Consider the following 144,179-nt stretch of genomic DNA (forward strand, 5'->3'; position numbering starts at 1 on the left):
ACTAAGCACCACAGAGACCAATCAGGAGAGAATACATACAAGTCAAGGGTGCCAATTGAGTCAGGGGGTGTGTCTGTGCCTTTTGGATTACTCTCTCTTTACAGAGAACCCCTGTGGTTCAAGTCAAGAGCTACCCTTCCCCTTTCAGTCTGCTCTGCGCATGTCTGAAAGTGACAGAGCCAGCAGCCAAGAGTTTTCCACAGTATGTCATAAACAATGATTACACTTATGAATGTATGTAAAATGCTAATATGTATTAGATCCAGGACATTTGAATAAATATAGTCCACTGACTATATTAGGGTAGTCAGTGGACATTCTGAACCTTGTTTGCAGTCAGTAGGTCACATGACCAAGGAGCTATTGAAATTAGAAACATTGAACATTCATTATCAATTTAATCTTTAGCTTAATTTAAACTGCCAGGTTTCCCAAATAGTAGTGGCAGGACCACAAGTTTACTTTCATATGATGGCTATTTTATCATTAATTGCGCATTAAAGGCGTTTCCACCACCATTTGTCGTATACTACATTTTACCGAAACAAAAAGATCCCACCATGTCGAACGAACAAATGATATGTCGGCATTATTACAATTTTACCGTAAATTCCTGCATCCATCACAGCTGTCATTCTTTTTTTTATATAGTTAGACTTCACTCGCATTAAATCTGTGGATGGACTCAAATTAAATCAGCATTAACATATCATTAAGGATGGCTTCGACGCTTGAACCAACAACTCCCTCATAAGATAAAAAATAAACAGGTAAAGGACCCCGAAGATGTAAAATAGAGAGATACCATAGTAGTCACATTCAGGTGCATGTGCACACATAGTGTAGTTAGACAGGCAGAAACACAGAGACCCAGTTGGTTGGGTTGAATGGGAACAAGTGTGAAGCCATGCACCATGGGTATAGAACGCTGACAGACTGCGTTGCCGGGTGGTGTGTGTGTTTGTGTTTCCACACGTCCCCAGCTAACCTTTTGTTTGCACACCAACAAATATATAATGTCAATAGAAACACAATGATCGTCCATTTTCTCTGGTTTATAACTATGGACTTTTGAACCATACAGTATAAAATATGCACAGACACAATGCTTTTTGACATGGAATTTACTTTGACTTAAAACATCTCTGTACAGGGTATGTCAGTTTACAAAAGGGTGAACTAGAAAGAACACACACCGTCAAAAGTAACACAAAGACAACTGTGTACAGTAATACATACAAATAAACCATTGTAGACATAAATAAATTATAGACTTAACTGTATGTACACCATTTACAGTACATGAGTGGGGGCACAAAATGACATCTTCAGCATATTAAAATGTCAAATAAGAAATGTATTCATTAACAGTGACAAGTGAGGGAAGACAAGGGAGGTTGTAATACAAACCATTTCCTGCCAGAAACACTAGGATTTTACATGCAAAGCCAAGGTCTCTAAGGAATCTTAATCTACTGTATAACGACTCATATCCACATGCAACATTCAGAAGCATTTCCTCATTGACGGGTTGGGTGAACTGTTTATTGGTGGGCTACTTGTTAGCAATTTATTTGATTGGTAGGGTGTACATACAACAGTAGAGGCATGACTGAGTAGAGTCTGAAAGAGAACCCTTCTCCCTTCTGTTGGTTGCTGTCCTCTAGTGTCCTGAGTCTGGGAGGTTAGTTCTGTGCAGTCTGGCCAGCTCTGGTCAGCTGATCTCTCAGTGCCTCTATGTTGGGCTGGTGCTGGTGCTGGTGATGGTTCCTGAGTCTAGGTCCTGAGATAGGACAAACAAGTCAACAATATGGTCAGAGTTAGGTTGCAAAGCTACCGGTAATTTACAAAAGTTACTAGATTCTTCAGTAATAATGGCAATTAACAGATAACCTATGGAAACTATAGTGATTTATACTTGAATAACCAAAACATATTTTTATTCATATATAAAGTATACATTTATTATATTTGTGTTCATATTGTCCATGAGTTTCTAGTGGATAGACCACATGGTTCAAGAGGAAAGAGCCTAATTAATGAAAAAAGCATCTAATCAACAATGCCGTTATTTTCAGTGAACTCTGCAACTCCTCCAACTATTGTATTTTTGTCACAACTACAACCAGTTTGTACCCAAAATATTTACAGCAAAAATATAGTCAAATAAGTAAGTGAGTAAAAAATAGAAAGGATAGTTCATGCTGAAATCCTTACATTAAACACATACATTTACTAAGTTATATTTAGAATAAAGTTTTATAGCTTTGTCATTCATTTATTTATTTTAAAATCATCTTATTGGATTTGTTGTAATATATTTTACATGAGGCCACACAGAGGGCCAGAGATAGTCAGCAGTACCCCAAAAGGCCACTAGATGTCATATGGTAAAATTCCATACATTTCTTGAAAGTTACAAAATTATAGTAGTTTACTGGTAGACTTTGAAAGTTTCCATTAATATACTCTCCTTTTGCAACCCTAGTCAGACTGCAACATCATAAATCTCTTTTAGCGTCTGGAAAAGAGCAAGATAATCCAATCCATGATCTTACTGTGCTGCAGGACTGGTGAGATGTCGGGAGTGCAAAAAGTCTTGGTGGTGGCAGGACCCTCTCCTCCGGCTCCAATCACCTGGATCTCCAGCCTGTAGAGGGTGGCTAGCTGCAGACCTGACACTACCAGGACATTACGTTCCTGACAGAAGAGGGAAGACAACAATACAGGGGCTCATTAACTGTTAAAAGGGGGAGCTGGTTGGCTTTTTCCTATATGGATGTTTTGGTCACCTTACTCTACTACAACCCCCCCCTTGCCGTGAAACTACTTATTTAAACTGCAACAAATTTATGGGAATTTTGATTTCCTGAGATAAATGGTCAGATTTGTTGCATAAAGGTGGGCTAATTCATTGAGTTGATATGGGTTTCCAGTTATGGTGGTACCCCACTGGGGAGACACTGGTTGAATCGACGTTGTTTCCACGTCATTTCAATGAAATTATGTTGAACCAACGTGGAAAAGACGCTGAAATGACGTCTGTGCCTGGTGGGACAGCACTATTTGGTTTTATACTGATGGACTTACTGGTGGTAGTATCTGGGACTGTGAGATTAGGCTGTTGGGAAGGTTGTTATGGCGACTGGCTGAGGTCACTTCCGCCCATGTGACCTGGAACCCGTGGAGCTGTCGGGGTGGGAGTGGCGCAGACACCTCCCATGTAAACACAGCTGTGACGTTACCCTTGTGGGCCATGAAGGAGGCGGTCAGGTTCTCTGCCTTGGACAGCACCTTGGGAGGAGGAGTTCCTATGGGACAAACATAAAGAGTGTTTGAGGGGACCATTTTGAGCAAAGCAATGCGCAGAATTGCAAATCTTGATCACATAATGACGAGTCATTTAGGATGCAAGGTGTTATGTAGATCAGTGATTCAGTCCGACTTCAATGTAGTTCATCTCAACCATAGAGAGGTACACCAATGGACATGTGAACTGAAGGGTCACTAGGTCAATGACAAAGTGTCCAAAGTGGTCTTTGGGTGGTCAGTGGTGTCTCACCTTCCTGGCCGGGACAGGCTATGTGTTTGGGGCTCTTGGCCCTGATGCTGGCGCAGGAGGGGGTAAAGAAGAAGGTGGTTTCTGCTTGGGCACGTCCCTTAGTACCCAGTGGCTGGAGGTTCACTCTGTACTTACAGGAGAAGAGCAGGCCGGGGAGGCTGGCAAAGCCCTCCTATAAGAGGTTAAAGACAGCGGACACAGATATGATGAGAGCAGCCTATACTGTAACTCCAATAGAGATAAATACTCTTTGCTTTACTTGAAGTTTCACCATAACTTGTTTCACCATAAATCGGTTGTATGGCTGAATGAAACTGGTTACCTGTGTGATGATATTGTCCACTCCTTTGGTCTGGTTGTGTCCACAGTACTCTGGTACCCACTGGACACGATAACGAACTACAGTGGGATCTGAGAGAAATTGAAAGTAGTATAAATCAATAATCATTCATCATCATCTGCTGATTTGTCGCATAACACTGGTGACGAAGCACATAAAGCTCAACTTGTTCAGACAGAACAGATTATTTGATGCAAAATGTAAGAAAAGCTGTTCCTCAGTTGGCTCTTTGTGTAGCCCATTGTGTGTGCTCTGGGTAGTCCAGTGTGTGTGCTCTGGGTAGCCCAGTGTGTGTGTTCTGGGTAGCCCAGTGTGTGTGCTCTGGGTAGCCCAGTGTGTGTGCTCTGGGTAGCCCAGTGTGTGTGCTCTGGGTAGCCCAGTGTGTGTGCTCTGGGTAACCCAGTGTGTGTGCTCTGGGTAGCCCAGTGTGTGTGCTCTGGGTAACCCAGTGTGTGTGCTCTGGGTAACCCAGTGTGTGTGCTCTGGGTAACCCAGTGTGTGTGCTCTGGGTAGCCCAGTGTGTGTGCTCTGGGTAGCCCAGTGTGTGTGCTCTGGGTAACCCAGTGTGTGTGCTCTGGGTAACCCAGTGTGTGTGCTCTGGGTAGCCCAGTGTGTGTGCTCTGGGTAGCCCAGTGTGTATGCTCTGGGTAGCCCAGTGTGTGTGCTCTGGGTAGCCCAGTGTGTGTGCTCTGGGTAACCCAGTGTGTGTGCTCTGGGTAACCCAGTGTGTGTGCTCTGGGTAGCCCACTGTGTGTGCTCTGGGTAGCCCAGTGTGTGTGCTCTGGTTAGCCCAGTGTGTGTGCTCTGGGTAGCCCAGTGTGTGTGCTCTAGGTAACCCAGTGTGTGTGCTCTGGGTAGCCCAGTGTGTGTGCTCTGGGTAACCCAGTGTGTGTGCTCTGGTTAGCCCAGTGTGTGTGCTCTGGGTAGCCCAGTGTGTGTGCTCTGGGTAACCCAGTGTGTGTGCTCTGGGTAGCCCAGTGTGTGTGCTCTGGGTAACCCAGTGTGTGTGCTCTGGGTAACCCAGTGTGTGTGCTCTGGGTAGCCCAGTGTGTGTGCTCTGGTTAGCCCAGTGTGTGTGCTCTGGGTAGCCCAGTGTGTGTGCTCTGGGTAACCCAGTGTGTGTGCTCTGGGTAACCCAGTGTGTGTGCTCTGGGTAGCCCAGTGTGTGTGCTCTGGTTAGCCCAGTGTGTGTGCTCTGGGTAGCCCAGTGTGTGTGCTCTGGGTAGCCCAGTGTGTGTGCTCTAGGTAACCCAGTGTGTGTGCTCTGAGTAACCCAGTGTGTGTGCTCTGGGTAGCCCAGTGTGTGTGCTCTGGTTAGCCCAGTGTGTGTGCTCTGGGTAGCCCAGTGTGTGTGCTCTGGGTAGCCCAGTGTGTGTGCTCTGGGTAGCCCAGTGAGTCAGCGATGCTAGCTTACTGTGCTCATGTTCCTGCATGAACAGGATTCAGGATGTACTTCTGTGCATCTTAACAGCTGGTAAGAAAGCAGCCTTTTGTTTCAGCCTTTTGTTTGTTTAATTACCCACAAGCAGCCTGTACATTTACGATAATCTCTCTGTTTACATCACGATAGGGAGGTGGTGGTTAGAGGATTATTTCCTCAGCAGCACTGCTGTTCTTATCAAAGGCCAAATCAAATGTGTGTGTGTGCTTGCGTGCGTGCGTGTGCACCTATGAATGTGTTCATTCATGCGTGCGTGGCTGTGTCTAGGTTTCTCCCTGCATACCTGTGCTCCTCTGCCAGTAGACCCGGACCTGCAGCTGGCCATCCTGGTAGAAGGGGGTGCCCACATCCAACACATCAGGGATAAGGCCCTCGGAGATGGGGACCGGGCGGGCGCCAGGCCTCTGCTCCTCCCCTGATTGTGGAACAATGAAAATGGGAACAAAGCGATGTCAGATCAGATGCAAACATACACTACATGCCAAAACACTATAGCTTTCCCTTTTTACCCTCATTTTGACAGGGTGTATGCTGAGACGAAGGTCTCTTTCACAGATCAGCCCTGTATACACACCAATATACACATCAATATTCACATCAATATACACATCAATACACAAAATGCAAAACACATTCATAGGAAACAAACACACTCTTCAGTAAAAAGGTCCTCAATTAGCCTTTTCCGTCAATCCAGATACCCAGATAATTTTTCAGCTGGGACATGATCAATGAGGGCACCATCCAATGTATATACAAACGTATGTGGACACTGCTTCAAATTAGTGGATTTGGCTATGTCAGCCCCACCCGTTGCTGACAGACGTATGAAATCGAGCACACAGCCATGCAATCTCCATAGAAAAACATTGACAGGAGAATGGCCTTACTGAAGAGCTCAGTGACTTTCAACGTGGCACCATCATAAGATGCCACCTTTTCATTAAGTCAGTTCGTCAAATTTCCGCCCAACTGTAATTGCAGTTATTGTGAAGTAGAAACGTCTAGGACCAACAACTGCTCAGCCACGAAGAGGTAGGCCACATAAGCTCACAGAATGGAACCACCGAGTGCTGAAGCGCGTAAAAATCGCCTGTCCTCGGTTGCAACACTGACTACCAAGTTTCAAACTGCTTCTGGAAGCAACGTCAGCACAAGAACTGCTAGTATGGAGCTCCATGAAATGGGTTTCCATGGCCGAGCAGCCGCACACAAGCCTAAGATCAACATGCACAGTGGTATAAAGTTCACCACTCCACCAAGTTATTTGGCCACTTTAGTTGTAATACAAACCTTATCAAAACAGGTCTATGGGCTATGTGTGCGACTATGATTAGAAAAAGTCGCAAAAAAAGGCATTGTTTCTTATGCTGGGCATCATTCACAAGTGATAATATAGAATTCACAAGTGATAGGCTAATATTGTCACCCATCAGACTATTCTTAATTTAATCTTGTCTTTACATATACTAAATAATATATGTATGAAATTTGTTTTGATTTAAAATGGTCCATTATCAGGCACCTGTCTCGAAACATGGGCAGTGGAACAAATACATGCCATCTATGCACTTAAACAGCAAATGGAGGAAGCTTTTTCCGTGGTTAATTTTCACGCCAGCAAGGAAGGCCATACCCCTGTTGTAAAGAAAAACAATGTGCTTAATATTAGGAAAGTTGAGAAATAAATATAATAGGCCTAGCCTATAGAAAGCTGATGGGGTCCTCCTCTTTTTAATAGAGGCCATCACTCTGTTTTCTCACGCAATTGCATAGCCTATAGAAATTTTGCGCAATATGAGCTCATTGGCTCTCATGAAGTGTTTGATTAGATCTTTGATTACAATTGCATTGATGCTGAGTACCAGGTAGTTTGCCAGTTTGGTAGGCTAATAATGACCATCAGCAGCATCAGAGCTTGGAGAAGCCTAATTACCGTGATAAACGGTATTAGACTGCAGTCATGACTCGTGACTGGTCATGTAGTGTATCACTCTTCCAACCTCAATATACTGGGTAAATATTTAATAGAGTTGCAAAATTCTGTAAATCCTCCAACTGGGATTTCCTAGAAAAACCAGGGAACTTTGAGAATGTTGCCAGAATTTGGGGAGCCTAATTATCAAAAATGTTCCTTAACAAATGACAGCTGATAAGCTTTGACTGTTGTTGACGTACTGTGTTGTGTGTTGAAGTGCAGGGTGGCTTTGGGACTCTTCAGTGGGGTCTGTCCCCAGTAGGACACGGCCTGTAGCTCCACACTGTAACTCCTTTTAGCTCGCAGACTCTCCAGCTCCACATAGCTCTGCCCCTGGATACACACACAGGACAGAGGGGTTATGGGGTCAGGAAGACCATGCTGTGTCCTCTGCATCCACACAACAAAAGGTACAAAGTAAGTCCAATAACCACAGCAATAACTTGCTGGGAAATTTTCATTTTCCAAAACAGACAACAACTATACAATTGCTTGGTTTGGTGTGTAAGCACTAAGCACCAAGGTTTATGCCATCAAGAGGAAAGAAAGAACAGGCTTCCACTCTACATTGTCCCAGGGAATGTCCCATGTTAATGAGTGCCTACATGTCAGGGTAGAAAAAGGGTTCCAAAAGGGTTCTCTCCTATGGGGACAGCCGAAGAACCCTTTTAGTTTCTAGAACTCGACCACCAAAGCCCCTCAGACCACATCATTCCATTTCTATTGGTATGACTGACCTACCACATGGGCCCTACATGTCAAGGTAGGGGCCTTACTCTACAACTTACCCCATTGACCATCTTCCTCCTCTTTGTCTTAGGTGGTGCTGTGGCCCCAGTGCTGCCTGTGGCCCAGCTCCAGGACACCTTGTAGTGGTGTACAGGGACATCCAGGTCTGAGGGGATGGACCAGCGCAGCCGGACCGACACCGCCCTCCCGCCAGGGCCAAAGGTCACATTGGACACCCTCAGCTCAGATGGGGCAGGGGGGCCGGAGGGGTCTGGGGACGACATCATTAATCAATCAGGTGTCATTGGTCTGAAGTAGACATCAGTAGTGTTTCTGGTGTTTCTATGTTAAACCGTTTTGTTATATTTCAGTCTTCTGTGATGTATATAAAGTGTAACATTGGGATGCAAACTCAAAATGTAATACATTTAAACTCTATATCTGACATGGTACATTTGTCTTCTTTTTATAAAGCCCATAACCATGTGTGTGAGGTGTATACTTCAGTTTCAAAGTAGATTTGTACCACAAATGAGCCTGTGTGACCCTGATTTAACCCACTGCAGTAAAAAGGTCAATCAATCATGGAGGCATTCTCACTGACAAATGCAGCACAGCTAACCCACACCGCACATTACAGCTGCCAAATACATTAAGCTTTAGTAACTGTCTATTAAAGCTATTCATACATTGACTGGAAGGTATTACAGCTCTAGGGGGCTTAAGCACAATAAAGCACTTCAGAAATGGCCAAAAGCCAATGTAATTAGTCTGTATTCATCTTCATTACAGCCAGTGCAATATCACCCCAGGTTGTTTAAGCCAGCCTCACACACACACACACGCAAGCAGACACACAAACAAACACAAACGCACACCTTTCTTGGTGTGGATGTGGCGACTGGGAGTGGTGAACCCTCTGGTCCCGTGGACATTCACTGCTGCCACTCTGAACTGGTACCACCGGCCTGCCCGGATGTCAGCCAGCCGCGCTTTCTCCTCTGTGGTCTAGAGAGAGAAAGAGAGACAGAGAGAGAGAGAGAGACAGAGAGAGAGAGAGACAGAGAGAGAGAGACAGAGAGTTGTTTAACTTCACGAGCAATCAATACATTGCCACACAGTGAACTCTAAGTAGATTACATTAATTTGTCCCCTTATAATCAACTAAATCCAGTATTAATAAGTGAGCATCCCCCCAAAAAAGGGTGACTAACCTGTGCTACCACCTCCCACTGCGTAGCAGCATCCTCACTGGGTTGTATCCCGTAGTTCCACCTCCTCTGGACCACGTAGATGACTGGCTCGGCCGACACGTTGAATCGGGAGGACCAGCTCACCTCCATCTGGCCAGACCTCAGCTCCTCAAAACTCAGCTCCTTCCTGGGCTTCAGAGGGGCTCCTGGAAGGGTGAAGTGAGTCGTTTCAAGGTCATGTGATCATTCAATTTTAGTCATTGGGCATATGTTCTTATCCAGAGCAATTCGTTTTTTGTTTACATAGTTAGCTCAGGGAATCAAACCTTCCACTGACATCAGTGAATTATCTAAGAGAAAGTTCTTTTTATCTCATCTTTGAATTGGCCAACAAATTGGTTGCAGATAATATATTGGTTAACCAACCAACAAAAAATGTATGTACTGAAGTTTCCCGTCTATTTTACGAAACATACTGTGTGTACTGGAGGTTGCTGTACCTTTGTTAAGGTTCTTGGGAGGTTGGCAGGTGTGCCCACAGCCGTTGGAACAGCACTTCTTCTGGGCAGAGCACTCTCTGTCCTCCTCGCATCCCTCCACACACGCCGCCGCAAATCCGCTGGCCTTCTCAGGGGCAGGGCAGTCACCCTGCTTCACTGCCACCACCGAGCGCAGGAACTCACAACTCGTCACACACTCCCAGTGCTTCTTGGGAATTGAGCGCTGGGGTGGAGGATTGGGGGACAGAGAGAGAGAGTGTTAGAAAGCATAGATGCTTTACTACTAAAATAACATGCAGAAAAACTGTACAGAAACTGTAGGAAAAAGATCAGTTTCTGATTACTTACTGATTAAGGAAATTGAAGAAGCACTGAGGTAAAATATGCCTGTGTCAGATTACTTTTGCCAAGAAAATGTCTATGGAGGAGAATCTGAACTGAACTCTACTAATTTAGCCTCTCAACATGAAGCCTCTCCTCAGCGTGTTCCACCCCCCTAACTTAACGAAGTGGGAGGCTGTCAAAAGTCATCGTACCTCACAAAGCTCCCGACACTGGCTCTTCAGGTCCCAGGAGGCCTTGCAGGGTTCCAGGCACTTTGAAGGTGAGAGAAACAGAGATGGAGGTGAGGGCTTGTTACACCTTCCATGCCACCACAGTAGATTTCTGAAGCAGCTTAATAAATTAAAAACGTGTCACCACGGTATTCAAAACAAATACTTGAATACTTCTTCTGCCCTCAATCTCCCTCAATATTGCATCAGAAAGTGTTACCACAAACTTTAGCAGCTTGAGGTTTATTGGGAGGAATCTTTGTATGCATCTGACATCTGTGGCTTTGTCAGTGTTCCTGACTCTCTTGAGGAAAGAACAGCTAAAGAACTTGACAGTCGGTTGCTGGACTCACATTTAATTTGGGGAACATCAGTTTAAGGGAAATAAATAGGATGTTTGAAAATCAAAGAACCACTCTTCCACAGTGTGTTTGTTATTAACTATGTGCTTCCTGTAGTGGCTTGTAAAATCTGTACTGCTGTCCTTGTCCCCTGAGAGACACTCTTCCTGCATGAGTAACCCAGGATAGGCTGCCCAGGGGAATATTCACATTTCCAATTTCATGCTGCAATGAAACACCGTGGTTGGTAGCCATGGAGGAAGGCAGTGGGGAATGTTGCATCACAATCTACAGTAAGGCTGGTGGCTCTCAGGGTAATTTGAAAGTTACCATATTAGAGTAACAATATCCATTTGATATCCAGGTTTAATTATGCTGAACACAAATATAAAACGCAACATGCAACAATTTCAATGATTTTACTGAGTTACATTTCATATGAGGCAATCAGTCAATTTAAATTTAAAAAATTAGGCCCTAATCTATAGATTTCACATGACTGAGAAGGGGTGCAGCCATAGATGACTGAGAAGGGGTGCAGCCACATCTGTGGCATTGTGTTGTGTGACAAAACTGCACATTTTAGAGTGGCCTTTTATTGTCCCCAGCACACGGTGTACCTTTGTAATTATCATGCTGTTTAATCAGCTTCTTGATATACCACACCTGTCAGGTGGATGGATTGTCTTGGCAATCTCTGGGATCTTTTTCAGCTCATGAAACATGGGACCAACACTTTACATGTTGCGTTTATATTTGTGTTCAGTATATAAACTCGGTATGCTTATGGTTATTATTTCTTACTTACTTATGCCTTGACACAAGTATAACAGCATGTCCAATACACTCCTGAAACCTTCTAGAGAAAACCTCAACCATGTAATGGGTTGTTGAAGGTTTTCAAGGCGTGAAGATCGGAGTTGTCCTGGGGCAACGTTTTGGTCGGAATGAGAGTGGGAAACACATTTATCTTCAGTTGCTGTGAAAACATGAGCAAGTGTGTGTGTGTGTGCGTGTGTGTGTGTGTGTGTGTGTGTGTGTGTGTGTGTGTGTGTGTGTGTGTGTGTGTGTGTGTGTGTGTGTGTGTGTGTGTGTGTGTGTGTGTGTGTGTGTGTGTGTGTGTGTGTGTGTGTGTGTGTGTGTGTGTGTGTGTGTGTGTGTGTGTGTGTGTGTGTGTGTGTGTGCGTGTGTATGTGTGTGTGTGAGTAATTGTGTGAGGGGTGGAATGGGGTGGAGAGTGCTGGTAGTTGTCGGAAACTCTGAATAACGTGAAGGAAGGAGGCACACGTTTAAATGCAGCTGAGGTGCCCACTTTATGGTGGGGAAAATGCGGAGACCCTGCCGAGCTAGCCCCAGGCTCCACTGCTACTTGTATGGAAGGAACATCCTGAAACTGCTACAGGCTGACATTGTACCCTTTCCCATTCACTAACACATGCTCATACATTGCTCATACATTCAACTAGCTCTCTCTTACCCCTCTACTCTCCTGTAGTACCCTGTCCTCGCTTTATCTCTCCTACAGACCCTCCATACTACAGTGTACTGCATGTCTAAAGCTCTCCAATAGTGTCTAGATCCTCGGCTCCCTGCCATAGCCTAGTACCATGTCGTACTATGACTGTCCCCGTCCTGTCATCTCTTATCTCTCTTCTCTGGTCTCCAACTTGAGATTCTTCCTCTAATCCCAACTGATGCTCAGACTCTCTCGTCTCCTCGTTCTTATTGTGCCTCTCGGCTACGCTTCGTTTTCCGCCCCATTTCAAACTCAAACCAAGCATTCCTTTCCACCAGCGACCGACCGCAAATAAAGCAGAGCTCTAGGACTCTGATAGAATGCCTAGGAATTTACAGAACACCTAAGGACTCTCTTCCACTGATGGAAAAAGACAAAGGAGTATTACCCCTTGATGGCAGAAATTTGATAGACATTTGAAAGTCAATAATGCTTACTCTTAATTTTGAACACAGGAAAACCTGCTCTGTTTTACAAAGGAACCAGGGAAAACATGAAGGGCACCAGCAGGGTGCACATGGCCATTTCAGTATGCAGTAGGACAAGACTGAACCGTTTCCTCTCTGAACAACAGTAGATAATGGCCTCAGTGACTTCTGACCGTGCATAACGCTGCTGTTCTGTTTGCGTGATGAAGACTGAGCCTGCTTCTCAAACGGTACCCTGTTCTCTATATAGTGCACTCCGTTTGACCAGCGCCATATGGGCCCTGGTCAAAATAAATGCACTAAATAGGGAAATGGGTGCCGTTTGGGATGCACGCTGGCTGTACTGTAGCACACAGCAGTGTTTGATACCGTGCCCAGATGACACCCTCCCTGGAGAAAAAAAAGACCCTGCCTTTGTCTCTCCCTTCCTGTTTCTACAAATTGAACAGGCTTTGGGGGGGGGTTCCAGAGTCTTTCACAAGAGGACAAGCCTGTGCCAGCTCTCTGTAGTGCTAACACTGTTCATTATTTCACATGGTCATGTCTGTGGTGGAAGGAAGAAGATGTGGTGTGTTAGAAATGGCACCCTATTGCCTGCATAGGGCTCTGGTCAAAAGTAGTGCACTATATATGGAATAGGGTGCCATTTCATCCTTGTTTGTAGTCCTTAGGGCCACATCATCCCAACTGCTAGACCAGTAAGTGTTAGTTGGTACACTAATGACTCCCAAGTGCTGCCTAAATGCCAATCTGAAAGAGCCTTGGCTTGTCGTGAGGTGATAAAAAAATAATGACTTCAACTAAGCATTCATATCTGCAGAGCTGAGAGGCTGACGGGCAGCCCGGTGTAATGGCATGGCAATTATAACCGTCCACGGCTCTCCTAAATGAGGCACTGAAGCGATCCTGTCATCCCCTGCTAAGCCTTTGAATGAAGATGTGACCGGACTCTATTGTGTCAGACTATGGTAATCATCTATAGTAGCCTTAATTGACTGCCTGCCTCGACGAGATAGTGACAGGCAGATTAACAGTCACTCATCGTTACCAGGGAGGTCCATGGAGACAACGTGATGCTGAGTGTGCATGGGCAAAGTACAGGATGATCTGACTATTGTGACATTATCATAGCTCTACTGGATGTAATCACTGAGGGCATTAAAAAATGGCATCACTGTTGTTGTCTCCGATAAAGTTGTGGGTGGACTTTTAGGGTAGCCATAAACACTGCTGCAAGCAATCACCAAATGCAGACATGCGATGGCTTACGCAGCGAAACATATCATCGCCTGTAATCAAATACTGCAAAACATGAGGGTCTGACTTCCAATTTTGTGGTTGAGTTGGAACTACAGATTACATAGTAGGCAGTGGCATTTCAGGAAGACCTTAAATCAGACTGAAATCCTTGAGCAGCCAATCAAATCTAATGTTGAGTTCCGGTGCTATACTGAACCATTGGTGATACGTAACTGAAAGCAAAGCAAGATTACTTTTAAAGTGAGACCGCAGAGACATTAAGATCTCCTTAGTGAGAATAAATTGATTCTTCATCTCCACTTCAGAGCCTCTAATTTGACAATTAGCTACCATGTAATGAACATTCCACAACGAAGAGGATTCTAATTGGCTGTGTTCTTTCTTAACGAGAATAGAATATCATTATTACTTTCTTAACGAGAATAAAATAGCATTATCATCACTCCTCAAGAAAACAAGGAGAGCGCTGAAATGTATAATTGTATTATTTATTATATGCTCAGTTTCACCATTAAAAACAGAGCAAAAAAAACAGCACATCGGTTTGGGCCTAGTGTGGAGGATGCGATCATGCTACAGGGATTGACCTGGTTTAAAGTTTGAGTGAAAACTCTCTCTGGAGTTCTGGAGAAATCTGCTGAGCAGTTGGCCAAATGTTTTCATGGATCCACCAAGAGAGGTCAGCGGCGGGCTGACTGTGTTTCTGCTGTGAGCCTACCCTGGGGTGGGTGGGTGGGTGGGTGGGTGGGTGGGTGGGTGGGTGGGTGGGTCTGTCTGTCTGTCTGTCTGTCTGTCTGTCTGTCTGTCTGTCTGTCTGTCTGTCTGTCTGTCTGTCTGTCTGTCTGTCTGTCTGTCTGTCTGTCTGTCTGTCTGTCTGTCTCAGAAAGAGATGCGTGTTGTTGTGCTTCTCTCCCACACGGTGACACAAACACACAACTAACCAGATTATTATACTGTAGTAAACAAAGTAACAAAACAATCACAACGACAATTGGAAACTAATTAGGAATGTGGCTTCGGAATAAATAGCTACGAGTGTGAACGTGTTATTGAAAAAAACATGATTCAATTTATCAAAAACATATGAGATAATATTGTTCATAATGGTGTTTGACTGCTGTTTTTATGATGAGATATGACAACTGTGCAACCATTCTATTGGCGTATACTACAATATACTGAAGCCTGTGGAAAAAGCACAAAGGCAACATGTCAGCTTCACTTCTGTACACCGTGGGGATAGTATACTGAAGGGCTGTTAGAGAACGTTACTGTCCTCATTACCAAAAATGAGTGGACCTCTGTACCCAAAGACAATTATGACTTCCAGAAAGGGATATACAGAAATGTATTTGATGAAAATACAAAGTGGAGAGACTAAGAGCTTAACAGCCAAGCATCCATCTAAAGCACCTGTCGCTATACGTTGTAATCATATATTTTGTAGGCTCTATGATCTACAGAGGAACAGTACATAGCTAGCTGCAGTATATTGGCTGACAGTGATGTATGGTATTGCATGGTACATAGAGTACTGTGTAAGAACCAATATGACAATGATTTATCCTGTTATTTGTTCAGCTGCTGACTTTTCCTGAGAGCTTTTCCTCTCTGAAAATAGATCATTCAGTTTTGTGCGATTTCCGTCATGTTAGGTATGGTATGCATGTAAACATCTGTACGTTACCTTGGCACACTGTCTATGATTTTGACACCAGCCCAGGGATCCATTGTTCTGAAAGGAAAGAAGAGAGTAGAGGACAGTCAGTAGTGTAATTACTAGGGGGGGAGAAGAGAGTAGAGGACAGTCAGTAGTGTAATTACTAGGGGGAGAAGAGAGTAGAGGACAGTCAGTAGTGTAATTACTAGGGGGAGAAGAGAGTAGAGGACAGTCAGTAGTGTAATTACTAGGGGGAGAAGAGAGTAGAGGACAGTCAGTAGTGTAATTACTAGGGGGAGAAGAGAGTAGAGGACAGTCAGTAGTGTAATTACTAGGGGGAGAAGAGAGTAGAGGACAGTCAGTAGTGTAATTACTAGGGGGAGAAGAGAGTAGAGGACAGTCAGTAGTGTAATTACTAGGGGGAGAAGAGAGTAGAGGACAGTCAGTAGTGTAATTACTAGGGGGAGAAGAGAGTAGAGGACAGTCAGTAGTGTAATTACTAGGGGGGAGAAGAGAGTAGAGGACAGTCAGTAGTGTAATTACCAGGGGGAGAAGAGAGTAGAGGACAGTCAGTAGTATAATTACTAGGGGGAGAAGAGAGTAGAGGACAGTCAGTAGTATAATTACTAGGGGGAGTAGAGAGGAGAGGACAGTCAGTAGTGTAATTACTGGGGAGAGTAGAGAGGAGAGGACAGTCAGTAGTGTAATTACTGGGGAGAGTAGAGGACAGTCAGTAGAATAATTACTAGGGGGAGAAGAGAGTAGAGGACAGTCAGTAGTGTAATTACTAGGGGGAGAAGAGAGTAGAGGACAGTCAGTAGTGTAATTACCAGGGGGAGAAGAGAGTAGAGGACAGTCAGTAGTATAATTACTAGGGGGAGAAGAGAGTAGAGGACAGTCAGTAGTATAATTACTAGGGGGAGAAGAGAGTAGAGGACAGTCAGTAGTATAATTACTAGGGGGAGTAGAGAGGAGAGGACAGTCAGTAGTGTAATTACTAGGGGGAGAAGAGAGTAGAGGACAGTCAGTAGTGTAATTACTAGGGGGGAGAAGAGAGTAGAGGACAGTCAGTAGTGTAATTACCAGGGGGAGAAGAGAGTAGAGGACAGTCAGTAGTATAATTACTAGGGGGAGAAGAGAGTAGAGGACAGTCAGTAGTATAATTACTAGGGGGAGTAGAGAGGAGAGGACAGTCAGTAGTGTAATTACTGGGGAGAGTAGAGAGGAGAGGACAGTCAGTAGTGTAATTACTGGGGAGAGTAGAGGACAGTCAGTAGAATAATTACTAGGGGGAGAAGAGAGTAGAGGACAGTCAGTAGTGTAATTACTAGGGGGAGAAGAGAGTAGAGGACAGTCAGTAGAATAATTACTAGGAAGAGTAGAGGACAGTCAGTAGTATAATTACTAGAGAGAGTAGAGGACAGTCAGTAGTTTAAGTTCTAGGGGGAGAAGAGAGTAGAGGACAGTCAGTAGTATAATTACTAGGGAGAGTAGAGAGTAGAGGACAGTCAGTAGTATAATCACTAGGGAGAGTAGAGAGTAGAGGACAGTCAGTAGTATAATTACTAGGGAGAGTAGAGAGTAGAGGGCAGTCAGTAGTGTAATTACTAGGGAGAGAAGAGTCGAGGACCATCAGTAGTAAAAAAAAAAAAATGTCCTCTCAGTGTCAACTGCGTTTATTTTCAGCAAACTTAACATGTGTAAATATTTGTATGAACATAAGATTCAACATCTGAGACATAAACTGAACATTTTCCACAGACATGTGACTAACAGAAATTGAATAATATGTCCCTGGGGGGGTCAAAATCAAAAGTAACAGTCAGTATCTGGTGTTGCCACCAGATGCATTAAGTACTGCAGAGCATCTCCTCCTCATGGACTGCACCAGATCTGCCAGTTCTTGCTGTGAGATGTTACGCCACTCTTCCACCAAGGCACCTGCAAGTTCCCAGACATTTCTGGGGGGAATGGCCCTAGCCCTCACCCTCCGATCCAACAAGTCCCAGACGTGCTCAATGGGATTGAGATCCGGGTTCTTTGCTGGCCATGGCAGAACACTGACATTCCTGTCTTGCAGGAAATCACTCACAGAACGAGCAGTATGGCTGGTGGCATGCTGGAGGGTCATGTCAGGATGAGCCTGCAGGAAGGGTACCACATGAGGGAGGAGGATGTCGTCCCTGTAACGCACAGTGTTGAGATTGCCTGCAATGACAACAAGCTCAGTCCGATGATGCTGTGACACACCGCCCCAGACCATGACGGACCCTCCACCTCCAAATCGATCCTGCTCCAGAGTACAGGCCTCGGTGTAACGCTCATTCCTTCGACGATAAACGCGAATCCAACCATCACACCTGGTGAGACAAAACCGTGACTCGTCAGTGAAGAGCACTTTTTGCCAGTCCTGTCTGCTCCAGCGATGGTGGGTTTGTGCCCATAGGCGACATTGTTGCCGGTGATGTCTGGTGAGGACCTGCCTTACAACAGACCTACAAGCCCTCAGTTCAGACTCTCTCAGCCTGTTGCGGACAGTCTGAGCACTGATGGAGGAATTGTGCGTTCCTGATGTAACTCGGACAGTTGTTGCCATCCTGTACCTGTCCTGGAGATGTGATGTTCGGATGTACCAATCCTGTGCATGTGTTGTTACATGTGCTCTGCCACTGCGAAGACGATCAGCTGCCCGTCTTGTCTCCCTGTAGTGCAGTCTTAGGCATCTCACAGTACAGACATTGCAATTTATTGCTCTGGCTACATCTGCAGTCCTCATGCCTCCTTGCAGCATTCCTAAGGCACGTTCACACAGATGTGTACAGTGCAGGCAAGGCTAAAGACAGATAGTCATCTGACCTCCCTGTCATTATCAGGTCAATGAATGTCTGCATCCCAAATGGCACCATATTTCCATTATAGTGCACTACTTTTGAACAGGGCCTATAGGGCTCTGGTCAAAAGTAGTGCACTGTGAAGGGAATAGGATACTATTTGGGACTCATACAATTCATCATACCCATGTTATGAAGGCTCCCATGGCAGCCCAAGGGACATGAAAGTCAGAACAGATAAAGGTGGAATAAAACTAATTTTAAAAAGATAAGGACATTTTGTTATGTCACTTTGACAAAATGAGTGGAGCACAATGTGACCTCTGACGCAAATCAGAACTAGTCTCACAAGTCAGACAATTGTTTTCCGAAATATTACAGGTGAAAGACTCAAAATCAATGGTACGGCTACACCCTAAATGGTACCCTATTTCTTATATAGTGCACTACTTTTCACCAGAGCCCTGTGGGCCCTGGTAAAAAGTAGTGCACTACATAGGGAATGTGTGTCATTTGGGATGCAAGCCTAAATTTGAACCACCTCAAAGCAGACTCTAATGGTCCTGTCCAACAACTATAATCCAGATTGATGGTGGCATTAACATGATTTGAATTCACTGTCTGAGGTAGATTATGTCACGTTAAAAAAATCTCAGAAAGGGACTTTTCAGTATGGAAAGCTTACGATAGATTCAACAATCTGTACCAAGATGTATTTCCATGGCTGCTTCCAGCAGAGACCTTTCAAACAATATGCTCCATTTTAGTCACGTTCACCTGTCCATTACTATGTGTCGAATTGATGAAAACGTATAGCTGAAGCGTACTGTAGCTAAACCCAAGTCTGGCAATAAGAATTAGCCATTTTATAGGCTGACATGACATAGTATCCTATCCACTCCTACAACTGGTAGACTTGATCTACGATCTATGACAGGAATTCCATCGCAGAGGGAATAGATGGGCTGCCCTTGCAATCTAACATTGACCCTGCTACATGATCCGTGGGAAGTAGTGATTAAACAGGTTAAAGGTCATATCCTGACCCTTAGAGAGGTCACAAGTGCTTAACAGTGTGGCTAATGATGTGATGTCAGTGCAGTTCCAGTCCTATGATAATAAACCATAGCTAATAGCCATGTGTCTCACTAGTTCACCATTCCATATTCCCTATGGAGCAATTCATTCAGTCAACTATATAGGCCTACTATATGGGAGTATACTAGTGGGTATTCTCACAGGACCATCCTTCTGAATTCTGAGGCTGAATAGTGAGTAACGGGGCATGTTCACCGCTAAGGCTTAGTTATCTCCATGTACTGTCTGTTTTATTTGATTTGATTAATTTCACCTTTATTTAACCAGGTAGGCTAGTTGAGAACAAGTTCTCATTTACAACTGCGACCTGGCCAAGATAAAGCAAAGCAGTGCAACACAAACAACAACACAGAGTTACACATGGAGTAAACAAATATACAGTCAATAACACAATAGAAAGAAATCTATATACAGAGTGTGCACTTGAGGTAAGATTAGGGAGGTAAGGCAATAAATAGGCCGTAGTGGCGAAGTAATTACAATTTAGCAATTAAACACTGGCGTGATAGATGTGCAGAAGATGAACTTGCAAGTAGAGATACTGGGGTGCAAAGGAGCAAAAAAACAAAAACAATATGGGGATGAGGTAGTTGGATGGGCTATTTACAGATGTCATCTGTAAATCCAAGGAGGAGAACATGAACTTGATCATGTGACCTGGGTGGCTCAGTCACAGTGTCATAGGCTTGGGACTGGAGGGGTAGTGAAGGGCTTGATATGGACGTAATTTGGATAACAAGCTTCTCTCTCTCCATCAGCCAGTAGGTTGCTCCACTTCTCAATGCAGAATCAGATTTACAAATGGGACATGGTGAAGAGAACGTTCTAATGAGGAGTACAGTGTACAGACAGTTTCCTCTGTCAGAACATGATACTGAACTCATTCCATTTATTGTGTCTAGTTTGCTTGCAAACTTACCAAATCTAAAGCACTTATTGTGAGGCCAAAACCAAACTTCCGTTATCAGTTAATAATCAACTAAATAAATAAACCAAAACCAAAAGAAAAACAAGAAAAACAAACATTATTTTATCAATAATGGGATGGTCTATTTCAAGCACATTCTGGTTTATTAATTCATTTGCGCATAAAAAGCAAAGGGAATATTATCTAATACAGTAGAAACAAATCGGATTGCCTGCGTTCGATCCAATTTTGACTTTATTCCATGAAGACAGCAGCATGCTCGCCCGCTTGTTTTGGCCTTACCTCCACCTGAGATTGTTTGGAGAGCGTCGCTATGCGCGTGCTGTGCAAGCTGAGGCACCTGGACGCACATCTCCCTCGGTAGACGTCGTTCATCGACCGGGTCTCGTCTTCCCTCTTCGACTTCGCATTGACACTCAAGAACAAGATACTCCACCAACAAAGACTCGCAAATACACCTCGACTTTTGAATAATGACATGGTGTAGGCCTTTTCTCCTGCGTGTGTTTCCCCTCGTAGCAACGGGACGGGTTTGTGACAGTTTGTGGATGCAGCCCGGGAAACTGAGGAAACTTCTATGTCGAAGGGAGGAGCCAGGGTCTGAGCTCAGCCTGCCATTGGAAGACATCTACCATAAAACGCAAATGATCTCAGGCATGATGTGTGTGATGAGTTTGGACCGTTGCCGTCTAGTTGTTTAATTGCTGACATATTTGAAGTTATGACTGGCAAATAGCCTCCAAAAATTACAATCTAAATGTAAGGGCTAATCTACCCCACGCGATAAAACCAGGTCGAGTATAATCTTTAATGATTACTGTCCTGCTTCAAGTGAAGAAGGCATTTTGATAAAGGGTAATAACACGTGAACAAAATCGACAGATTCCACCCCTCAGCGCTCCTGTTCACCTGCCACTCATGCATGACACCTGTTTATGGTCTTTCCCAATACATTTTCTGGGGCCAAAAAAACAACAACATAGAACTGCAACAATCACTTCATAATCTCTTAAATGTTATCCTAGACTGTACTGAAAAACTCATTTTCTACATATTCATTGTGTCTTAATTGGGATTCCTCCCTTCGTTTTCACTAATTCATTCATTGAGTAATTCATCCATTCTTCCATTCATTCATTCATTGAAACTTACCTGACTAACAATAGTTAGTATAGCATAGTAGTTCTCTAGTAGAATCAGTTTGTTGCCTCATGGAAACCTATCTGGGGGGCGGGAAGTTACACAGCTTCCAGGGAACCCCATCATTTTCACCGGTAGCAGAAAACAACATTTTAATGGGCAAAACTATAAAAACTAACCACTACCATATCTCACAAAGTATCACTCCACGTTTTGGCACCGTTTTCTTGCCCACGGAAAGGAGAGAATATGACGTGTAGGAAATATTGAAGAAATCCTCCCGTAGTTGGTATTTTTTTGGTCATGCTCATTGAAAAATAGTCTCTGCTTGGAGCATTAGCCTCCTGTGGTGATAATGACTGGCCCATACCTCTTCTATGTTAGGTTTTATAGAGTGGTGCTGTGCTGAGCTGTGTGGAATCACAGCAGCTGTGCTGTCTACTAACTACAGGGTCATAATTAGTCTACAGGTGAGGAGCGTTTTCTGACACTGGCTGCAGTTCAGAACCAGAGTCAGGTTCAATCTGTCCATTCACAGTAGCTTTAGTTTACACAGAGGCAAGATTGCGGAGTGAATGATGAAGGGTTTGGTAACTCAGTCTGTCTTCTGTCATTTGGACCACAATTGCATGTTTAAATGCAATCGTGTATTTAGTAGAAATGGCATGGGGCCCCTCTCAAGTCAAATCAATTCGAATCTAACTGTATTTACCACATGCGCCGAATACAACAAGTGTAGACTTTACCGTGGAAATGCTTACTTACAAGCCCTTAACCAACAGTGCAGTTCAAGAAGAAGAAAGTATTCAACAAGTAGGCTAAAATAAACAGTAATATCAAAAAGTAACACAATAAGAATAACATTAACGAGGCTAAATACAGGTGGCACTGTTACCGAGTCAGTGTGTGCGGGTACAGGCTAGTTGAGGTCATCTGTACATGTAGGTGGGGGTGAAGTGACTATGTAAAGGTAACAAACAAACAGCGAGTAGCAGCAGTGTACAAGGTGGGGGGGGGGGTCAATGTAAATTGTCCGGTGGCGATTTTTGTGAATTGTTCAGCAGTCTAATGGATTGGGGGGGTAGAAGCTGTTGAGGAGACTTTTGGTCCAAGACGTGGCGATCCAGTACCGCTTGCCGTGCGGTAGCAGAGAAAACAGTCTTTAATTGGGTGGCTGGAGTCTCTGACAATTTTGGGCTTTCCTCTGACACCGCCTATTATATAGGTCCTGGATGGCAGGAAGCTTGGCCCCAGTGATGCAATGGGCCATTCGCACTACCCTCTGTAGCGTCTTACGGTCAGATGCCGAGCAGTTGCCATACCAGGCGGTGATGCAACCGGTCAGGATGCTCTCAATGGTGCAGCTGTAGAAACCTTTAGGGATCTGGGGGCCCATGCCAAATCTTTTCAGTCTCCTGAGGGGGAAAAGGTTTTGTCGTATAGTCTTCACAACTGTCTTGGTATGTTTGGACCATGATAGTTCGTTGGTGATGTGGACACCAAGGAACGTGAAACTCTCGACCCGCTCCACTACAGCCCCGTAGATGTTAATGGGGACCTGTTTGGCCCGCCTTTTCCTGTAGTCCACGATCAGCTCCTTTGTCTTGCTCACATTGAGGGAGAGGTTGTTGTCCTGGCACCACACTGCCAGTTCTCTGACCTCCTCCCTATAGGCCATCTCATCGCTGTCGGTGATCAGGCCTATCACTGTTGTGTCGTCAGCCAACTTAATGATGGTGTTGGAGTCGTGTTTGGCCACGCAGTTGTGGGTGAACAGGGAATACAGGAGGGGACTAAGTACACACCCGTGAAGAGCCCCAGTGTTAAGGATCAGCGTGGCAGACATGTTGTTGCCTACTCTTACCACCTGGGGGCGGCCCGTCAGGAAGTCCAGGATCCAGTTGCAGAGGGAAGCTAAGGACTCCCAGAGTCCTTAGCTTAGTGATGAGCTTCGTGGGCACTATGGTGTTGAGCGCTAAGCTGTAGTCGATGAACAGCATTCTCACACAGGTGTTCCTTTTGTCCAGGTGAGAAAGGGCGATGTGAAGTGCGATTGAGATTGTGTCATCTGTGGATCTGTTGGGGTGGTATGCGAATTACAGTAGGTCTAGGGTGTCCGGGAGGATGCTGTTGATGTGAGCCATGACTAGCCTTTCAAGCACTCCATGGCTACCGACGTGTCCTTGGTCATGCAATGCTGAGTCACAGCGTGTGACTATATCTTAAACGGGCAATCCACAGATGCTACATCCATTTTTGGGCTTATAAAATAAGAAGACTATAACATATACAGTGGAGCAAAAAAGTATTTAGTCAGCCACCAATTGTGCAAGTTCTCCCACTTAAAAAGATGAGAGAGGCCTGTAATGTTCATCACAGGTACACTTCAACTATGACAGACAAAATGAGAAAACAATTCCTGAAAATCACATTGTAGGATTTTTAATGAATTTATTTGCAAAGTATGGTGGAAAATAAGTATTTGGTCACCTACAAACAAGCAAGATTTCTGTCTCTCACAGACCTGTAACTTCTTCTTTAAGAGGCTCCTCTGTCCTCCACTCGTTACCTGTATTAATGGCACCTGTTTGAACTTGTTATCAGTATAAAAGACACCTGTTCACAACCTCAAACAGTCACACTCCAAACTCCACTATGGCCAAGACCAAAGAGCTGTCAAAGGACACCATCAACAAAATTGTAGACCTGCACCAGGCTGGGAAGACTGAATCTGCAATAGGTAAGCAGCTTGGTTGGAAGAAATCAACTGTGGGAGCAATTATTAGGAAATGGAAGACATACAAGACCATTGATAATCTCCCTCGATCTGGGGCTCCACGCAAGTTCTCACCCTGTGGGGTCAAAATTATCACAAGAACGGTGAGCAAAAATTCCAGAACCACACGGGGGGGCCTAGTGAATGACCTGCAGAGAGCTGTGACCAAAGTAACAAAGCCTACCATCAGTAACACACTACGCCGCCAGGGACTCAAATCCTGCAGTGCCAGACGTGTCCCCCTGCTTAAGCCAGTACATGTCCAGACCCGTCTGAAGTTTGCTAGAGAGCATTTGGATGATCCAGAAGAAGATTGGGAGAATGTCATATGGTCAGATGAAACCAAAATATAAATTGTTGGTAAAAACTCAACTCGTCGTGTTTGGAGGACAAAGAATGCTGAGTTGCATCCAAAGAACACCATACCTACTGTGAAGCATGGGGGTGGAAATATCATGATTTGGAGCTGTTTTTCTGCAAAGGGACCAGGACGACTGATCCATATAAAGGAAAGAATGAATGGGGCCATGTATCGTGAGATTTTGAGTGAAAACCTCCTTCCATCAGCAAGGGCATTGAAGATGAAACGTGGCTGGGTCTTTCAGCATGACAATGATCCCAAACACACCGCCCGGGCAACGAAGGAGTGGCTTCGTAAGAAGCATTTCAAGGGCCTGGAGTGGCCTAGCCAGTCTCCAGATCTCAACCCCATAGAAAATCTTTGGAGGGAGTTGAAAGTCCGTGCTGGCCAGCAACAGCCCCAAAACATCACTGCTCTTGAGGCCCAAAATACCAGCAACAGTGTGAAAACCTTGTGAAGACTTACAGAAAACGTTTGTATATAACAAAGTATTGAGATACACTTTTGATATTGACCAAATACTTATTTTCCACCATAATTGGCAAATAAATTCATAAAAAATCCTACAATGTGATTTTCTGGATTTTTTTTCTCATTTTGTCTGTCATAGTTAAAGTGTACCTATGATGAAAATTACAGGTCTCTCTCAACTTTTTAAGTGGGAGAACTTGCACAATTGGTGGCTGACTAAATACTTTTTTGCCCCACTGTAAATGCCTCATTTATAATGCCTCAGAACCAAAGCTTGTTTTACTTCAATGTGTGCAAACATTGTAAATGTAAACAAACACTATATAGCCTCCAAATAAACTTCAACCTATATTTATTCATTCCTTGCATCAAGAGCTCTGCATTCTTACCAACACAGTGGCAGGGTAGCCCCTTTTGTTATTGTTTCAACTACGGGTTACACCTTTAAGCTCTATCTCAGGACATGCCAGACTTACTTAATAAATTACGCATGTACATTTTATTCACCTGGTGGTCCAACCACACTGCAACTTTCAGGAGGAGGAATACCCCCTGCTCCATTTAAAAAATGGTTAAAGAATATGTGCTTATATGCATGCGTGTGTGCAGAGAGGGGATCCTTGCAAGCATGTGGTGGAGGAAGTAAGTAGTTGGTGTGGGGTCTTGTAGTCTCCTGCAGGCTGCTGAATGGTATTTTCCACAACCCTGGTGGTTTCCTTCCCCCCTGACTGGGGGAAGCCTCTGCCAATGGGGTGTCCCCTACAGTATGGGTCATAAAACCAGGGTCGGGGAACCCCTGTGTCTACGTGGGAAGGTAGTAATGGACGTTATACGAGTTGCCTACTTTCAGCCATCGACGTATGTGTGTGTGATTGTGTGTGTGTGTGATTATGTGTGTGTGTTTACGCATCCGTGTGTGAGTGTGTGAGTGAGCAGGGGGTTTTCCGCTGGCAAACTTTGTTAGCCTTTGGAAAACAACAATCACGCGTGGAGCATGAGCATACAGTTCCCTAAGGAGGTGTAACGATCGGTTATTGGAGTGTAATGAATTAAATAATGAACTATTGACACAGACGGAGCTTGTCTCTCAGCATGGGTGTTTCAGTCAATACACTGCTACACAGAGTCTCTTGACTCTAGGGCTGTCCCAAATGGCACCCTATTCGCACCCTATTCCCTACATAGTGCAGTACATTACATTACATTTAAGTCATTTAGCAGACGCTCTTATCCAGAGCGACTTACAAATTGGTGCATTCACCTTATGACATCCAGTGGGACAGTCACTTAACAATAGTGCATCTAAAACTTAGGGGGGGTTGGGTGAGAGGGATTACTTAACCTATCCTAGGTATTCCTTAAAGAGGTGGGGTTTCAGGTGTCTCCGGAAGGTGGTGATTGACTCCGCTGTCCTGGCGTCGTGAGGGAGTTTGTTCCACCATTGGGGGGCCAGGGCAGCGAACAGTTTTGACTGGGCTGAGCGGGAGCTGTACTTCCTCAGTGGTAGGGAGGCGAGCAGGCCAGAGGTGGATGAACGCAGTGCCCTTGTTTGGGTGTAGGGCCTGATCAGAGCCTGGAGGTACTGAGGTGCCGTTCCCCTCACAGCTCCGTAGGCAAGCACCATGGTCTTGTAGCGGATGCGAGCTTCAACTGGAAGCCAGTGGAGAGAACGGAGGAGCGGGGTGACGTGAGAGAACTTGGGAAGGTTGAACACCAGACGGGCTGCGGCGTTCTGGATGAGTTGAAGGGGGTTAATGGCACAGACAGGGAGCCCAGCCAACAGCGAGTTGCAGTAATCCAGACGGGAGATGACAAGTGCCTGGATTAGGACCTGCGCCGCTTCCTGTGTGAGGCAGGGTCGTACTCTGCGGATGTTGTAGAGCATGAACCTACAGGAACGGGCCACCGCCTTGATGTTAGTTGAGAACGACAGGGTGTTGTCCAGGATCACGCCAAGGTTCTTGGCGCTCTGGGAGGAGGACACAATGGAGTTGTCAACCGTGATGGCGAGATCATGGAACGGGCAGTCCTTCCCCGGGAGGAAGAGCAGCTCCGTCTTGCCGAGGTTCAGCTTGAGGTGGTGATCCGTCATCCACACTGATATGTCTGCCAGACATGCAGAGATGCGATTCGCCACCTGGTCATCAGAAGGGGGAAAGGAGAAGATTAATTGTGTGTCGTCTGCATAGCAATGATAAGAGAGACCATGTGAGGTTATGACAGAGCCAAGTGACTTGGTGTATAGCGAGAATAGGAGAGGGCCAAGAACAGAGCCCTGGGGGATACCAGTGGTGAGAGCGCGTGGTGAGGAGACAGATTCTCGCCACGCCACCTGGTAGGAGCGACCTGTCAGGTAGGACGCAATCCAAGCGTGGGCCGCGCCGGAGATGCCCAACTCGGAGAGGGTGGAGAGGAGGATCTGATGGTTCACAGTATCAAAGGCAGCCGATAGATCTAGAAGGATGAGAGCAGAGGAGAGAGAGTTAGCTTTAGCAGTGCGGAGCGCCTCCGTGATACAGAGGAGAGCAGTCTCAGTTGAATGACTAGTCTTGAAACCTGACTGATTTGGATCAAGAAGGTCATTCAGAGAGAGATAGCGGGAGAGCTGGCCAAGGACGGCACGTTCAAGAGTTTTGGAGAGAAAAGAAAGAAGGGATACTGGTCTGTAATTGTTGACATCGGAGGGATCGAGTGTAGGTTTTTTCAGAAGGGGTGCAACTCTCGCTCTCTTGAAGACGGAAGGGACGTAGCCAACAATCAGGGATGAGTTGATGAGTGAGGTGAGGTAAGGGAGAAGGTCTCCGGAAATGGTCTGGAGAAGAGAGGAGGGGATAGGGTCAAGCGGGCAGGTTGTTGGGCGGCCGGCCGTACATTTCACCTTTTGGGCCCTGGTCAGAGTAGTGCAGAGTAGTGCAAGAGCACTATGGGCCCTGGTCAAAATGAATGCACTATATTAGGGAATAGGGTGCCATTTGGGACACAGGCAAATCATCATTATCTGTATAGAGTTTGAATTATTAATACATTTTGGTTTAATTCATGTCAAATGCATGATCATGATGTATTGTCAGGAACTGACAAATGTAGTTTCTTTCAGCCTATTAATAATGCATGTCTGTCACTGTGGATTGATCTTCATGCTGTGCCCAGCTAAACCATAAACTATCTGTATTGGACTATGCTGTAAGTAGGAGCTCTGTTGACATCTAGTGGATGAAATATGTATCCGTTTATATTCATTGTTGACAAATCGGCCCTAAAATAATGTTGTAATTATGTTGTAATATTTTCTGAGTTGAAGTTTGAAACTGCAACCTAAAAAATATCTGTAACCTAAAAAATATCTGTAACCTAAGACTATAACCTAAAAAAGATCTGTACCCTAAGACTATAACCTAAAAAAGATCTGTACCCTAAGACTATAACCTAAAAAAGATCTGTACCCGAAGACTATAACCTAAAAAATATCTGTAACGTAAGACTATAACCTAAAAAATAGCTGTAACCTAAGACTACGGTGTAGTGTTCTGGGAATTGTGACATGGCAGGCTGCCATGGGAATTGTTCTAGGATTGCCACCTGGATCTTTCCCACTTGGTCACTATAGTAACAGCAGAGCAGCTCAAGCCTTGGGTGGTGGCAAATAGTGCTGCTCAGTGCTCATGTTTTATGCCATTATCTTACCTGACCAATCACATGCTAAAGAGTCAGATGATATCTGTATAGGCCCATCTATTTTATCAAATTGAATCATGCTTTCAGGTTAAAGCTGACATCAATAAACAAATGCAAACTGTTGGGGAACAAAGCAACTTTTGTGTGGACTACATATGTGGTACCAGACATCACACCAAATTACAGAATCAACAGTTGTCTCAGTTGCATCGGTCAGAGGAACAGCACCAGACATGAATGTTCTCACTCTTGTCTCCAAACATCCGGGCATTCTCACATCTTTTTACATTTTTTATTTATTTTACCTTTATTTAACCAGGCAAGTCAGTTAAGAACACATTCTTATTTTCAATGACTGCCTGGGAACAGTGGGTTAACTGCCTGTTCAGGGGCAGAATGACAGATTTGTACCTTGTCAGCTCGGGGGTTTGAACTCACAGTCCAACGCTCTAACCACTAGGCTACGCTGCCGCCCCATCTGCATGCATCTCTTGAATGTTGAGGGAGCTGTGGAGAGAGGATTGAAAATACCAGATACCTAAGAGACAACCTGGGCCTGTATTTATAAAGCATCTCAGAGTTCTGATCCAGGAATAGGTCCTCCGTGTCCATATAATCTTATTCAGTATCATCTAAAAGGCAAAACTGATCCAAGATCAGCACTACTACCCCAAAATGTGTGTTGTTTTACTGATAATTTAACCTTGGTAGGTCGCATAAGGTAAAGTGGCCAAGTGAAGGAGGGAGCTCCATACGAAGTGAGTGTTTGAATGTGATTCTCGCGCAGATGTTTTTTCTCTCGCTTTGGCAGGTCTCCAGTGTGTCTCAGCTATGGTCTCTACAGCCACTGTCAAGATGTTTGTTTCACCTTAGGCCCTCTCCTGGAAATACAGTAGACCAGCATTATCTCTGGTGTAGTTTAGTAGCTTGGTTAAACCTGACTGAACGAGTCAGATTTAACCATGTTGAAATCATTTGTTTAGTAGCTTGGTTAAACCTGACTGAACGAGTCAGATTTAACCATGTTGAAATCATTTGTTTAGTAGCTTGGTTAAACCTGACTGAACGTTCCATGTTAAAAAAATATGAAAAAAATGTGTTTAGTAGCTTGGTTAAACCTGACTGAATGCTCCATGTTAAACAATGATGAAAAAATTATTTCACAATGGTTCAGTGTGGTTAATAACCAGGCAAGTATTCAGTGAGACAGTTTATCATACCTAGTAAGACATAGAGTACTCTTTTTGGGCAGACTCGCCATAGCTTAAAGACAGCAGCAGGAGAAGGAGAGAAACACACACCACTTTCATCTTTCCTTCTCTTCAGGTGTCTTTTGAGCTGTCATTTTAACGATAGAACATATGTCATCAAAGAGTGCTTAGTGTGACTAACGTATATAGTCGGTCCTGTTCCGCTGCTTCACATGCAGGCTTGTGTATAATGATAGACATGGTGAAACCCAAGTAGCACAATTTAATTGAGACAAATATTTGTAACACTTTACAACTTTTTAAGCATTTTAGTGGTTGTGTTTGTTCTCGTAGCGTATTGTTATAGTGTGTTGTTATGAGCAATAAATAGTGACGAAGTTGCAGGTAGGCTACAACTCAAACAGAATTTCTGACCTGGTTGAGTTTCATTTAGAGACATTCTTTCTGGTCCAATCAATTGTATTTTGATTCTAGCTTTCCTTTCCTCTCCCTTCTCCTCTCATGAAGCAGGTAATATACTTGAATCTATTCTCTGATATTCATTAGGCGATGTTTCATTTATTCAGGTTTAGCACAGAATTTCCCAGATGTCCTCTTGTCTGGATCTGAATATCAGAATGGGAATTCCTGGTTTTCAGAAGAGATTACGCAAGACAATAAAGTTTACAGCGATCAGTGCCACAAAACAGGGACTGTTCCAGATCTAGGCCGGAAATCGTTACATTTTGTACTTTATTTGAAAATACAAATAGTTTTAAAAAGTAGTCATTTTTGGGATCTGTATTCAAAAAGTTGTAGTTACCTCCAAAGTAACTATTTGCTCCACCAGATTAACTTTCCACAACTCAGATATTCAAGGTCTGCTCTGTTCCACATTGGGACATTCAACATTAGGACAGAGTGTGTAATGACACTTTTAAGCTGAATGGAGTCTAGTTTATAGCTGATAAATCACATACAAGTCATATACAGGACTAGTTTATAGCCTATATGATGTATTACCCTGTACCACCACAGAAAATATAAACTTGCTCAGTGCAGTGCTCATGTTTCACCTGGCTAATCACAGTTTAATTATGTCAAACATAAATAATAATTAAATGCAAACTATTTGGAACAAAGAAGCAAAAGTACAACTTTATTTCTGTTTCTTCTTGGCAGTTTCAATCATGTGCATTGATTAGTACAATTAATGGACTGTATAGTATACAGTATGGTAGACAGAGGATGTGTCTCTCAGTTGCATTGGTTGGTGGTGCAGCAATAGGCATCAATGTCCTTGTTGCTTCCCAGCAGCATGCATTCTGACATCTTCATGCATCTCTTGAAGTATGAGATAGCTGTGGAGAGAGAGAAGCGAGACAGGATAAAACACCAGATACAAACCAGCACATTTTCTTGATTGGATAAAGCAAACGATTCCTTAGATGCCAATCAAAAGGATCAAGTATTTTGTGTTTTCCCGATTGGTTACTGATCCTAGGGTTAAACACTGTAAAGTGCCTAGTGAAGGGGTATATACAGATGAAACTCAGGGTATACTGCCTAGTGAAGGGGTATATACAGATGAAACTCAGGGTATACTGCCTAGTGAAGGGGTATATACAGATGAAACTCAGAGTATACTTCCTAGTGAAGGGGTATATACAGATGAAACTCAGGGTATACTGCCTAGTGAAGGGGTATATACAGATGAAACTCAGAGTATACTGCCTAGTGAAGGGGTATATACAGATGAAACTCAGGGTATACTGCCTAGTGAAGGGGTATATACAGATGAAACTCAGGGTATACTGCCTAGTGAAGGGGATAATAGATGCAGTACGTACGAAGTGGGTACTTGAATATGACCATGGCACAGGTGTCATGGTCAACACGGCAGGTCTCCACTGTGTTACTGCAGCCATTGCCAATACATCGGTTGCATCTCAGGCCCTCTCCTGGAGAAAACAGAAGAACAGCGTCATCTCTGTTGTATTGGAGTGTGTCTGGTTATCCATTGTGTATAATGATAGAATGGAGATGAGAATAAGCTAGCTTTAATCTGGTACATGTGTTTATTTGACATTGTCCCTGTCAAATAAAGAAATAAAATTAGATGGTAATTGTACATGAAGTTTAATTGGTGGGAGTCCAGTGAATGTAACACAACAATCAACAGTGAAAAGAAGGACGCCTGTACAGAATAAAAATATTCCATAACATGCATACTGTTTGCAATAAGGCACGAAATTAAACCTGCAAAATATGTGGCAAAGAAATTAACTTTATGTCCTGAATACAAGGCGTTACTGTATGTTTGGGGCAAACCCAACACAACACATCACTGAGTACCACTCTTCATATTTTTCAAGCATACTTTCCTTCGGCAAGGACTAGTGAGTTTTTAAGTGTAAAAATAAACCGAATAGAGCAAAGTACAAGCAGAATCCTAGAGGAAAACCTGGGTCAGTTTGCCTTCCAACAGACCCTGGGAGACAAATGTACTCATCAGCAGGAAAATAAACTAAAACACAAGGCCAAATGTAAACTGGAGCTGCTTACCAAGACAACATTGAATGTTCCTGAGTGGCCTAGTACATTTTTTGACTGAAATTGGCTTGAACATGGCTGTCTAGAAATGATTACCAACCAACCTGACAGAGCGTGTAGATTTAAAAAAGAATAATATTGTGCAAGTACTGTACAATCCAGGTCTGCAAATCTCTTTGAGGCTTACCCAGAAAGACTCACCGATCCAATCGCTGCCAAAGGTGATTCTAACGTGTATTGACTCATGGGATTGAATACTATTGTAAATGAAATATTTCTGTATTTAATTTTCATTAAACTTGCTAAAATGTCTGAAAACTTGTTTTCACTTTGTCATTGCGAGGTATTGTGTGAAGATGGGTGAAATAAAATATAGATTTAATCCATTTCGGCAGTAACACAACAACAGTGGAATAAGTCAAGGGACATGAACACTTTCTGAAGGCACTGTAGTAAAATGATTGCTTTGATTGCTTTGATAGACGACCATATCAACCACGTTACACTGGATTGCGGGGCAGCTGTATCACAAAAACGTCTGAACTACAGTTGTTGCGTGTGAAACATAACAGCAGAAAGACAGGACAATGCGAAGATGTCAGAAGGTGGGAATAAAAAGCAGGATCAGGTGGACAACACTTAGGAAAGTAAAGCAACTCCAAATCATTCACGCTGTGGGTTTTAGACAAGTCGATGCACAATTTACTTTTGTAAAATGTTCCGTGTGATTGAAGTTTGATTTTAGTTGAATGATTATATAATGATTAGAACGTTTTACGATATTATTTGGAGGGAGAAATGTGATGGTGCCCCTAGAGATGACAGCTCTTTAAAAGTATGTTTTTGTGGTCGTTGAAGAACTAGGTAGAATAGGTTCGTATTCAGGCCTACTTGATAGCTAGCTGTAGTTGTATCTAATAAATAAACTCTTTAGGCTAACAGTGATCACTGGAAAGTACATATCCTGAAGAAAATGTGCTGTGTTTGCTAGCTTGTTTCAAAGTGTGTATGGTTTTGAAATACATTATAAACTCAGCAAAAAAAGAAATGTCCCTTTTTCAGGACCCTGTATTTCAAAGAAAATTTGTAAAAATCCAAATAACTTCACAGATCTTCAATTGTAAAGGGTTTAAACACTGTTTCCCATGCTTATTCAATGAACCATAAACAATTCATGAACACGCACCTGTGGAACGGTCGTTAAGACACTAACAGCTTACAGAGGGTAGGCAATTAAGGTCACAGTTATGAAGACTTAGGACACTAAAGTGGCCTTTCTACTGACTCTGAAAAACACCACAAGAAAGATGCCCAGAGTCCCTGCTCATCTGCGTGAAAGTACCATAGGCATGTTGCAAGGAGGCATGAGGACTGCGGATGTAGCCAAGGCAATAAACAGCAATGTCTGTTATGTGAGATGCCTAAGACAGCGCTACAGGGAGACAGAACGGACAGCCCGTTGTCCTCGCATTGGCAGACCACGTGTAACAACACATGCACAGGATCGGTACATCCGAACATCACACCTGCAGGACAGGTACAGGATGGCAACAACAACTGCCTGAGTTACACCAGGAATGCACAATCCCTCAATCAGTGCTCAGACTGTCCACAGTAGGCTGAGAGAGGCTGGACTGAGGGCTTGTAGGCCTGTTGTAAGGCAGGTCCTCACCAGACATCAACGGCAACAACATTGCCTATGGGCACAAACCCACCGTCGCTGGACCTGGCAGGACTGGCAAAAAGTGCTCTTTACTGACGATTTGCGATTTTGTCTCACCAGGGGTGATGGTCAGATTCGCATTTATCGTCGAAGGAATGAGTGTTACACCGTTACACCGAGGCCTGTACTCTGGAGCGGGGTCGATTTGGAGGTGGAGGGTGCATCATGTTCTGGGGCGGTGTATCACAGCATCATCGGACTGAGCTTGTTGTCATTGCAGGCAATTACAAAGCTATGCGTTACAGGGAAGACATCCTCCTCCCTCATGTGGTACCCTTCCTGCAGGCTCATCCTGACATGACCTTCCAGCATGACATTGCCACAAGCCATACTGCTCGTTATGTGCGTGATTTCCTGCAAGACAGGAATGGAATGTCAGTGTTCTGCCATGGCCAGCGAAGAGCCCGGATCTCAAGGGCTAGGGCCATTCCCCCAGAAATGTCCGGGAACTTTCAGGTGCCTTGGTGGAAAAGTGGGGTAACATCTCACAGCAATAACTGGCAAATCTGGTGCAGTCCATGAGGAGGAGATGCACTGCGGTACTTAATGCAGCTGGTGGCCACACCAGATACTGACTGTTACTTTTGATTTTGACCCCCCCCCCTTTGTTCAGGGACACATTATTCAATTTCTGTTAGTCATATGTCTGTGGAACTTGTTCAGTTTATGTCTCAGTTGTTGAATCTTGTTATGTTCATACAAATATTTATATATGTTAAGTTTGCTGAAAATAAACACAGTCGACAGTGAGAGGACATTTAGTTTTGTAGTGGTAGTGTCTGCAGTAGTAATGGTGGTACTGTAACTGGTCATAGTTGACAAAGTAGGGTAAAGGAAATGTTAGGATAGCCTGAACATGCGAAAATTGGTTTGGTGTATCTAGCTTCAACGGTTCAAGAGTTACTGTTGGTGGGTTATTTTATACAAATGTATATACATGTAGTTACAGTTTGTCAAAAAGTCATTATAATTTAGGATAGCCTGAACATGTGAAAGTTAGTTTGGTGTATGTAGTTTGAACAGTTAAAGATTTGCTGTTGGTGAGTTATTATATGCTAAAAGAAGACCTTGTTGGGCAAACTCACCAAAGCTACATGCCAGCAGCAGGAGAAGCAGAGAAAAACATACAGCTTTCATCTTTCCTTTCTTCAGGAGTATTTAGATCTGTCGTTCCAACAATAGAAAATAATGCATCATCTAATACTCCATTTCTATGGTGGGATTATCCTGTCCAACATTTACAACATGTACTGTAAGTCTATGTAGGTCTACACACTGTAGGTCTACCTCTTATTTGCTTTAAATGTGCAGAAACATTCTGAAACCAACCATTTCACAACCCAAGTGGCACAATATCATGAGACAAAGTTATGAAGAGCAATAGGTTGTGGAGTAGTTGCTCACCTGATTGTATTTCCTTTGGATGTATGTCCAGCTCTCTTTTACTTGACTTTCCTCTCCTTCTCCTTTTATACAGCATAATATGCTAATAAAGCTGCTATCTATGAGTCACTTGTGTGAGATAATGGCAATATTTACTTAGGTTTAGCACAAGTAGTTCCCTTAGCCTACTCTATATACAGTGGCAAGAAAAAGTATGTGAACCCTTTGGGATTACCTGTATTTCTGCATATATTAGTCATACAATTTGATCTGATGTTCATCTTAGTCACAACAATAGACAAACACAGTCTGCTTAAACGAATAACACACAAACAATTATACGTTTTCATGTCTTTATTGAACACACCGTGTAAACATTCTCAGTGCAGGGTGGGAAAAGTATGTGAACCCTTGGATTTAATAACTGGTTGACCCTCCTTTGGCAGCAATAAACTCAACCAAAAGTTTTCTGTAGTTGCAGATAAGACCTGCACAACATTTGAGAGGAATTTTGGACCATTGCTCTTTACAAAACTGTTTCAGTTCAGTAATATTCTTGGGATGTCTGGTGTGAACCGCTCTCTTGAGGTCAAGCCACAGCATTTTAAAACGGGTTGTTTATTGCTGCCAAAGGAGGGTCAACCAGTCATTAAATCCAAGGGTTCACATACTTTTCCCACCCTGCACTGAGAGTGTTTACACGGTGGGTTCAATAAAGACATGGAAACGTATAATTGTTTGTGTGTTATTAGTTTAAGCAGACTGTGTTTGTCTATTGTTGTGACTAAGATGATCAAATTTGATGACCAATTTATGCAGAAATCCAGGTAATTCCAAAGGGTTCACATACTTTTTCTTGCCAATGTACTTTTTGAAACAGTTGCTTTCTCAGGTCTGTATTCAAATAGTTAAACAAAAGTACTTACTTTCTGAGATGTGTATTTACATTTTAAAAAGTAATCGATTTCTGAGATCTGTTTTCAAATAGCTTAGAAAAGTAGTCAATTTCCCGGATTAAAAAAAAAAAACTTTTCCAGAAGCATAGTTAAAACTATAGTTATCCACGGTCTGCTCTGTTCCACATGTGGACAGTCCACATCGGGACAGAGTGTGTAATGATACATTTAAGATATCAAACCCTCAACAGAACAACTAAATGTAGCCTATATTTTCTGTGGAGGTATTGAGTAATACATAATATAGGCTGTATATGACTTATCGTGTATAAACTGAACTTGCTCAGTGCAGTGCTCATGTTTCAGGCCATCACCTGGCTAATCACATGTTAACGATGTCAAACATAAATAATCAATAAATGCTAACTGTTTGCAAAAAAAGTACAACTTTATTTCTGTTTCTTCTTGGCAGTTTCAATCATGTGCATTGATTAGTACAATTAATGGACTGTATAGTATACAGTATGGTAGACAGAGGATGTGTCTCTCAGTTGCATTGGTTGGTGGTGCAGCAATAGGCATCAATGTCCTTGTTGCTTCCCAGCAGCATGCATTCTGACATCTTCATGCATCTCTTGAAGTATGAGATAGCTGTGGAGAGAGAGAAGCGAGACAGGATAAAACACCAGATACAGAAGACACAAACCAGCACATTTTCTTGATTGGATAAAGCAAACGTTTTCCTTAAATGTCAATCAAAAGGATCCAATATTTTGTGTTTTCCCGATTGGTTACTGATCCTAAGGTTAAACACAGTAAAGTGCCAAGTGAAGGGATATATACAGATGAAACTCAGGGTATACTGCCTAGTGAAGGGGTATATACAGATGAAACTCAGGGTATACTGCCTAGTGAAGGGGTATATACAGATGAAACTCAGGGTATACTGCCTAGTGAAGGGGTATATACAGATGAAACTCAGGGTATACTGCCTAGTGAAGGGGTATATACAGATGAAACTCAGGGTATACTGCCTAGTGAAGGGGAAACTATATACAGATGAAACTCAGGGTATACTGCCTAGTGAAGGGGTATATACAGATGAAACTCAGGGTATACTGCCTAGTGAAGGGGTATATACAGATGAAACTCAGGGTATACTGCCTAGTGAAGGGGTATATACAGATGAAACTCAGGGTATACTGCCTAGTGAAGGGGTATATACAGATGAAACTCAGGGTATACTGCCTAGTGAAGGGGTATATACAGATGAAACTCAGGGTATACTGCCTAGTGAAGGGGTATATACAGATGAAACTCAGGCCTAGTGAAGGGGTATATACAGATGAAACTCAGGGTATACTGCCTAGTGAAGGGGTATATACAGATGAAACTCAGGGTATACTGCCTAGTGAAGGGGTATATACAGATGAAACTCAGGGTATACTGCCTAGTGAAGGGGTATATACAGATGAAACTCAGGGTATACTGCCTAGTGAAGGGGATAATAGATACGTACGGAGTGGGGGCTTGAAGGGGATAAGACCGTGCCGCAGGTGTCATGGTCAACACGGCAGGTCTCCACTGTGTTTCTGCAGCCTTTGCCAACACAACGGTTGCATCTCAGGCCCTCTCCTGGAGAAAACAGAAGAACAGCATCATCTCTGTTGTATTGGAGTGTGTCTGGTTATCCATTGTGTTGACTGGGAAACTGGAGCATAAAGAATGGAGAAGAGAATAATCTATCTTTAATCTGGTACATGTGTTTATTTGGCATTGTCCCTGTCGAATAAAGACATGAAATGAGATGAAGACCTTGTTGGGCAGACTCACCAAAGCTACACGCCAGCAGCAGGAGGAGCAGAGAAAAACATACAGCTTTCATTTTTCCTTTCTTCAGGAGTCTTTTGATCTGTCGTTCCAACAATAGAAAAAAGACATCACCAAAGACTCCCTCTATGTGGTGGGATTATACAATGTTCAACAATTGCAACATGTTAAGTCTGATTTATTTGAAATGTGCAGGAGCATTCTGAAACCAACCATTTCACAAGCCCAGTAGCACAGTATCACGAGACAAAGTTATTAGGTGCTGTAGATAGTAGAGTAGTTGCTCACCTGATTGTATTTCCTTTAGGTGTATTGAGCTTCCTTTACTCTCCTCTCCTTCTCCGTCTCCTTTATACAGCACAGTATGCTAATAAAGCTGCTATCTATGAGTCACTTGTGTGAGATTTTGGGCAATGGATTTACTCAGGTTTAGCACAAGCAGTGCCCTTTGTCTCTCTGTAAAAGAATGGAAATTCCCGGATTTCACGAGACAAAGGTTTGCAGTGTCGTGTTCCATACTGGGACATTCCAGGACAGGGGGTAAAGAGAATTTCGAAATATTAAAGCGCAACAAAACAACTGACTGGTGTGCGAAGTTTATCTAAGAGGTGGTGTTGGATGATGAATCATTCATATCACATGTAAACAAGTTCTTATTATGACATTTAGACATATTTTGTAATCAGGAACAAAAGGTTAAAATATCCTTTTGCAATACTGAATGTATTTCATTGCCATTTGAACTGGGCTCCAGCCACACGCATACCAATGATACAGAAGGTGAATAGAGGCCATGGGTCTTATAAGTTGCAGTTGTTCCAGTTGCAGCAGGTGATACTCAGACCCTCGGTCACACCAAGCTTCAGGCACTCCATCATCTTGAAGCAGGACTTGTGGAAGGTGTTCTCTGGAGAAATAGAGAGAGAAAGATAGAGAGGGGGGGAGAGACATGATGATGACGATACCCACAGGGCACAGACGTCAGTTCAACATCTAGTTTTGACTTACATTTGGTTGAGGTCTCAACTAACGTTCATTTCAACATGAAATCAACAAGAACTGTCACCATGTCATTGGATTTAGGTTCAAAGCTGGGTGATAAAAAGAGGAAATGCCCTTACGTTGATGACCTTTTTCCAACCCAATCAGTTTTCTATGTTGATTCAACGTCATCACCTAGATTCTTGTGGGGTTAAAATGACATGGAAGCAACATTGACTCAACCAGTTTTTGTCCAGCGGGTAATGACTTTCGACTGAGTGATAATCTTGTAGGCCTAACTAGTAAATAGATTTCTGTTGTTTGTGTGTGTATGTCTTTAATGGATTTCTGGTTGGATTAATAAGGCACTGTGGCAGTGATTGTGGCTGTATGCCATGCCGACTGAATGGTGCTGGGACTCACCATAAGGGGAAGGGTAGGTCACTTTGGCACAGGCGTCCAGCTCGGGAGGACAGGTCTCCACAGTCCCCACACAATCACCACTGCCTGGCGTGGCCCGGACACACTTATGGCCCTGCGGGGCCTCACCTGAGAGAGGGGGGAGAGAAAGAGAGAGAGAGAAATAGAGAAACATTAACGAAAACCTGAGTAAACCTTGAAAGTCAATGGCCACAGTCATAGTGTGTAGCCTAGTGCACACTACTGACCTACGATCGAGGTTTTTATTTCATTTGAACTTTTGAAAAGAAAAACATTAGGATGCTTCAACATGAAGAGATATGTACCATAGATGACGGCCACCAGGAGCAGGAGACCAAAAGCAAAGACTTTCATGTTTGGATGTGGTTCTAAGAGAAAGAACGACACATTTCAACAGTGTAACCTATGTAGACACGACAGTTAACACATTGTTCAATACCTTACAGGTCTTTGTGTCCTAGGCTCAGACAGACATTTCAAACAGGGTCAAAAAAGTGTGAAGTCAGTGCCCTTTTGTCCATCTTACCCTCTGTACCTCTGCAGGTTTCCGTGTAACTCTCCTTCCTCCGGCCCCTCCTTTATTCAGAAATATGAGACTGATAAACACAATGCTTTGGGAAAAGAACCCGATAAGAAAAGACATGTTATTTTTAAAGCACGGACACAGGTGCAGTGTCAGACATGAATACGTACAGTACTGGAATGGGTAGCCTTACCACTCAAATGAAAGGATCATTGGGTTTAATATTCCTTAACTGGCAACGGCTGTAATTGTGATGTAGCTATGTGATTGCGCTGCGTAGCAGTTACAGGAGCTAAACAGACTTCCACCTACTTTTTTTTTTTTTTAAAGGGCTGAAAAAGGAGGTGGGGGAGTAAAAAATAAGATGAACTATTTGAAATGAACCTGTGAAGCTTTGAAAATGACAACAAAAACAATGAATATTTTTAAAAAATGGGGAAATATAAAGAAACATTAGGCCTTCCTAGCAAGCCAATGTGGTGGGTAACCTTGAAGAGAAGCCAAACCAAAGGATGAGGAGGCTGTGTAGCTTGCGCTGTGAACCTACCTGATGCTGCAGGTCAGAGATGGGTCCCATTATGCCTGGCAAAAACCAAACACTGCATTCCACAGTGAGAACCTCATACCAACGGTCAAGCATGGTGGTTGTCGTGTGATGGTTTGGAGATGCTTTACTGCCTCAGGATCTGGGCGACTTGCCTTAATATAGAAGGAACCATGAATTATTCTCTGTATCAGAGAATTCTACAGGAGAATGTCAGGACATCTGTCTGAAAGCTGAAGCTGAAGCGCAGCTGGGTCATGCAGCAAGACAATGATCCAAAATACACATGAAAATGGCTAAAAAAAATAAAAAATTGAAGTTTTGGAATAACCTGGTCAAAGTCCAGACCTAATCTCGATTGAGATGTTGTGGCAGGACTTGAAACAAGCAATCCATGCTTGAAACCCCACAAATGTCACTGAGTTACAGCAGTCCTGCATGGAAAGGTGGGACAAAATTCCTCCACATTGACATGAGAGACTGATCAATGATTACAGGAAGCTTTTGGTTGGTGTCATTGCAACTAAAGGTGGCACAACCAGTTATTGAGTGTAAGAGGAAATTTACTTTTTCACATTGAGTGTTGGCATTGAGTGTTGCAGACTTACATAACTTTGCTTATGAAATTAATGAAATAAGTATATAATTGTTGTGTTATTGGTTTACTCAGGTTCCCTTTATCTAATATTAGGTTTTGGTTGAAGATCTGATAACATTCAGTATCAAAAATTGGCAAAATAGAGAAGATTAGAAAGGAGGCAAATATCTGTCTATACTGACAATATGACAAATAAAATGGGAGTATTACTGTACATTTAAAACAGGTTAAAACAATAATGTTCTCAATTTATTCGATCCCAGAAAACTAGAATATAGAATAGAATAAAATACATATAGAATAACATGGATATATAAGCCGAGCAAGAAAATATGAAAAATCGGATATATCCTCAATGGGGCGGCAGCGTAGCCTAGTGGTTAGAGCGTTGGACTAGTGACTGGATAGTTGCGAGTTCAAACCCCTGAGCTGACAAGGGACAAATCTGTTGTTCTGCCGCTGAACAGGCAGGTTTTCCAGGACGTCATTGAAAATAAGAATGTGTTCTTAACTGACTTGCCTGGTTAAATAACGGGAAAATAAATTTTAAATAAATTTCAAAAATGTAGCAAGGTGGTAAAAGCGCATAGCTGTATTCATTTATATCCACTAGATGGCACTGTCCCTTTACGAGATTCATAAATGAGGTGTGCAAGCAGTTATGGGATTGCGCATGCGCAGTGTGTGAGACTGGAGAGCTGTTGAAATCCATCGTTGGTCCAACATTACTTTAGGTGGGTAAATCATTAATTTTTTTTTTATCTTACTCTTGTACCGGAATATATCATAGTTTGCATAATCTGCAATGTATAAGAGTTTGTTTTGTAATATTGATGCCAGATGGTCATGTTAGCCTGTTGATACTTTCAGATTGACATGGTCATGTTAGTTTCTTTCTTAAGAACTCCTTGACATTATGTTGGCCTATTTAAAGAAGCATGTTAATTATCTACACTGCTGTTGGTCTTTGTACTGTGTGTCGTGCTCTGCGTGATCCATTGTACTACTCTCTGGGCCGGACCATTTCCCCTACAGTACACTTTTAGAGGTTGATCACAAAGGATCGCATTACTCATCATCAACCCTCTTCACTACGACGTACACTTAGTCACAAGCCTCATTTGGATTATCGTGAATTGAACACCGCTGTCTAAAATGCAGCATGCTTAGAAAAAGGGCCACATGGATAGGATTTGATATATTCAGAGAATTTTCAGTTGATCAACAAATTGATCCATTACATAAACTAGATTTGGCTATTTCAGTGCTTAGCTTTCTGTGGGATACAGTGCCTTCAGAAAGTATTCATAGCCCTTGAAAATGTAAAATGGTTTAAATCTTCATATTTTTTTCTTACCCATCTACACACAATTCCCCATAATGAAAAAGTGAAAACATGTTTTCAGACATTTCTGCACATTTATTGAAAAATAAATACAGAAATATCAAATTTACATAAAATATGCACAGCCCTGATTCAATACAGATTAGAATCCCTGTTGGCAGCGATTACAGCTGTGAGTCTTTCTGGGTCTCTAAGAGCTTTGCACACCTGGATTGTACAATATGTGCACATTATTCTTTAAAAAACTCTTCAAGCTCTGTCAAATTGGTTGTTGATCATTGCTAGACAGCCATTTTCATGTCTTGCCATAGATTTTCAAGCGGATTTAAGATACATCTGTAACTAGGCCACTCAGGAACATTCAATGCCGTCTTGGTAAGCAACTCCAGTGTATATTTGGCCTTGTGTTTTAGGTTATTGTCCTGCTGAAAGGTGAACTTGTCTCCCCAGGGTCTGTTGGAAAGCACTCAACCAGGTTTTCCTCTAGGATTTTGCCTGTACTTAGCTCTATTATGTTTATTTTTACTCTTAAAAACTCCCTAGTTCTTGCCGAAGACGAACATACCTATAACATGATGCAGCCACCACCATGCTTAAAAATATGAAGAGTGATACTCAGTGTTGTGTTGGGTTTGCCCCATTTTTTTGCAGGTTTAATTTAGTGCCTTAGCGCAAACAGGATGCATGTTTTGGAATATTTTTTATTCTGTACAGGCTTCCTTCTTTTCACTCTGTCATTTCGGTTAGTATCGAGTTAAAAAGGACACGTCTTTGTAGTGGCCAGGGCTGGATCTAGGCTTACGGGGCCCTAAGTGAGATTTGGTTGAGGGCAAGATGTTTTAGTAGACCCCCTCTTGACGGCAGAGAGAGAAAAAATGTACGTTTTAAAGTTCATTTGTAATTCTACCCATTTTGCCATGAAGCGTACAGAAAATGTTGCCGTTTTCACGCAGGTTTTCTGTAGTTCTACACATTTTGCCATGGTGTGGAGAGAAAATGTAGCAATTTTATAACACATTTCATGCAATTCTGCTCATTTTGCTATTTGGCAGAGAGGGGTTTAGTGGTTCTAAAGCACAATTTCTTCAATTCTACCCATTTTGCCATGGGGTGGAGTGTTTGAAATGGATATTCTGCCACTTTTCAACCTTGTATTCATCATCTTCATCACAGTGTCTGTTGGTTATTACTGCATTGTCGGAATTAGAAGCACAAGCATTTCGCTACACTCGCATTAACATCTGCTAACCATGTGTATGTGACAAATAAAATTTGATTTGATTTTACATACAGTGCCTTCGGAAAGTATTTAGACCCCTTGACTCTACACACAATACCCCATAATGACAAAGCAAAAATGTATTACAAATAAAAAACAGAAATGCCTTATTTACACCATCCCTATGGTGAAACATGATGGTGGCAACATCATGCTGTGGGGATGTATTTCAGCGGCAGAGACTGGGAGACTAGTCAGGGTCGAGGCAAAGATGAACGGAGCAAAGTACAGAGAGACCCTTGATGAAAATCTGCTCCAGAGCGCTCAGGACCTCAGACTAGGGTGAAGGTTCGCCTTCCAACAGGACAACAAACCTAAGTGGCTTTGGGACAGGTGTCCTTGAGTGGCCCAGCCAGAGCCCGGACATGAACCCGATCGGACATCTCTGGAGAGGCCTTAAAATAGCTGTGCAGCAATGCTCCCCATCCAACCTGACAGAGCTTGAGAGGATCTGCAGAGAAGAATGGGAGAAACTCCCCAAATACAGGTGTGCCAAGCTTGTAGTATCATACCCAAGAAGACTCAAAGTTGTAATCACTGCCAAAGGGTCTGAATACTTATGTAAATATAATTTTTCCATTTTCTTATGTTAAAGAAATTAGCAAAACATTCTGAAAACCTGTTTTTGCTTATTCATTATGTGGTATTGTGTGTAGATTGATGTGGGGGGAAACTATTTAATCACATTTAGAATAAGGCTTTAACCTAACAAAATGTGGAAAAAGTCAAGGGGTCTGAATACTTTCCAAACGCACTGTATGTGAAAACAGCGCGCTTCTAGGATCTGTGGTTAAAAAGACAAGGTCCTAAAAAAGGGCCCCTGGGCACATGCCCCAAGTTTAGACAAACTTAGTAATCTAAAAATTGTTCGCTGACATGGCTAAGTGAGTGACTGTCAGTGACTGACAAAACAAGAGGAAAACCTGCTGATGCACAACCACACTTTTAACTTGCACCTTGTGTATTCTACTATTCTAACGTGCAACAGTAAGTTCAGACTCCGACTGAGTTCCAAAAAAAAACACACATAAGCGACTGCTTATGTCGCTTATGCCTGGAGGCGGCCCTGGTAGTGACTTGGTACTGATACACCATCCAAAGTGTAATAATAACTTCACCATGCTCAAAGGGATACTCAATGTCTGCTTTTCTCAAGTCTGACTGTAACACAACAAAATGTGGAAAAAGTCCAGGGTCGTGAATATTTTCTGAATGCACTGTATATCACCCAGAATAAAGGGCCAAATGTACAACCATGCTAAATGTTGTTCCATTCTTGCAGTTGCATTTATATCCACTGGAGGGCACCATCAACTCACTAATATTCACTGAGATTGACAGAGACAGACAGTCTTCTGTTTCATTATAATTATGGTTTTATCCAGACAAACCAGTTGACCCAAGATGTGTACACAGATAATAGAACACAAAATGTATTAACACACATTTATACTTTGCCTACGCGTCTTTTGTTCCATCAATTTCTTAGTTAAGCTCTGTGCTTTGTGCCTCTCTGGGGTAGCCTTGTACTAATGATAACACAGCAATAAATTACTTATATAAAATAAATAGTGAAATAGTAGCAAAGAAATCTAATATTCACATGTAAAAATTAGATTTCATCGTCTAGGATATGTTCATATCCAGGGCACTCACGCACGCACGCACACACCACAATAGTGTGTTTAAAGCGTTTTGAGAAGTGCACAACTACATCCAGTGAGCACTGATAAGTCAAAATGGTCACGGTTCATAAGTATACATTCAAATAAGACATTTGGTGTGTTCAATAAGCTACAATACAGTTCTATGACAGTCTTGTTCGGAGATTATAAAGACGTTCTCCGTGTATACATTATGGGGCTACACATTGGCTGCCTCCCAGGCTTTGACACAATGTCTGGAGTCCCTTTGCCAGATGCTATCCATTTGGAATCTCTCTTTCTCTCTCTGTGTCTCTTTCGTCACTTTCCCTTCTTCTCTCTGTTGTCTGACAGGCCCACTGATTCCAACACAAACAGACACATCCTCTCCCCTCCTCTCACTCCCCTCTCTAATATACTCCCCCTCACTGGGGAAAGCTCTCAGTTTCCTCCCTCCTTCCAGTGCTTTACTCAATGTCCTCCATCTTAATGATAGGGACTTTAACAAGAAAGCTATTTGAAAACAACAAGGACCAAGTTTTAAAGGCCTACATCGTAGTAGAATGATGTTTGTGTGACCCTACTACAGTATGTCCTAATTATTTACAGATTATCTTTGTGAGCCCATATGTCCAGTTTCTCTGTCAAAGAGCTTCATTGGTAGATAAAGGCACTGTTGATGCTACTTTATCACCATGTACTTGAGTAAGTTAGTTCACATTCCCAGAAGAGCTGTAAATTATTCCACTGGTCCTTTTAGGGCGAGTCAGTCTCATCCCGTGTCTGGGAAACTCCTGTGCTGCTGGACCTGACCCTTCCACCTAACTCATGTGCCAGGATAGAGGGTACAAACTGCCTCCTGGAACTATGTGTAGAGAGTAAACACTCCTAAATGTAATCATCTTCCCCCTGTCCTGTAGGGAGCAGCTGTACAAGTAAAAAAACATCATAGGACAACACAGTGCAGTCGGTGGGAGACAGTGGACCTGTCGGCCCGCCACTTGGTTTTCCTCTTCTTCTTCAGGCTCCTCTCTGGAATCTGTTGCCTGGGTGAGAGAGAGAGAGAGAGAGAGAGAGAGAGAGAGAGAGAGAGAGAGAGAGAGAGAGAGAGAGAGAGAGAGAGAGAGAGAGAGTGGCTCTCATAGCTTTTGTATCAAACAGACAACCCTTCTCTAAATAATCTGTGGCGGTAACATACCTGATTACTCTAACTAACTCGTGGAACGCCTTGTCAACATTCATGGCTGGGTCCTTAGCACTGGTTTCAATGTAAGCTATCTGTAAATTAAAAGGCTCAGAATTGAGTATGGAGATCAAACAATATCTGTAGATTACATACAGTGGCAATACAACGTATGTGAACCCTTTGGAATTACCTGGATTTATGAATAAATTTGACATAAAATTTGATCTGATCTTCATCTAAGTCAGAACAATTGGCAAACACAGTGTGCTTAAATAACAAACAAATGATTGTATTTTCTTTTCTTGTCTATATTGAATACATCATTTAAACATTCACAGTGTAGGTTGGAAAAAGTATGTGAACCCCTAGGCTAATGACTTCTCCAAAAGCTAATTGGAGTCAGGAGTCAGCTAACCTGGAGCCACTGCTGTCCAAAAAAAGTTTGCAAAGGTCACCTGGATTTTCAACAGCGCCACTGGCAAAATATTCTATGGACAGATGAAACTACAGCGGGAAAAAAGGCACCGCACACCAACATCAAAACCTCATCCCAACTGTAAAGTATGGTGGAGGGAGCATCGTGGTTTGGGCTGCTTTGCTGCCTCAGGACCTAGACAGCTTGCTATCATCGACGGAAAAATAAATTCCCAAGTTTATCAAGACATTTTGCAGGACAATGTAAGGCTATCTGTCTGCCAATTGAAGCTCAACAGAAGTTGTGTGATGCAACAGGACAACAACCCAAAACACAGAAGTAAATCAACAACAGAATGGCTTCAACAGAAGAAAATACGTCTTCTGGAGTGACCCAGTCAGAGTCCTCACCTCAACCTGATTGAGATGCTGTGGCTTGACCTCAAGAGAGCGGTTCACACCAGACATCCCAAGAATATTGCTGAACTGAAACAGTTTTGTAAAGGGGAATGGTTCAAAATTCTTCCTGACCATGTGCAGGTCTGATCTGCAACTACAGAAAACGTTTGGTTGAGGTTATTGCTTCCAAAGGAGGGTCAACCAGTTATTAAATCCAAGGGTTCACATACTTGTTCCACCCTGCATTGTGAATGTTTACACGGTGTGTTCAATAAAGACATGAACATTGTTTGCATGTTATTAGTTTAAACAGATGGTGTTTGTCTATTGTTGTGACTTAGATGAAGATCAGATCAAATTGTACAACCAATTTATGCAGAAATCCAGGTAATTCTAAAGGGTTCACATACTTTTTCTTGCCACTGTACATGTAAAGTTCACACATTCACTCACACTGTGTTTACTAGCCATCTCCCTCCCCTGATCACTGGGTATTTTACGTAAGTGCAGCAGATCCACTTTGTTGGCCACAAGAACCATAGGAAAAGATTCCCTAAAAAAATAAGGAAAATAACAATGAATAAATGAACGAATGGATGGATGGACAGAGTAATAAATGCATGAATGCCTGAATAACGGAATGCAGGAATGACTGTTGTCCTGGCCACGGCTACCAGTGGGAAGTTAAGTAGTAAATCCCACCGGTCCTTCACCCTGAGGATGAGTTGATGGAAGCGGTCCACATGTTCAAAGCTGGCCTTGTCTGTGACAGAGAACACGATGAGGAACCCGTCCCCAGTCCTCATGTACTGTTCCCTCATAGCACTGAACTCCTCTTGGCCTGCTGTATCCAGAACTGCAGAGACAAACACGATCAGACAGGTCCCACATATAACATCTACACTTGAGAACAGTATTATGAATGATCCTGGTTATTCATAAATATGTGTAACTGTGTGCTGATCCCTCACATCTAACAATGGCAGCACAATAATGCTCTCCTTTTTTTCTCTCCTCATAACAGAACATTCCATCTTGTTCTTCAGTACATTACAAAGGTTATTTCTGGGGGAAACGATATAATACTTTTGGCTAGGTTAACAAGTTGGGCTCTTTATTTGTAATGTATGTGCTGCACATCTATAAATCCATTTACCGTCCAATATGGCCCACTGGGCATCAATCTCAGTGTGTTTGAGGTAGGAGTCCTCGATGGTGGGGTCGTAATCAGGGACAAAGATCTTCTGAAAGAACTGAATGGTGAGCGCACTCTTCCCCACTCCCCCATCCCCCACCACTACCAGCTTATACGTGGGGAGATTGTCACTGGGAACAGCGCTCGTTGCCATAGTGACAGCTATGCTATACCTGGAACACAGAGGGAAGACGGAAGATGGTGTATGTCTGACTGATGCCATTTATAATGGGCTTTTTGCCCCTCTCTTCCTCTGGACAAAAATACATGACACAAATCACAAATGAAATGGCACAGGTAATGGTGTGGTAATAGATCAATATACATCTTAAATGAATATTACAAAAGCAGAGATCCTTCTTTTTCACTGCAATGCATAGAAAACACGGTCATTTATCTTCCATCCCTTACGTGGTTGCTTACTCACTGGGCCAAAACAGTATCATTCTTATGTTGGAATACCCACTCTTTTTTTCCACTGAAAACATCAAACACTCAAACAAGGCTGAGGTCTGTACTGTAGCAGTCTAGTCCTTGTCTGCTGGATCTTTACTGACGTACTTAAGTCAGGGAATCACCCACCCACACACACACACGCCATGAGTAAGGAAACCTAGCCTGCAGCTCCATACAATGGCACTGGCCTAACAGGATGAGGTCACACAGAGAGTTCTTCCTTCCTGCAGTCAACAATGGCGGGAAGTGGAGGGTTTCCTTTCTCAGTGGATACTGTAGCCTGCATCGCTGGTCGGAGCCGGAACGGAGCCCAGATGCTTGTGGGACTTACAGGCCCTCCAGAACAATATTGTAGCCAGAGAATGGGACAAGGGCAGACCAACCAATAACAATTCCCAGTCGAACCTGGGGCCTGAGGAAACCTTATGATCTGATTTGTCCCCCAAAGTGTTCAGAGCAACAACAAAAACACTTTTTTTTTTACATAAAAGGCTGTAAAAACACCAGGAAATCAGCTTCAAGTGATTTTAATTTAAGAAATCTGTTCCCAAGTATTCCCACGCACAATAGAGAGACATGTGATCTTATACAAACGACAGCGAGTTATTAAATTACTGTTTTATATAACATTATAAAACAGTAATTATAACATTATATCTATTTGGGGTCCTTGTGGACAATTTGTAGTCTTCAAATGATTTGTAATTATGTTCCAGCCCCCGAACAAGAGCTCAAGTACAAATCGTCCCGCGGCTGAATTAAGTTGATGATTTAAGTTCTTTTTCAGTTATATGTCGTCAAATGCTGTTCTAATCGCATATTATGTAGGCCTACTTACCCAGCACAACCTGTTGATCGAGGACTATGTTGTCTGGGTGATTCCTTATTTCTCAGACACACTTCGCGCACACATACACCTCATTTGTGATCAGTCAGCTCTGTGATTCATAAATCCTCATTCATCTGTGATTCACAGAATCCCATATCCCCACTGAACAGTTTTGTTTTTATAGTGCCAAATTCGATCCCATAACAAAGTTGAACAATTCTTTGCTTAGGCATAACCAGATAAAGTGCGATTCGGTATTGTAAAATGCCTCGCCAGACAATATTATTTGAAGGTATAATTGGACTTTCACACACATTTCAGTAGGATACAGCTAGCCGTGACTTTACATCTGAAAACACCAGACATCCCAAAACATCGCAATATGTCGTAGCCGATTAAATAAAATAGCTTACCCCAATATATTTACTGTAAAGTCGCTTGCATGAAGTCACATTTCCTGCCTTCTCATGTTGTGAAGCTGACCTCATTCAGAGCTGTACATTTATATAAAATCCATTTTATATCACAGCTGCTGGAAAGTCCAGCATCTGCCACAAAAATGTAACAGTTACTTTGCGTTGCAACAGCTGATACGATAGGTTTGCTTCACGCGGGAGAAGGGGGGTCAACATGTGTTATTTTAGCGCAAATAAGCCCTTATTTGAATGATTATAGGTCCCATTTAGAGTTTGTCGCGCTTAATTTAAGTGCTTCAATTATTGACTTTCAATGTGTTATGGTTTTAACCTGCCATTTTTGGTGGTAAAGTATAACAACATTTGAACAGCATCCCCTTGTTGTAGAAATGGAGCATTCCATAGTGACTCAAGTCCAGATGTGACCATATAAAAATAATTATATTTTCAACCAATGTATAGCCTATTGCTTATTTACAAAGTATCTATGAACTATCTACAAAAACGAATAAATAACTATTTATTAACAACATACAAACTGCCCATTAATCATTTTAAGTGGGCCATACCTTTTTGTTACTTACGTGTTACCTAAAAGTGGGCAGTTCTAAATGGGAGCGTACAATAACGGGGATCACTATCAGAGTTTCTGCGTTTCATTTTGAAACTATATACAATAATCCAGTTATTACCATTAATCTCAAATAGAAGTGGCATGGACATCGAATTGGCCACAAGATGGGAGTATAGGATATTTATTTGCAAAAGTAACTATGTTTACTAAGCTTTTAATATATCACACACAAACTACATTAATGGAAAAATATTTGAAGTTACCTACAATCTAATAATAATAATAATAGTATTCATATTTCCCCCATTTCTCACAATGTAGGCTGCGCGCGTGCGTGTCGTGAAACCTGCGCCTCAAATGCCACGCCTACTAGTTTGACAGACATCAACCCCCGTTCAAAAAATGTGTTGTGGAGTTCACGCCATGTTTCGTTGATGCCCCGTGGTTTATGCTTCAGCGATATAAATGATAAACGTCTTCAAACGGGGTTGTCTTTGAATTGAACTACAGTTTGGGGACCGCGGAAAGGAAGTTCTGTTTTTTTGTGTGTGATCATACCTACCTGCCAGTGCTTGCCTTGCCCGCATTACAATGGTTGCGTCCTGTATTGACGTTTGCCTGGGTCCATCATCGCTGTGGTGCTGAAAAGAAACGAACCCGTGCGGCCGTAGCGAGTGCATGCTGCTGCGAACGATGAGGAGGTTTCTGTGGACCTGCAGCGGTTGAATTGCACCACCTCGCCCACTTCTTGATTTTATCCCTCAAAACCTGGACTCTACCGGCGCAGTTTATGAAGGTAACATTAAGCAGCCTGCATAATAATAACGTCATGCCATGGTTAGCTTGCTAGCTTGCATAGCACAGCTGATGTAGCAAGTTAGCTAACTAGCTGCCCATCTATCCAGAGACAGTATAGCTACACCTCTGCGTTAGCTGATGCTAGTCTTAGTGACAGTGACAAGTATGTGATGGCCTGGTGGCTAGCTTTCTAGCAAGTTAACGTCAATGTGTTGTTATTTTTCTGTCCCTGTCATATGCCAGTTGACAGCCTTATAGGCTACAGTTAACTCGAATGGAACCGAACAGAATAGAGTGTGCACTTCTAACCTATGTCTGGTTCTGGGAGGGAGTGCAGGCCAGGGGAGAAGGTAGAGGCTAAATATATGTCTGGGTCAATAGATGGATAAACCTCTTTCTTGAATCAAGACACAGAGAGACCCCACTGATTCTGATTACAGGTAGGCTACATACTGGTTTAGCTGGTTGACATAATGAACTCCACTCAGAATTACATACAAGTCTTGTTTGTCTGTAATAATGCTGTTATGATACATATTCATGTCGTATTCATGCTGCTGGATGCAAGACCCCGTGCTCGGTTCCTATCACAAGAAACATGGACGCTCTAGTTTAGTGCACCGACTGACTTGATAGAAACACTAGGCTTCTAATCGACCTGCTGCTACAAAGAAAGGCTGAGCGAATAGAGCGTCACAGAAACAGCATCGTCCCTGGAATCTATAGAATCCCCACTGATGTCATCATAATATTCCCTCCCCTGCCTCCTTGCTGACCATAGTGGAATATAGAGGAGCAGCCATTTGCTATCACACAATCTCAACTGTCTCTCTCTCTCTCTCTCTGATAAAGAGCTGCAGGGCTATAGTGGAGAACGACGAGAAAGAGTGGAAAGAAGAGGATTGTATATCCTACCCATACGGCTCCATCTCTCCATCTCTCTCCATCTGTCCAAAGCAGCCTCACATTTTTAGAGACTGGGTCAGTTATTGTCAAGTGCAAGGCTTTTTTTGACAGTGCAGTGAATGAGAGTGATGGAGTACATGGGATTTGATTGGGGAGAAGGGGGAGTGTGCTGAAACAGATGAAACCGAGCAACGGAGTGTGTGGTAAATGACAAACGCATATGTGCTCATGAAGCTCTAAAACAGGATGAATCACTAGGGGGTCTACACTGTAGTGTCCCTACGTCCACAGTTCGGGGTGGTGAGTTAGTAGCTACACTGCTGCTGGGGCTAAATATCTGAATGAATGAGATGTGTAGCAACAAATGCCAATGGAGCTTTAAGAATGGGAGAGGAGGAAGGAAGGAATCAGGGAGAATGAGAATGGCCTCAAAGGGGGTTCTATCAATGGCAACGCTCTCTAACCTCGAGCTCACAGCCATCGACAACGTAATTGTGTTTGTTAGGCTATTCATCATTATGCTCAATTCTGTGTGGACATAATGTTGCAAAGGAGTGCAGCTGATTTAATTTGCGACCCAGAATCCTTTTCAGAGTGAATCTCTTCTGTCGTGAACAATGTTGTTTAGATTTGTGCCCAGGGTTAAATGGCTTGTTAGCTACTGTTGGCTTTAGCCTCATAATGTTAAGAAGGCTTGCTAGACCACGCACGGAAAAAAACTGAGAATAGTGGAAAGAGAGAAAAAAAGAGGGCAATACGCTCTCTAGTGTCACGCACGAGTGTGTGATCTGTGATGCATGTGTGGCGCTCCACAGTTGATCTATTGATGGTAGCCCTCCAAATGGCATCCTATTCCCAACATAGTGCACTACTTTTGACCAGAGCCCTATGGTGAATATATGCCATTTGGGACTCAGATGTGGTGACTGAGGTCTGCAGAGTGGAAGATCTGAGAGGAAGGGGAACTCCCTTTGTGTGTGGAACACAACCTACCTGGGTTGTGTTCAGTAGACCACACTATAGCAAAACGTGTTGAAACGAAAATGAGTGTTTGTTATTGGACAAGTCCAAGCAGTCCCTCCTTGTTTTAGTCCATTTTTTTCCTGTTTCATGCCTAATGAACATGACCCTTGTTGTTTGTACTGTATTCTCTTGGGGGGAGAGATGTGTCTGAACTGTACACACAGCATGCTAATCCAGTGCTGGAGTGGGTGGGAGTGTTTCAGGAGCCAAGGTTTAATAAAACGATTATGTCCCTTAGCTGTCATAACAGTTTATTGTACACAGATGCTTTGAAGAAGGAATGTAGCCTAAGTACACAATATTTTTCTGCTTTATAACCCATAGTTATACCGTGTCAGATAGGTAATGCTGTCCTGTTGTACTTGGTGTGAAAATACTAAGACAACGGTAGGCCATTATATCACCTGATTGATCTGTAAAGCAATGTGTAACCTACTTTATTCAGGGGTTAGGTTACTAACTTCGGTCTAGGGCCCAGGAGTTGCATTGGGATTCAAGGTAGCTCCTCTGCATTTGGCATGGTGTCTGTCTGGTCTCTCCACGCAGCTCCAGCAATCCAGAGCTGTGGCTCTATTACTGAAAGGTCACTCAGCCCCAGAGACTCAGCCTATGATTTGAACTCTGTTATGGAGGGGGGTGGTGTTGTCAGGCGAGCCAGGTTGGAAGCGGGTTACACTGACACTGACACACAGTCTATCTGTTCCCATCCCTCAAGTTCATGGTTGTTGGATGGGACCCACCCCACACTCAAGGCTAGCTGCCATGGCCATTCACTGCCAACTTTGTCTGGTTGTCCTGGATGCTATGGTGACAGAAAGTGCAGTAAACAAACACAGTGATAGACAGTAAAGGTCAAAGTAGGTATATATGGATCAGTATGTTTATTAGGATTCTACTGTGACTGTTCCATGTGTTGACATCTGCACACTGGAGGTGATGTTTTTGGACTGCAACTTTGTTCAAAGGAGGGCCTACGTTGTAAATAACCTTAGTCTAAACCTGAGACTCATTGGGATATTTGGCTTTTTTCTATTGGTAGGCGTAAACAAAAACGGTCATGTCCTGAATAGACTTGAGTAGATAATAAGGTATGATTCAGGCCAGGACAGCTCCACTCCCTAGATATTGTTTAGGCCTAGTTTGACCATTTCATTTAAGAATTCAGAACATGGAAAACATAGATAAAGTGCATGTGAACTGTTAAAAACACGTTTAAATAATGGGAAGGATAAACATGATAGAATAATAGCCAGTAGGTTTTGAAGCGTCTGATCCCCCTGATTTAACCTCTAACTGTGAGAAGTTGGGAACCGTGACAGGGTATTGGCCCATGTGGGAGTTCTGGAGACGGGTCCAGTGTGACAACACCGTACAGCGACTCAGCGTGTCTTTGTGTGTTGCACTGTGACATTCACAGGAACACCATTGTCACTGACAAAAGCTCTGCTGCTGGTGTGGCCATTGTTTATTTCGGGACCTTTCTGAGTGCAGTCAATGGATGATGTCATGCAGGAAAAAGGTCAAAGGTGATATAGCCTAGCTTAGTTGTTTTAAAACAATTTCTATATTTCTGCAGTCACTTTTCTCCCTAAAATGTGATATGATTGTGAAATATGATTTTAATAAGTATTTATCACCCTTGCCCCTGTTATTACAACTTTATAACTCAGAATTAGGCCTAACAGCATCCATCAGAGAGAGTGTGTGTGGTGTGTGTGTGTATGTGTGTGTCTGTGGGGACTCTGGTGGGGACGTGAAGACTGCTAACCCTCCTGGGGAAGTCCTCTTTAGTGTGTGTAGCTCTCTTCCTCCCAGCAGTAGTGAACTGGGTCATGCCTCACTCAATCCTTTCATTGTACTGCAGCCTGACTGTAAGAGCATGGACCATAAAGGATCAAGGGCCTTGCATCTGACGGGGATCTCTTTCTAGATATTGCTAGAATGAAGTATGACATCATCAGCGTCAGTCACAGATTTAAGGAGGAGTGCGTTGTCTTTATTCTTTTTACTTGACTCAATTATGCTCGTTGCCGACTGTTTAAAAAGAAAAATGAACAACATCTTGAAAAATAGGTATACTGGTGTTGAAGAGGAGGCGAACCATTCTCCATTGCATTTTTTAAATTTAACTAGGCAAGTCAGTTAAGAACAAATTCCTAGCCCAGCCAAACCCTCCCCTAAACCGGATGACGCAAGGCCAATTTTGCGCCGCCCTGTGGGACTCCCGATCACGGCCGGTTGTGATATAGCCCGGTATCGAACCAGGGTCTGTAGTGACGCCTCTAGCACTGAGATGCTGTGCCTTAGACCGCTGCGCCACTCTGGACCAATGTAATGTATTTCAATGCAGTATAATATAAGGTCCCTAACCCTGCTGTTTTGTTTCTCTGTGTTGCAGACCCAGTGTGGACAGTAATGACCTCACGCTCCCGGTTGCCAGCTGGCAGTAACGACAATGTCCGAGCATCAGAGCTGGCACAAGACAGGCAGCACACAGAGGTGGTCTGTAATGTTCTTCTGCTGGATAACACAGTTCAAGCCTTCAAAGTTAATGTAAGTACTGTACTATACTACTCCTGGCATCTACACTGACTGTACAGCCATACATCTCACCATAGAAAATGACTGGGTTAGGGCCTTCTCTCTCTTCTCTAGACCAATTGTCTATCAATAGGCTACGCAATAACCAAGTAGGCCTATAAAGATAAATTAGACTTTGTTTAAAGGGCAATTCTGCCACTTTTCATTTCATTCATATTCATTACCTCCAGAACCATACCAGTGTCTGCATATGTGAAAACGGCATGATTCTATGATCTGTAGTTAAAAAGATAAGGAATGTCTTTTAAAAAAATGCTTCTCTGACATCACAGGGTAGGATTAAAACTAAGAAAAATTGTGATTTTCGAAACCTGGAGTGAATTTCTAGCCAGAGGGAAGGTATTTTCTTGCTCCCCACAAATCCTAGTGTTTAAAAATGTCATCGGGTAGAACTTTTTAACTTAAATATTTTTCTACAAGATGTTTTTCACATACAGTGCATTCGGAAAGTATTCAGACTAGTGATGCACCGATATGACATTTTTGGCCAATAGCGATATCCAATATTTTCCTTGCCCAAAAAACAATACAGATATTTAAATTTTTAGTTCCCTTTTAAGCATTCTAGTACAGTTAAATAGTTAACACACACACATGGACTCAGCGGTCTAAGGCACTGCATCTCAGTGCAAGAGGCGTCGCTACAGTTCTTGTTCGAATCCAGGCTGTATCACATCCGGCTGTGATTGGGAGTCCCACAGGGCGGTGCACAATTGGCCCAGCATCGTCCGTGTTTGGCCGGAGTAGGCCGTCATTGTAAATAAGAATTTGTTCTTAATTGACTTGCCTAGTTAAATAAAGGTTACACACACACACACCACACTGATCAACAAGTTATTTTATTGCCATTTAAGTATGTCCCCATTACCAGTAAAACATTATCAAAACATATTTCTTTCAAATACTTGCTATGCTGTTTTGTTGTTCATTTGTTAAGTTGTTTCATTCTCAACCAGGATTTCTATGGAACGCCGTTTGGGTCTTTGCGTGTCAAAAAATATCATATTTAACACTACTAGACGTGTCAAATAAGCTTATTGACCAATCAGGACCTGAATATGACTGCACGTCACCTAATAATTTAACGCGTTCATACATTTTTGACGTAGTTATTACACATTGATTACACTATCACTCGTATTTCATATGTCACAACGATTCATATATACGTATGCTATGATGCTGGTAAAGTTGTCTCGCACACCTACAGTGCTGGTCATTAAAAAAAAGCTAGATAGTAATAATAATAATAATAATAAGCTCATGGATGCGAACAATGTTCTTCCCCAAAAACATAGCAAAACGACATCTGTTTCAGTAGCTATAGTTAGCTCGTTAACTATATAGCTAGGTGTCATCATCTAAAATAACCATAATTTATAAAATTCATTGTTTTCAGGCAGGTTGTATTGGTGCTAGCAGCTACCCCAGAAGTTGCGGTACAACAAATTATGCTTTATTACCAACGCGGTATTGTAAACACATCGTTCGTGGCCGGTGTTTGCTTGTTTGCAGACGTTTTTGTACAATTTTGACAGTGCTGCTGAATATTTTTTGACACGCAAAGACCCAAACGGCGTTCCATAGTATGTATGTCGTGAAGCTAATAGCAGTGAGGCTATTACTGTGTAACTCTGGTAGGGCAACTTCTGAAAAATATCTCACTTGGTAGTGTGTACCGGTGCTCGACCAGTCGGCGAATGCCAACATCACCCACGGCAGAGAACGGTTGAATGTCAAGGGCAATGAATGCCATTATCTTGGCTTTAATCGATTTCGCCTTTGAGTTGTCTCTCTGAAATCGTGTTACTCTTTCAAATGACTGCTCAACTTGTTGACTGCTCAATCCACACAGCAGTCATTACGTCATGTACCTACGTTAGATAGGTATGCACGTCAGCTTTGACATCGGTTTTGCACTTCCGCGTTAAACTAGAAATCAAGATATGTTCACCGATATATCTGCATCCCTAATTCATACCCCTAGACTTTTTCCAGATTTTGTTAAATTACAGACCTATTCTAAAATTGATTAAATTTTATTTTTTCATCATCAATCTATACACAATACCCAATAATGACAAAGTAAACACGTTTTTTGTATTTTTTTGCATATAAAAAAATTACAAATAATGAAATATCACATTTACATAAGTATTCAGACCCTTTATTCAGTATTTTGTTGAAGCACATTTAGCAGCGATTACAGCCTCAATTCTTCGGTATGAGTTTGGCACATATCGAAGCTTGGCACACCTGTATTTGGGTTTCTCCCATTCTTCTTTGCAGAACTTATCAAGCTCTGTCAGGTTGGATGGGGAGCATTGCTGCACAGCTATTTTAAGGTCTCCAGAGATGTTTGATCGGGTTCAAGTCAGAGTTCTGGCTGGGCCACTCAAGAACATTCAGAGACTTGTCACAAAGCCACTCCTTCGTTGTCTTGGCTGTGTACTTAGGGTTGTTGTCCAGTTGGAAGGTGAACCTTCGCCTCAGTCTGAGAAACTGAGCACTCTGGAGCAGGTTTTCATCAAGGATCTCTCTGTACCTTGGTGGTTCCAAACTTCTTCCATTTAAGAATGATGGAGGTCACTGTATTCTTTGGGATCTTCAATGCTGCAGGCTAGAGGTCGACCGACTATGATTTTTCAACGCCGATACCGATTATTGGAGGACCCCAAAAAAAAGCTGATACCGATTAATCGTCCGATTTAAAAAATTTATTTGTAATAATGACAATTACAACAATACTGAATGAACACTTATTTTAACTTAATATAATACATCAACAAAATCAATTTAGCCTCAAATAAATAATGAAACATGTTCAATTTGGTTTAAATAATACAAAAACAAAGTGTTGGAGACGAATGTAAAAGTGCAATATGTACTATGTAAGAAAGCTAACGTTTCAGTTCCTAGCTCAGAACATGAGAACATATGAAAGCTGGTGGTTCCTTTTAACATGAGACTTCAATATTCCAAGGTAAGAGGTTTTAGGTTGTAGTTATTATAGGAATTATAGGACTATTTCTCTCTATACCATTTGTATTTCATTAACCTTTGACTTGCACTTTATTATTGCCAATGTAACAGTATAGATTCCATCCCTCTCCTCGCTCCTACCTGGGCTCGAATTAGCGTTACCCATGCAGAGCAAGGGGAACAACCACTCCAAGTCTCAGAGCGAGTGACATTTGTAACGCTATTAGCGCACACCCCGCTAACTAGCTAGCCATTTCACATCGGTTACACCAGCCTAATCATTTACATTTAAGTCATTTAGCAGACGCTCTTATCCAGAGCGACTTACAAATTGGTGCATTCACCTAATCTCGGGAGTTGATAGGCTTGAAGTCATAAACAGCTGCTGGCAAACGCACGAAAGTGCTGTTTGAATGAATGCTTACGAGCCTGCTGGTGCCTACCATCGTTCAGTCAGACTGCTCTATCAATCATTGACTTAGTTATAACATGATAACACACAGAAATACGCGCCTTAGGTCATTGATATGGTCGAGTCCGGAAACTATCATCTCGAAAACAAGTTTATTCTTTCAGTGAAAATTAGAACCGTTCCGTATTTTATCCAACAGGTGGAGCCTAGGTAATTTTAGATATCTGTCATTAATAGCAGCATAGCAGAGACAGCAGAATGTCTGGCATTCTGGTTTTAAAGGAGACTCCAGGGGTCACTAGCCAATGGACTGAACTGCAAACCTCACAATGGCTTTTCCGAGCCAAGCATAAGGGATATCTGTCCCGTGTGGTGTACTGTGGGGAACGGGGGCAGAGAGGCATGATGTTAGTGCATTCCCCCTAATTATAACACACACCCAACAGCACCTCAGTCTAACCCACGACCATCTCTGTTGCCCCGATACTTTTTGTTCTGTCCTGGGTCAAATCTACTCTGCTGCAACCCACTAATCCCCTGGTCATGAATTAAGATGAGTCCATTTCAGGGACTACAGAGCTGCCATTATGGAGTCCTTTTGTCTTTACTAGTACCATGCGGGGCTAAACCAGGTCAACGCTTCACTGCCAGTGAATACAGGCCCTCATGTTTGTGTGCATATGTGTTTCATATGGTTTGTTGGCGGTGATGTCAGTTCTTTGTGCACACTGGGAACCATCCAGTGTGCACAGACACGCATCATGTATATACAGGTGAAGTCAGTACTGAATGACAACTGACAGCTCCTTTATCATGCCCACTGGCATTCTACTGCCATGCATGCACCACCTCCAATACTTGCACTGCACAGGGAATCTACAAGAAGGCTTCTAAAAGGCATCTGTTTTAACTACTGGAGCTGGAGAGCTTCAGTGTTTTAGTAAAGCCCCTCGTTGGCTGGTAGTTTGGTTCCCCAACGTGGCTGCTGTGCATTAGCCTAGTGGTTGGAGAGAGTATGACCTGATAGCTGCTGACCTCTATGGTCATGATGAGCGTAGCAAAATTCCACGTGACTCGTAATCTCCTCTTATGCACTCTGGACATGTTGTGGTAGTACCCAACTCGCTAACGGTCGGGGTGCTAATGGTCTGGTACTCAGGGCTCTGTTGTCCCACCATCAGGTACGAATGGTCTGGTACTCAGGGCTCTATTGTCCCTCCATCATGTCCTAATGGCCTGGTACTCAGGGCTCTATTGTCCCTCCATCAAGTCCTAATGGCCTGGTACTCAGGGCTCTTGTCCCTCCATCAAGTCCTAATGGCCTGGTACTCAGGGCTCTTGTCCCTCCATCAAGTCCTAATGGCCTGGTACTCAGGGCTCTATTGTCCCTCCATCAAGTCCTAATGGCCTGGTACTCAGGGCTCTTGTCCCTCCATCAAGTCCTAATGGCCTGGTACCCAGGGCTCTGTTGTCCCTCCATCAGGTCCTAATGGCCTGGTACCCAGGGCTCTGTTGTCCCTCCATCAGGTCCTAATGGCCTGGAACTCAGGGCTCTATTGTACCTCTAACCACTCTGACATCAATGCAAATGCAGTCGAAAATCACATCAAACACTTATCATTAAAACAGTATGTGATTTTAAACCCGCCTCACTGTGATGATCAATTTGAAGAAAGGAGTTCAACAGCAGGTTGAAACTGAGTGTGAAACATGGTCGTTGCGGATGTTGTTTCCAAGCCGAACACAAAGTAATGGACAGCGCTTTCTAAGGTTGATGATTCATTCAGAACACCCATACGCATATTAAGAGCTTATGAATCAAAATGATATTTGTGCCGTTATACAATTTAGCCTACCGCATATTACGCATGGCAAAAAAAACTAAACAGATTTAAGATGTCTTTGGTCCATAATAGGCCTAGCCTATACTCCAAAATTAAACACATTCGAATAATCGGCTTTGAGTGGATCATCATCCACACTGGGTAGACTGGTTACCTTATGCTACGCTCCAACATTTCTATCCACAAGTCTGGGAGGGAACTTATAGCCCTAGGCGATGTTGTTGGTTGTGCAGGGTAGCTAACAGTTAGCCTACAATTATAGTGCATTTTTATTTTGAATGCCCTAGTAATAGTTTTATTTTCTTTTAAATGTATTATTGTTAATTGTGTGACATGACCTTTTAGCTACAGAATATCTCATCACCGTGCGTTTCCATCTCCTCTCTCTCCTTCAATCCTTTAGCTACAGAATATCTCACCACCGTGCGTTTCCATCTCCTCTCTCTCCTTCAATCCTTTAGCTACAGAATATCTCACCACCGTGCGTTTCCATCTCCTCTCTCTCCTTCAATCCTTTAGCTACAGAATATCTCACCACCGTGCGTTTCCATCTCCTCCTCTCTCTCCTTCAATCCTTTAGCTACAGAATATCTCACCACCGTGCGTTTCCATCTCCTCCTCTCTCTCCTTCAATCCTTTAGCTACAGAATATCTCACCACCGTGCGTTTCCATCTCCTCTCTCTCCTTCAATCCTTTAGCTACAGAATATCTCACCACCGTGCGTTTCCATCTCCTCCTCTCTCTCCTTCAATCCTTTAGCTACAGAATATCTCACCACCGTGCGTTTCCATCTCCTCCTCTCTCTCCTTCATTCCTTTAGCTACAGAATATCTCACCACCGTGCGTTTCCATCTCCTCCTCTCTCTCTCAGTTCAATCCTTTATAAAAGCTAAATGGCATATATTATTATATTATTATTATAATCCTTTAGCTACAGAATATCTCACCACTGTGCGTTTCCATCTCCTCTCTCTCCTTCAATCCTTTAGCTACAGAATATCTCACCACCGTGCGTTTCCATCTCCTCTCTCTCCTTCATTCCTTTAGCTACAGAATATCTCACCACCGTGCGTTTCCATCTCCTCCTCTCTCTCCTTCAATCCTTTAGCTACAGAATATCTCACCACCGTGCGTTTCCATCTCCTCTCTCTCCTTCATTCCTTTAGCTACAGAATATCTCACCACCGTGCGTTTCCATCTCCTCTCTCTCCTTCATTCCTTTAGCTACAGAATATCTCACCACCGTGCGTTTCCATCTCCTCTCTCTCCTTCATTCCTTTAGCTACAGAATATCTCACCACCGTGCGTTTCCATCTCCTCTCTCTCCTTTATTGCTTTCTTCAGCGCGCAGAGGGGCTGTCAACAGTTTAATGAAATATGTTTCATATTGATGTTCCTGAACAGATTTCACTTGGTTTCCCAAATTAACTCCTGGGCAGGAACCGGGTTGGAGAGCCCGTGGCATACAGAGTTTGGGCGGAATATCACCTGTCTCACAGCGAGAGCATGTTCCTTAGACAGAGGTCGATGTGTGGACTGAATTAAGTGCTATATTTATTTCTCAGCTGCTCATACAGTTGAAGTCAGAAGTTTACATACACCTTAGGCAATTACATTTAAACTTAGTTTTTCACAATTCCTGACATTTAATCCTAGTAAGAATTTCCTATCTCAGGTCAGTTAGGATCACCACTTTATTTTAAGAATGTGAAAGGTCAGAATAATAGTAGAGAGAATGATTTATTTCAGCTTTTATTTCTTTCATTACATTCCCAGTGGGTCAGAAGTTTACATACACTCAATTAGTATTTGGTAGCATTGCCTTTAAATTGTTTAACTTGAGTCAAACATTTCGGGTAGCCTTCCACAAGCTTTCCACAATAAGTTGGGTGAATTTTGTCCCATTCGTCCTGCCAGAGCTGGTTAAACTGAGTCAGGTTTCTAGGCATCCTTGATCTCACACACTTTTTCTGTTCTGCCCACAAATTCTCTATGGGATGAAGTCAGGGCTTTGTGATGGACTTTGTTGTCCTTATGACATTTTGCCACAACTTTGGAAGTATGCTTGGGGTCATTGTCCATTTGGAAGACCCATTTGCGACCAAGCTTTAAATTCCTGACGGATGTCTTGAGATTGCTTCAATATATCCACATAATTTCCCTTCCTCATGAAGCCATCTATTTTGTGAAGTGCACCAGTCCCTCCTGCAGCAAAGCATCGCACAACATGATGCTGCCACCCCCGTGCTTCACGGTTGGGATGGTGTTCTTCGGCTTGCAAGCCGCCCCCCTTTTCCCTCCAAACATAACAATAGTTATTATGGCCAAACATTTCTATTTTTGTTTCATCAGACCAGAGGATATTTCCCCAAAAAGTACGATCTTTGCCCTCATGTGCAGTTACAAACCGTAGTCTGGCTATTTTATGGCGGTTTTGGAGCAGTGGCTTCTTCCTTGCTGAGCGGCCTTTTAGGTTATGTTGATATAGGACTCGTTTTACTGTGGATATAGAAACTTTTGTACCTGATACTTTTTGCCCTTTGCTGTTGTTCTGTGATTGATTTTCACTTTTCGCACCAAAGTACCGTCATCTCTAGGAGACAGAACGCTTCTCCTTCCTGAGCGGTATGATGGCTGTGTGGTCCCAAGGTGTTTATACTTGCGTACTATTGTTTGTACAGATGAACGTGGTACCTTCAGGCATTTAGAAATTGCTCCCAAGGATGAACCAGACTTGTGGAGCTCTACGATTTTTGCTTTCGGAGGTCTTGGCTGATTTCTTTTGATTTTCCTACGATGTCAAGCAAAGAGGCCCTGAGTTTGAAGATAGGCCTTGAAATACATCCACAGGTACACCTCCTATTGACACAAATGATGTCAATTAGCCTATTAGAAGCTTCTAAAGCCATAACATCATTTTCTGGAATTTTCCAAGCTGTTTGAAGGCACAGTCAACTTAGTGTATGCAAACTTCTGACCCACTGACATCGTGATACAGTGAATTAAAAGTGAAATAATCTGTCTGTAAACAATGTTTGGAAAAATGACTTGTCCTAACCTACGATGTCCTAACCAACTTGCCAAAACTATAGTTTGTTAATAAGACATTTTGGAGTGGATACGTGGATACGTGCCCCTGTTCCCGCCCATTTGATAATGAGCCAATCTAAATCGAAACTAATTTTACATATTAGACAAGATTAAATTTAGAATTGTCTGATGGGTGAAAATAGGATCAGTTGATGAGAGAACAGCTGTGCAGTGCAGCCTGAGGCAAGGGACAGAGCGCCGCAAGCTTCTTTTCTTCTGCGACTCTCTCAGATCATCAATTGCCTATAGTCTCATCATGCATCCCATATATATTTTAATTTCTGAGACATTAATGTATGTATCATTCCCAACTAAAGTTGCCAAATAACTGAACATCTAGTGTATAGGACCTGTTTCAAATGATCACTTTTACCCTCAACATATCCACTTAATGAGAAAAATATCCTTCTATTTTATTCAGCTAAATTAAATTACATCCTTCTTACTATTGCACGACAATAACCGGATGACAAAATGTCATGACTGCCACAGCCCTTGTGGTGTTTACTTATTTATGCAGATACTGAAGGTTTCAGTTATTATTCATTTCCTCTACATTATTGATCACTTAATGCCAGTGACACAGTCAAACACAGTCAGAGAAGTACTTCCGTTTCAGTGCATGGGGGTCATAGTGAAGCTCCGTGGAAACCACTGTTTCACTGAAACATGCCAGTCAACCGGTTGGTCCAGTTTCTTTACATTACTGAGAGATTGGCGTATGTAGTTAGGTGATTGAAACATGCTTTTTTTCTGCTTTCCTGCCTGGTTGACATTACAAGGTCGACTGTGATTGCGGAGCCTCAGTTGAGATTGAGAAGTATGGTGTTCCTCAAGGCTCCATGTGCGGACCAATGGTCTTCCTACTACTAGTAGCCTATGTGACATGGGCCAAACAAATCAGACAAAGTCACTGTGTGTAGTATAGTTTGCATTCCTTCCTTCTCCTAGCTCTCTGTAAATAATACATGGTCTGGTTCTGTGTTCCGGATGCCTGTGGTTGCACATTGCCCTGACACTTCTGTGAGACCTCAGTTATAAACCCAGTAGGGTAAGCATTACACATAGTTGTCCAACCTCCAGTTAGAAACCCAGTAGGGTAAGCATTACACATAGTTGTCCAACCTCCAGTTAGAAACCCAGTAGGGTAAGCATTACACATAGTTGTCCAACCTCCAGTTAGAAACCCAGTAGGGTAAGCATTACACATAGTTGTCCAACCTCCAGTTAGAAACCCAGTAGGGTAAGCATTACACATAGTTGTGTGATAAGTCTATCAATTAAGTATTTTTGCGCTACTCTTTATTGGAGGTGTCAATCACTTTATGGCCAACACACTTCTCAGTCCTACGTTGCTTCAGTTGTCTGTATTATGAGATGGTCATATATCTGTACTACAGGATTGTGAAGGTCTTGTCTGGTTTCTCTCCCTGCAGAAGCACGATCAAGGACAGGTCCTGCTGGATGTAGTGTTCAAGCACCTGGAGCTGACAGAGAGCGACTACTTCGGCCTACAGCTGGCCGACGACTCCTCAGACAGTCAGGTGAGGCCTCTTCTCAGAGCCCAGAACCAAATCTCGCATACGCTAGGTAATTAGCGAGCTGCTCGATTGTCTCGTTTATTTCCACAGGCTGTCGCAACAGATCAGGTGTGGTCACCTGAGATTGTGGACGTCGCACTACATTGCAGTCGGACTACATTGCAGTCGGACTACATTGCAGTCGGACTACATTGCAGTCGGACTACATTGCAGTCGGACGGCGCAGAATCACTGATCTCCAAATCAACTGGCTTCCGAAATGACTTATTATTATGTGATCAGGATTAGCGGATCTACTCAGAGCCCTGCTCTGGCCGATCCCTGCTCTGGCCGATCCCCTCAGACACTCTGACTGGCAGCATAGCAGCATCTCATGAATGGGCTCTCTCCAGCCCCGTCAGCAAACTGTGGCGCTTCTGCAGCAAACAGTTTGAGATACTAAGAAGGTTATGGGTCATGATCGGCAAACGATAGAGTTGAAACAGCGGCTCGAATAGTGTTTAGAGGCTACAGATTGTGTTTATTGAAAGTTCACAAAATAACAATGCAAATGTTCATTTGTGACAGCTGAAATTCAGACTTTGATACGTATGTATATTTTTGATGATGCTATCTCGCAGGACAGTTTGATTTCTATTCTGAATTTGCTCTAATGTTTTGAGTAAAAATGTATCTTCATTTTTCTTTTTTTTTATGGCCTATTTTCCCTCTTGTCCCATACCGTGTCTGCGGTTGTCTCTATCCATATTTTACAGAGGTGGCTGGATCCAACCAAACCGATTAGAAAGCAATTGAAAAGTATGTTTGATACATTTGGAATATTCTCGAGTATTTTCAATATTCTATTTATCGCTCGTTTTTAGTTCCATTAATCTGGCTGTTTTGTTTTCCTTCAGGGGGGTCATCACACCGTTTGAATTTTAGGGTTAAATTCTTTGTAACCGACCCCAATAAACTTCAGGAGGAGTATACAAGGTAAGTGCTTAATGGGTGGCATTGTGACAGAAACAGGCAGTACACAATAGGCTTCCGTCGATGCTACTCTCCATACAGTTGGATTAAAGCGGACGTAAAAGCTCTGTTTTCACCTTGCTGTTTTGGGTCCTTTAGGTACCAGTACGTGTTGCAGATTAAACAGGACATACTTAGTGGAAGGTGAGTGTGGATTTGATAAAACACACGGCTCTGTATCTGGTTGGTTTATTCAAACATTTGAATAATCCTCATGTCGTGAATTTGAGTTTATAACTGATTCCTCGGCTCGCAGGCTGCCGTGTCCGTACATCACAGCCGCTCTTCTTGCTTCATACGCCGTTCAGTGTAAGTACCTCAATTATCCCTCTCAGCTATTCAACTACACCTGTACGGCGGACTTATGGTCGCATGCATTCTGCCTGACACCTTGTAACTAACTGTACTAATGATTTTCCTTATCTCCCACCTAATATCCACCATGGGATTTCAAGCATTGAGAGTATGGGGGTGGGGGGGCTATTACAGTAGCTTGGAAACCCCAGACCGTAATACTACTTCATACTGTACTTGTCTTGTAATGATGCTGCTTTCATGTGGCCTGGCTGCTGCGGGTCTTTGTTTACACATTGACCCCAATACGCTGCTGAGAGGGGAGGAGTAACAGCACAATCGCCACAACCAGGCTGGCAGCAGGGCAGAAGAACTCATTGGTTGTTAGCTTAGTAGGCTGGCTGGCTGACTGACTGACTGACTGACTGACTGACTGGCTTGCTGACTGGCTGGCTGACTGACTGACTGACTGACTGACTGACTGGCTTGCTGGCTGGCTGGCTGACTCTCTCGTGGGGTTGTAGTAAACGTATCACGCTATGTGGGATGTATAGAGGTCACAAGAGGAAATGGAAAGTGGCCATGGTGGTCCCACCGCACTTACTGTAATAACAACAAAAGAATGGAGGACATTTCACAAGAGCCAGTCTGTCTGTCAGTCACAATTCTGACCAGGATAGTTAGTGTATACTGGGCTATTACTGTTCATTTCCCCCACTGTTTTCACATACTGATGTAGTTTCTGCCCAAATGAAAAAGCAAGGCTCTTTATTAACTGATTCACATTATTGTGCTACATACTTTTCTTAAAGTGCTTCGGAAATAGAGTCACTTAACCCCCAACTTCCTCATGTCTGCTCCATTTTCAAATGGCACCCTGTTCCATATATAGTGCACTATTTTTGACCATAACCCTATGAGCCCTGGTCAAAAGTATTGCACTATAGAGGGAATAGGGTGCCATTTGGGAAGAAGGCAGACTGTTTATACAGTATGGAAACACTGAGACACTCAGCAGGACGACTCGTCTCTCTGTCTTTCTTTTCTAAACATTGACAAAAAAAAGTCAAGTGTTTGGCTCCTCTCAAGCTGCAAAAGTCCTGCTTCTTTCCGTTTGCACACAAAGGAGAAGTTTGACCAGAAAATGTGTGAATGAATGGGAGCTGTGCAGGAGGGAGAGAAGGAGAGGAGTAAAGGCTTCAATTGTGCTTCGTGTCACACACACACACACACACGCACACTTACACACTCACACACTGTGTGCTTTGTGTTGTGTTGCAGCTGAGCTAGGGGACTACAGTCAGAACGAGAACTTGCCCGGCTACCTCTCCGGATACTCTTTCATCCCCAACGCACCACATGACTTTGAGAAAGAGATTGCCAAACAGCATCAGCAACACAAGTAAGAAGCAATCTCTCAATTGATATTGTGTGTGTGTGTGTGGATACATTGGTGTAAAACGGGAAATGCACAGAAAATATCAAATAACTTGTAGATTAAACAGGGATGGACTCTGCTCATTCACTGCAGCTGAGGTTGAGGCGGCTCAGACTTTGTGCCCAGGTCAGAACAAGGGCTGTCATTGTTTAGCCTCTCACGTAGATGGTAGCTTGGCCTAACCCTGAATGGCCTGTGGAGCCAACTAAAGTCGTTCTCTCTCCCTATCTCTCACTCTCACTCTTTTTCCTTTCAGGGGACTGCCTCCTGCCCAGTCAGAGTTCAATTATCTAAACACAGCACGGACGCTAGAGCTCTATGGAGTCGAATTGCACTATGCAAGGGTAAGTGTTCAGGTGTGAAATGGAGTGATGCAGGCATACTATGCTCCCCAATCAACCTTCTTCAATGTGGTTTCATTAGACAGTGTGGCGGTTAGCACCCTCCTCCATTGCCCAACTATAGGGTTTCTGTTAAGTAGAACCCATCCACAGGAAGTCTGGACACCTTACAATCCTCCCTGCCCTTTTCCCCTCCTCCGTTACAGGATCAAAGCAACACTGAGATTTTAATCGGAGTGATGTCAACTGGGATTGTCATCTATAAGAACAGGGTACGAATCAACTGCTTTCCATGGTGAGTCAAATCAATTGAGTATATTTCCACATTCAGCCACATTCTCCATATAGGGGAGCCATTGGATGGGACACACAGATCCTAAAAAGTTTTATAAACTGGATGGTTCGAGCCCTGAATGCTGATTGGCTGACCATTGCGGTGTATCAGACCGTATACCACGGGTATGACAAAACATGTATTTTTACTGTTCTAATTACTTTGGTAACCAGTTTATAATAGCAATAAGGCACCTCGTGGGTTCATGGTATATGGCCAACATACCACGGCTAAGGGCTGTTTTCAGGCACTCCACGTTGCATCGTGACTAAGAACATTGTATATTGGCCATATACCACACCTCTTCAGGCCTTATTGCTTAAGTAGCAAACAGTAGTAGCAAACATAGCATGAAAGCGGCATTTACGATGCTCTACTTCTTTTCATGGCCCAGATTCAGCCATAACTTACTCTAGCTCTACTGTAAAGTGACAACATGAGCCCTCTCCTCGCTGTCTGACCTTGCCCTACTCCCTTTGATGGGTACAGCACAGTGAGAGTTTATCTTCATGAAAAGAGACTTCTGTAGAAATGAGTAATAGCGTAACTGTGTCAGGTTGGGACACAGTGCTGTCTACATTTAGACTCTCTCTCTCTCTCTGAGTCATGCTTTAAGGAACCAGGGAAATAGGCCTGCAGGCACAATGGAACCATAGAACACTGAGCATGATTTGTTTCTGATTAAAGAACCGAGGGGATTCTTATGGATGATAACATGGGGAGTATGTATTCTCTAAGCTTATCCAGTGGCTTCAGAATGCTGGATAAGTTCGCTGTTGTGTAGGAAATAAAGGAAGAGATCCCATCCTGTGGGTGACAAAAGCTTCTATTTCTTTCTTTCAGGCTACAGATTGTAAAGATCTCGTTTAAATGTCGACAGTTTTTTATTCAACTCAGAAGAGAATTGGTAAGTATGTCCTGGTTTCAACTGGGATTGCATCCCTACTATTGTGCGAGCTCAAATTCTCTCTCGTCATTATGAATAATACATAATACAAAATATACATAATGCACTTTGTGTGTGTACTAGGCTGGTCATATGAAACTAAACTATAATGATTTGATCCCAACTAGGGTGTCTAGTAGTGGAAGACACACAAAAACACCTGGTTGAGAAATGCAATCCAAGGAGACCTTTAAAAGCAATTGTAGAGTACTTGATATCTAGATGAATTGATGTTATGCGCTTATAATTCATGTATCCGAGTAGAGAAGTACTACAGAGCACACCATAGTGTCTGGCCTAGAAGAAGCCATCTCATGGCCAGCTATGCAAGTCAAAGGGTGATTTCTTCCTCTGTATCCGTGTTCTTTTAGCGAGATCTGTGTGACATCAGTTGATCAAGTGTGATAATCCAATCAAATGTTATTGGTCACATACACATGGTTGGCAGATGTTATTGCGAGTGTAGCGAAATGCTTCTCGATCCGACAGTGCAGCAGTATCTAACAGGTAATATCTAACAAATTCCACAACAAAACCTAATACTCACAATCTAGTAACGGAATGGGATGAGAATATATAAGTATAAAATATATGGATGAGCAGTGACAGAACGGCTAAGATGCAATAGATAGTAAAGAATAGATAGTGTAGGATAGAGTATACAGTGTATACATACGAGATGAGCAATGCAAGATATGTAAACATTCTTAGTGGCATTATTAAAGTGACTAGTGATCATGCTGATCTTGTGTGATAATCACACACACCTAATGTACCATGCTTCATGCTGTACTGTACGCCTAAGTGTGCTGAGCCCACCACTAACCTCGCACTCTCTCGCTCTCTCCCCCTCTCTCTCTTTCCCTCTCTTTGTCCCCCCCCCTCTCTCCCTCTCTCCAGAATGAGAGCCGTGAGGCGCTGTTAGCCTTTAACATGGTGAACTACCGAGCCTGTAAGAACCTATGGAAGGACTGTGTAGAGCACCACACCTTCTTCAGACTGGACCGACCCTTACCACCACAGAAGAACTTCTTTGCACATGTCTTCCAACTGGGCTCCAAATACCGCTACTGGTGAGTGGGCCTGGGGAATGTTTGACAGTATCCCAAATGGCACCCTATTCCTTATATAGTGCGCTACTTTAGACCAGGCCCTGGTCAAACGGAGTGTACTATGTAGGGAATATGGTGCCATTTGGAAGTGCATAGTCTCTGTTGACGTTAGCCTTTAGCAGATCTGGTCCTTGGAGCTGAGGTTGCATATTAAAATGTGTTTTGAAAGAGAGTCAGTGATCAAGTTGGGATCCCAGCAGGCAGAACTGGCTAATGATGCCGTTTCAACCAGCTTTTCCCGCTAAGATTATGTTTGTTTGTCAATGTTTACATGAGTCTTGTCAATGATGGTGTGTGTAACTGTATATAGCTGCTGTCTAAAGGTGTCTAAACCTCACCAGAGAAAACAGTACACTCTTAGAGAAAAGGGTTCTGCGGTTGTCCCCATAGGAGAACCCTTTTTGGTTACAGGTAGAATGCGTTTTGGTTCCATGTAGAACCCTCTGGGGAAAGGGTTCTACATGAAACCCCAATAGGTTCTACCTGGAACCAAAAGGGGTTCTTCAAAGGGTTATCCTATGGGGACAGCCGAAGAACCCTTTTTGATTCTCAATAGCAACTTTTCTTCTAGGAGTGTAGGCTACACATGACCTAATCCTTTCAATTTCTCCTGACTCACTCCGTTCAGATCCAGTCCTTCCTAATTTGTGTTGCCCTCAGGATAACACCGTCATCATTTTGCTGAAGCATATTTACATTTTTGTACCAATCACGACGGTGCCATTTGACCCATTGTGCCGCGTATCACTGAAATCGTGTGGGCTGGTTTGCATAACACAGGAATATGTTTACTGTGCCGCCTACAACTCCAGTAGAGACCCAAAGCACCAGTCCTCTCAGCTTTGCCAATGCCTTGTCACGCCGTGTGAGTGACTAATAGTGTGACAGAGTGAAAAGAACTGTGGTTTCACACACTGGGGTGTGTCAATATTAATACTTCCAGCTGGCTCACGACACACATGAAAATGTCTAAATGGTAAGAGGTGCAACACTGGTTTGGTCCCCTCTTACTCCAGGATATGACAGTGTGAGGGGCAGAGGTTGGGGGAGGGGCAGAGGTTGGTGACATGTTTCTGTGTTATATGCAGTGGTAGGACAGAGGTGCAATCTGTCCAGTACGGCAAGGAGAAGGGCATCAAGGACAGGGTGTTCGCCAGGTAAGACACTTTTTGAAGCCCAAATGAAGTGACACTGGTGCTTACTGATAACTAAGAGAATCAGAAATGTGAGAACATGAAGAGACAGGGATGGAGGAATCTTGCACTGAATAATGAGCAAAAGTCTAGTGAGTTGTAAACCGTTTTCATCCTGCTAAATTGAAATCTGGTGAACGTTTTACTTGCTGCAATCCAATCTAACAATGACAATGACCTCAATATCATCTACCAATCAGGTCTCCCAGTAAGCCCTTGGTGCGGCGGCTGATGGATGGAGGGATGGACTGGGAGTCAGTCAGCCGGAACTCCAGAGCCTCTCTGTCTGACGACCGCCTGGAGACCCAGAGCCTGCCCACACGCTCCCCACCAGGCACCCCCAACCAGTGAGTAGCCCTAACCTGTAGTGTAAGCAAACAGTACATTCCTTAGTGTCAAATCCATGAGCGGGACTGAACAAGTGCACACTTCGGGGAGACGGAGGGGGAAGGAAATTGGGCTAATCTACAGTTGAGGAGGAGGAGCGATGTCAAGTAACTCTAAATAACCTTGGGTGACGGTACACTCGGGTACCTTACATCTCCCTCCTCCTTTTGTCTCAGCAGGAACTCCGAGTTTGCACAAGAGCGCCTGCGGCCGTCCTCCGTGGGACACCTGCTGGACCATGTGAACTACCACGACCATGCCTCGCCCTGCCAAACCTTTACCAATCACAAGTCAGCCTCCTCAACCCAGGCCAACTCCATCAGCCTAGATTCTACCCCGTAAGTCTGTCTGCCACACACGCCCACGGACACACAGCCCTGAGTCATTTCAAACCAAAAAAAGAAGAATCCTGCACACTGCTCTTGATAGTATCACTGCTCTTTAATAAGCTTTACATATCGATCCTCAAGGCCGATGTCATGCACCTGCAAAGATAGCTCAGATGTGCCTTCAGAGTGCCTTTTGAATTTTCAAACCAAAAGACCGGGCCATGAGCATCTCTTTCATCGAGACTTGATTGGGTTGAAGCGCGCACGCACGCACGCACGCACGCACGCACACACACACACACACACACACCGCCCTCTAATTTCGATGTCTTTACAAACCGTTTGTTTTTATTATGCAAATACCCCGGGGCTGTAGCACCAAGCTCTGCTTGCCTGAAGACTACAAAATAGGCCTCTTTCATGGCTGTCATTTAAGCGTCCATAATGAGGTTGGAGCTCGGCAGGCTGGCCAAAGCCAAAGAGCTGCAGCAGGTAGGTCAGGGCTGCAGGCTGATCACAATGGTGAATGCTTGTTATGTTACTAACACAGATAGTGTGGGCTGAACCATTGCAAATCTTCTCATAACATCAAGGAAATATGCCATTACCCCGTTTCTCTTTCACTCTTGTGAAGTGAAGGATGGTGACACACAGACAGTATTCTCTGCATGTGAATTTGAGAAAGAACAGAATTATTTGAAGTGGTTTGGTGCGTTTGTTTCGAATTAGATTGTTTTTTTTTTCTTCTCTCTTTCTCTCTCTCTCTGGATAGGCACTTCTTCAGTCTAACTGTGCATATCGTTTTTGACCTCATTGCTCTCTGTGTATCTCCGTGTAAACTCCTTTTTTGAGGGGTCCATAGCGCTAGACGCTGTTTGTTTTGGTGAGCGCTGCCCCAGCCAGTTAACCTCCACCAGGGTCTGCTCAGGGCTGCTCCGAGGCAAACAGCAGGCTAAACAACATGGATGTTCTCTGACTGGCGGAAGTACATGAACAGTACATGAACACATCGAGCTGAGGGTAATATGCTGGTAGGACACACAGCGCGTCTCCCAAGGGGCTCGTAAGCTGCTCTAGTCCACAGGTTGAGGCTATAGCACTGAGCAATGATAGGAGATAGGGGGGGGAAGAGTTCCTATGAACTGAGAAAGCCCTCTGCTCTGACTGAGCCCTGTAATGATTCAGTGGACAGAGAAGATGATCATTGCCTTCTGAGAAATGGAGTCACGTGAAAGGAACATATTCCATTGAGAGGTTAAGCTCTGGAACATCACAGCTTCCACTGTGTAGTTAATGTTGAGTCAGAGTGTGTTTCCAGGTTCATATATAACCCTCAGAAAGGGGAACGCACACGCAATAACACGCTTAATTTCTGTATTTATAAACAGTAAAGCCAGCACCGGGGTTGATGTTTGGATATATACTGTATTCGTATTTTGCCGCAAGGGCTCATTTGGATTTGCCTGTGTCCAGGTCACCACACTTGGCCGACGACGGCCTGCCGCCCGCGCTGCCCCCTAAGCAGACCAGGAGGCCTCTGTCCAGCCAGTCCCACTCTCAGCAGGAGTTGGACAACCACATCAATGAGCTATATGACACGCCTCTGTCAGAAGACAAGACTATGGTAGGAGAGAGACCTGCGTGCACACAGGCGCACACACACTGTGATTTCGTTTGACCTGAACGTTGTTTTGTCCTCTGTGTTTCTTCTTCTCCCTCTCACAGCCCAATGGAGTGCTTCCTCATGACAATCTGGTGTTCATTGAAATGTGCCCCGACGAACAAGGACGATTTGGATTCAATGTGAAGGGCGGGCTGGACCAGAAGATGCCTGTGATCGTGTCCCGGGTGGCCCCGGGAACAGCGGTACGTGTCCTCTACTACCTGGGCCACCGTCACTGCCAAACCCCTGAACTTCTCAAATGACCTTCACAGGTACTGAATCATGAAAAAAAAAAACACTGTTCTCTTCTATTCTGTTTTAATGCCCTCCCCAGGCTGACCTGTGTGTTCCCCGGCTGAACGAGGGAGACCAGGTGGTGCTGATCAACGGTCAGGACATCTCAGAGCACACCCATGACCAGGTGGTCATGTTCATCAAGGCCAGCTGTGGGGAGAGCGACTCAGGAGTGCTGAACCTGCTGGTCAGACCCAACGGTGAGGAGAGAACAGAACAGGCCTCTTAACAGGCCTTGTGGTCCTTTACGTTCATTTATGATCTTTTGCGGTCCGCTGTAGCTCAGTTGGTAGAGCATGGCAGCGCCAGGATAGTGAGTTTGATTCCTGGAACCACCCATACATAAAAAGTCACTTTGGATAAAATCTTCTGCTAAATGGCTTGTGTAATTATTCCGTTTTTTTACAGCAGGGTTTGTAAAACCATAGCTTGCCTGTCCCCGAGATAAGAGGGAGTGAGGGACCATAGTGGACCCCAGGAAGAGTAGCTGCTGCTTTTGCAACAGCTAATGGGGATCCTAATAAAATACCAAATAGCTTGCCTGTCCCAGAAACAAGAGGGAGTGAGGGACCATAGCTTGCCTATCCTATATCGGGTCAATACACATCCACTATACTATGGGCATTGGTTTGATTACATTTGGAGTCCTTTGCGGTGAAACTGCCACGTCCGTTTGGGATATTACAACAACAAAGACATTACTTGAAATGACAAACACTGTTTTATTCCCTCGGACATGGTTACACGCGCGATAGATCAGAAGAGTATGTACTACGTTCCCTTTTCTTTGTTTTGCTGTTGTTGTTGCTTGGTTTTTCTGACTTCCTGTCACCGGCATTGGATGTGCAATGTTCAATCACGCTGTCATCCTTCCTGTCGTTCCTCCAGCCATGTATGACCTGGTGGAGGAGGAGAAGCTGGAGGATGGAGATACAGAGTCTAACTACCAGTACTCCCCAGAGAGGGCTCCCCAGGACCAGCCCCAGGACCAGCCCCAGGACCAGCCCCAGGACCAGCCCCAGGACCAGCCCCATGACCAGCCCCATGACCAGCCCCATGACCAGCCAGACCACCACCCATCCTGCTGGAGAGACTCCATACTACAGCTGAAAGAAGGCTTGAGCACTGGGGCCGTACAGCAACAGTTTGATGTTAGTCCACATATACTACAAAATATAGTTTATGTTTAGCTGAAGGAGGGCCTGAGTTCTTGGAAGGTTGACGTTTACTGGGATGAATCTTGTCCTGGAGGCAGAGCTGAGTGATTTCTGGTAGATGGGCCAGTTGCAGTCAAAATTGGCTATATTGTACAAATGTATGAAAACAAAAATGTATTTTTTGGTCTTAATGTAAGGTTAGGGTTAGGCATAAGGTTAGCAGTGTGGTATTATAATTGCATTTTCTTTGTGGTTAATATTTTTTTTTTTTGTGTGTGGTTATTAAAGTTAGGGTTAGGTTTAAAATCAGATTTTATGACCTTGTCCCTATGCCAGCTGGTGACTTCCCTGCAGAGCTGCCTCCAATACATGAGTCATCCCAATAAGAGATTTAATTGATGAGGGTTGCAGGTAGCCTAGTGGTTAGAGCGACAAAGTGAAAAATCTGTCGATGTGCCATTGAGCAAGTCACTTAACCCTAATTGCTCCAGGGTCGCCGTTGACAATGGCTGATCCTGGTCGTAACCTCACTCTCCGAGAGGCGTCTCAGAGGGAGTTGGGATATGCAAGACAACACATGAAATAGGACCAATATAAGACGCCACCAAATGATATTACAATTCAATTCCAACCTGCGAGTACTGGGTCCATACAGGCACGGTTTGATCAAAGATTTGTATAACTATTTGCATAATTCCATTGGGGAACGCCTACTCTGTGAAGTGCTCGTGTGCAATAACTACATTGTATATGCAATAACTACAGTATATGCTTGTTGTTCACATGGGCCAAGTAACTAGCATTGCCTCTGTTGCCCCTGTGTCTCTGAACTGCTCCCAGTCCACTTTGATGTTATCAAATGCAGTTGGTTATTCAACGCTTCCACCCGTTCTAGAATGTATTTCACATTGCACATGGCTAAGACCGATCACATAGCATGTAAGTCATTTACCAGCAAGAGAGACGAGCGAGAGTGAAATAGAGAGATGAAAGGAAATATTGAATGTCTATTGCTTCCTGTTATTGCTCCACACTGCCTCAAATGTTTCCTGTTTGTGTTCCACTGATAGGTTATCAGTGAGAATTGTGGTTTAGGTGTAACTTAGAAACCAAGCTCATGCCACGGCCCGGTCTGAACTTCAGTTAACTTGGGACAAATGTTAACCATTGTTTTTTTGTTGTTGTGATGTTCCTCAGCAACTCTACCGGAAGAGGCCTGGGTTGACAATGTCATGTGCCAAATTACCTCAGAACATTTCCAAAAATCGATATCGAGACATTTCCCCGTGTGAGTACACTGAACCATCAGAACTGACCTCTTCTGTCACATATGCTGTACGTCCTCGTACAGTGACGTAAGTAAATGCCCTCTGTCTCAACTGCCACCGCTTTCTTCTCTCCTCCTCTCTCTCTTCCTGTATCTGCCGTCTCACAGATGACGCCACCAGGGTTATTCTGAGGGGCAAGGACGGGGACTATATCAATGCAAATTACATCAATGTGAGGGCCTTCTTCTTTTCTTGATACTCAACACTCTTTGATGCATACGCCACAATCTTTGCTTTTATTACCAAGACCGGACACCTTCCTTCGACTAGGTAATGAATATCACAGAGACAAAAACACCCCCGGAAAGAGATGAGACTTTTCTTGATAGATACTCAACACATCTTAAAGTGTGTGTACATAGTCTGGAACATGGATTATGCTTACATATATGCATTTGCCAATATGCAGCTGTACGTATGTGTATATTTGCCAACCCATGCCATTCTCCTGACCCATAGATGGTGATTGCAGCGTCCAGTGCTGTAAACCGCTACATCGCGTGCCAGGGCCCGCTGCCCGCCACCTGCTCTGACTTCTGGAGGATGACTTGGGAACAGGGCTCCAACATGGTGGTCATGCTCACCACGCAGGTGGAGAGAGGACGGGTACGTCACATCCCCAACCAGGGCTCGCTCTCTCCATTTCAGCCGCTTCCCAATACTTTTGGTCTTGTTTTGGAATTTCTTGTGGTGAAAATTAAAGACGTTTCCAATCCCCACAAAGAAAATAGACAAAATATTCCTCCTCTTATCTCCAGTGATCCTTTTGTTTCGTTCCAAGGTGAAGTGTCATCAGTATTGGCCCAACCCTGGTGCCATTGCTACCCATGGGGACTTCCAGGTGTCCTGTGTGACAGAAGAAGAGCAATCAGCATTCTTGGTCAGAGAGATAACTCTCACACACCTGGAGGTAAGGACCATTTCTTGTATCGTCTCTCGTGGACAGACTACGTAAACATTGAGCATCTGACCAAAATGACTTGAGATTTTATTTCTGGCTTAACCGAGATTACTTCTTGCACTTAGCGAAAACTGTATGAAAGAAAAGTATAAAAACATCAAAATACATTTGATGGATTTCATTCAGAGTGAGGAGAGCAGGTCGCTGACTCAGATCCAGTACATGGCCTGGCCTGACCACGGTGTTCCAGACGACTACACTGACTTCCTGGACTTTGTCAGTCTGGTCCGCAGAAAGAGGGAGGGCAAGGAGGAGCCGGTCATAGTACACTGCAGGTAAGGTTCTAGTTCTTACACATACTGCATACACTAACGAGTAAGCTCTTATCCCCTCCACTAACATCTGTAAGCCATCTCGCTGTTGGTACAGCTTTGAAGTAGGTCTAAGGAATTTTACACAACATCTTTGAAAAATATAAGCCTTTGTACATCTGCCTCACAACTTGGCTTAAAGAAAAACGTTCCCGTTTTCTTCGAACCAGACGTTAAGACACTTTGAAAGTTGTTGTAGCAACAGTGATTGATTGCGGTGTAAGTGGCGGGAACGAGGATTTGAATCCTCTTCTGTCGTTGCTGCCATCTTCAGCCTCATCTCACTCACCTCGTCCTCTGTGTCTCTGCAGCGCTGGGATTGGTCGGACGGGGGTGCTCATCACCATGGAAACAGCCATGTGTTTGATTGAGTGCAATCAGCCCGTGTATCCGTTGGATATCGTGAGGACAATGAGAGACCAGAGGGCCATGATGATCCAGACTCCGGTAATCTGATCTGTGATGCATAGAAATGAGACTAAGAGAAGAGCAGAGGCTCTATCCTCAATACGGGTTGGTTGTTTAGCAACAAAGCCGACACGTGCGCAACTATGGGGCAAAACAGACGGGGTTGACTAAGACCAGGGGTCTCCAACCTTTTCGAGCATAAGAGCTACTTAAAAAGAAATGCTGCTAATTTGTTATTTTATAGCTTTCAATTCGGCCCATTCTTCTCTACACAGCAACTCTTCCCCGGGTCCTTGGTGTACAAGATATGTATTTTCTGCCAATATACCTGGTAAAATAATGGTTAATAAATGATTCTAAGGGAATTGGAAATTGGAAAAAAATCTTCAGTTTTAAACTTGCAGCATTACAATTACTCATAGACAAACAACGGAAATTGATGTTCTAAGTCCATGTCAGTGCCTAAATCACATCCGAAGCCAAAAAAATACTAACAAATTCGGATTTGTGTGTAATTCTAGCGCATCTATCAACAGAGGAATGTGTTGGCCTAAACTATGTTTCTGCTGCTAGGCTGAATCTAGTTACTCTATGACCTTGCTGTCGTCAGTACTGTTCACTCCCATTTAACCTCGCTCTCTTTGCTCTGTTTGCTTCCAGAGCCAGTACAGGTTTGTCTGTGAGGCGATCCTCAAGGTGTACGAGGAGGAGCAGGTCAAACCCCTAACAGCCACAGAGGCCCTGACACCTGTAGAGTCTCTGACGCCTACAAAGTCCCTGATAACCGAAGAGTCTCTGACGCCTACAAAGCCCCTGACACCCACAAAGCCCCTGATGACACCCGTAGAGTCTCTGATGCCTACAAAGCCCCTGACACCCACAAAGCCCCTGATGACACCCGTAGAGTCTCTGATGCCTACAAAGCCCCTGATACCCATAGAGTCTCTGACGCCTACAAAGTCCCTGATACGCGAAGAGTCTCTGACGCCCACAAAGCCCCAGATACCTGTAGAGTCTCTGACGCCTAAAAAGTCCCTGATACCTGTAGAGTCGCTGACGCCCACAAAGCCCCTGATACCCGTAGAGTCTCTGACGCCTACAAAGCCCCTGACACCCACAAAGCCCCTGATGCCTACAAAGCCCCTGACACCCACAAAGCCCCTGATGACACACGTAGAGTCTCTGATGCCTACAAAGCCCCTGATACCCGTAGAGTCTCTGACGCCCACAAAGCCCCTGACACCTGTAGAGTCTCTGACGCCCACAAAGCCCCTGATACCCGTAGAGTCTCTGACACCCACAAAGCCCCTGACACCTGTAGAGTCTCTGACGCCCACAAAGCCTCTGACACCCGTAGAGTCTCTGATGCCCACAAAGCCCCTGACACCCGTAGAGTCTCTGGCGCCCGCAAATCCCCTGATACCCGTAGAGTCTCTGACGCCCGCAAAGCACCTGACACCCGTAGAGTCTCTGACGCCCACAAAGCCCCTGATACCCGTAGAGTCTCTGACGCCCGCAAAGCCCCTGATACCCGTAGAGTCTCTGACGCCCGCAAAGCACCTGACACCCGTAGAGTCTCTGACGCCCACAAAGCCCCTGATACCCGTAGAGTCTCTGACGCCCGCAAAGCCCCTGATACCCGTAGAGTCTCTGACGCCCGCAAAGCACCTGACAACCGTAGAGTCTCTGATGCCCACAAAGCCCCTGATACCCGTAGAGTCTCTGACGCCCGCAAAGCCCCTGATACCCGTAGAGTCTCTGACGCCCACAAAGCCCCTGACACCCATAGAGTCTCTGACACCCACAAAGCCCTTGATACCCGTAGAGTCTCTGACGCCCACAAAGCCCCTGATACCTGTAGAGTCTCTGACGCCCACAAAGCCCCTGACACCCGTAGAGTCTCTGACGCCTGCAAAGCCCAAGACACCCGTAGAGTCTCTGACGCCCACAAAGTCCCTGATACCCGTAGAGTCTCTGACGCCCACAAAGCCCCTGATACCTGTAGAGTCTCTGACGCCCACAAAGCCCCTGACACCCGTAGAGTCTCTGACGCCCTCAAAGCCCCTGACACCTGTAGAGTCTCTGACACCCACAAAGCCCCTGATACCCGTAGAGTCTCTGACGCCTGCAAAGCCCCTGACACCCGTAGAGTCTCTGACGCCCTCAAAGCCCCTGACACCTGTAGAGTCTTTGACGCCTACAAAGCCCTTGACACCCACAGAGCCAGAGGTAGAGACAGAGAGAATCGGCTTTATCCCTCCTGGGACTGACTGACTGACACAGGGCTGCATGGGCCTAAGCACCACCCTCTTCTTCCACAGCCTGTCTATCTGTCTGTCTAGAGCCTGTCTGTCTGACTCCCTCAGTCACAATAGTTTCTTCCCACATCTGCCATTTTGAGTCTGGCAAGAGAGACTACAGTCACAAGCATGGAGACGACTACCGACAACCACTCGAACTGCCTGGGAGGGGAAACAAAGCACTGTTGCACTTTATGACGACAAAACGCCATACTTTGGAGAATTAACGGAAGAAGAAAAAAAAAGAAACAAAGTTACGATGATCAACTGGAATTTGGGATATTAGCAAGTGTCCAGGATCAAGAGCGAAGTGAGAAACAGAACAGTATCTGGGTTGGGTAATATTGCTGCAGTGCCATTACTTTCAGACAAACCTTCATAATTAACAGGACAACTCAATGGAAAGTGGACTGACGTTTGTTTTCAACCCATCAGTGCATCATCCCCAAGTGTCATATCCGTGGTTTCTTCAGACTAGTCTTTCTGTCTTACTCCGTAGACTATTCATAAAACTATTCATCGTCAACTGAAGATCCGTTCCGAAAGTGGGTTGACCCTCTATGTAAGGTCCTGGTAAAGCGCTCTGACTTCTACCCTGTGGCACTACTCATCTTGTCATCTCATTTCCCTTATTGAGACTGTAGGTTGTCGGATGGATACTTTTGGGCTTTCATGTGTCTCCACAGATTGGAATCATCTCCAGGGAAGGTGTTTCCCAAGCCAAGGTCAAAGGCGGGGGGGAAGGTTAGGAGCGGTGGAGGCTGCAGAGGGGAGGGCGGCTCATAATCATGGCTGGAGTGCAGTCGTTGGCATGGCATCGGCCACATGGAAAACCACGTGGTTGATACCATCCCATTGACTCTATTCCAGCCATTGTTATGAGCCGTCCTCCACTCAGCAGCCTCCACTGGTTAGGAGAGGCCTCCCTCCTCTTTTACCATAATCTCAATAGCTGATTACCTGCCATTGAGCTCGGCACTATGTGGTTGTGGTGTTGGTGTTGTTGTTGTTATTTTTTGAGGCAGCTATTCAACTTTGATTCAGATGGCTCAACATGTGACGGTACATCGGTCTCTCGAAGATGCTATACCACTAGCCCAAAACGGGCAGTATTTTAATGCAGGTTTTGTTATGGCTAGTAACATAGAATGACCTTGCCATGCAGGATTGGGTTGGTACAGTCCATAGGTGGTTTATCAAGTGTCATTGCATCAGATTTTGAAATTGAATATGAGGTATTCAGAGCTCTCTGATTAAGAGCATCGGGGTATTTGGTACCATGGTACTGTACATCAGGATTTTAGACAGTTGGTGTACATTATATTCAGATGGTACATACATTACATAAAATGACTGAGCTTTCAGGACCAATAGGTTTTTAGACTTGTGAGTAAAACAAAAAGTTTTCAAATTGTTTTGAAAAGCTATAAGGCTCAAGCTATAGATTTGCTTCTGATATTTTTTTTTTATAAGAGACCCCTTTTGCTTCTTGGGGATGGTCAGCACTTTTCAGCTGAACTTGTAGCATATTTGCTGCTATGTATGATTAGACCCCCCCCCCCCAAAAAAAAAAAATGTTGGAATTGTATTTAGCATTTTCTTAATATTTGTTGGATATAGACACCCCTATGGGACATTTAAGCTATATGGTGTCATCTAGATCTGTGTAATGTAACTAGTATACATTGACTATGTTAATTTATAAAGATTAATGAAATGAAATTAACGTGAGACCAAGTTATTTTTATAAAGAAAAGAAAAGTCTGAAACTTTTCCACTTGTGTAAAGTCCTGCTGGAATTAGAAAGGATTGTTATGGGAAAGCATTGCAATAGATGTATGCTGTGTAAAAGTTCTCTCCTTAAGTCTAGTGGCAGTGGAAAGAATGGGACCGGCAACATGAAGCTCTGTACACTGACTAATAGACTAATCACCATTAATACTGTTCTTTTTTATGACAATTGAAACCCACAAAGTTATTTTAATTCCCATGATTTCCAGTTGAATCGATAGATGTGATTGTGCTTTTGAAACCAGAAAGCTGGCTTGGTCAAACTTCATCTTGCTGATACTTCTGCAGTGGGTTTATGCGGTACTATTGCTGACCATGTTTACAGTGGTCCGTGAGTTGGTTTTGTGGTTTGGAAAGGACGTGTATCTACTGAAAGTCGGCGTGTTTACAAAAAGCTGTTGTGCGACGGGGAACTTCGGCTCAATCAGATCACTCACCCTCTGCGTCCCAAATGGCACCCTATTCCCTATACAAGTGCACCACTTTTGACCGGGCTTTTAGCCAAAAGTAGTGCACTGAATAGGGAGCCATTTGAGGGTCAGACGGTGTCTAACACTTCACCATGAAATAGACTGAGGCACTGGAATGTTTATTTTACAAGGTTGTCCCCGTTAAGGTCAAACACCTCTTTTTCAAGGGAGATCTGGGTGGTATGTTTTTTGTTTGTTTTTGCACGATGCTTTTCGATCTTATCATCACTTAGTAATAGTACAACATTCTGCACAACTGTGATGTAAATATAAGCTTAAATCTGTGAACTAGTGAAATATATTTAAAGATCAAAATCAGGAGGATGTACAAATGTAATGTTTGTTGTGAAGCTGTACAGATATTGAATGTATCGATCTCAAGCTTTTAGTTGTTCGAAAATGTACGGGATGTATAATTTGACTTTTGAGGGGAAATATTTTTCATACTACTGTACTTGTAAATGCAGGTAAATATCAGTCTGGGCTCTGCCTGGTCTGCGACCTGCTCTGTGTTTTTGTTGTAAATAGGAGCAATATCATGTCAGTAAGGTGCCAATGTTCTGTAAGTAAAGTCAAATTTCTGTTGTATTTTTGGTTGACATGGTCCTTTCTTTCTATGCCTTGACTGTGAATATGTACACAGCAACAACAACACTCATTTGCCTTTCCACATTCACCATTCTAGATTCAACACCGCAGCAACAATCACCATAGAATCAACATCCATTGAAATCAGACTTCTGGCCATTCTATTTCTACTGTATACACACTTTTCTATGACAGTATGTTTACAGTAACACTAATAACCAGGTCAGGATAGAGCAGTCAGCTGGTGACAGACAGGCCTAGTTGTCCATGTTCAGCAGAAGGAAACAAAAATAATTCTACCTTTATCAAGACTCTCTGCCTCCACCTAGTGTTCAATTTCAGACTGCTGTGGCTGATGATTGAGGCAAATGACTCAACTAGGCTACAGCAAAGATGTTGTATTGTATTCCTCTCTGACCGCAGGAGGACATGATATTGCAAAATCCTGACATCTACAGAGGCTATATATAGGTCTGACGAAGCTGTGGCTCGTCTCTTATTTTGTGTTTAGTGACTGAATGACTTGAGCCAGTAGAGGGCTCTCTTGCCAAGCTAGAAGGGTCTTCAGAACTAGTTGAGGTTTCTCAGGCCATAGGTGTTGTAGAGTGTAAGTGAGATAGGATGTACTTGGGGTCTGGGAAGAGGTTAGCCAGCCATCAATGGGACATGCCATCTGCGTGCTACTGGATCTAAGGCTGACCTGGATCGTATTCATTAAGCACCAAACAGAAGAAAGCAGGCTAAAACAGGGAGGAACTACCTGGACTTGTCCAATAAGGTACACTTTAGTTTGGTTTAGATTTATGCCGCAAAAATAGTTTGCTACAATGTGCACTAATGAATATGTCCCAGTCCTGCCGCTTTGCAACAGAGTGTTAACAGACTGAAGGCCACATAAGGCCTCTGTCGTCCAGTCATTCAAAGTCAAGTTGTACAGCACCGGAATGGTGTTTTATGACACTCAAACATAAAACCTTTTGGTGCTCTGCTGCCCTCAAACACATCAAAGGCACTAGTCAAACCACACCAGCAACAAAAAGTCCAGCACGTCCGACAAGGATGCAATTCTTTACTGCACTCTTCATCCACATTTTGAACAGCACCTTTGACCTTAAATAACTGGCGACTGATACTCAGGAGGTGACTGAGCCAGAAGTTGGACAGCAGGGTTGGGGTCAATTGCATTTCAATTTAGGATGTACAGGGGCTTCTTTTAAAAACTGAGCCACACTACCAATTCATTACAAAAGAGAAATTTATTTGGTAACACAAAAACTTTGTATATAACCCATAATAAGTGTGTACACAAACAGTAATTTAGTTTAATGCTTCAGTTTCAAGTGTAGAATTAGAAAGGCAACACCGAAACATTGACATTTTTGTGGAGAAAAAGTGCAGTCGACAAAAGTCAAAAGTTTGGACACACCTACTCATTTTACGGCTTTTCTTTATTTTTACTACATTGTAGAATAATAGTGAAGACAAACTATGAAATAACATATATGGAATCATGTAGTAACCAAAAGTTTTTTTAATCAAAAATATTTCATGAGATTCTTCAAAATGGCCACCCTATGCCTTGATGACAGATTTGCACACTCTCGGCATTCTCTCAACCAGCTGCATGAGGTAGTCACCTGGAATGCATTTCAATTAACAGGTGTGCCTTGTTAAAAGTTCATTTGAAAGTGAATTTTTTGGAGCCAATCAGATGTGTTGTGACAAGGTAGGGGTGATGTGTAGAATATACCAACTATGGCTAAAAGACCTTATGGCAAGAACAGCTCAAATAAGGAAAGAGAAACAACAATACGGAAAATGCATTCAAGAACAGTTGAAAAGACCAAGCGCTATGATGAAACTGGCTCTCATGTGGACCGCCACAGGAAAGGAAGACCCAGAGTTACCTCTGCTGCAGAGGATAAGTTCATAAGAGTTACCAGACTCAGATTGCAGCCCAAATAAATGCTTCAGAGTTCAAGTAACAGACACATCTCAACATCAACTGTTCAGAGGAGACTGCATGAATCAGGCCTTCATGGTCGAATTGCTGCAAAGAAACCACTACTAAAGGACACCAATAATAAGAAGAGACTTGCTTAGGCCAAGAAACATGAGCAATGGACATTAGACCGGTGGAAATCTGTCCTTTGGTCTGATGAGTCCAAATTTGAGATGTTTGGTTCCAACCGCCGTGTCTTTGTGAGATGCAGATTAGTTGAACAGACTATCATTTGTTTTTCAACAGGACAATGACCCAAAACACACCTCCAGGCTGTGTAAGTGATATTTGACCAAGAAGGAGCGTGATGGGAGTGCTGCATCAGGTGACCTGGCCTCCACAATCCCCCGACCTCAACCCAGTTGAGATGGTTTGGGAAAAGTTGGACCGCAGAATGAAGGAAAAGCAGCCAACAAGTGCTCAGCACTAGATGATTCCATGTGTGTCATTTCATAGTTTTGATGTCTTCACTATTATTCTGCAATGTAGAAAATAGTCAAATAAAATAAAAACCTTGAATGAGTAGGTGTGTCCAAACTTTTGACTGGTATTATATACACGATGTGGATATAGTATATGTTGGATTGTACATGTGGACAATATGTTGGATTATGAATAAGGTGACTTAATTATCTGACTGATTTTCATGCGGTAGACCATAAATACATTTTTAAAAGTAGTGTAGTAGTGGAAGTAGGAATATAAAATTGATTGCAGTGCAAACAGTAAGACATCAAACAGCATAGCCAATTTCTCTTGGTGATGAGGCTACCTACTCCTACAAGTGAGCATCAAACCAAGGCCATATTTAAGTAGTGTGCGAGTGAGTGATTGTCTGTGATCATAACCTATATATTCACGATCAATGTTGAGGCACTTCATCTAAACAGTTCCCTCTGGACCCGTCCCCAGCAGTGGCACAAAGGATGGTTTGCATAACTAACATAGGTTAGGCCACCCCTCTGACTGCCACAATGTGAGAGGTACTGTGTATGGATTTGATGTGTGTTAAAATGGCAGAAGGCTCAGTTCAGTGGGAAGGATCTGTAGATCTGGTTTGTGTTCAGTAGGCAAGAAACTGAAGAAAATGTTCCAAAGGGAGACGTAATATATTGTCCAATAAGAAAGGTTTGAAACATTTTGCTACAGTATGTCCTAATGAACATGTCCCTGTCTAATGCCACTGTGCTGCGGAGGCTCTAGTCTGGTTTGGCTCTGTGTGTCTGACTGAAAGGTCTGGTCTAGATCAAAGCAGACAACATTTGAAAGCCTTCTTGATCTTGCCTTCTTTTCCACCCTTATCCTTGCTCTCTGACATTTTCTTTTTTCGCACCTCCCTCATAAGATCAAAGAACACCTGAAAAGGATGGACAGCTGTTAGTTCAACACTATAGTTACATTGACAATAGAAGTTTATTTACTGTAAAAGGTTGTTTCTATTCATGCCTGCGGTTTCTGATCTCTTTTTCCCGGAAACATATTTTTGATAACATAATCCCCCCCATCTAAAAAGTATAAATCCTAAGTAAGAAATTACACAAAGGTATATTGTTCCTAGTCCTACTGTAGCAAAGTGGACAGTACGTTTAAGTTTGGTTACATACAGTGCCTTGCGAAAGTATTCGACCCCCTTGAACTTTGTGAACTTTTGCCACATTTCAGGCTTCAAACATAAAGATATAAAACTGTATTGTTTTTGTGAAGAATCAACAACAAGTGGGACACAATCATGAAGTGGAATGACATTTATTGGATATTTCAAACTTTTTTAACAAATCAAAAACTGAACAATTGGGCGTGCAAAATTATTCAGCCCCTTTACTTTCAGTGCAGCAAACTCTCTCCAGAAGTTCAGTGAGGATCTCTGAATGATCCAATGTTGACCTAAATGACTAATGATGATAAATACAATCCACCTGTGTGTAATCAAGTCTCCGTATAAATGCACCTGCACTGTGATAGTCTCAGAGGTCCGTTAAAAGCGCAGAGAGCATCATGAAGAACAAGGTACACACCAGGCAGGTCCGAGATACTGTTATGAAGAAGTTTAAAGCCGGATTTGGATACAAAAATATTTCCCAAGCTTTAAAAATTCCAAGGAGCACTGTGCAAGCGATAATATTGAAATGGAAGGAGTATCAGACCACTGCAAATCTACCAAGACCTGGCCGTCCCTCTAAACTTTCAGCTCATACAAGGAGAAGACTGATCAGAGATGCAGCCAAGAGGCCCATGATCACTCTGGATGAACTGCAGAGATCTACAGCTGAGGTGGGAGACTCTGTCCATAGGACAACAATCAGTCGTATATTGCACAAATCTGGCCTTTATGGAAGAGTGGCAAGAAGAAAGCCATTTCTTAAAGATATCCATAAAAGTGTTGTTTAAAGTTTGCCACAAGCCACCTGGGAGACACACCAAACATGTGGAAGAAGGTGCGCTGGTCAGATGAAACCAAAATTGAACTTTTTGGCAACAATGCAAAACGTTATGTTTGGCGTAAAAGCAACACAGCGCATCACCCTAAACACACCATCCCCACTGTCAAACATGGTGGTGGCAGCATCATGGTTTGGGCCTGCTTTTCTTCAGCAGAGACAGGGAAGATGGTTAAAATTGATGGGAAGATGGATGGAGCCAAATACAGGACCATTCTGGAAGAAAACCTGATGGAGTCTGCAAAAGACCTGAGACTGGGACGGAGCGTTGTCTTCCAACAAGACAATGATCCAAAACATCAAGCAAAATCTACAATGGAATGGTTCAAAAATAAACATATCCAGGTGTTAGTATGGCCAAGTCAAAGTCCAGACCTGAATCCAATCGAGAATCTGTGGAAAGAACTGAAAACTGCTGTTCACAAATGCTCTCCATCCAACCTCACTGACCTCGAGCTGTTTTGCAAGGAGGAATGGGGGAAAAAATTCAGTCTCTCGATGTGCAAAACTGACATACCCCAAGCAACTTACAGCTGTAATCGCAGCAAAAGGTGGCGCTACAAAGTATTAACTTAAGGGGGCTGAATAATTTTGCACGCCCAATTTTTCAGTTTTTGATTTGTTAAAAAAGTTTGAAATATCCAATAAATGTCATTCCACTTCATGATTGTGTCCCACTTGTTGTTGATTCTTCACAAAAAAATACAGTTATATCTTTATGTTTGAAGCCTGAAATGTGGCAAAAGGTCGCAAAGTTCAAGGGGGCCGAATACTTTCGCAAGGCACTGTACCTTGTCGACATTGGCTCGTGTCTTGGCTGAGGTCTCCACGTACTGCACCCCCCACTCCTCTGCCTTGGCCCGGACCTCGTCCAACGACACCTGCCTGCGGTCCTCCAGATCCGACTTGTTCCCCACCACCAACAGAGGGATGGTATCGTTCTCTGCTTTCACCCGCATAATCTGCTCCCTAGGAAGACAACACATTAGTCCTGATGAAGACCCAGTTCATCAGGGGGTATGAATACTTCCTGAAGGTACTGTACGTTCCCGTCCACAGACTAACCAAATCTGAACCTATCACAGACGTATGTTTCACAAGTTTGGATAGCACAGTACAGCGAGTAAAGCGTACGGTAGCAGTAGAATAACATGGGTCACATTAGCTTTCGTTAAATAAAAAGTTAAATACATTTTACAGTAAAGAAAAGTACAGTGCAGTAGAGTATATTGTACTTTACTGCAACTGAACTCTACCTTACTGTATTAAGCTGCACCCTACTGTACTGTGATGTCCAGACTTGTAAAACAAGGAGAATGACATATCCATAATTATGCATTTCTGTGTGGTACAGATCAAGGACCCATGATGTCATTCCATTACCGGGTGTAAATCCACTTCACTTACTGTAGTTCTATTACCAAAAGATATTTTTTTTCCCCCAACGCAAGATGCCATGTCATAGCTGACACCACATTCTTTCTGCAAACATCTTTGAATCTTAAATAGGAGCAGATATTCAACTGTTTTTGCCAAACATGGTCGCATTAATAACCGGAGAGAGATTATTTTTTTGTACATTTTTCATTATGCGGGTGAAAGCAGAGAGTCCTTGTGCATAAAGTTGTATGGTTTCTTAAACTTTGAAATGGTTTTTGTTTGGCATACGTTAAGTGAAAAAAAAGTCAAAGCCTAATTCCTTCTACATACAATACATAGATCTCGTGGATCACTCAATGGTAACATATATAAAGCACTTAATGTTCTAACTAATTACATGTACAGTGACTTGCGAAAGTATTCCCCCCTTAGCTTTAGCAGTATTCCCCCGTTGCTTTAGCAGTATGCTTAGGGTCATTGTCCTGCTGCAAGGTGAACCTCCATCCCAGTCTCAAATCTCTGGAAGACTGAAACAGGTTTCCCTCAAGAATTCCCCTGTATTTAGCACCATACATCATTCCTTCAATTCTGACCAGTTTCCCAGTCCCTGCAGATGAAAAACATCCCCAGAGCATGATGCTGCCACCACCATGCGTCACTGTGGGGCTGGTGTTCTCGGGGTGATTAGAGGTGTTAGGTTTGTGCCATACTTAACATTTTCCTTTATGGCCAAAAAGCTCAATTGTAGTCTCATCTGACCAGAGTACCTTCTTCCATATGTTTGGGGAGTCTCCCACATGCCTTCCGGCAAACACCAAATGGTGTTTGCTCATTTTTTTCTTTAAGCAATGGCTTTTTTTCTGTCCACTCTTCAGTAAAGCCTGTGGAATGTACAGCTTAAAGTGTCCCTATGGACAGATACTCCAATCTCCGCTGTGGAGCTTTGCAGCTCCTTCAGGTTTATCTTTGGTCTCTTTGTTGCCTCTCTGATTAATGCCCTCCTTGCCTGGTCCGTGAGTTTTGGTGGGCGTACCTATCAGCGTAGACGTACCTGAACTCTGAGGTGGCAGTGAACGACTCATGTTCGGTGATGGAGAAGACTAGCAGGAAGCCCTCTCCGCTCCTGAAGTAGTTGTCTCTGATGGCAGCATAGTCCTCCTGTCCAGCTGTGTCCAGGATGTCGATCTGGACCTCCTCTCCATCCAGCACCACCTTCTTCCTGTAGCTGTCTGCCTTGGTGGGCTCGTAATCCTCCACAAACTAGGAGGTGGGAAGGAATTATTTTATTTACAGAATCGTAAACTATTTTCAATGGAAAAGCAGTATTGGAGATTTGAGTGGCAGCTTGCCCAAGTCTTTCTTTAGCCTCAGTGTCCACCACATGCTACAAAGGGAGCAATGTACAGAGTCTAGTAACGATCAGACTTATCGCTCTTACCTCGTCATACATGAACTGCAGAGTGAGGGCTGACTTCCCAACACCTCCACTTCCCACCATGATCACCTTGTGCAGCACCAGAGAGCTCTGGTTCTTACTCTTTCCAGTAGCCATCTTTGGATTTGGACACTGTCCACTGCTACTACACTAATGGAAACCAACACCAGAACTTCCTACAGTTGGACACAAACATGTAAATTAGCCTACAAAACTAAACATTCAACATTTAAAAAAGTTGCAGAAAAGTGTTCAGAGAAAGAAGGCAGGGTTTTGTATACGTATGTACATCTAATGTCAAAACAGATCCACATGGACCTGAAAAGGTTGACAAAACAGCCAATTTCAAAATGGTAGCTGGCTGAAACATAGGCTGTCGAAAAATCCTATTCGACTGACCCCTATAATTTAATTCATGACGGCAGCAGTGGTGTGGCAGCCTTCAAGGGCAAAATTATGTAGGTTACAATGATAACACAGGCATGTTGTAGCCTACTACTACCTAGCATACTGTACTTTCAGTACACACCTTCACAGCAGTTTTTTTAATTAACCTCTGATTCGCTATGCAGTCGATACGTAAAAAAAGTGTATATTCTTAAACCCTTACCGTGTACCTATGTTTGTCATCTGTTGAAGCGTGTCTGTTTGCTGAACCCCCCCCATTTAACATTTTTATGGAGTCGAGGCGTCCCAAGGACCCCAGATAGCAAGGACCATAGTTAAAATAATCTGAAGGAATGATATCAGTAGATCATGCAATGGATTTATAAATCAGGAATACAACAAGAAGAGGAGAAAGCAAAAGAAGAAAATGTAAGGGAACCTCTTGTAAGTGTCATCAACTGAATGTTGGCATCATGTCAAGTGTAGCTGCTGCTTCTGCAAAAGCTAATGAGGATCCAAATATGATGTTTTAATTAAATTAACAGTGTATTGAAACAAGACCCGAGGAAACATTCCCACAACGTAATAGGCCTTATTGTCAGTTCCAAAACAGGAACTAAAATCATAATAAAACACTGTTCCCAACTATAAGACCATAACTTCCCCATAACTTTTGGCTATTTTTAAAACAAAGCAGCTAAACATGTCCCTTTTTAAGTGCCCTAACTTCTGGGCATTTTTTTTTATCCAGTCAGATAAACACTCCCAACAGCCTACCCGACTGCACCCTTGCCAAAATCAAAATAGATCCAAATAAATTCATTTGAGACTTCTGCTACTTTCTACCTGACACTTTCTCTCAAGGAGCAGCTCTCGATTGGATAGATACAAATGAGATGTGGTCAACCGAATATTGGATGAGAATATGTCAATCGACAGACGTTGCGCAAACAGTGGTATGTTGGACCAAAATAAAATATAAATAAAAATCCGCTTCTGATATCGATTTCCACTAGTACGTACTTCTACAAAAGTGCATAAAGATAGCAAACGTCTCACCTCGTTAATGTGTTTGGTGTCTTTCTTTGCTGTTATCCGGTATACACTATGGGAAAGCTAAAGTAGAGAGCAAGTCCACTTACCAGCCGCAAATGCGGATATTTTGACCACTCCCGGACGTCGTGTGATAACGATTATATCAACCGGATGTGACGTCATATAGAATTGTGCCACCAAAGACCGTACAATATGAACAAGATGGGCTAGGACTGCTTCTCTCCGATCACACTTATAGGCGATGTCATGGCGACGTTGATGCCGCGTTAAAAATAAACCATTGATGTCAGTGATCTTCACGTCGGAATGTCGAAGCTCTAGAAAGAGGCCCGAGTTGGAATTCCGAATTGGATGACCGTTCGAAAGGAATGCGCCATTTTTTAAAAGACTGTGCATGTAAAAAGTATGAATGTTTAGAAAGTTGGCGCACACCATACATATGCATTTTTGCCTTTATAAACCAAACTAGCATTAAAACTCCTCCTGAAAAACGCCCATTATTCACCTTTTATGGTGACAATAATGCCCTCGTTTGCTGCATGCTTTGGATGTATTGAGTAGGGGAGATCAGTTTCTCATAGATTGTTTATGGCGGTGTATTCGAAACTTGATTCAAACAACCTACAGCTGTCCACACAAATTGGTGTGGTTATTATATATGTAAATCAAATTGCAAATACATGGTGTTGTCTTAAAGGAGTGAAGTGTTACAATTTACCCCATGATCAGGGTTAATAGCAGTGCTTGGGGTGAATTGTAACAGAATGAAAAGTGCGTGAGAGCAACATTGCCATGTTAAACATTTTGTTGGGCAGAAATTATAATAATTATAATAACCTTAAAATGTGTATTATTTTCCCCTCCACTAAATGGTATTTCTCAACCAAACAACAACTAGGCTAAACGAAACACCTACACCTGAACGTTTGTGGTGTGTGTCTGTTGGACATGCTCACTTAATCAGAGTCACATTTGTGACAGTTGTATATCTGTCCTGGGGTACAAGTTTGGTGGGCCCATAATTTGCATTCCCAGCACTGCACCCAGACCTCCTTGGAATAGTTAAAGTGCTCCATGCACACACATTTTCCTTCTGGAATATTCTGGTTCAATCTGCTTTGTTTTGTCTTTTTTCTTAGGCAGGGTCGTTTTTTTGTTGTTGTTCAGTGTGGTTTGCCTCGGCTTGCTTCTTTCCAGCTATTGTTTTCGTCAGGGCAATTTTATATTTTTGCCTTCTGAGTGCTTGACTTTTTATGCTCTTCTTCCAGTGCCTGCGTGATGGGTATATCTGTCAAAATCACAGTTTTCTCCTCTCCCTACCCCTTGTTGTAATTTTCCTGAACCCTGCTTTTAGGAAGGGGCGTACATTAACTGGGTTGAAATTAGAAGAGTAATCAGGTGTTTCCCAACCACAGCCTGATACATGTGGGGACGTGCCCTGTGAAGTGACTGGAGAGGTGGCCTGGAAGGCAGTTGGAGAGGTGGCCTGGAAGGAAGTTGGAAAGGTGGCCTGGAAGGAAGTTGGAGAGGTGGCCTGGAAGGCAGCTGGAGAAGTGGCCTGGGAGGCAGCTGGAGAAGTGGCCTGGGAGGCAGCTGGAGAAGTGGCCTGGGAGGCAGCTGGAGAAGTGGCCTGGGAGGCAGCTGGAGAAGTGGCCTGGGAGGCAGCTGGAGAGGTGGCCTGGAAGGCTGTTGGAAGGGGGCCTGGAAGGCAGTTGGAGGGGTGGCTTAGAAGGAAGTTGGAGAGGTGGCCTGGATAACTGTGGGCACAGGGGCCTGAGCGGTGTCTGAAGAGGAGACCTGGGAGGCAGGTCTTTCCGGGCTTCATCCTCAAACAGGCATCACTGGCTGAGTTCACCATTTTCTTCAATGGCCCGTACATGCTCCTGTCCAGTAGCTTCTTTCACTCTTTGCAGAATCTGTACAGAGTGACGTGACATGTGCCATACAACTTTGATCTGATAGACTTCCTCTGCTCTGCTACATGATCTGCTTACATCTCTTTTCAAAGTGTGGAGAGGTACTCCATTGTCTGTCTTTCTTTTCCATAATCTAGGCATGCTGAAAGTATAAGAAAACATGTACCAAAAACATTCCTTTTTCCTCAGGGTAAGGTGTAAGATTTTCTCACAAGTTGTTACAACTAGGGCCTCCCAAGTGATGTCACCTTGTCCGAGAGAGATTTACATGGTTATCAAAACGTCACGCCAGGTTAAGCCTCCACAAAACACAGCCCTTATTTTAAGTGTTTTTAAAATCCCCTTATGGGAAAACATGAATGGTGTATTTCTCGCTATACACCAAGTCACTTGGCTCTGTCATAACCTCACATGGTCTCTCCTATCATTGCTATGCAGACGACACACAATTAATCTTCTCCTTTCCCCCTTCTGATGACCAGGTGGCGAATCGCATCTCTGCATGTCTGGCAGACATATCAGTGTGGATGACGGATCACCACCTCAAGCTGAACTTCGGCAAGACGGAGCTGCTCTTCCTCCCGGGGAAGGACTGCCCGTTCCATGATCTCGCCATCACGGTTGACAACTCCATTGTGTCCTCCTCCCAGAGCGCTAAGAACCTTGGCGTGATCCTGGACAACACCCTGTCGTTCTCAACTAACATCAAGGCGGTGGCCCGTTCCTGTAGGTTCATGCTCTACAACATCCGCAGAGTACGACCCTGCCTCACACAGGAAGCGGCGCAGGTCCTAATCCAGGCACTTGTCATCTCCCGTCTGGATTACTGCAACTCGCTGTTGGCTGGGCTCCCTGCCTGTGCCATTAAACCCCTACAACTCATCCAGAACGCCGCAGCCCGTCTAGTGTTCAACCTTCCCAAGTTCTCTCACGTCACCCCGCTCCTCCGCTCTCTCCACTGGCTTCCAGTTGAAGCTCGCATCCGCTACAAGACCATGGTGCTTGCCTACGGAGCTGTGAGGGGAACGGCACCTCAGTACCTCCAGGCTCTGATCAGGCCCTACACCCAAATAAGGGCACTGCGTTCATCCACCTCTGGCCTGCTCGCCTCCCTACCACTGAGGAAGTACAGTTCCCGCTCAGCCCAGTCAAAACTGTTCGCTGCTCTGGCTCCCCAATGGTGGAACAAACTCCCTCACGACGCCAGGACAGCGGAGTCAATCACCACCTTCCGGAGACACCTGAAACCCCACCTCTTTAAGGAATACCTAGGATAGGATAAAGTAATCCTTCTCACCCCCCCCCTTAAAATATTTAGATGCACTATTGTAAAGTGGCTGTTCCACTGGATGTCATAAGGTGAATGCACCGCACCAATTTGTAAGTCGCTCTGGATAAGAGCGTCTGCTAAATGACTTAAATGTAAATGTAAATAAGAGCGTCTGCTAAATGACTTAAATGTAAAATGTAATGTAAATGTAAAAACGATTGGAATCATTACCCTGTTGACCAGGTTTTATGGGTATTATAACAACCCCACTGTGGGGCTCTATAGAGCTTGCCAGCTTCTAGTCCCCAAACCCAGAAATGAGTTACCTTTGTTCAGCCATCCCTAGGGAAAGATTAATGAATAAAGAATATGTTTTTGGAATAAATTATGAAAATAAGGTCTGGTGAAACCTCTACGGGACCAGTGTCACCCAACGGGGCGGTTGTAGTTAACAAGAAAACTTCCCAGGACATATATGGTCTTATATGGGCAGAAAGCATAAGTTCTTGTTAATCTAACTGCACTGTCCAATTTACAGTAGCTTTTACAGTGAAAGAATACCATGCTATTGTTTGAAGAGAGTGCACAGTTATGAACTTGAAAATGTATCAATAAACCAATTAGGCACATCTGGGCAGCCTAATACAATATTTTGAACAGTAATGCAATGGTTAATTTGATCAGTCTAAAACATTTCACGTACACTGCTCCCATCTTGTGGCCAAAATCTAAATTGCACCTAAACTGCAATAATAGAGTGGGCTCTCTCTTGCATTTCAAATATGGAAAAATACAAAAACAAACAAAAAATGTTTTTTTTTTGTATTATCTGTAACCAGATCTAATGTGTTATATTCTCCTACATTACTTTCAAATTTCCACAAACTTCAAAGTGTTTCCTTTCAAATGGTATCAAAAATATGCATATACTTGCTTCAGGCCCTGAGCTACAGGCAGTTAGATTTGTGTATGTAATTTTAGGTTAAAATTGGGGGGAAAAGGGTCCGATCCTTAACACAGACTTAGGAGATCTTATACGTTTTGTTCTATGAGATAATAGCAGTTAACATGACCTTTATGAATTATGAAGCCTTTATGTGCTTTTTCTATAACATCAAATTCTTTTAAACTCACAAAACGTATAAAATCTCATAAACCTGTGTCTGCCACAGACCTTGTTTTCGGGGTTTATCCAAAAACCCTCCAAAAACACCATTCATTTTCCTAATTTTGTCCAACAAACCATGGCGGAGTTAGTGTCAACAAAAAGTGTAACGCTCGTCGGAAGAAGTGGACAAAGATGCCGCGTGGTAGGTGTTCACACTTTTATTACAGCTGACCACTAAGCAAAAGACCGTCACGTTCTGAAGGCTACACAGAGCTAACAAAAGCATCCCACAACCTAAGGTTGCCAAACAGGTTGCCTAAGTATGATTCCAAATCAGAGACAACGATAGACAGCTGTCCCTGATTGAGAACCATACCCGGCCAAAACATAGAAACACAAAACCTAGAAATAAAGAACATAGAATGCCCTCCCAAATCCCACCCTGACCAAACCAAAATAGAGACATAAAAAGCTCTACGGTAGGGCTTGACAAAAAAAACTCCATTAGGCTACTATTTCTCTTTATTGCAATTATGCCAGGGCAGTTTCTTACGGAAATGGCAATGGCGAATGTGATCAAATGTCTCTGGAGGTGTTAGCTGAATGTTTAAAACTTTTACAGTAACATTAGCTGTATCTGACCATTTCTGAAAGACAAAAACAATTGCATATTGTTGTGGACCTGTAAACAGATCGTTTGAATTCGATAATGTTTTGCATTTACGTTTCCCCAAACCTAAATATGCTGCACTGCCCACAAATTCTGAAACGTTGTCTAGTATGCTCAACAAAATGTAAAACTTATCCTACACTCTTCAAAGCAAAAGATCAACTGTCTGTTCATCTCTTAATTTGTACTGTAGGCTATATTATAAACCGCGCTCCCTTTTGGATGCACAGAGCAAGATACTTGAAATAATAGCCAAATGTTTAGGCCCAATTAAATGAGAGATGCGCATGGTAATTTGTTGTAGGTTAAAACTTCCTCTGTAACATGAACCTATCATGGTCAGGAAAGGTGGGGAGGAAATTATTCTGCATGAAAATATGTATTATGTATTATGTTTATAAATTAAATGTTGTTTACTTTAGGCACTTGAAATTACAGTAGGTTATTCAGATACACAGTAGCCTAGCCTAAAAAATGTAAATGGAAAAGGTGAACCGCCTGTTCTACCCTTAAACTGCGCTCCGAATCGGATCGCATGGAGCAAAATTGGGTACTTGAAATCTAATTAAATCAAATGTATTTGTCACATACACATGGTTAGCAGATGTTAATGCGAGTGTAGCGAAATGCTTGAATTACTACTATAAAGTGGGTCCAATTAAAATAGAGATGGGACGTTGTAAGCCTAATAGGCCTATGGGCAGGGGTGCAACTTTCACTGGAAACAGGGGGGACGTCCCTCCCACATTCTGAAATTGCATTTTTCGCAGGTCAAGTTCAGTTTTTTTATGGCGCACGCATGTTTATGGGTAGCCTATGTATTTTGTATGTAGGCCTACACAACATTTATAAATGAGGCCCCATGGTTAATTACAAGTAACTACAGTTAGAAATAGAATCCAAAGTCTTTCTGCCCTCTAGGACCGGAATTGCAAACACCTGCATTTGACAAATACATCGGCTATAGGTCTGTAGGCCTATGACAATTAGAAACAGTGCAAACGTTTTAATTTATCTATACTAGCCTACACAGTCATTGTATGTGCATTGTTTTCCCTCAATATTATCCAGCATATTTCATGATTTATGCTGTAAATTCATGTTTTATTTTTAAACTGTTAGATAGATATGCCTATATTAACTATATGGCTCAGGCCTATCGGTGTATTGCCTGGATGCAGATTGCAAAAAAAATGTGTGCGGTTCATGCAATGTGTAGTTGCAATATTTAGAAGAAAGGTGGCAGCATTTAACAACTTTCAACTCGATCTGGTTGTTGTAGTATTGGGAGAGCGCACCTAAAAAATGCGTTACAATATGTTGGACATTCACAAATTGCCGTGTTGCCAATGTTAGGTCAAATGTATTATGTGATATATGTATGTAGGCATATAATTCACTCATATTTGAATGACGACAAAACAGAGCTCTGACTTGAATTGTTCAATGTTTTTGTGTCACTTCAAATAATGAAAGTGGTGCCTTTGGTAGTGTCACCTTTGACGCTTAAATCTTTATGACCTTGGTGTTGTTTCCAATACAATCAGTATTGTTTAGGAGATGCTTATGGTCGCCATGCTGTTTTGCTTGAGCCACAACAAGAAAGGCCTGTCAAAAATCTGTCGGTACCATTCATTTGGAATTTTTCATTAGGAGCATCTATAGGGGACACGTTTTCTGTTTGTTTAATTCATGAAAAAGCCACAAAAAAAGAGCATTTGGATAGCATGTGTTGATGGAAATGTTTTATATTAAAACATGGCCTTGTCTAGACTATTAGACCTACAGGCTTTATAAGGAACATATTAAATGTTAATTCCATTTATAATGGAAGTTTATTGACGATTGTAGATCGTTTCCACTGTAAAGAAGCCTATGCTAATGTTAACAGCAGTTAACCCGCTGTTCCTAGGCCGTCATTGAAAATAAGAATTTGTTCTTAACTGACTTGCCAAGTAAAATAAAGGTAAAATAAAAAAAGTAAAATAAAAAATATATCTTGTGCCCAAATCAATGCATTATGCACAAGTCATTAGTCAGTCTGGTAAACAATTGGTTACTCGAAAACTTAAGTCATTTTTTTTATCTCTCCTAATTCGTTTTCCATAGGACATAAGCATTTTCTCTGGACAGGAGAGCTAAGGAGGATAGTTCACCTTAAGCCTATGCATAATCTCCTACCAAATACTAGGAGTCTGTCTAGTTGGTGGGACGTCCCACGTGGTTTCAACTCCTTGTATAAAAACTTTCAGTCTATGGAGGGCTCCTAAATCGACCTAGCAAGAGAAAGGTTCGTCCGATCATCAGACCTCTTTATGCTCAAGTATACCAGGGCAATTTCATATCGGGAATGCAAATCCAATTAAGATGCATTTTAATAAGGATACACAGGAACAAAAACTGAAGGAATAAGTCCAAAGCAAATGACAAACTGGATGCTACAATATGCGATAAGTTATTATTTGACCGACCCTTCAGCTTTTTCCATCTATGGAATATCCTGACTTGAGTTTATCAACCAATGGGTGGTTTTCTATTCGTTTAGTTTGTCCTCTTCTATTCGTTTCTAAATGATGGTTATTGCGGATTGCAGTTCAATTAAACCATGGCATGATACGTCAGGCATTGAACTGAAACTCAATTGACGGATAATGGTAGCCTACTGGTTTTTAAATTGTGTTACCTTGAAAGGGTGAAGCAAAGTCATTGAGACAAGCAGAACGGACTTGACTCCCAATGTGCCCCTGAAGTGAAGTCAACTGAGTGACAGACATCGGGAATGAACACAGACACGAAATAAGGGGAATATTTCAAGTTACGGTGAAATGAATATTTAATTCCATCAAAACGCGCCTGAATTGAGTGAAATATTTATTATTGCATGGACTCCTTGCAAATGTATACGGACTAACGGGATTCTACAACTTTATATTTATTTTCATTCGAAATCGTTTTTTTCTTAAAAACGCCAAGTGAATAGCCTACATTTGACAGCGATATTGTGCATAACTTTTTATAGTAGAAAACAAATTATAGGCTTATTGCACTTTAAATATCACGACTTTTTTTTCTTCATAAAGAAAATGATTAACTGTATAATCAAAGCGGCATTATTTGTGGCTTGTGTGTTGACTGTCCGCTGCAAAGAAGCGGCGCCGGGATCTTTGAGACCTTTGCCGGGAACGGAGACGCAAACCGTAGCTCAGGAAACTTGCACTTCGTGTGGCATCGGTCAGCCGGAGGAATCAGGACGGGTGGACATAGACTTTCTGGAGGCGGTGAAAAGGCATATCTTGAGCAGGTTACAGATGAGGGTAAGACCCAACATCACCCATCCTATCCCGAAGGCGGCGATGGTGACTGCGCTTCGGAAGCTCCACGCGGGTAAAGTCCGCGAGGATGGCAGAGTAGAAATCCCGAATCTGGATGGACACGCGACCAGCAATGCCAATGACGTGCTGGAGGAAAGCTCGGAGATAATCAGTTTCGCAGAGACAGGTGTGTAATTATTGTATATTACAGGCAAGCTACCGTTTACTCCATTGTACTAGGCAAAAAAACTACAAATAAAACCACTTTTACACAAAGACCAACCTGGGTCTGGTGCGCGTAAAGTTTGGACCACACAGTTGATCAAGGTGATGTCTCGCATCATCCCCGGCCCCGCTAAAAACAGAAAGGGTCAGTGATTTGAAAACAACACAGTCATAAATTCCTTACAGTAGGCACAGTAGTAGCATACTTTTGAAATATTGTGTATTTGTATTTAAAGGGTAGGGAGCATGAAACCAGAAATCAACTGATGGGGGTTCCATGCATACAGTAAAATTCAGTCAAATAGCTTGAAATATAAAACGAAACAAATCCAAATGTTGCTTGTGTTTATCATTTATAGATGTTTTAAATGATTATTTTCCCCAAGCTGTTCTGCAAACACTTTGGGTTATTTGGTAAACCAGCGCTGGTTAACTTGTGGACAGAACACATGTTTGGTTATTTTGACCCAGCCAGTTGGGTTGGGTGAATAATCCAACATGTTGGTTTGTTGGGATTACCCAAACATGGGTTAATTTAACCATCAGTTGGGTTTTTGTTACTCTCATACTGGGTGTACCTAGCAGCTGGGCTCTTTTGAATGTAATCCTTAGGTTATGTTCAGGAGGCGTGTCTTACTAGGGGCATGGCTTTCAGCTAAATCTTATTGGCCACCCATGAGTTTAGTTTATTAGGATCCCCTATGGTCATCTCTAAAAGGGATCCAGGTTTTGTCAAATTAACAGTTGCCATTTTTTGGAAAGCATGTGTTTGTTATATTTGATACCATCCCACCTATGCCGCTCCAGCCATTACCGCAAGCCCATCCTCCCCAATTATGGTGCCACCAACCTCCTGTGGTCCACATAGAAACCTACAAATAAATGACAAAGTACAGAACAGTAATAGACAAGAACAACATAAAATATTACAATAAATTCAAAACAAAAATAGTTTTATATATAGGAAAGACACCAAGATTCAACAAAAACACTATTTACACACTATTCACATATACAGCTGAAGTTGAAAGTTTACATACACCTTAGCCAAAAACATTTAAACTCAGTTTTTCACAATTCCTGACATTTAATCCTAGTAAAAATGACCTGTCTTAAGTCAGTCACTTTATTTTAAGAATGTGAAGTGTCAGAATAATAGCAGAGATAAGGATTTGTTTCAGCTTTTATTTCTTTCATCACATTCCCAGTGGGTCAGAAGTTTACATACACTCAATTAGTATTTGGTAGCATTGCCTTTAAATAGTTTAACTTGGGTCAAACGTTTCATGTAGCCTTCCACATGCTTCCCACAATAAGTTGGGAGAATTTTGTCCCATTCCACCTGACAGAGCTGGTGTAACTGAGTCAGGTTTGTAGGCCTCCTTGCTCGCACACACTTTTTCAGTTCTGCCCACACATTTTATATAGGATTGAGGTCAGGGCTTTGTGATGGCCACTCCAATACCTTGACTTTGTTGTCCTTAAGCCATTTTCCACAACTTTGGAAGTATGCTTGGGGTCATTGTCCATTTGGAAGACCCATTTACGACCAAGCTTTAACTCCTGACTGATGTCTTGAGATGTTGCTTCAATATATCCACATCATATTCCTTCCTCACGATGCCATCTATTTTGTGAAGTGCACCAGTCCCTCCTGCAGCAAAGCACCCCACAACATGATGCTGCCACCCCCGTGCTTCACGGTTGGGATGGTGTTCTTCGTCTTGCAAGCATACCCCTTTTCCTCCAAACATAACGATGGTATTATGGCCAAACAGTTCATCAGACCAGAGGACATTTCTCCAAAAAGTTCTTTGTCCCCATGTAGAGTTGCAAACTGTAGTCTGGCTTTTTTATGGCGGTTTTGGAGCAGTGGCTTCTTCCTTGCTGAGCAGCCTTTCAGGTTATGTCGATATAGGACTTTCTTAACTGTAGATATAGATACTTTTGTACCTGTTTCCTCCAACATCTTCACAAGGTCCTTTGCTGTTGTTCTGGGATTGATATGCACTTTTCGCACCAAAGTAAGTATTTTCCCATGATGTCAAGGCAAAGAGGCACTGAGTTTGAAGATTAGCCTTGAAATACATCCACAGGTACACCTCCATTTGACTCAAATGATGTCAATTAGCCTATCAGAAACTTCGAAAGCCATGACATCCTTTTCTTGAATTTTCAAGCTGTTTTAAGGCACAGTCAACTTAGTGTATGTAAACTTCTGATCCACTGGAATTGTGATACAGTGAATTATAAGTGAAATAATCTGTCTGTAAACAATTGTTGGAAAAATGACCTGTGTCATGCACAAAGTAGATGTCCTTACCAACTTGCCAAAACTATAGTTTGTTAACAAGAAATGTGTGGTTCAAGTGGTTGAAAAACTAGTTTTAATGACTCCATCCTAAGTGTATGTAAACTTCCGACTTCAACTGTACATATCAATATTCTTCTATTCAGTACAGTTAAATTAGATATTTAGAAATAGGAGAGGCTTTGTGAGATGATATGTTTTTTAAATCTGTCTTTTGAAGCTAGACTTTATTTTGCCTGAGTAACCTCTGGTGGAAGAGCATTCCATGATGACATGGCTCTATACATACCTGAGCTACGCATTCAATCTGTTTTTGGTCTGGGTACAGTGAAGAGATCCATAGAGGCGTGTCTGGTGCGGTATGTCTGTTTGAAGTGTATGCAAATAGATTATACAAGTGGTTAGGCATTTTCAACACACAAATGTTTCTTAAAAAGACTACAAGAGAAGTAATCAATTTCTCCTCAACCCCCAACCATGAAAGACTGTCATGCATGTTGTTGATGTTAGTTCTGTGTGTGCAGTTAAGGGCAAGGCGTTCTGCTTTGTTTTGAGCCAGCTGCAGCTTTTCTAGGTCTTTCTTCGCTGCAACTGACCATATTACCTGACAGTATAATCAAGATGGGACAAGAGCCTGAACAACTAGTACAGTTGATCTTTGTTTCGAAAATGAGGAACATGTTTTTTATAACAGACATACCTCACTCCATCTTCACAACAACTTTGTCATTATGACTTGACCATGATAACTGATCATCCAATGTTGCTGCTAAGAGTTTCAGCTTCTTCAACTCGTTGAATGGTCACACCCTTTATGCACAACTCCAGTTGAGGTTTAGGTCTAAGAGAATACTTTCAACCAAATAAAATGCTTTTGGTTTTAGATGTATTTAAGACCAGTCTGTTGTTTGTTACCCATTCTAGCACTGACTTTAACTCCTTGCTAAGAGTCTCAGTGAGCTCACTGGCTGTAGGTGCTGATGCGTAGAGTGTGCAATCCTCAGCACACATAGTGATTTTAGCTTCTTGTAAGACAAGTAGCAAATAATTTGTAAAAATAGAGAAGATTAACAGCCCAAGGCAACTGCCCTGAGGGATACCACACGGTACATATCTGATGTTAGAGAAGCTTCCATTGAAAAATACTCTCTGAGTTCTATTGAATAAGTAACTCTCCAACCACGTAATGGCAGTGTAAAGCCATAACAAGTTATTTTTTTCATAACTAATTATGATCAATATCATCAACGGCTGCACTGAAATCTAATAATACATCTCCAACTATCATTTTATTATCCATGTATTTTATTAAATCATCAGTCATCTGAGTCAGTCCAGAGTGCCCTTCCCTATATGTATTTTGATAGTCAGTAGTTAAACTTAACTAAAAAATATCATTGTTTTTGTTCAAACACAATTCTCTCCATTAGTTTACTAAGAACACGCAGCAAATGGTGCTTTACTATTTTTAGGTAGTTGAATTACTTTAGCTTCCTTCCATGCCTGTGGACACACTCCTTTAGGCTTGGGTTAAAGACATGGCAAATAGGGGTGGCAATACAGTCTGCTACCGTACTCAATAGTTTCCCATCTAGGTTGACTATACCTGGTGCCTTATCATTATTGATGGATAACAACCACTTTTCAACCTCTCCTACTCAAACTTGACCACATTTAACATTGCAATCCTTCTCTTTCCATATTAGATCTTCAATACACAAATATGATGGTTCACTGTTCAATGTTGTCATCTCACTTCTCAGTTTGTCTACTTTACAGGTTGAAATAGTCATTGAAATCGTTGCCTATATTGAAAGGTTTCGTTATAAATGACTCATCAACATCAATGTTAAGTTTGGTCACAAAATGTCTCAATTTACAGTATGTCAACCAATCAGCTGAGCAGCCTGACTTATTTGGCACAGTTTTGCATAATTTCTTTGAACCAGAAATTCTTCAATTCATCATCGATCCAGGGGGCTCGAACAGTTCTCACACTTAGTTTCTTAACAGGTACATGTTTGTCAACAATTGGCAAGAATCATTTTACAAATACTCCAAGTTTCTCATCTGGTTTCTCCTCCTTATACACATCAGACTAACATCAATGCTTTACTTCTTCAACAACAAAAAAGTCCTCAGGAAACATTTTGTATGATCTCTCATAAACAACTTTAGGCTCGGCCTTTGGTAATTTGGCTTCCCCTGTTATTGCCACAATGTTATGGTCACTACAGCCAATGGGAACTGATATTGCTCTGGAGCAAAGCTCTGCAGCGTTAGCGAAGATATTATCTATACATTTGGATGTCACAGTTCCAACACTACTGTTCGTCATGTTCATCATACTGCGAATAATGTTTTTATTTATGACATATTATAATAAGGTATACCACCTTATTGTGTCCCAACAATGGGATTTACAGAGGCTTTTAGGGAACTTAGGGAATGATGCTTATATTAGGGAATGATCCTTATATACTGTACACTTCTATACGCATCATTAAAGCTACAAAGAAGTCCACGTTTAACCATAGCATGTGATAGCTATTCAACAGAACAGATGAGCAGGAATGACATTTACTCAGGTGGCTAAAAATAACTATCTGAATGCCACGCCCCTTACTAAATGATGCCTCCAGTCTTCTGATCCTCTGGGTTATATCTCAATAACCCAGCGTCAACAACCCAGCGTCAATAACCCAGCATCAACAACCCAGCGTCAATAACCCAGCATCAATAACCCAGCGTCAATAACCCAGCGTCAATAACCCAGCGTCAACAACCCAGTGTCAACAACCCAGTGTCAATAACCCAGCGTCAATAACCCAGCGTCAACAACCCAGTGTCAACAACCAAGCGTCAATAACCCAGCGTCAACAACCCAGTGTCAACAACCAAACGTCAATAACCCAGCGTCAATAACCCAGTGTCAACAACCAAGCGTCAATAACCCAGCGTCAATAACCCAGCGTCAACAACCCAGTGTCAACAACCAAGCGTCAATAACCCAGCGTCAATAACCCAGCGTCAACAACCCAGCGTCAATAACCCAGCGTCAATAACCCAGCGTCAACAACCCAGCGTCAATAACCCAGCGTCAACAACCCAGCGTCAATAACCCAGTGTCAATAACCCAGCGTCAATAACCCAGCGTCAATAACCCAGCGTCAATAACCCAGCGTCAATAACCCAGCGTCAATAACCCAGCGTCAACAACCCAGCGTCAATAACCCAGCGTCAACAACCAAGCGTCAATAACCCAGCGTCAACAACCCAGCGTCAATAACCCAGCGTCAACAACCCAGTGTCAATAACCCAGCGTCAATAACCCAGCGTCAATAACCCAGCATCAATAACCCAGCGTCAATAACCCAGTGTCAATAACCCAGTGTCAACAACCAAGCGTCAATAACCCAGCGTCAATAACCCAGCGTCAATAACCCAGCGTCAATAACCCAGCGTCAATAACCCAGCGTCAATAACCCAGCGTCAATAACCCAGCGTCAATAACCCAGTGTCAATAACCCAGCGTCAATAACCCAGTGTCAATAACCCAGCGTCAATAACCCAGTGTCAACAACCAAGCGTCAATAACCCAGTGTCAATAACCCAGTGTCAACAACCCAGCGTCAATAACCCAGTGTCAATAACCCAGCGTCAATAACCCAGCGTCAATAACCCAGTGTCAACAACCAAGCGTCAATAACCCAGCGGTTTTCTAAAGAAAAGAACGTGACCCAACACCTGCAACCCAGCAGTTAGGTCAACCAAACAACCAAGCATTTGTTAGAGTGTGAGCATAGAAAAAGTGTGTCCTCAGGCTTAGGTTCACACCCCAGAGACTCATAAATAATGTCACCATAACAGCCTCATAGCACTCATCTTCAAAACAACACATACAATCCATGGTTGGCATAGAATAGATTAAGGGTAGGTATAATATCACATTCACGTTCAAAGGAATGATATGGACAATTCCAAAAAGATTTGAAAAGCCCCACAATATTTTCACATTACTCACAAAAGCTCTGTAACTTTGTACTGTATACTTGTATAGATTCAGTTGGGTTGCCTTCCTTGTGCCTCTTTGCCCTCCTTGCCAGTTGGCAGTATTACCCAGGGTGGTAGCTGCTGCCAGCTGGTCGTGGCACTGAGAAGAGCTCACAGAACAATTTGCTTAGAGATGCTGAAGGGGGGACTGGAAATGATCAATGATGCCACCTGCTTGGGCCCACGTGTATTCAAATCAAACTTTTCATTGCCTCTTATTCTTATAGCAGTTTAAGTCACCCCAGAGTTTCTCTGACCATCTGTGCATCTCTCCAACACAATTAGTGTCAATGATTCGGTTAGCTGATCAAAGCCAACCCTGTTCGGTGCTTCTCAAATACACTTAGAAATAATTGTGCTATCTAGAACCTAGAAGGGTTATTCTGCTGTCCTCATAGGAGAACCCTTTTTGGTTCCAGGCAGAATCCTTTTGGGTTCCTTGTCGAACTCTTTTCACAGAGGGTTCCATATGGAACCCAAAATGGTTCTTCTACCTGGAGCCAAAAAGGGTTCTCCTATGGGAACAGCTGAATAACCCTGACAAGCTGACCTGAAATCAGGGCTGCTTTAGAATGGCTGTACATCTACATAAGGTCAGCGCTTTGTGTCAGGACCATGCATGCTGAATGTAGAGTGAACTGGAATGGTGAACTCACTGCCACTGACTGTTCCGTATTAGAATGCATGGTGTGAGGGACCATCTCCCTTATATAGTCCTAGAGTGGGACTTGGTTCCTGCCTGCACAGTATTCATTGACTTCGTCATGCTTGCCTGTTAGACCTTGTATTTGCCGTTGTTGCGTACGGTTACTACAGCAGTCGCCCGACAAAGATGCCACAATGTCAGCTATAGTGATAGCATCTGAAGACGCTTTCTCTGCAACTCTGTTTCTGTCCCTGAGAAGGATAAAGAAAGAATGCTGTATACTGCTTTGGAGCTCTCATAAGAGCACCTGACAAACCCCTTTCTGATTGGATGTGTCTTTTTGGGGAGTATTCTGTTCTTGAGTATCCTGTTCCATCTGAGACAATTTCCCTCTTTACTCACAGAGTGAAACATGGACCCCTTAGGTTTGTTTCACAAAGCCCCCTCTTCCCCCTCCCCTGTTGAAAGAAGAAATAACCGATACAGTAATATATCAAAGTCATCCATTGGTAAACAGAAGATAAATAGAACCTCCATTTCAATCGGGAGACACTAGGTCTTACCTTTTTGCTTATTGATGGTCATGTCTTGACAGCTGTGCTGCCACCCATGGCCTGGTACTTGTACAGTCAGCGTGTGGTCTATAGCTGTCTGTTGACTAAGTCTTTGAGTTTAGTAATAACAAGGAGATGACCTGTCTTGTGATGTGTGAGGCAGTGCAGATGGAGACTGGCTGGGAAGGCCAGAGCAGCCTCCATTATAGCTGATGCCTGATGATGGGGCCCAGGCCCGCCCAGGTCGGGTCCCCTCGCTTTGGGGGCGGCAAGCAGATAGGCAGGCATCACAGCTCAGTGTTCAGGCTGGAGAGGTGACCCTTGACATGTGTGCGTTTTCCCACCTTCCTCCACCTGACAGTCACAGAGGATCCACGTAGAGAGCTGCTGACGGTCTCTCAGGTCAGACGTTTTCACTCTCACTGGAGGACTGGGGAGAAACCATCTATTTTGGTTACTGCCTTGGCTACTGAAGAGTGTGGAAGAGTAGGAGTTGCTTTGGTCATGTCATGTGACAAGTGCACGTTAGATTTGAAATTGACTTTGGACCCTGACCCTACCCGAACCCGAACCTGAACCTACCCAGACATGAAAACAATATGGCACAAGCCAAAAAACGACTAAACATTGGCACACACTGTGCAGCCAGAAAAAGGTTTCTGTGGTGATAGTTGGGTTGTTGGGAAGGCCAGCTAGTTTCATGTAAATTCCTTTTTTCCTTCATCATAAATCCACAGTGAAGCTCTGCTCCTCTTCACTCAATGTGCCTGGCTTTACCATGCATTTGCTTCCTTTACATCACATTACTGTGCATTGTGTAAGCAGTTAGGCTCAGTAAGCTCTCGTTTTTCTTCAGTATTCACAGCAAAGCCTTTGAGCCTTTGTACTTGGCTCTGATAAGCCCTCTTCCCCATACCCACCCCGACTCAGGGCCAGGGGCAACTTCAAGTGGGCCTGATCCCAGATCTGTACTGTCATTGTCACGGTCAAGGCTCCCTATAGGCAAGGGCCAGCTGGAACTGGAACTGGAACCTGCTGATGCTGCGCTGTCATTGCAGTCCTCATGTAGGCCTATGTGACAAGACCAGGGCCTGTATTCATAAAGCGTCTCAGAGTAGGTGTGCTGATCTAGGAAAAGGTCCACCCTCTTATTCATGATGATCTAAAATACAAAACTGATCCTGGATCAGCACCCTGAGACGCTTTCTGAATACAGGCACTGGACCAAGAAGAGGTTGAGTGTCTCTGTTAGAGACATCTCCCAGTGTACACCCATCCACCAAATCCCTTTAGTACCAGTCCAGGCCATAGTAACCGTCCATCTCAATTTAATCCCAAACTGTTGAACTGTTCCCAATGTGTCCAGTTCTTGTCCAGCTATTCATCCAACAATCCAAGCTTGGAACCACCCAGTGTGGTAGTATCTTCTTGACGCTTTGTCCAATAGCAGTAAGGTTTTTGAAAGATGTTTGTTTACACCATATAGCCAATGAATCTGTGTGTTTATCTCCTCTTTTAGCATTGCCATACTAACCTTTATAGGTTTAAACTGACTTTTAACAGACTTTTCCTGTTCTGTTCCTGTCTTTCCCAGATGAGCTGGTATCATCAAAATCCAGCCTATTCTTCCTGATCTCTAACGAGGGAAACCAGCACCTGTATGTGACCCAGGCCACCCTGTGGCTGTATTTAAGGCTGCTTCCTAACACCCTGGACAAGGGCCAGCGGAGGAAGGTCACAGTCAAGGTGTACTACCAGGAGCCTGGCCTGGGCAGCAAGTGGAGCCTGGTGGAAAAGCGTGTCGAGCTGAAGAGGAGCGGTTGGCACACCTTCCCCCTGACCAACGCTATCCAGATGGTGTTCGAGAAGGGCGGCCGGCGACAGAACCTGGACGTGCGCTGTGAGGGCTGCGAGGACCTGGCGGTCTTACCGATCCTCGTGAACCAGAACGACGAGTCCCACAGGCCGTTTCTAGTCGTACAGGCCCGGCAAGCGGACAACAAGCACCGCATCAGGAAGAGGGGGCTGGAGTGTGACGGGAGCAGTAGCCTGTGCTGCAGGCAGCAGTTCTATATAGACTTCCGCCTCATCGGCTGGAACGACTGGATCATCGCGCCGTCGGGGTACTTTGGGAACTACTGCGAGGGCAACTGTCCAGCGTACATGGCGGGAGTACCAGGGTCGGCGTCGTCCTTCCACACTGCAGTGGTCAATCAGTATCGGATGAGAGGCATGAGCCCAGGCTCCATGAACTCCTGTTGCATCCCCACCAAGCTCAGCACCATGTCAATGCTCTACTTCGACGATGAATACAACATCGTCAAGAGAGACGTGCCCAATATGATCGTGGAGGAGTGTGGATGCGCTTGAGTTGAGACCGCATGTGCTTCAAGTGGACTTTTATGAACATTTGTAAACAAGAAAAAGATATTCCAAAATTAATTATAGAAATCAAAGTGATATTTATGGACATAAGGCATTCGCACATGCACACACAACTTAATTCATTTACGCATATCCTACACACTCATTCTCACATATGCCTGAACAAACACTTGTATATATATTTATGTCTGTTAATAATATTCTCTGGTCAAAGCCTTTTTTCTTTTGCCAACATGTGAACATATAATTCGAACCCAATTCATGTCGGTGTCATTATCAGAGGGATTGGAACTAGCTGGTACTTATCGCATTATATATATTTCCAAGATTGCCATTTCTATTCTGAAAATGGAGAGTTCTATTTTCGATACTCTGACGAAGGTGGAAAAGAGCCTGAGATTATGACGGAGGTGCACTTGCTGATAGACGATTCCCAACCACGCCTCTTTCAAGAAAGTATGACTGCAAAACGTAGAGTGAAAGCACCGACAACTCACCTCTTATACAACTTCAGCACTTCTAACAAGAAATACATCTTGTTGATGTGTCACAAGATACCATTTTTATACAAAACAGTTTTCATTTCACGGGCCAGCGTCCGGAAATCAAAATGGCTTCCGTGTCAGAAGAGTGAGTGGAACATAAAAACACATTCCAACACACCATGCGAATGCTGAAGCTGTCATCAAAACCTGGGAGTTTAGGCGGTGACGTGAAACAGTGACAATAGGGAAGAAACACTGACCTTCTGTTACTTCCTTTTGAATCCTTCCTTTCTTTTGTTCACACTTTTAACGGGAAGAGTTTCATTTCTTCAACCGCTGTAGCTCTCAGTTTCCACTCTCATTCCAGTCAGGAAATCAAAAGCGAAAGAGTTGCCATGTTGTTTGGTTAAAGTCCTGGTGCAGCATAGCACTTCCTAATGCACATTAAATAGCACTTGCAGATTGAAATGCCTTTAAAGAGTACAATGTGGTACACCGACACTTGCTCACAATCCTTTTTAAATATAAGTGCCGCATGAGCTATGCAATGTATAGTATTGACCCACAGACACCAGACAAACAGAAATTTTAGTTGCAGTTATTAACTATTACCAGTACTTGAAATGTAATCTTTCGCTTCCTCTTCAAAGTGAATGATAGTTACAATATTTGCACTGAAAAGTTGCGTGATTAGTTAAAAAATAAAGAAACTGCCATTGGAAAAAAAGTTATTTTTATAGAAAGCAAATTGAGTTCTGTTCAAATGTATTATACCTAATCATGGAACCAAAGAGGCCAAGATTTTTTTTTGCTATTATAAGAGGCCATGGTATTATTTTGTAAAATACTTTGTGACCAGTTAAGAGGCCTAAACATTGCATCAGGATACAATATTATGGATTCCATTTTCAGTTCAACGTCTTCTTTTCTATTTTGTATTGACAAATATTTTTTCATCGACTTAAATACTCTTCGGTTTTCTAGTTCAGTTCTTGTTCCAGAATCATTTAGAAAAAAACACGTCATCTCTGTACAGCTGATGTAAGATATAAATATGATTTTAAAATATTTTGTTCGTTGTAATTGTTGAAAAATAAAATGTCTTATTCTGAATTAGGTTGGAACTCTCTTGAGTCTTTCTGGGGGCTACTTCAATATGTAAGATATGGCAGGAGTGGCCAACTCCAATCTAGTCGTTAAACGTGTGACCACTCAAACTCGAACACACACACACACACACACACACACACACACACACACACACACACACACACACACACACACACACACACACACACACACACACACACACACACACACACACACACACACACACACACACACACACACACACACACACACACACACACACACACACACACACACACAATAATTAGTGCAGAGTGAATCTGGGCAGAGCTCCAGGGCTCAAGTGGTTGGCCCTAGGTCACACTCTCAGTGATTGGTAAACAGAAGCAATCAACAACATTAGCTGATAGCATCAGATCTGGTTACCTATAGGGTCCCGTTTGTTTTGCAGTAGTGTTTTTAAAGAACGCCACTCAGTGTTAACCTGAGGGTGAACAAAATACCTCACACGTCAGAATCAGTAAGAGAGACAGACAGGGCAGGACTGCACATGCACAAACACATGCGCTCACGAACACACATACACACCAATGCCAGGAGACCACACATGACATCCCGGGCCTCTTGAGAACACGATGCTGTGTCTCTCACGTCCATCAGCAAGATAATCACTTTAAATGTATCTAGCACTGTCTGCCAAGGGAATTAAGTGTTTTTGTCAGCCGGGTGAATTAACATGTTTCAGATAAAAACAGACCGTCTATCAATCTGGCAGTGAAGGGATGAGTCAGTGTTATAATCTGGTGTTGTGAGAGAGGGGGTGGAGAGAGAGAGAGAGAGAGAGAGAGAGAGAGAGAGAGAGAGAGAGAGAGAGAGAGAGAGAGAGAGAGAGAGAGAGAGAGAGAGAGAGAGAGAAAGAAGGAAGGAAGGAAGGAAGGAAGGAAGGAAGGAAGGAAGGAAGGAAGGAAAGAAGGAAGGAAGGAAGGAAGGAAGGAAGGAAGGAAAAGGAAAGAAAGAAAGAAGGAAGGAAGGAAGGAAGGAAGGAAGGAAGGAAGGAAGGAAGGAAGGAAGGAAGGAAGGAAGGAAGGAAGGAAGAAAGAGAAAGAGAAAGCGGGAGAGAGGAGTGAGAAATAACAAAAAGAGAGATGTTTCCTAAATTACAGAGAGAGAGATAGAGAGAGAGAATGACAGAGAGAGAGAGAGAGATGGAAGGATGGACAGAGATAGAGAGAGAAAGATAGACAGGCAGAGAGAAGGAGTGAGAAAGAGAGATGTTTTCTAAATTACTGGCAGCACAAACTAGTTGTTAGAGTTGAGTGTTGAGAGGTGTAGTTCCAGGAACAGTTCAACAAGGACGGGTCAACGGGGGGGTATGGAGTGTGCCGCTCAGGTCCCAGGTGACAGGCCGAGCTGTTTTATCATGTAGCAGAACATTCAAAACATTAAAGGAGCCACCTCCCCTCAGCTACAGGAATGTTAATGACACAACAGAGCTTCAGGCTACGCTAGTTTGCTGCACAACACTGACTGACTGACTGACTGAACAGCCACATGCTTTTAGCTAAATTGAACATATTGTAGCAAAGTGAGGACAGGCAGGCTGAACTAGGCAGGCTGAGCTAGGCAGGCTGGGCTAGGCAGGCTGAGCTAGGCAGGTTGAGCTAGGCAGGCTGGGCTAGGCAGGCTGAGCTAGGCAGGCTGAGCTAGGCAGGCTGAGATAGGCAGGCTGAGATAGGCAGGCTGAGATAGGCCAGCTCTGTATTTTGACACTAATTGACAGCATGATCTGATCAGAATCACATGGCATGAATACAGCTAAAGCCAAGCATATGCTGCTACAGATATATTGATTTATGGTATGGGTGATTCGCTAATCTCATTTTTAGATCATAAATTCATACGAGCATAACTTTCTATGACAGCGTACTCACCAGCTCACGCCAGTCAATTAAACCTTCTCTTGAGACACTTATTGTATGAGTCAGGCGTTCCATTTGCCAATAACTTTAGAAGATATATTAGTTAGAAGTTATTAGCCATAACTTATGCAATTGATCTGTGGGCTATATACAAATTGTACCTTTTGTACTTATCACCCCACGAGTTGGTTATAGGTTCAGCTGTGATTGAGCAAGTAGCTGCAGGTTTTCATTGAGCTGAACCCATCAAACCATACGCCAGTCACAACCTACAGATGGTCTTTTTACATGTGCGTGCCCATCAACCCTGGAAAGGCTGTCCTGAATAAAGGTGTGAACATCTCCCTCACTGTTCGATCGAACTTTGCATGCCACAAGACACTTCTGCCCTTCTGTACTATAAACTACCCCAATATCCACAAATATGTCACACATGGCCTCTTCTGTACAGTAGGAATGCTCTTCGGTTTCATGGACTTGACTCAGCTCCCCTCTCAAGGGGCTTTATAGCTAAAACAAGAGACAACAAAGAAACATCTGAAGAGCCATAACATGTTGTCATCGACCCCTAGTGACCTGACCCAACTCCAACCTCATCCCTCCTCTACCCACTTCTCATTCCTCCCAACTCCAAACTCACCCTCCTCTCTTCAACCTAACCCCTCCTCTCCCTTGTCCTCACTCCAACCTCATTGAGATGGCTGGGTGGGGCCTTGACAGGGTGACAGGACAAGTCAATGTTGTTCTCGACCAGCCAGTCAAAGTTCACAACAAGTTCTCAGCAAAACACTTGATTGATCTATACACAACAACAGGCACATTCTTGTGAACGTCAGTGAGATGCCTGCGGCGTTGAAAAGCCCTGAGTGTATGTATGAATGAACCATATACGCTCTATGAGTGCACCTCAATGGAATGCGGTAACATAAAACATGTCTATAATTTCACAGAACACAGGAACAAAAGAGGATTCAATACTATTATTATGAGAGAGATAACACTCTCTTAGACAACTTTAAAGTGAACACAGGTGCCCGTCGATTATGCACTATGATTATGGGCTCTGGCCTTCCTCCTGCCCTTGTGGTTCTCTTCTTTTTTCTGTCTTTCTCCTTCATAGAAAATGGGACTGAATTACGAGGCTTCGCCTGATAATCCCCTTCTTGGAATGTAAAAATGAAAAACACCATTCCATGTGAATACCGGCATACACTGCCTTCAGTTTAAAATGAATTCAATTGAGATGTTTGGTCACTGGCCTACACACAATAACCCATAATTCAGTTTTTCAAAATGTTTACAAATGAATACAAAATGAAAAGCTGAAATGTCTTGAGTCAGTAAGTATTCAACTCCTTTGTTATGGCCTGAATAAGTTCAGGAGTAAAAAATGTCCATAAAAAGTCACATATGTTGCTTGCTCTGTGTGCAATAACAGAGTTGAACATGATTTTTGAATGACTACCTCATCTCTGTACCCCACACATACAAGAGACCAGGGATGTTGGCAATTCTCCGCAAAGAAGGGCACCTATTGGTAGATGGGTAAAAATAAAAAAGCAGACATTAAAAATCCCTTTGAGCATGGTGAAGTTATTATTACACTTTGGATGGTGTGTCAATACAGCCAGTCAATACAAAGACACAGGCATCCTTCGTAACTCAGTTGCCTAAGAGGAAGGAAACCGCTCAGGGATTTCACCATGAGGCCCATAGTGACTTTAAAACAGTTACAGAGTTTAATAGCTGTGATAGGAGAAAACTGAGGATGGATCAACAACATTGTAGTTACTCCACAATACTAACCTAATTGACAGAGTGAAAATAAGGAAGCTTTTACGGAATTAAAATGTTCCAAAACATGTACTGTATTCTGTTTGCAACAAGGCACTAAAGTAATACTGCAAAAAATGTGGCAAAGTAATTCACTTTTTGGCCTGAATACAAAGTGTTATGTTTGGGGCAAATCCAATTCAACACATTACTGAGTACCACAATCCATATTTTCAAGCATAGTGTTGGCTGCATCATGTTATGGGTATGCTTGTAATCACCAAGGATTAGGGAGTTTTTCACGATGAAAAAGAAACGGAATGGAGCTAAGCACAGGCAAAATCCTAGTGGAAAACCTGGTACAGTGTGCTTTCCACTTTTCAGCAGGACAATAACTTGAAACACGAGGCCAATTCTACATTGAAGTTGCTTACCAAGAAGACAGTGAATGTTCCTGAGTGGCCGAGTTACAGTTTTGACTTAAATCTACTTTAAAATCTATGACTAGACCTAAAAATTGTTATCTAGCAATGGTCAACAACCATTTTGACAGAGCTTGAAGAATTTTGAAAAGAATAATGGGCAAATGTTGCACAATCCAGGTGTGGAAAGCACTTACAGACTTACCCAGAAAGACTCACAGCTGTAATCGCTGCCAAACGTGCTTCTACAAAGTGTTGACTGAGGTGTGTGAATACTTATGTAAATGAGATATTTCTGTATTTAATTTTCTACTCATTTTTAAAACATTTCTAAAAACATGTTTTCACTTTGTCATTATGGGGTATTGTAGGCAGATGGTTAAAAAAAAAAAAATTATCCAATTTGAATTCAGGCTGTAACATAACAAAAAAAATGTGTAAGTCATCCGGGTATGAATACTTTCTGAAGGCATAAACATAATTGATGCTTATCAAAACAAAACATGTGGTGTTAACCCAATTGATGCTCATGTCAATTGGCCATGCTCCCATCAGGTTTTGCGGTAGCAATGGGAAAAGTTGAGCGTCAACCAAATGATGCTTATATCAATACATTGCTGTTAATGGGAAATTGGTTGACACTGTCTAGAAATAGAAATAGTTTTAGTTACTCAGCTCCGTGGTCCTGGAAATCTCTCCTAAACATTTAGAAATTTGATGATCTAGTTTCGTTGGTGGAATTTAAACACTTGATCGATGTATATATCATAGAAGAGTGTAATTCTTTATAGGCCAGCTGTTTTTAGTCATGACCTTCATGTTTTTAATGTAAAATGTGTTTTTTATACTGTATCTGTGTTTATAGTTTTGTTTAATGTTGTGTTAGTGTATGTAAGTTGTTTTGTCTGAAACGATGTTCCCCCTGCTGTTATTGGACCAGGTCTCTCTTGGAAAAGAGATGTTATCTCAATGAGAAAAACCTGTATAAATAAAGGTAAAAAATTTAAAATAAATATTAAAAAATTTAAAAAAAGGAAAAGATGAAAAGAGGAAAAGATGAAAAGATGAGACTCACAGACAGACAGTTCTCTCTTTCCCCGTCTCTCTATTCTCTCTCTCTCTCCCTCCCTCCCCCTTCTCTCTCCCTCCTTCTGTTTCTACATTTCTACCTCCTCTTTACCCCCCTCCTCTTCTCTCTGTCCCCTTCTTTCACTCCCTCCACCTCTCCCCCTCTCCCCCTCTCCCTTTCTCTCTTTCCCTCCCTCTCTCTCTCTCTTTCTCCCTCCTATCTCCCTCCTCTCGCTTTCTCTCCCATCCCTCCTCTCTCTTCCCCTCCCTCTTTTACCCCATCCACTCTCGTTCCCCTCCCTCCCCGTCCTCTCATCTCTCTCTCTCTCTCTCTCCCTCCCTCCTCTCCTCTCAATCCCTCCTCTCTCCCACCTCTGTCTGTCTGTTGACTCTCTCTCCCCTCCCTCCTCTCCTCTCAATCCCTCCTCTCTCCCACCTCTGTCTGTCTGTTGACTCTCTCTCCCTCCCTCCTCTCCTCTCAATCCCTCCTCTCTCCCACCTCTGTCTGTCTGTTGACTCTCTCTCCCCTCCCTCCTCTCCTCTCAATCCCTCCTCTCTCCCACCTCTGTCTGTCTGTTGACTCTCTCTCCCCTCCCTCCTCTCCTCTCAATCCCTCCTCTCTCCCACCTCTGTCTGTCTGTTGACTCTCTCTCCCCTCCCTCCTCTCCTCTCAATCCCTCCTCTCTCCCACCTCTGTCTGTCTGTTGACTCTCTCTCCCCTCCCTCCTCTCCTCTCCTCTCAATCCCTCCTCTCTCCCACCTCTGTCTGTCTGTTGACTCTCTCTCCCCTCCCTCCTCTCGCTGACATACACGTCAACCCTTTGACACTCATCACTTCCTGTTGAATGCAATATATTGCCATAAGTGTCAATTAGTTGGCACTCATCTTTTCCCATTGACTGTGATGTATTGACATTGGCGTACACCCTATGACACTCATCAATGCATTGACACAAGCATCAAGTGGTTGAAGCTCACCTTTTCCCATTGACTGTGATGTATTGACATTGGCGTACACCCTATGACACTCATCAATGCATTGACACAAGCATCAAGTGGTTGAAGCTCACCTTTTCCCATTGACTGTGATGTATTGACATTGGCGTACACCCTATGACACTCATCAATGCATTGACACAAGCATCAAGTGGTTGAAGCTCACCTTTTCCCATTGACTGTGATGTATTGACATTGGCGTACACCCTATGACACTCATCAATGCATTGACACAAGCATCAAGTGGTTGAAGCTCACCTTTTCCCATTGACTGTGATGTATTGACATTGGCGTACACCCTATGACACTCATCAATGCATTGACACAAGCATCAAGTGGTTGAAGCTCACCTTTTCCCATTGACTGTGATGTATTGACATTGGCGTACACCCTATGACACTCATCAATGCATTGACACAAGCATCAAGTGGTTGAAGCTCACCTTTTCCCATTGACTGTGATGTATTGACATTGGCGTACACCCTATGACACTCATCAATGCATTGACACAAGCATCAAGTGGTTGAAGCTCACCTTTTCCCATTGACTGTGATGTATTGACATTGGCGTACACCCTATGACACTCATCAATGCATTGACACAAGCATCAAGTGGTTGAAGCTCACCTTTTCCCATTGACTGTGATGTATTGACATTGGCGTACACCCTATGACACTCATCAATGCATTGACACACAGACACAAGCATCAGCATCAAGTGGTTGAAGCTCACCTTTTCCCATTGACTGTGATGTATTGACATTGGCGTACACCCTATGACACTCATCAATGCATTGACACAAGCATCAAGTGGTTGAAGCTCACCTTTTCCCATTGACTGTGATGTATTGACATTGGCGTACACCCTATGACACTCATCAATGCATTGACACAAGCATCAAGTGGTTGAAGCTCACCTTTTCCCATTGACTGTGATGTATTGACATTGGCGTACACCCTATGACACTCATCAATGCATTGACACAAGCATCAAGTGGTTGAAGCTCACCTTTTCCCATTGACTGTGATGTATTGACATTGGCGTACACCCTATGACACTCATCAATGCATTGACACAAGCATCAAGTGGTTGAAGCTCACCTTTTCCCATTGACTGTGATGTATTGACATTGGCGTACACCCTATGACACTCATCAATGCATTGACACAAGCATCAAGTGGTTGAAGCTCACCTTTTCCCATTGACTGTGATGTATTGACATTGGCGTACACCCTATGACACTCATCAATGCATTGACACAAGCATCAAGTGGTTGAAGCTCACCTTTTCCCATTGACTGTGATGTATTGACATTGGCGTACACCCTATGACACTCATCAATGCATTGACACAAGCATCAAGTGGTTGAAGCTCACCTTTTCCCATTGACTGTGATGTATTGACATTGGCGTACACCCTATGACACTCATCAATGCATTGACACAAGCATCAAGTGGTTGAAGCTCACCTTTTCCCATTGACTGTGATGTATTGACATTGGCGTACACCCTATGACACTCATCAATGCATTGACACAAGCATCAAGTGGTTGAAGCTCACCTTTTCCCATTGACTGTGATGTATTGACATTGGCGTACACCCTATGACACTCATCAATGCATTGACACAAGCATCAAGTGGTTGAAGCTCACCTTTTCCCATTGACTGTGATGTATTGACATTGGCGTACACCCTATGACACTCATCAATGCATTTGACACAAGCATCAAGTGGTTGAAGCTCACCTTTTCCCATTGACACAAGCATCAAGTGGTTGAAGCTCACCTTTTCCCATTGACTGTGATGTATTGACATTGGCGTACACCCTATGACACTCATCAATGCATTGACACAAGCATCAAGTGGTTGAAGCTCACCTTTTCCCATTGACTGTGATGTATTGACATTGGCGTACACCCTATGACACTCATCAATGCATTGACACAAGCATCAAGTGGTTGAAGCTCACCTTTTCCCATTGACTGTGATGTATTGACATTGGCGTACACCCTATGACACTCATCAATGCATTGACACAAGCATCAAGTGGTTGAAGCTCACCTTTTCCCATTGACTGTGATGTATTGACATTGGCGTACACCCTATGACACTCATCAATGCATTGACACAAGCATCAAGTGGTTGAAGCTCACCTTTTCCCATTGACTGTGATGTATTGACATTGGCGTACACCCTATGACACTCATCAATGCATTGACACAAGCATCAAGTGGTTGAAGCTCACCTTTTCCCATTGACTGTGATGTATTGACATTGACACTCATCAATGCGTACACCCATATGACACTCATCAATGCATTGACACAAGCATCAAGTGGTTGAAGCTCACCTTTTCCCATTGACTGTGATGTATTGACATTGGCGTACACCCTATGACACTCATCAATGCATTGACACAAGCATCAAGTGGTTGAAGCTCACCTTTTCCCATTGACTGTGATGTATTGACATTGGCGTACACCCTATGACACTCATCAATGCATTGACACAAGCATCAAGTGGTTGAAGCTCACCTTTTCCCATTGACTGTGATGTATTGACATTGGCGTACACCCTATGACACTCATCAATGCATTGACACAAGCATCAAGTGGTTGAAGCTCACCTTTTCCCATTGACTGTGATGTATTGACATTGGCGTACACCCTATGACACTCATCAATGCATTGACACAAGCATCAAGTGGTTGAAGCTCACCTTTTCCCATTGACTGTGATGTATTGACATTGGCGTACACCCTATGACACTCATCAATGCATTGACACAAGCATCAAGTGGTTGAAGCTCACCTTTTCCCATTGACTGTGATGTATTGACATTGGCGTACACCCTATGACACTCATCAATGCATTGACACAAGCATCAAGTGGTTGAAGCTCACCTTTTCCCATTGACTGTGATGTATTGACATTGGCGTACACCCTATGACACTCATCAATGCATTGACACAAGCATCAAGTGGTTGAAGCTCACCTTTTCCCATTGACTGTGATGTATTGACATTGGCGTACACCCTATGACACTCATCAATGCATTGACACAAGCATCAAGTGGTTGAAGCTCACCTTTTCCCATTGACTGTGATGTATTGACATTGGCGTACACCCTATGACACTCATCAATGCATTGACACAAGCATCAAGTGGTTGAAGCTCACCTTTTCCCATTGACTGTGATGTATTGACATTGGCGTACACCCTATGACACTCATCAATGCATTGACACAAGCATCAAGTGGTTGAAGCTCACCTTTTCCCATTGACTGTGATGTATTGACATTGGCGTACACCCTATGACACTCATCAATGCATTGACACAAGCATCAAGTGGTTGAAGCTCACCTTTTCCCATTGACTGTGATGTATTGACATTGGCGTACACCCTATGACACTCATCAATGCATTGACACAAGCATCAAGTGGTTGAAGCTCACCTTTTCCCATTGACTGTGATGTATTGACATTGGCGTACACCCTATGACACTCATCAATGCATTGACACAAGCATCAAGTGGTTGAAGCTCACCTTTTCCCATTGACTGTGATGTATTGACATTGGCGTACACCCTATGACACTCATCAATGCATTGACACAAGCATCAAGTGGTTGAAGCTCACCTTTTCCCATTGACTGTGATGTATTGACATTGGCGTACACCCTATGACACTCATCAATGCATTGACACAAGCATCAAGTGGTTGAAGCTCACCTTTTCCCATTGACTGTGATGTATTGACATTGGCGTACGTACACCCTATGACACTCATCAATGCATTGACACAAGCATCAAGTGGTTGAAGCTCACCTTTTCCCATTGACTGTGATGTATTGACATTGGCGTACACCCTATGACACTCATCAATGCATTGACACAAGCATCAAGTGGTTGAAGCTCACCTTTTCCCATTGACTGTGATGTATTGACATTGGCGTACACCCTATGACACTCATCAATGCATTGACACAAGCATCAAGTGGTTGAAGCTCACCTTTTCCCATTGACTGTGATGTATTGACATTGGCGTACACCCTATGACACTCATCAATGCATTGACACAAGCATCAAGTGGTTGAAGCTCACCTTTTCCCATTGACTGTGATGTATTGACATTGGCGTACACCCTATGACACTCATCAATGCATTGACACAAGCATCAAGTGGTTGAAGCTCACCTTTTCCCATTGACTGTGATGTATTGACATTGGCGTACACCCTATGACACTCATCAATGCATTGACACCCTATGACACTCATCAATGCATTGACACAAGCATCAAGTGGTTGAAGCTCACCTTTTCCCATTGACTGTGATGTATTGACATTGGCGTACACCCTATGACACTCATCAATGCATTGACACAAGCATCAAGTGGTTGAAGCTCACCTTTTCCCATTGACTGTGATGTATTGACATTGGCGTACACCCTATGACACTCATCAATGCATTGACACAAGCATCAAGTGGTTGAAGCTCACCTTTTCCCATTGACTGTGATGTATTGACATTGGCGTACACCCTATGACACTCATCAATGCATTGACACAAGCATCAAGTGGTTGAAGCTCACCTTTTCCCATTGACTGTGATGTATTGACATTGGCGTACACCCTATGACACTCATCAATGCATTGACACAAGCATCAAGTGGTTGAAGCTCACCTTTTCCCATTGACTGTGATGTATTGACATTGGCGTACACCCTATGACACTCATCAATGCATTGACACAAGCATCAAGTGGTTGAAGCTCACCTTTTCCCATTGACTGTGATGTATTGACATTGGCGTACACCCTATGACACTCATCAATGCATTGACACAAGCATCAAGTGGTTGAAGCTCACCTTTTCCCATTGACTGTGATGTATTGACATTGGCGTACACCCTATGACACTCATCAATGCATTGACACAAGCATCAAGTGGTTGAAGCTCACCTTTTCCCATTGACTGTGATGTATTGACATTGGCGTACACCCTATGACACTCATCAATGCATTGACACAAGCATCAAGTGGTTGAAGCTCACCTTTTCCCATTGACTGTGATGTATTGACATTGGCGTACACCCTATGACACTCATCAATGCATTGACACAAGCATCAAGTGGTTGAAGCTCACCTTTTCCCATTGACTGTGATGTATTGACATTGGCGTACACCCTATGACACTCATCAATGCATTGACACAAGCATCAAGTGGTTGAAGCTCACCTTTTCCCATTGACTGTGATGTATTGACATTGGCGTACACCCTATGACACTCATCAATGCATTGACACAAGCATCAAGTGGTTGAAGCTCACCTTTTCCCATTGACTGTGATGTATTGACATTGGCGTACACCCTATGACACTCATCAATGCATTGACACAAGCATCAAGTGGTTGAAGCTCACCTTTTCCCATTGACTGTGATGTATTGACACAAGCATCAAGTGGTTGAAGCTCACCTTTTCCCATTGACTGTGATGTATTGACATTGGCGACACTCATCACCCACAAGCATCATGACACTCATCAATGCATTGACACAAGCATCAAGTGGTTGAAGCTCACCTTTTCCCTGTGATGTGACTTGTGATGCATTGACACAAGCATCAAGTGGTTGAAGCTCACCTTTTCCCATTGACTGTGATGTCATTGACACAAGCATCAAGTGGTTGAAGCTCACCTTTTCCCATTGACTGTGATGCATTGACACAAGCATCAAGTGGTTGAAGCTCACCTTTTCCCATTGACTGTGATGCATTGACACAAGCATCAAGTGGTTGAAGCTCACCTTTTCCCATTGGCACCGCAAAGCGGTGGCATGACCAATTTACAGGAGCTTGAATTGGTTGACGCATAACTTTTGGCAACAATGACATGACAAGATTCCGTTTTCCTATGGTATCATCTTGCACATGGCCAAAAATACCAGCAAACTCCATTGACACACTATATCTCAAGGAGACAGAGTGATACTAGCTATGGGCAGAAGTAAAGTGTCTCGTTTCAAACGGCGTCACTACTTTTCTGGCTCTCGTTCTCATGAGTTTATTACCGGGAATGACTGGAATGTTCCACTTCAGTTATCAAAATATGTACATCTCTAGATATTTCCACCCAAGGCATCAACACACAACGATTCATAGCTCTTAAATCTAAACGGTTCCCTCTTCCTCGAGTTTCATTAGGCAGATCTGTCTTTGTCTGACCACCGTAGCCCAGTGATGTTTTCAGACAAAATGTTTAACTTGTGAGCGGTCTGTTAAAGAGACACTCAGACAGGCCAGTCAGGCCACACAAGATGAAGAGTCCTGTAATGACTGTGTTTTCACAGACTCATTGAAGCAACACAAGAACTGCAATCCATTAAAACCTGACACACACACACACACACACACACACACACACACACACACACACACACACACACACACACACACACACACACACACACACACACACACACACACACACACACACACACACACACACACACACACACACACACACACACACACACACACACACACACAGAAGTTGTTAGTCAAAGCTTCTTTCCTGCAGCCATCCATCCCCACGCAGCATCAGTGCCCTGCATACTTATCCTCTCCAGTCAGGCTCCACACATTCAGCCCACTTCAGCACAGCCCAGGTCTCAAGATGATAAGATGATAAGTCAGATGCTCAACCACCCCGTCCCAAACACTTGGCTGTGCGTGGGATAACGTTGGGAGAAGGTTGCTAGCTGGTACGATAAGAAAAGAATAATCTCAAAGGCCTAGTTAATGTCTCCATTTACTGCTATTCTGCAGCTTTGATCAATTATTCAATTAACATGGATGAAGAATAGAGAAAGAGCACTAAGTGACTGACCTAGACAGTGCAGATCTAGACTGTATCCTAACAGGTGATATGGTGGTGAACTAGGACAGTCGTGCAATGTGTTCTAGTAAAGGCATGGGCAGAGAAACGTGGTCCACTCCGGAGGGTTGTAGCATGTCCTTTTTACTTTTGAGACCTAGCAGAGTAGCCACAACGTTGTTCTGCTAAATGCTACAGACACCGGCGTGTCTCTTTTACTGTGGGACCACTGAGGATAATTGATCCCTCTCAAACAAACATGCGCACACACACACGTGCATGCACGCACGTACGCACACACGGCCTGGGTGCCGTTGGAAACACGGAGCAGCATCGCAGCATCTTTGCCTCATGAATATTGATGCAGGAAGTTTGTTGCTTGTTGTGAGTGAAGACAGCCCCGCACCCCCACCCCAGCCTCATTAGAATATTCATATTCCTCAGAGCTCATGAGAATGACGTCTGCCTGGCCTGCTCATAAATATTCATGCGAGATGTCCTATGAAGAGTTAGATAGTGCAGTACGTTGCTCCTTTGAAACGTCTCTCACAGTAGACCAGTGACCTTAAATAATGAGAGTAATTCATAAGAATACTGTAAAGTCGCGGACATTTTTCTCTCTGATGAAGGCAGATGCTGATCCTCTTTTCTAGGTCACAGAGAAGCGAGACGAGGCATACCAAGAATTTTTCTTTTTGCAAGGATTGGACTGATGACTTGCATTTCATTGGTTAGTAAAAATGAATACATATATTACATTCACTTATATTTCAGTTTTACTAGAAGATCACCGACACATTGTTTTTGTAAGTTTCCATTGTTTTATACGGTATATCCCTATATATATCCCTAAGATCTAGGTCAGCACACATATGTTGAGTACATAACAGTGGGCCTTAATTGCTCTTTCCAGTATCTTCTGGTCAGGTTTTGTAGGACTACCATTTTAGTAATCGGCCAAAGAGGTGTCAAAAGCATCCTGAAACCTATAATTCTCTCAAATGAGGTCACAGCAGACATATCTTCACCCTGACATCCATGTTATTTAAGGTCACATACGTGCAGTATCAGTGTGGCATCTCTAGAAGCTCTAGAATCCCTCAGAACCATTTGCAGTGTTCCGTTGGCAGAATGAAGAACATTGACTGCCTGAGAGGGCCCAGAGGAGAGACAGATCCGCACTGTTCTATGTATTGTACACACTGGCTTCTGCCCAGGCAGGTTCCAGCATGCTCCTGGAGTCCCGAGTTAGATAGGTGGGGCGTTAGGGGTTCATATTTCCAACAAGTGTATTTCTGGGGGTTTTCTCTTTTTCTGTAGGGTGTTGCCTGCCTGCCTCCAGGGGCCGGATTCACAAAACACTACTTACGAAAAAAAATATAAGAAGTTTCTTATGGAAAAAAATTGGAAGTTCATAAGATAGTTCGTAAAGGCAATTCCTCCAAATGTTCTTAGGAATTCGTCGTTTTCTTATGGACTTCGGAAATATATTTCTTAAGAACTTAGTAAATATCTTATTGACATTAGTGGCATGCTTAAAACCAATAAATAAGCCTATGTGACAGGGATGATAGGATTTGGTTATTTGGTTATTTTTCACACATTATAGCCGTCAGACGAGCCATATCAAAATCAAACATGGATAACCAAGAAAAGAGATTGAAGTGACGGTGGAGGACATAGCAGCCAGGAAAAGGTTGCTGTATGGGAGGCTTGATAACTGCGGGGTCACTGCAGAGACCAAAAAGAAAGGATGGGCGACAGTGGCTGAGTCTGTCTCTGCCGTCGGGGGTATGGCAAGGGACAGTGACGCCGTAAAAAAACAAGTGGTCCGACATCAAGTCGGCTGCTAAGAAGAAGGTGAGCTGAAGGACCATTCACATGGACTAGTTGGAGGAGAAGGTGTCGTCCATCATAGAGATGGTGGTAGAGCGACTGCACGACCGGTTAGTTAGTTAGCTACGTTAGCTAGCTAACGTGTAAAGACATTAGAGCCAACATAGCTAACAACATTAGCGTTAGCTAAGTCCGCCAAGTGCTTCTTTGCAAATTGACAAGATAGCGCTAGCTATTTAACACTTCTAGAATATTGTAATATGTTGTTAATTACTAGCTAGCTAGATAATGCGTGTTTCATTTGTATTCTTGCTTTATTTAAAAAATCTGGTAGCCAACTGGGTTTGTGGTGCAAGAAAACGTTCATGGTTACAAAAGTATCCATTCGTCTCAAGACAAGGTTTAGCTGTCCTAAAGTTTAAAAAATTAAATAAAAAAAATACATATCCAAGAAGAAATCCTGAAGCATTATTTTCAAGAATCCCATTTCTTCTAACTTTATTGAGGAATAGCAACTTTGCTTAACTTTCTTCGTAGCTAAGGAAAAAATGGCAGTTAAAGAAGAAATGTCTTCTTAAGAAGGTTTTGTGAATCTGACCCCAGGTTTCCATATTTCTGCTTAGCTAGCTGCATCTCTTTAGGGCACATACTTCTGGGCCACATATTCACAGTCATTAGTTCCAGAGATTTGTTGGGCCCCTAGAGTGCTCCTCCTGTGTTGAGTAGTGCAGTTCCCATTGTACTACGCAGTAACGCTGGGGCCTGATTGAGCTGCTGATTGCCTCAACGTTTAGGGGGAGCAATTACTGTGCCTTGCAGAGTCTGTCTGGCTGATGTATGTAAGGGGCTACAGGGAATAGGAGCACACACACATGCGCACGCACACACACACACACACACACACACACACACACACACACACACACACACACACACACACACACACACACACACACACACACACACACACACACACACACACACACACACACACACACACACACACACACACACACACACACACACACACACACAGGGTCGCCACCTGATTATTAACTAACTCCACATTCCTAATTATTGGTAGTCGTATGCTTACGTGAAAGACATAAAGAAGCGCTGTGTTTATCGAGGTTGCATGCACTCTATAGAAATCCATACACACGCTGGATAGTAAAGCAGCTCATCCAATAGGCCAATCTGATGCATGTTTATTATGGGTCAGCTGCAGACCAGCCATGCTATTTTAGGGTCACAGCCTCACAAGCAATCCACTAATCGGCTGGTATTAGTGACTTCACCAGTTAAGAACGCAGTCGCCAAAAAGATTGTACAACGCACATGATTAACGGGGCTTAAAGAAACTTGTGTGGGAATACCAAAATGCTATTATGGTCTTAGGTGGATTTCATGTTGGAATGTTTGCTTTAAAGCCTCACTCTTTTTGTTCCTAAAGAAAGAGTACTTACTACGCCTTATTTCTTTAAGCTGAGTCACTAAGTTGTTTACTACGATGACTTAAAGCTGCATTTTATGCAGACCCAACCAAATTCATATAGAAATGCATGTTATAGATCTGTCATTCTCATTGAAAACAAGTCTAAGAAGTGATAGATCTGTTCTCTGTGCGCTATTTCTATGCTTCCGTTCTTAAGTTATGTTTTTTTGTCTTTTAATTTCGGTTTTGTACACCAGTTTCGAACAGCTGAAAATACAATATTTAGGATTATGGTAAGGTTATTTCACAGCGATTTACATGGTATAATGTCATGGAATGAGCATGTTTTATACATTCAGTGTAAATCAAGTAGGAACCATATCAAGCATCAAAGATGTAAAGGTATATTATTGACTTTCAGTAGTCATTTGTACAGAAACTACAGCGAACACTTGACAGAAACAGACCATTTTGAAAATATTTAGGAAATGACTCAATGCTTGCCCTTAATACAGTACCTTTCTTGTGATCAAAGAAATAGTGCACATACTGTAGGTGACTAGATTTAAAGACAACGTAGACAATGAACCACTGTGTTCTTAGCTTATATTGCTTTCGCAATAAATCGAACCCGATACTGACAGATAGCTGATTTATCCTATATCTATTTGCATAACTAATCACTCACAATGGTGGTTTTGACTCCCAAAACAGTTCAGCCAACATCTCATGGACTCATTAACCTTCCTTGTTTCCAGCCTGACTGACTGCTGACTGACCTGGTAAGTGCACGTGCTAACAAGTGTAGAATAAAGAGCGCCCGGCTCCACACACCATTCCCCAGGAGAGATGGCAACCGTTCAAGAAGCCAGCTATGGAGCTAGGGAGCTAGGGAGCTAGGGAGCTGCTGCCTGCAACTAATCTGTTCCCATTCACAATTCATTACTGGGATTCAAACCCCGGGTCCCCGGCTCAATGAATGACATCACTCGCAGCTTGTGTTCATACAACATTCAGCCGGGCTGAGATCTCAGTTGAGGGAACATGAGCAAATATTGGCAAGGAGCCTCCAGGAACTGAGGGTGGACACGTCTCTTCCGCTCGCAAGCAGGGCTTTTCTTTCCAGCACCTACTTCTCCTAATCACACTTCTTGTATTGGATGTTGGATGGATACCCCATTAAGATGGGCTCACCATAGTCAGATCTATAGGGAGTGTATGGTGAGTGTATGGTGAGTGTATGGTGAGTGTATGGTGAATGTAATACACAGATGGTGATTTAAGGTGGTTGTGTGTTATTAGGGAGAGAGGCCTGATAACAATCATGTGGGGGCCTGTGTATGCATATGTGTGTGTGTCAGTGCGTGTGTGTCTGTCGTTTGTGTGTTGAGGAGCACAATTGAGAGATTTGTAAGGGGGTTAGAGCTCTGTAACCCCCCATGGGGCCAGAACAGAGTGTCTGCAGTCTGTGTGCTCCGAGGGCCGAACCCAGTACACTGAGCCACTGTCCCCCACTATGAACCCTGTCCATCATTTACTACGGTAGCACCACAAGTGGAGCCAAACACTGTCTATCAAACTAACGCTAGTGTAGCCAAATAATGTCCATCACACTACCACCAGCCCAGCCTGGAAGTGGCCCGGGGAGCAAGAATGACATTGAATGGCACTGGCCCTCCCTTCAACATTAAAGAAACAAGAGGAATGGTGTATTTTGATTCCACATTAGGACTTTATTCCCCTTCAAAACAGCATGAAGCGTAACATATGAAGCACAACTGAGAGAGGTTGGTTCGTCAGGGTACAGAAGTGACTGACGAAAGGCTTAAAGAAAAAAAAAACACTTTAGACAGATGTCATGTTAAGAAAATAAATCACCATCAGTCTGGGTCTCTCTCTCTCTTTTTTGCTCTCTCTTTCTTTCTCTCTCTCGCTCTCTCTCATGCCTTCTAATCAAGCCAGGGGAGTACAGAAACCAGCTGGACTGCTGATGTGAAAGGGACCGTTTCATGAGAAAACAGGTGAGAGGCCTCTCTCAAGTCCTTGATGATTTAGGGTGACTTCTAAATAAAATACAAATGGTTTTAGGATTTTCCTGTCCTATGACAGTGGATGAAATATTACACAGCGCGGCACATAATTCAAGTGTTTTAGGAGAAGTCTGAATCAGTTCCTGTTGCAACACCCGAATGAGGGGACTTTCTGGTTTCGTGTTGCGGTGGAGTGGACTTGCAGTATACACAGGGACAACAGTTGAAATAATAGAAGTAAATAAGTTACACAGCCATAACTCAAAATAACTAAAACAAGCCCTACTCCTCTAGAGATGATGCACATGATAGTCCATAGGGATGGGCTGGGGAGGAGGAGGAACGGCATACACCACAGACCAAGATTGGGTTGGAAAGCTCCGTGTGAGAACCAGTGGCACTAGGCTGGATTCCTAATGCACTGACTATCCTCCTCCGGGCCGAAGTTTGAAGCGGTCGGCCTGTGCTGGGAATACCAAGCGCCTGGCACTCTGCTCTGGGAACAATGGGAGAATGGGTGTGCTGCTGCTGCGCCAGTTCAACTTTTAAAGATTGTGAAGCAGAGAGCAGGGAAATCACTGCTGCCTATCGCTACAGCCCTCTGACGGACATCTCCAAAGTGAACACAGAAAGAGATATTGTGATGGAAATGATTCTGTTGGCTCAATATTAACAGCGATTTGTTTTTTTTATGATTGAAGACTATACTGGGATTTGAAGGAAGTTAGTGTTCAATGTGAATTTGTTCAAGATAAGAGAGAGATAATGTATGTCTCCCCACCAAATGATGTGTTGGTTCCAATGTGGTTATTTAGGCCATCAACATGGCTGGAATTAGAGGCTACAGTGCCGTCCATACATGGCAAGGTCTGGAGTAACGTATGAGATCTATTTGAGTAAATCTCAGTCATTTCTCCAATCCTTTATGAACTTCGTATGACACAATCACTTTCCCAGGGTGTAGTTATGCTTTACATACACGTCTAAAGGATGTAGAATCATACAGTCTGGAGCACCATATTATATACAGTACACGCTTCCATATAATTACACATAGAATCCAGAGGTACAATTTATAGGATCTCTCTGCATGCTTCTGCATTCTATCAAGTTGATGCCTTGAAAACCAAACTAAAACATCTGAACCTAGAAAGAGCACTGCAGCCCCCGGGGGAGGGGAGGAAAGGTGGGGCCCCGTCTTCTTGAAGATAGCTCATATTGACAGATCGGCCATGTTTCATCCTCTGGCCTTAGCCAGTCAGCCTGCCTGCCAGTCAGTCAGTCAGCTAGTCAGCCAGTCAGTCAGCCAGCCAGTCAGTCAGTCAGTCAGCTAGTCAGTCAACCAATCAGTCAGTCAGCCAATTAGCCAGTCAGACAGATAGACAATCAGTCTGTCCGTATGTCCGTCAGTTAGCTAGTAAGTCAGTCAGTAAACAAGTCAGCCAGCCAGCCAGTTGGTCAGTCAGTCAGTTACTCGGTCTGTCAACCAGCCAGCCAGTCAGACAGTTAGTCCGTCCGTCAGTCAGTCAGTCCACATGTCCTCTGTGATGAATCATCTGCCAGTAATTAGCCCTATACAGCCGCTGACACCTGATCTCCTCACAATCACAGCAGCACTGCTCAGGGGCGTCATCCATGAAAATCTGAGGGGGCAAAAAGTACATGAGGATGGCTGGGGCGGTTGAAGTTGTAGAATTTAGCATTTTTCAAACACCTGAAACAGCTTTTTCTAGAACCATTTTTGATTCTATGTCAAAAATATGTTTATTCTTTTGCATGTCTAAGCATACCTCTTGAGCTGTCTGTATCCTCCTGACTGGTGGTTATTTTTTTAAAGAAACTAAATATGCTTCTCTGCTAAAATCAGGGTAAAAGATTGAAAGGAATGTTATTCTTATTCAGTACATTTAGTAATTGGTTGCTTTTCTAAAGTTTACCAACCTTGCCAGCAGGGATGACGCCTAACATAGTGAGTTAGACAAGCTAGCTACTCTTCCTTGATTGATAGCCTGAAATGGCTTCTTGGTACGTAGTTATGAGATTGGGAGATTGGGATCCTATTTGGGATAGCTAAAGCCAACGTCATAAAATTGCTAACCGGCTAGTAGTATTACACAGAAACAACAACAAATATTTTTACATTTTATTTTATATATATGTATATATATATATAACAAATTTGAGGGGGCACGTGCCGCTTTTGCCCCCAATGGGCATGATGCCTATGGCACTGTTCACTTTTTTGTTTCTGCGCCCAAAGCTGAATTAGAGGGAGAATTAGCATACTAAGCACAGGGCACTGTCCCTGTCTGGAATGTTGGAGATTATGTCAGTCCTTTCCATAGCCTACATCATTCTGGAATCACACAACCTTCTGGAATCCTCCCTCTATGAATACACGCTGTTAGCACTTTACATTACTTAAATATGTGCTCTATCCCACAACCCCAACCTTTTGAGGACCCCTAGGACTCAACTAACCCCATTCCAGAAGTATTCAGGCAAGAATGTGATAACTTGTTTCTAGTTATCGCAACAAGGGAGTTCTTTTGGAGGATGTTATTCTGCAAAGGTTATGTTGGGATGTTGCCAGCCTGCTGCGTAGACACCAGGAATCTTGTGGATCCTAAAATAATCATACATGATTGAAACCTTTTCTTAAATAAAACAGTCGTTTTCTGTGTGACATTTCTGCACGTTTGTCCCTAAATGACGTTCACTTGACACAAGATGGAGAGAGACATAAAGAGAGAGAGAGCGAGTGAGAGAAAAAGAAAGACAGAGGGAGAGAGAAAGATAGAGGGAGAAAGAAAGAAGGAGGGAGATATATATATATATATAGAGAGAGAGAGAGATGAAGAGGGGGAGAGATATAAAGAGACAGAGAGAGAGAAAGAGAGAGAGATATAAAGAGAGAAAGAAAGAGGGAGAAAGAGAGAGATAGAGAGAGAGATATAAAGAGAGATAGAGGGGAGAGATATAAAGAGACAGAGAGAGAGAGAGAGAGAGAGATAAAGAGAGAAAGAAAGAGGGAGAAAGAGAGAGATAAAGAGAGAGAGAGAGAGGGAGAAAGAGGGAGAGAGAGACATAGAGACAAAGAGAGAGAGGACAATCTATCCTATGCATCCCAGTTGAATACAAATGAATACAGAACTAAATACACTAATACTTTATCAGCTATATGAGTGAATACACAATTAGCATAACCACATAGATATATCCCTTTGCCCCCAAAAGGCAGGCAATGGTTCATTTCCATGAGAAGTGCTGCTCACACCAAAAGCCATTTTACAGCCCTTTGTTTCAGCTAAGCAGCTGTCAATTGCCTAACATTATGCATTTTGCATTCTTCTATGCTAATTATTTTGAGGGACAATTTTTCTACAATAAGCATTCGGGCCGCTAACAGAAAGACCTTTTATGGCACAAACCCCAGGGAGCTATAAGCTGTTGCCAAGTCCAACAATGGCTTACTGCTCGCTCCGAGGCCGTCGGGCCCGGCTCTTAATAAGGCATGACGTTCACAGCACACGGTATCCCCGAGCTCCACACACGCAGCACCTGGTCCGACGCCGCCTGGCAATTAATGAAGATATCAATCAATATTGACAAAAATATATAGGGGCGAAATCACTTAGGGATGGAGCGTGGAATAGTTGTGACGTAGTATTCAAGTGGATCTGAGATTTTCTTCCAGTTTATGAATCAATAAAGTGAATAGCGTCACGTGTAAAAGGGAACCCCTGACATTAGTCTCCTTTTTTTCACGCCACTTTTATGAATAATATCGTTGTTCAAGACGTTCGAGGGGAAATGACACAACATAGTTACTATACACACATCAAGCGTCTGAACATTCTCACTCGTTTGAGAATGTTTTGTTCATTTCGTAAATGCTGGTTGATCATTTGAAGAAATGTTTTGTTCTGCTGTGAGCGAGGGATGGATACGTTTCTCATCACTCTGTTTTCGCCAATTGCCCTGTTTAATGCCATCGACGCACCATTTGGTCTGATAATCAGGAGTCGGCAGGGAGCTGGTTTAATTCATATCCATGTCATCCATATTCTCTGATTCATAGTCAACAAAGAGGTTTGTCCATAAGTGAAGAATGACTCATGCATTACCAAGGCTCAAGTTGAATAATTCAACTGAACAGTAAAGTGTAGTTCAGATGCTCAACTACACTTCACTACTCAGTTGAATTATTCAAACTTCACAGAAAATATTCATTTGAAGACAAGAGTTTTCATAATGACGAATATTATAAAACTTTATTGAGATAATAGACACAATTCAACAAGAGAATGTAAGGTCTAGTTAGAGCGAAGGGGAGTCGAGATATGTTCCATATTGATCATCAACTACTGTAGATGTTGTGATCGCAATGCAGCCCCTAAAATGAACCGAATTAGCTCACTCAAGCATTGCACGTAAGTGTGTGCATTTGTGTGTGTGTGTGTGTGTGTGTGTGTGTGTGTGTGTGTGTGTGTGTGTGTGTGTGTGTGTGTGTGTGTGTGTGTGTGTGTGTGTGTGTGTGTGTGTGTGTGTGTGTGTGTGTGTGTGTGTGTGTGTGTGTGTGTGTGTGTGTGTGTGTGTGTGTGTGTGTGTGTGTGTGTGTGTGCGTGCATGGATGTGCGCACGCTCGTGTGTGAGTGTGCGCTCTATCTTTGACTTCATTGTGTTCCTTGAATTATCCCATTCCATAGCCCCAGGCCGCCTCTCTCCCTGGACAAGCGAAGTCAACTCAAATTGGGTTATTGGACACCTCAGGCTGAACAGGCAAGCAGGAGGGCCACCATGAGTCCAAAAAAAGGCAGCAACACTACCCCCCAAAATAGTTTCCTATTATAGTCATCAGCTTAGAATCAGGTTAAACCATGAAAACTTCTCGCTATGACTAAGTGGGTTAAATGTTAAATCTAGGCTTCTTTATTGAGCTATAAAGCTATTCTGTTCTGGCCCCATAGATATGGGTACTTTTCATAATAAAAGCCCAACTCAAACAGATAAGTCCCGACAATCATTTAGAGGTCATTGCTAAGACCCCCAGGGAGAAATCAATTCAAATTCATTGTGAATGGTGCAAGGAGGCGACAGGGAATGTACCAGCAACGAATACAACCCTTTATTCCCACTGCACAATCCGAACCGTGCAGACAATGGGAGGGTCATCACATTAAGGACAAATCATAGTGTAACCCACACTCTTAGAAAAAAAGTGCAATCTAGAACCTTAAAGGGTTCTTTGGCTGTCCCCACAGGAGAACCCTTTTAAGAACCTTATTTTGGATCCAGGTAAAAACCTGTTTGGGTTCCAGGTAGATCCCTTTTGGGTTCAATGTAGAATCCTTTCCACAGAGGGTTCTACATGGAACCCAAAAGGATTCTACCTGGAACCCAAAAGGATTCTACCTGGAACCCAAAAGAGTTCTACCTGGAACCAAAAAGGGTTCTCCTATGGGGACACCTGAAGAACCCTTTTGGAACTCTTTCATCTATGAGTGTACATTCCTATCAGAACACTGAACACATTCACTGTGGTGTAAGACCACAGTGAACGCTGCAAGTATTATGCAAAGGGTATCCCTTTAAAAAAGGCCCCACCGACACAGTGGTGACGCAAATTGTAAACTTAAACCCTTACCAATCAGGCATTGACGTGCTACAGTGTATGTCCTGCATGAATCACGATACGTTTCCTAAAGATCCCACATGAACAAGGTGTTTCAGAAAGCACAGCTCAGCTTAGCATGGGCTTGTCTCAGCCGACATCTCTCTCTTTACGGCCTCTCTGACAGTAGGATGAGATGGACCTGCCTTCCTCTATAGTGGAGAGTGATGGGACACGACTAGGACCCCAGTGTGCCAGAAGAATAGGGGTGGAGGGTGCGTGTGCATGCGTGCATTTCTATCTGTGTGTGCGCGCGTGTGTGTGTGTGTGTGTGTGTGTGTGTGTGTGTGTGTGTGTGTGTGTGTGTGTGTGTGTGTGTGTGTGTGTGTGTGTGTGTGTGTGTGTGTGTGTGTGTGTGTGTGTGTGTGTGTGTGTGTGTGTGTGTGTGTGTGTGTGTGTGTGTGTGTGTGTGTGTGTGTGTGTGTACACTGCGAGAGAGGTTTGGGCAGGGTGACAGGCAGGCCCTGAAGGATCTTTACACACATCGCCTCATGGTGCCTGTCCCTGGCTCTGCCCTCAGATTAAGGGGAGCTACCCAGGGGTCAGTGGTGCGGCGAGCCTCGCCACGGGCTCCTGCCATGTCAAGTCAATCTGTGTCAGTCCCACTCTTTCCCACTAACCACAACTGGACTGATGGGCAAAGAGAAAAGGGACTGGATGTGACTGGACACATCAGATACATTCTGCACGCCTGTTAGCTAAGGATTCCGTTCCGAAAACGCTCATTTCTAAACACACATCGACATTCTGGGTTAGGCTGTTCAAGTTATTAACTGCTATACTGCCAGACGTAAGACATGCTGTCTGGCTGACACATTTCCAGCCTGGAAATGAGGGGGGTATTCACCCCATGGAGGTTGATATTCTCTGGGATTTCTGATAGCAAGGTCTGCACTGGTACAACTCATTAGATTATGTTGTGTCAATTCCTATTCCTTCTATCACAGATTTTTTAAATAAACTGGTTCCATACATAATTTCTGTAATAGGTAGACAAGGTTACAAAGTCTCATTTGGTTACTTTAATTAAACTGACAAACATGAGCGCTCCCCACGCTTTTATCCAAAGCGACTTACAGTCATGTGTGCATACATTCTATGTATGGGTGGTCGCGGGAATCGAACCCACTACCCTGGCGTTACAAGCGCCATGCTCTACCAACTGAGCTACAGAACCATCTTATCTTCTCAGTGGCTGAATGTGTGGATCTTCTGACCTTATGAGGAGATGGGCAAAAGGAATATATTTTTCTAAGCTGTTCATTTACACATTTTGTGTGCGAACATCGATGTGACTTGACACATTAAAGTCAATGTGAGTTTAAAAGTGGTGGTCCTAGCAAAAAGAGGGGTTCCATACACTCCTCAAATTATTTATTTTTTAAATGGTGAAATAAAACTAAAGTAAAATGACCAATCCACTACTTTAGTGAAATGACCTTGGGGTGGGAGCTCTTAGTGAAATGACCTTGGGGTGGGAGGTCTTAGTGAAATGACCTTGGGGTGGGAGCTCTTAGTGAAATGACCTTGGGGTGGGAGCTCTTAGTGAAATGACCTTGGGGTGGGAGCTCTTAGTGAAATGACCTTGGGGTGGGAGCTCTTAGTGAAATGACCTTGGGGTGGGAGCTCTTAGTGAAATGACCTTGGGGTGGGAACTCTTAGGGAAATGACCTTGGGGTGGGAGCTCTTAGTGAAATGACCTTGGGGTGGGAGCTCTTAGTGAAATGACCTTGGGGTGGGAGCTCTTAGTGAAATGACCTTGGGGTGGGAGCTCTTAGTGAAATAACCTTGGGGTGGGAGCTCTTAGGGAAATGACCTTGGGGTGGGAGCTCTTAGTGAAATGACCTTGGGGTGGGAGGTCTTGAGTGAAATGACCTTGGGGTGGGAGGTCTTAGTGAAATGACCTTGGGGTGGGAGCTCTTTCCAGTGAAATGACCTTGGGGTGGGAGGTCTTAGTGAAATGACCTTGGGGTGGGAGGTCTTAGTGAAATGACCTTGGGGTGGGAGGTCTTAGTGAAATTACCTTGTGGTGGGAGCTCTTAGTGAAATGACCTTGGGGTGGGAGGTCTTAGTGAAATGACCTTGGGGTGGGAGCTCTTAGTGAAATGACCTTGGGGTGGGAGCTCTTAGTGAAATGACCTTGGGGTGGGAGCTCTTAGTGAAATAACCTTGGGGTGGGGAGCTCTTAGTGAAATAACCTTGGGGATGGGAGCTCTTAGGAAATGACCTTGGGGTGGGAGCTCTTAGTGAAATGACCTTGGGGTGGGAGGTCTTAGTGAAATGACCTTGGGGTGGGAGGTCTTAGTGAAATGACCTTGGGGTGGGAGCTCTTAGTGAAATGACCTTGGGGTGGGAGGTCTTAGTGAAATGACCTTGGGGTGGGAGGTCTTAGTGAAATGACCTTGGGGTGGGAGGTCTTAGTGAAATTACCTTGTGGTGGGAGCTCTTAGTGAAATGACCTTGGGGTGGGAGGTCTTAGTGAAATGACCTTGGGGTGGGAGCTCTTAGTGAAATGACCTTGGGGTGGGAGCTCTTAGTGAAATGACCTTGGGGTGGGAGCTCTTAGTGAAATAACCTTGGGGTGGGAGCTCTTAGTGAAATGACCTTGGGGTGGGAGCTCTTAGTGAAATGACCTTGGGGTGGGAGCTCTTAGTGAAATGACCTTGGGGTGGGAGGTCTTAGTGAAATGACCTTGGGGTGGGAGCTCTTAGTGAAATGACCTTGGGGTGGGAGGTCTTAGTGAAATGACCTTGGGGTGGGAGGTCTTAGTGAAATGACCTTGGGGTGGGAGGTCTTAGTGAAATTACCTTGTGGTGGGAGCTCTTAGTGAAATGACCTTGGGGTGGGAGGTCTTAGTGAAATGACCTTGGGGTGGGAGCTCTTAGTGAAATGACCTTGGGGTGGGAGCTCTTAGTGAAATGACCTTGGGGTGGGAGGTCTTAGTGAAATGACCTTGGGGTGGGAGGTCTTAGTGAAATGACCTTGGGGTGGGAGCTCTTAGTGAAATGACCTTGGGGTGGGAGCTCTTAGGGAAATGACCTTGGGGTGGGAGCTCTTAGGGAAATGACCTTGGGGTGGGAGCTCTTAGGGAAATGACCTTGGGGTGGGAGCTCTTAGTGAAATGTTTTACTTTTGATGGTTGGAAAAGCCAAGGTCATCAAGGTAGGTGGGGAGGGTTACCGTAAATTTGAAGCCCTAATGGTGCAATTTTCATCAGATTACTACATAATGAGTCAATTTCATTCAAGGAAAAAGAGTCAAGAATGGCTGGGAAATAACAGTGATACTGTAGTTACTCATGATTTCTATTAAAGAATGAGTCAAATTCCCCTGAGTTCTGAATTCCATTTGTGGTTTCCCAAGGAGGCGGAAGCAGTGTTGCCAACTCATTTTCAGGGGAAGTTGCTAGAGGCAGATCGATTTGTTGATAAAAGTTTCTAAATGACGTTGTGATGTCATTGCGTGATGACATAATTACGTAATAACGTAAAACTGCGTCATTACGTAGAACACACAATAACGTTGCTCTGGCCATCTTGGCGAAAAATAGGATTTGACATAAACACAACACATTTTATATGATCACATTTTTATTTTTAAACACAACACATTGAATTATTGAACAATTACACATTATTGAACAATTACATTTTATTTTCTTTTTAACTAGTACACGTACACATTCTGAACAATTATAGTTTTAAGCAGTGTATTGGTAGTTAGTTAACATGCTACCTAACTGATCAACAATTATAGGTACAGGCTAATAAAAAGGTATATATGCTATCTTATTATTTAAGCAACTTAACTCAAATAATGATGTCTGCACTAGGCATCTCTCTCCGGGTTGTTGTGCTGCTTGGCTGGCTAGCTGCTCAACGGTTTCCTCCAGATATTGCCACTGTTCTCACACACACTGCAGTGCACACTGCCACCATCAGCTGTGTGTCTCCGCCAGTTCCAGAAAGTCCACTCCTTGCGTACTGTAAATACGATGAATCATAGATTGGCAAGGAAATCCACTTCATCTTCACTGTCCAACTGCATTGTCACGGAGCTGGAACCAGCAGAAGAGGATGGAGTGGCCTTAAAGCTGTATGCTGCTGTGGTGCCAAACTGCTGCAGAACTTCACTTGGTAGTTTATGCTGGTAACAGGTATCACCAGCCAGCTTCAGTCCAAACCGCACCAGTAGTATGGAGCTGAGAGTGTGCAGTGGCATTCCAGTTCTTAACTTTGACTTGACCACACTCATTTGGCTGAACAACCGTTCAACCTCCGCATTTGAGTGTGGCAAGGAGAGGGCAGCGATGAACTTTGAGGGTACTATGCTGTTGAACGCTGAGCTGTAGTCAATGAATAGCATTCTCTCATAGGTATTCCTTTTGTCCAGGTGGGAAAGGGCAGTGTGGAGTGCAATAGAGATTGCATCATCTGTGGATCTGTTTGGGCGGTATGCAAATTGGAGTGGGTCTAGGGTTTCTGGGATAATGGTGTTGATGTGAGACATTACCAGCCTTTCATAGCACTTCATGGCTACGGAAGTGAGTGCTACAGGTCTGTAGTCATATAGGCAGGTTGCCTTTGTGTTCTTGGGCACAGGGTCAATGGTGGTCTGCTCGAAACATGTTGGTATTACAGACTCAATCAGGGACATTTTGAAAATGTCATTGAAGACACCTGCCAGTTGGTCAGCACATGCCCGGAGCACACGTCCTGGAAATGCATCTGGCTCCACAGCCTTGTGTATGTTGACCTGTTTAAAGGTCTTACTCACGTCGGCTCAGGAGAGCGTGATCACACAGTCATCCGGAACAGCTGATGCTCTCATGCATGCCTCAGTGTTGCTTACCTCGAAGCGCGCATAGAAGTGATTTAGCACTCCTGATAAGCTCGTGTCACTGGGCAGCTCGCGGCTGTGTTTCACTTTGTAGTCTGTAATAGTTTGCAAGCCCTGTCACATCCGACGAGTGTCGGAGCCGGTGTAGTATAATTCAATCTTAGCCCTGTATTGACGCGTGTCCTGTTCGATGGTTTGTCGCAGGGCATAGCGGGATTTCTTGTAAGCTTCCGGGTTATAGTCCCGCACCTTGAAAGCGGCAGCTCTACCCTTTAGCTCAGTGTGAATGTTGCCTGTAGTCCATGGCTTCTAGTTGGGGTATGTACGTACAGTCACTGTGGGGACGACGTCCTCAATGCACTTTTTGATAAAGCCGGTGACTGATGTGGTGTATTCCTCAATATCATCAGAAGAATCCCGGAACATGTTCCAGTCTGTGATAGGAAAACAGTCCTGTAGTTTAGCATCTGCTTCATCGGACCACTTTTTTATAGACCGAGTCACTGGTGCTTCCTGCTTTAATTTTTGCTTGTACGCAGGAATCAGGAGGATAGAGTTGTGGTCAGATTTGCCAAATGGAGGGCGAGGGAGAGCTTTGTACGCGTCTCTGTGTGTGGAGTACAGGTGATCTATCATTTTTTCCCCCTCTGGATGCACATTTAACATGTTGATAGAGATTTGATAGAAATGATTTAAGTTTCCGTGCATTAAAGTCTCCGGACATTAGGAGCGCCGCCTCTGGGTGAGCGGTTTCCTGTTTGCTTATTTCTGACTGAGTGCAGTCTTAGTGCCCGTATCTGTTTGTGGTGGTGGTAAATAAACAGCCACGAAAAGTATAGCTGAGAACTCTCTAGGCAAGTAGTGTGGCCTGCAATTTATCACAATATACTCTACTTCAGGCGAGAAAAATCTAGAGATTTCCTTAGATTTCGCGCACCAGCTGTTGTTTACAAATATGCACAGACCTCCCCCCCTCGTCTCACCAGATTGTGTAGTTCTATCCTACCGGTGCAGCGTATATCCCGCTAGCTGAATACCCATGTCGTCAATCAGCCACATTTCCATGAAACATAGGATAGTACAGTTTTTGATGTCCTGTTGGTAGGATATTCGTGATCGTACCTCATCTAGTTTATTGTCCAGTGACTGCACATTGGCGAGTAATATTGACGGTAACGGCAGCTTTCCTACTCGCCTTCTGCTGGTCCGGACGAGGCATCCAGCTTTTCGTTCTGCGAATAATTGGGATGTCTGCCCTGTGGGGTGTTTGGAGAAAATCGTGTGAGTCCTGCTTGTTGTTGAAAACATCTTTGTCTAATCCGAGGTGAGTGATGTCCTGATATCCAGAAGCTCTTTTCTGCCGTAAGATACGGTTGCAGAAACATTGTGTACAAATGTTGTGTAATTTACAAATATCGCGGGGAAAAAATGAATAGCACAATTGGTTAGGAGACCGTAAAACGGCAGCCATCTCCTCCGGCGCCATCTTAACTTCACTGCAACTTGTACGTCGGACAGGATTGATTTCAAGAATGTCAGGTAGACATAGTTGGTCTTGCAT

The 144,179-nt window shown here is 43.3% G+C and overlaps 6 protein-coding genes across 8 annotated transcripts; 2 read left to right on the forward strand and 4 right to left on the reverse strand.

The window, feature by feature from the left end:
• Window positions 1-1,115: 1,115 nt before the first annotated feature.
• LOC124008489 (anosmin-1-like) lies at window positions 1,116-20,915 on the reverse strand. Its single transcript, XM_046319794.1, has 14 exons — window positions 20,642-20,915; window positions 15,530-15,577; window positions 10,280-10,339; window positions 9,744-9,966; window positions 9,265-9,449; window positions 8,929-9,058; window positions 8,110-8,321; window positions 7,522-7,654; window positions 5,627-5,758; window positions 3,885-3,973; window positions 3,563-3,734; window positions 3,091-3,311; window positions 2,559-2,700; window positions 1,116-1,783 (listed from the first exon to the last, which is right to left on the reverse strand). Exons 1-14 carry the CDS (start codon window positions 20,837-20,839, stop codon window positions 1,686-1,688), a joined length of 2,043 nt encoding a protein of 680 aa, XP_046175750.1. The 5' UTR covers window positions 20,840-20,915; the 3' UTR covers window positions 1,116-1,685.
• A 10,188-nt stretch (window positions 20,916-31,103) lies between these two features.
• LOC124008951 (phospholipase A2 inhibitor 31 kDa subunit-like) lies at window positions 31,104-38,887 on the reverse strand. The gene is given in 6 exon segments (XM_046320552.1): window positions 31,104-31,135; window positions 36,981-37,178; window positions 38,047-38,062; window positions 38,065-38,162; window positions 38,361-38,439; window positions 38,646-38,887. Coding segments are annotated over 4 exon segments (270 nt in total). The 5' UTR covers window positions 38,413-38,439; window positions 38,646-38,887; the 3' UTR covers window positions 31,104-31,135; window positions 36,981-37,074.
• A 5,640-nt stretch (window positions 38,888-44,527) lies between these two features.
• Window positions 44,528-50,744, reverse strand: LOC124007671 (ras-related protein M-Ras). Its single transcript, XM_046318350.1, has 6 exons — window positions 50,604-50,744; window positions 48,867-49,078; window positions 48,413-48,566; window positions 48,164-48,263; window positions 46,910-46,989; window positions 44,528-46,757 (listed from the first exon to the last, which is right to left on the reverse strand). Exons 2-6 carry the CDS (start codon window positions 49,057-49,059, stop codon window positions 46,658-46,660), a joined length of 627 nt encoding a protein of 208 aa, XP_046174306.1. The 5' UTR covers window positions 49,060-49,078; window positions 50,604-50,744; the 3' UTR covers window positions 44,528-46,657.
• An 841-nt stretch (window positions 50,745-51,585) lies between these two features.
• On the forward strand, window positions 51,586-85,034 carry LOC124007670 (tyrosine-protein phosphatase non-receptor type 4-like). 2 transcript variants are annotated; one of them, XM_046318348.1, is made up of 26 exons: window positions 51,586-51,976; window positions 56,306-56,460; window positions 66,274-66,381; window positions 67,134-67,176; window positions 67,275-67,353; window positions 67,489-67,533; window positions 67,646-67,698; window positions 68,965-69,085; window positions 69,378-69,465; window positions 69,669-69,757; window positions 70,640-70,703; window positions 71,643-71,815; window positions 72,943-73,011; window positions 73,248-73,394; window positions 73,611-73,772; window positions 75,237-75,387; window positions 75,489-75,629; window positions 75,761-75,920; window positions 76,609-76,871; window positions 78,075-78,165; window positions 78,313-78,377; window positions 78,665-78,811; window positions 78,987-79,115; window positions 79,293-79,441; window positions 79,789-79,924; window positions 80,546-85,034. In XM_046318348.1, exons 2-26 carry the CDS (start codon window positions 56,323-56,325, stop codon window positions 82,157-82,159), a joined length of 4,425 nt encoding a protein of 1,474 aa, XP_046174304.1. In that variant the 5' UTR covers window positions 51,586-51,976; window positions 56,306-56,322; the 3' UTR covers window positions 82,160-85,034. The 2 variants fall into 2 exon arrangements, with proteins under 2 accessions (XP_046174304.1, XP_046174305.1); XM_046318349.1 differs by having other exon boundaries at window positions 73,614-73,772.
• A 2,426-nt stretch (window positions 85,035-87,460) lies between these two features.
• LOC124008611 (ras-related protein ralB-B-like) lies at window positions 87,461-93,920 on the reverse strand. Of its 2 annotated transcripts, none has more exons than XM_046320016.1 (5): window positions 93,819-93,920; window positions 92,293-92,465; window positions 91,906-92,114; window positions 90,266-90,443; window positions 87,461-88,393 (listed from the first exon to the last, which is right to left on the reverse strand). In XM_046320016.1, exons 2-5 carry the CDS (start codon window positions 92,404-92,406, stop codon window positions 88,283-88,285), a joined length of 612 nt encoding a protein of 203 aa, XP_046175972.1. In that variant the 5' UTR covers window positions 92,407-92,465; window positions 93,819-93,920; the 3' UTR covers window positions 87,461-88,282. The 2 variants fall into 2 exon arrangements, with proteins under 2 accessions (XP_046175972.1, XP_046175971.1); XM_046320015.1 differs by having other exon boundaries at window positions 93,736-93,851.
• A 7,061-nt stretch (window positions 93,921-100,981) lies between these two features.
• Window positions 100,982-113,763, forward strand: LOC124008293 (inhibin beta B chain-like). The gene is made up of 2 exons (XM_046319452.1): window positions 100,982-102,194; window positions 111,391-113,763. The coding sequence occupies exons 1-2, from the start codon at window positions 101,780-101,782 to the stop codon at window positions 112,164-112,166; spliced, it is 1,191 nt and encodes a 396-aa protein (XP_046175408.1). The 5' UTR covers window positions 100,982-101,779; the 3' UTR covers window positions 112,167-113,763.
• The last annotated feature ends 30,416 nt before the right edge of the window (window positions 113,764-144,179 follow it).

This window comes from Oncorhynchus gorbuscha, linkage group LG21 (assembly GCF_021184085.1).
Source record: "Oncorhynchus gorbuscha isolate QuinsamMale2020 ecotype Even-year linkage group LG21, OgorEven_v1.0, whole genome shotgun sequence".
Lineage (NCBI taxonomy): Eukaryota > Metazoa > Chordata > Actinopteri > Salmoniformes > Salmonidae > Oncorhynchus > Oncorhynchus gorbuscha.

What these genes read in the sequence shown, in the direction of transcription:
- LOC124007670 (XM_046318348.1), top strand. Translation starts at nt 56,323, where the DNA reads ATGACCTCACGCTCCCGGTTGCCAGCTGGCAGTAACGACAATGTCCGA. An exon ending in AAACAGCATCAGCAACACAA is followed by an intron (nt 69,086 to 69,377) that starts GTAAGAAGCAAT and finishes TTTTCCTTTCAG; the next exon opens with GGGACTGCCTCCTGCCCAGT. An exon ending in AAGGACAGGGTGTTCGCCAG is followed by an intron (nt 73,012 to 73,247) that starts GTAAGACACTTT and finishes TCTACCAATCAG; the next exon opens with GTCTCCCAGTAAGCCCTTGG.
- LOC124008611 (XM_046320016.1), bottom strand. Translation starts at nt 92,406, where the DNA reads ATGGCTACTGGAAAGAGTAAGAACCAGAGCTCTCTGGTGCTGCACAAG. An exon ending in TGCAGTTCATGTATGACGAG is followed by an intron (nt 92,115 to 92,292) that starts GTAAGAGCGATA and finishes CCCACCTCCTAG; the next exon opens with TTTGTGGAGGATTACGAGCC. An exon ending in ACTGCCACCTCAGAGTTCAG is followed by an intron (nt 90,444 to 91,905) that starts GTACGTCTACGC and finishes TTGTCTTCCTAG; the next exon opens with GGAGCAGATTATGCGGGTGA.
- LOC124008293 (XM_046319452.1), top strand. Translation starts at nt 101,780, where the DNA reads ATGATTAACTGTATAATCAAAGCGGCATTATTTGTGGCTTGTGTGTTG. An exon ending in AATCAGTTTCGCAGAGACAG is followed by an intron (nt 102,195 to 111,390) that starts GTGTGTAATTAT and finishes TGTCTTTCCCAG; the next exon opens with ATGAGCTGGTATCATCAAAA.
- LOC124007671 (XM_046318350.1), bottom strand. Translation starts at nt 49,059, where the DNA reads ATGGCAACGAGCGCTGTTCCCAGTGACAATCTCCCCACGTATAAGCTG. An exon ending in CCAGTGGGCCATATTGGACG is followed by an intron (nt 48,567 to 48,866) that starts GTAAATGGATTT and finishes TTGTCTCTGCAG; the next exon opens with TTCTGGATACAGCAGGCCAA. An exon ending in AGATGGCTAGTAAACACAGT is followed by an intron (nt 46,990 to 48,163) that starts GTGAGTGAATGT and finishes TTTAATTTACAG; the next exon opens with ATAGCTTACATTGAAACCAG.
- LOC124008489 (XM_046319794.1), bottom strand. Translation starts at nt 20,839, where the DNA reads ATGTCATTATTCAAAAGTCGAGGTGTATTTGCGAGTCTTTGTTGGTGG. An exon ending in AGTGTCGGGAGCTTTGTGAG is followed by an intron (nt 9,967 to 10,279) that starts GTACGATGACTT and finishes CCTCCACCCCAG; the next exon opens with CGCTCAATTCCCAAGAAGCA. An exon ending in GGAGGAAGATGGTCAATGGG is followed by an intron (nt 7,655 to 8,109) that starts GTAAGTTGTAGA and finishes GTGTGTATCCAG; the next exon opens with GGGCAGAGCTATGTGGAGCT.